This window comes from Aphelocoma coerulescens, chromosome 3 (genome assembly GCF_041296385.1).
Source record: "Aphelocoma coerulescens isolate FSJ_1873_10779 chromosome 3, UR_Acoe_1.0, whole genome shotgun sequence".
NCBI lineage: Eukaryota > Metazoa > Chordata > Aves > Passeriformes > Corvidae > Aphelocoma > Aphelocoma coerulescens.
This window is the reverse complement of record NC_091016.1, coordinates 51,399,725-51,543,196: the sequence shown is the minus strand read 5'-3', so window position 1 is coordinate 51,543,196 and position 143,472 is coordinate 51,399,725. Positions and strand designations below refer to the sequence as shown.

Here is a 143,472-nt window from a genome sequence, read left to right as displayed (position 1 = left end):
CAGGGCAAGGGTGAGATGAAGGAGCAGGACAACACAAGGGACCAAATCACCTTTAGCACTAACTGGGCAATGTCCCAGGGCTTAACCACCAACCCCAGCCCCCTTCTCTTCAGGCAGCGCAACACAGCCACTTCTTTTATCCTACAGACACACAGTGGGTTTGGAGCCTCTCATGTTTCTACCTGAAGGTTTTCTGTGACAGCCACAGTCAGGGCAGGGAAGCACACAGGCACATTCACACATGCAGAAGCATTTGATTTTATACCAGGAGTTCAACAGCTAAAAAAGGCTTGCATTTCCTTGCATAGCTACCATGATTAGAACATAAATTAAGGACTTTAGGACTCTGGTCTACAAATCCTTATAGCACTGGTACTCCTTCAAAGTACTAGTTCAAATAAGAACATTTGTATAATAAATATCTGCAAGAAAACATCTGATCAAAGTTTCTCATGGCTTTTTATTTACCTGTCTTCAGGTCTTCAAAATACCATATACACATATGATGAGCTATAAAATATAAATATGCTCTTCTCTGGTATTCCCCAGATTTCCAAATAGTAGAGTATGCAGAGAGCAAAAATTATTACTATCAGAGACCTACCTCAGTCTAAAAATGAAATTTACACCACATCACTAATTGTGTTTATAAGTACTTAAAGAGAAAATAATAAATAACTTGCAATTCAAGGCCAAAAGCTTGAGCACTCCAAAGGCTGGACACTAGGTGGCAGAAAAATTATAGGTTCTCCAGTAACTGACAAATACCCATCCTTTTAGTAAGAAGGCAGGCCCAGGGAAGTTATAGCATGTATCTCAAATAAATTGAAAGTTTATAGCTGCCCCGCTTTTCCTGATCAGTTCAAAAGAGCACAGACCCTGTTAAGTTTGGGTTTTTTGCTCCTGCAAAGCAACATTTCTTCAACAGCCCATCAACCAGGAGCCATTACAGGCACAAACTAAGCTGAAAAGGCTGGAAAAAAGGCTTGGGAAGGAGGCAAAGGAAACAGGTGTGTTAGCACATGTCCTGCCCACACCCTGCCCTCCTCTTTGTGCCCTCCAGAAAAGATATATAAACCATAAATAAAATAATTAGTATATATAAAATACCAGGCATCAGAACTTTATGAAGGCAAGCAGGAGGTTCTGCATCAGTGTTTCCAACAGCATCCCCTGCCCGCTGGGCACATGTAAATGCAGGCCGGTGGCAGGACACAGACATGCACATGCAAGTGACCTTGGAATTTTTGTGGTGCAGCTTCTGGCCTTGGCTGGCTCTCAGGAGCAGAAGGAGCTCAGGCTCACACTGATGGGAACAGGGCTGGGGGTTAAAGAGCTGCATCTTATTCCAGGCTCTTGGCTGATTTGCTGTACAGCCTGACACGGCTCCATCTTACTCATCTTCTCTCACAGCACCTGCTGCCTGTCACCTTTACTTCCAGGTGCGAGGTGCAAAGAAAAACAAAGTAAAACATACTTACCAACTGCCCTTGATGCAAGGAGAGAAACAACCCCCCATTCCCCCTTAAAAGGAGACTCCTGGGACTCAATGTTCCCATGATATCCAAACTCCCAGACTATTCAAGCACATCCTTCAGCACCCTGGGGCCTGTCTCCGAGCATGAAAAAGCTCGTTTTAACAAAAACCTGGGCAATTTCCAGATCAGTATCTTCAGCTTCTCTTGCTGGGGTCATCTGAGGAGAGGACCTTGAGGAAGAATTTAATGGAACTAGTAGGACCCTTCTGGATTAAAAGCAACTTGAAAGCCTGCAAGAAAGCTCAGGGCTGTGGAAGAAGCACCCAAAGCTAGAAGATATCCCCCAAAACCTGCATTGCACCTTTAGCCAAGAAACATTTTATGATGGGCTCAAGAAATCATCTGACCTATTGTGGCTGTGGAGGAGCAGAGCACACACAACAGTGTCTTTTTTTAGGAGGAATGAACATCTGCATGACATGAAAACAACAACAGTAGGGAAAGAAAGACAGAGAAAAAAAGAGGATGAACCCACATGTCACTGGTCTGCAAAATCCAATAGTGGACGATCAGAGTTCGTGCCCCCCCCCCCACCCCGTGGCTGAAGGGACACGAGAGCCAGCCTGCCTGGCCTGTGGGAGGAGCTGAGAAAGGAACCATCGCATCACTTTTGGCCAGCGTTCAGGAAGGCACCGACTGGCTCTAGAAGAAGTCATCAGCAAGTCTCTTCTGCTACATTCTGCAAATAGGCCGTCCAAAGGGATGATGGGTGAGGTAAAAAGAGGTAGAATTCGTGGGAAATCATATTCCTCAAAGACAATCTTCCTCAGAACTGGAGAAGAAACTTCTTTCATATTTGTAGGCAATTTTCCTTGGCTCGTGATGATTGCAAACCTCAGAATAACTAAGGTTTGCTCACCTGCAAAAGCAACATGAGATCTGCCCACCCATCCTGACACATGGCACCATGGCTGCCGTAGGACACACACATCAGGCCTTATCCGAATGCAGGAATACCAGACCTCTCCCCTCAGAGTCAGAGCACTACTCCCAAATTTGGAGGTGCAAGCAGACAACCCTACCTAAGAAACTGATTGATTCCTCTTCCTGCATGGAAACATTTCACCCCAGGATTCCAGCTAAACATGGAAAGGACTGAACCATGGGATGGACATGGGCAATGGCTCAAAAGAACAGTACAGCCTAAGAAAGGATAAGTAAAGAAAAGGAAGAAACAGAGAAGGGTTTGAAGCAGGAATGCCAGCGAAATGGACACATGAACAGCATACAAGGGGAAACTGTGGTCACCGTAAGCACTCCTTTATGTTAAAAACTGTATCTAACCATGTCTCTAACAGCTGCAGATGATGGCAATTCAAACATCAAGGTTTGTGGCTACCAGTGTGGGAGTGAAGGGAATGTGGATGGGAAGTTGGGTCATATGGGAACTGAGAGCTTGTTGATTAGTGGCAGCATGACTGGAAGCCTGCAAACCCTGCTCAATCCCAGACCGTCGGGTTCTCAGCTGCTCAGGAAATCAAGTTCCCCTTATTTATGGCCCAAGACTAGATCAATGCATTGGGGACCTTGTGGTAATTTTAAATTCAGTTCCTTCTGTCAACTCCAAGTCTCTGTTATAGCTGAGTCACTTGGTTTCAAAGTGTTGTTTCCAACTTCTTGCAGGGCTGTCTTCCTGTCCCACGTCCTCCCCAGTCCCACCCTACTTGCATGTGCACTCACTGTCCCACTCCTTGCTGTCCCACTCCTTGCCATTCTTCCCCCCTTTGTCTCCACCTCACTTCCTTCCATTTTGCCTCTCCACTGCCTTCCCCCTTCCCAACTAACCCTTTACTGTCACACTCCAGACTTCCTTAAGTTTTGACCAGTTTCTTTTCCAAAATGGGAAGTGGTAAACCAACCTACTACTACACACTGTTGTCTGGTAAAAACCCTGTCACTTATCTCCTCCCCTTTTGACCATCTTCCTTTTGTTTGTCTTGGCTGCCTTTTTGCCTACTCTTAAACTGCAAACTCTTTGAGGGCAGTGCCAGAATCTGGTCTGGATTCTATAAAGCACCTAATATGCTAAATATCATTAAAGGTCCGGTTTATTTTCTTTTTTTTTCTTTTGATTTTCAATACTCAGTGAACATCCAAGTAAGCAGGAGTTTAAGCAGACAGACATATGTGTCTTGTCAACAGGAAGTTTCTCTTGCATAACTTCTCCGGCAGTTCTGGAAAGCTAAATCTGGGTTCATTTTTCCTCACTGAAAATTAACAGTCAGGAAAAAGAAGTGAACCCATAAAGAAAAACCATCTCTGAGAAAGGAGATTCCAGAAAGGCAGATGATTTTTAGCAGGCAGAGCTGCCCTTGTGAAACATCTGCAATGACGTAGTCCTGTTCTGGCTGCAGACCAAGCGTATCAATAGCTCCATAGAGTAATGGGATAAGAAATGGGAAAATTGCCACTGCTTCTTTAGCAGGTTGTTTTGCTGACAAATGTCTGTCACTTTTCAAATAGCTACAGTGCAATTTTTTTGGGGGGAAAATACTTCCTTGAGCAGGAGGTTTGTAGGCCATTAGCTACTTCCCATCTGTGCTGGTGTTTTAATACACCCTACATACACTTTGCTCCTTATTAGAAATTATTCACAGCTTTTGATTACAGGCAGGCAGCCTGAAATTTAGAAATCATGGATGCCGTGAAAAAAATTTCTCTTGCCTTACTGAAAATTTAAGTCTCAAAATCATTAGAACCAGTATGTACTTGTTGAAAGAGCATCTACTTCTAAAGATTGCTTGGGAAAACAAAGTACTCTTTTTAGACATCTGTAGTTTTAAAATAATGAGTGACTGTATAAAAGCAGAAGCTGACTAAAGTGGTGACCACTGTGTGCTCGTTCCATGGCTAGAGGCACACTGTCACTGAGCCAAGCAGTGCAATGTGCTGGAATTCATCTCATCCCTTTTCAAACGGTGCCATGAACATTTTTTAATTCCCCCTGATAGCTGCTAGGACAGACAAGAGACAGACTTCTGTTTAATATCACACACTTTGTCTAATAGTATCTGCTTTCACTTCACACACTTACACTAAACAAGCAATGACTTGCAGTAAATTTAGTTGTGCCAAAAGAGACACAACCACACTGTAGCTGCCTCAACTGAAACGCTAGATGTATGCATCTCAGGGAGGGGGTGAAACCCCAAAACTGCTCCTTATTAGCAAGTATCCTCCTTTCTTTCCCCTCCTCTCATCAGAGAAAAAAGGTGAGATGTAAAAACGTGGGTACTGTTGCAGATTTGTGCCAGGGATATACTCACTTTGTCATCTGAATCCTTTGCATTTTTTTAATTCAAGAGAATCACATGAAGTTTCTACCCTAACTAGTTTTCAGACTTCACAGAATAAAGTTAAGGAGAAAGAGAAAAGAGATTCAGGATTAGAAAGTGCCCACTGAAGTTTGAATACAGGAATGGAGAGAAATTTCCAAGTGAAGTCCTGCACAGTGGGAAACTTGCACCATAATTGTAATTTACCACTTGGGCTGACAGGCAAAAGGACGAACATAGAGACAGTGACTACTTTTCAGAATTTATTGTAAAAAATAGTATTAAACAATAGGAAAAATGCCACTCCTTGTTCAAGCCACCACATATTGCTTTATGTGGAAACAATGGAAAAATTTGACAGAAATGTATTTACCCATTCCTATCCATATATCAGATGATTCCAGCTACTCAGGACATGCTCATGGGAAAAATATTGGCAGTATCACAGCATATGGAAGTGGAAATAAAAAACATGCAGTATTTTCAATTGCAGTTGGGAGGCCTATTTCCTGGAGTCTAGAGATCATGTTGTTTTATCTGTTTTCCTTTAGCATTATGTACATTATCAGACTTTCATAACTTCAGACACCAGCATAAAGCCCTGATTTTTTGCCAGCAGTGACATACCCTCCTCAAAGATAAATGTGGAAACCAGAATGCCTGCCTTACTTCTGTTTGCAATTTCCTTTCCACAGGAACATGCACATGATATAGTTCCGGCTAACATATATTTAAAGCTTGGCTAGCTCTTTTTCACTTATGCCAGTTCAACCCCAGTGGAGGTCCTCAGGGCAGCACAAACAATGGAGAACAGACTTCCAGCACTGCAATCCATTTGTTCTGGCCAAAAACTGCTTGTCCTAACACCAAATTACATATGCTGTATGAGAACTTCTTTGTCTACAAACATAAATATGTCAGATTCTGCATTAAATCATATTACAAAAAATGTAAAACAATACATTCCACAATTATTTTTTGTGGATTTTCTAGCTCATCTCAAAACTGTGAAGTACCAGTGTTAGCTCAAACAGAGCTCAGTTTTAACAGAGACCCAAAATAATGGGTGCACAATAGTATTCACCTGGTGCAATTAGCTTCATTATCAATTGGCAAAAAGTTGACTTAGTTTCACACTTTAAAGCATTAATCAGAGAAAACTTGAATTACATGGCACTGTTGAGACCACCTCAGTTTCAAGTCAAGGGATGCACTTATGCACAGGTGCATTGTTGTAGGTATGACATGAGTATTGAACCCAAATACTCAGAAAATGTGTCCGCAGAAATCTATGGATAACTCTAAGCAAGAGCACCTAACCATTTTTTTTCCACTGCTGTGCTTGATGAAAACTTGCAACAACAGTTTGAGGTGAGGTGATGCAAATGACAGTCACTGGAGTGGAGTGCAGTGGAAATTTTGGTCATTCTGAAAGAAGATACAATGGAGCAATGCAGAAAATTCCATAACAAGAGGCCAAAGTCAAACATTTTTTCTCTTGCACACCATAAAAAGAATTTTGGTTACAAATTACCACTGCAAATAGCCTTCTCATAGATAAAACTAAAAATGTCTCTGCCTAAAAAGCTTTGAAAAGGGTCAAAACCCCACAAACCATAACTGAAGACCTTTCTCTAAGTCCTCTTCCTTTCTGAGTTGCAAGAGCCTCCTTATTTTAAGGAAGACCCTCCTCTTGGTCAATCAATTCCGTTTTGGTGGAGAACACATCAGCCAACATGTGCTTTGGGATTTCAGATCCCCGTACTTTTAACGTGTAGCAGGCATTCTCTACTTTTGCCAGACTCTGTTTCAAGGTATAGAGCTTCTTTGAGACTTCGTAAGGTCCAGTGTTGCCAATAAAAGTAAACCCATCGTAAATCTGACGCAAGAACTGGCTCAGTTCAAAGGGCGTGTCTATGTCCCCGTTCCCAACGCTGCTGATGCACAGCCGCATCAGCTCTCCCGTCAGATCAGCCACTCCCAGCAGGTAATCCACAGGTGTCACCTTCAGGCTCCACGTGTGGGGCTGTTTATCATGGGCATTGGAGGTCTGGGGACAGAACAGAAGAAAGTCCAGTACAGAGAACTGTGACAAAGCCGTCCGTAATGGTTCAAATATGGAAATTCATCTAGCATAACTGGAAATTTAAAACATTCTGGAAAATTAAGTATGATAAACATACCCTAACTCTACCATCTTTATTTGCAAACAGAATTATCACATCTCTGTAGCAACATTTATTTGCAGTTGTTTGGGGTTTTTTTTTCATCTGACAGATCTTGGCCTGATAGATTTTTTCCTAAATAGTCTGTCCAAAGCTAGCAAATAAATTAAAAATAGTCTGCATTATGAAAACAAACCATATAATTTTGTAATACTATCTTGAATTTCAAAATATATTCTCTACAAGAAGCCATAGTCTTCTCAGATCTGTTTTGTATCAACTGAGCTTATTAAAAGAGCAAACAAAAATCTTAATGAAGTAAACCCATTACAAAGTTATAAGTTTGCTCCTATATCCAATACTTTTTATTGCCATAATATTGGTAACGTGGGAGACAATGCAGGTTTCTGTGATGCCATGATGATTTCTGCCTTTTCTTTTATATACCTTTTATATAACTTCTATATAGCTTTTATGTATCCTCAGTGTTCTTAACGTGCATACTTGTAATTCCTTAAATCCGATAATTTAGCATAATCCTAATATTCTGTTAAACCAAGAAACCAAACATCCTAAAGGCCTCGCAGTTGGAGGCCAAAAAGCCCTACGCTATCCTGAAAAACCAAGGTCCTCTCTAAAACACATCCTGTAAATTAAAATTAAGCCCATCCAGGAAAAAAATTCCTCAAAATGAGAAAATATCACACTAATCATTCAAGCCTCTCATTGGGAAATCTTTCATAAATACTCTCATTTGCAAGGTCTATAAATTGTATACACGATCTATCGTATGGGTGCATTTTGGCGCATTCCACCTTGGCGAAGTGGTGCACCATAAGGATCCTTATTAAATACTGAAGTAAGACCCTTTTTTCCCTTAACTGTGTCTGGCTCTTAATTTTTAAGACCAGGAAAAGGCAACATCTGTCTGTTCACTTGTTCCCATAATATGCTATCTACCCAAATTGACAGATCTGGTCAGAGGCATGCAGACTGCGATTAACAACTTCATACAAGTGTGCCACAATGGACTTGCTTCTGGTAAAAATAAACTAATTTAAGCTAAAAATCAGGCTTCTCTGCAAATATCTTACCAAGAGAATAAAGGAAGAATGAGAAGTGCTTTACAGCAGAATCTCTTCAGCAGAAGCAGACTCAGGAATTTATGTAAAGTAGCATTACTACAGACTGCACTTCGACTGCATGCACACTTCTGTAGATTGCTACCAAATCACTGTTGTGCCCTGCCAACAATCAAACTGCACCCAGTTTACTGTGGTTAGTGACAGTAGTTTGTCCCTACGAGCCCTTTAGGGCAGGGTAGGAGTAGAGGCAAGTCAAGAAACATCAGATATGGTATTAGGGCTAAGGTATGATGGGACACCAGCTTGTCCTCTGAAAGGAATCAGCTCCAGGAGAGTTACAAATGACGAAGCTAAGACACATGCAGGGTGTTTTACACAAGGCGAATACAGTGCCTCCAGTGACTAGTTCAATACCAGCAGTAAGATTTCATTTGTGGAGTTCATCCTGCCTTGGTTTGTCTCCCCCAACTTCTCCAACATCACAATACCCCAGCAGGTCTTACAGACAGTCCCAGGCACTAAAAATCCCTCCACTGCATTTGTTACGTAGTATTTCACTGGCCTGGATCTTTCACCGTACCAGAAAGAGTTCGGTTTGTTCTGAATAAAAAGGATGTGAAATTTATAAACTTGTATCCCACGGATTTAGTTTACTACTTATCAGAATTAAAAGCATGTTTTGAACAAGTTAGTCAAAGCCCACATGTATATCTAATCCCATTACACTAACTGGCCTTATTTAATCAGATGCCAAAAATGTGACTAAGCCTTCTTGCTGCATTTCCATCCCAGAAAGATGTTTGTCAATTGAGAAAAGAAAAACTTTTACCATGTTTGTTGTTTCTTCTCTGTCTTCTGCTGTAAATATTAGTTGTTTGTTGATCTCTTCAACACTAATCAAAGATCGTGTTTTGATAAAATACTGAAACGAAACTGCCTCAACATATTCTTGAAGTCCTGCAAAAACAGCAGAAATAAGCTAATGCTTCAGCTTTCCAGCAATGATCCATGCTCACAATTATTTGTTTTTTAAGAAATCTTTTAAGTGAGACTATTTGAACGTTACCAGCAGAAAGTGAAAACTAACATAATCCAGAAATAACATTGAAACATAATCTAACATAGCGCGTTTCTAAAGTATGAAAGTCTGACCGAGCACACTGACAAGCAAGTTTTACTCCAACTGCATTCTTCATGCAGAACCTTCTATAATTTCAGTATAAACCATCACGGTACTCTCAGAAACATACTGAACAGCAGCTCCCCACAGTGTTCCCAGGCAGTCATACTTGGACCAGTATTGTTTAATATCTGCATCGATGTCGTAAAGTGTGGGATCGAGTGCACCCTCAGTAAATTTGCAGATAACACCAAGTTGTGCGGTGCAGCTGACACACCTGAAGGATGGGATGCCATCCAGAGAGATCTGGATAAGCTTGAGAAGTTGGGCCTATGGGAATTCCATGCAGTTTAACAAGACCAAGTGCAAGGTGCTGCACCTAGGTCAGGAGATTCCCAGTATCAACACAGGCTGAGGGATGAACAGATTAAGAGCAGCCCTGCCCAGAAGGACTTATAGTAAATACTTGTTTAAAACTGAACTTCCCACTTCTCCATTTTGTGGGAATCAGGCTCCTTAAAATACGCAGGCTTGGTGAAATTAATGTTCAAGACAAAGCATCTGTTGCTACAAATCACTCCAGACCAAATAAATAAATAAATAAATAATCAAACAAGCAAACCAGACAGGACTGTGATGTCCAATAAGAGGACTAACAGGTGATCCTGCTTTGGCAGGAGGGTTGGACTAGGTCATCTCTAGAGGTCCTTCGGTCCTTCCCAACCCAAACTGTTCCATGATTGTATGAATATAGGAGTGACTGCTCTGTCCAAAAGAACTTACACTCTAAAATTAAGGCATGCAGGGGGACAAAAAGAGTCGATGTGTTGGCAAGGGAATAAAAGGCAGGATAACAAATGTAACTTATACCAGATTTGTATGCCATCTACAGCTACCTGCCACAATTACCTCTCACTACCTACTTAGCAGATGGTGACTTTATTATGCATTACAGCAAAGGTGAGATCTAAAAAAGAAGAGTTTGAATGTTCAGAGATTTCACAGGTTGTCAGCTTTTCCTTATGTGCAGAGAGCAGATTTGGGGGAAGCATGTAAGAAAAGTTCATAAGCAGCAAGCTGAAGCTGGCACTGTTGGTGGAAAAAAAGGCAGAAACAAAGCTGGAACAAACAGCCACGGCAGTACTGAGCTAAAAAAAGTTGTAAAGACAAAGTCAATGCCTGAGTATATCTGACCCATGAACAGCGAAAGCCCAAAGAGGACATTAAAGGAACAGACACATGACAGAGATGGTTCTAGCAGAGCTATTCTGAGCCACTTTAAGGGGATGACTTCACTTCAAGAGAAGCAAACAGGTATCATGCTGCAAGAGGGCCAGGATTAGACAATAGTTTCGTCAGTGAGAAAATGAGGATGCAGCCAAGGGTACCAGAAGTAGAATCCTGTTTCCATTAGAATAATTTTAATACCCTCAACTGACCTGTACCAGGGCCAGGGCCTCAGCCTATAGAAATATGTAGGAAGAAGCAAATTTAGACTTCACCTGGATCAAAGAAATAGTTTAAATCAAAAAGAAGAGAACATAGATTTGAATAACAGATGGGGGTGGAAATACCTCGAAAAACTAGCATAACCTCAAGGGGTAGGAGGCTTTCTGTATTACAGTCACAAAAGTGTGACAAGTGACCTGCATTTTTTTTTTTCCTTTTAAATACATGTTTGAGCAGAAGCAACTCAGAACGGCAATTCAGCCTGCACCCTTTATAGTACCCTACAGCAGCAGTGGGAAAAGCAGAATAAATAGGCAGCAACAAAACTTACACTCAGCACTGCTGTTCACAAACCAGAACATAAACAGGGAGCTGGCAAGGCCAATTAAACATCATAATTTAATCAACAGAATTCAGGTAAAGCACTCTGAGCACAAGCAATAGAAGAATACTAGATAAAAGCTACTCGGGATCTGTTAAGATAAATAACTTCAGAAGCTGCAGAGAGGTAGATTTCATCACTCACTCCTTCCCTGACTTACCTTTCTGATGTAACAGGACCAGTAATTCATTAGGAAATTTTGGCTTTTTCTGTAAGCTACCAGATACAGCAGCACTCAACATGACAACATCTGTGAGAATCTCTGCTATCTGTGGAGAAGACTATCACACATGAAGAATCAACTTGGCATTTTCCACAGCTCTCAGAGAGATCAAATCAGCCCTCAAACCTTTTGGTGAACAGTTATCTCGATCAGTCAGATCTCCCACTTTCAACTCACTCCACTTTACTACTTCACACATTTTTTGACCTTTTCCAAGTGTTTGGCTCCTCTGTTCTTTCATCTTTATGTACTTTTTTATGTGGGCATATTTATATGTATGTACACACATAGGTCTTTGCTTCCTCCTGCCATCCCACCCTAGCCGACATGTTCCAGCCTTGTGCTCCTTCCTTTTGTTTAACAACACCATGTGAATGCTGCACAGTCTGCCATTTACTGTCACCTTTTCACTATTAGGGAATCTATCTCCCACTATTTAGTAAGCCTTACAAAATTCATTTAAAGTTACCATTACAAATAGACTGGTAACAAATCCTGTTCAAAACTATTTGCAAAAAACATTAATATTTTACTTTTTTCTTCTTTTTTTTAGTAAATCCTTCTTCTAGAAGTAGCTACAATATGACATTTCAATGACCCAAGACCTTGAAATAGGGTATTTCCATGTGCAGGTAGAAGGATGTTTAAACATGTTATGTTTTAACTTAATGGTAGGACATCCGCTATTTTCAGCAAATAATTCCCAAGGTGAAAAACCCCGTCCCATTTCACTACACCATGCAACAATACCTTTCCCCTTATGCTCTTGTTTTGGATTTATTCCAAAATTGGCTTATTTATGGACTGAGATGCCGGTAATGGAATAGTTTGTAAGACTGCCTTTTATGGGTTTGGGGTTTTTTGTACTACATGGTCAAAAATCCCAATTAAAAACACTGTATTATTTTTACTAGTACCTCTTAAAATTACAGATGTAAGGTAAAAAAGTAACTGCTTAAGTATTTTGATATTTTATTACATTTATTCCATATAAATAGCTCGTACTAGACAAGTGACAGTGACCCAGTATAGCAGCTCCCTTCTACGTTTTAAAAATTTATTTTCTACATAAGAACTAGAGAGCTACACTGAGATATCTTCTGAGCATGTATCTATAAAGAAAGGAGATTTTTCTGCCTGAAAGCTTGAGCACTTTTTTGCCAGCTGGTATTCAAGACATTTTTCCTTAACTACATATGCAAGCTCTGAGAAGGAAGAAAAAGTAGTTTCTCTAAGAAACTTAGCAAGAAATTAGGTTTCTTAAATAAAAAATGATTTAAAAAAAGTCATTGGAGCACTCAATCCAAAAGTCAAGTGAATGCACAAGACAGAGGAAAAGCTAGTTCTATTTAAAGAATGAGTAAATAATAAAAATTACTTAATTGCAGGAGTCATATTAGGGTAAACAGAATCTAATTCCACCTGAGATGTGCATGCATGCATGGAAGGTTCAAACCAGAATGACAGATCAAATAAGAGGTGAACGTTTCCTCCTAAAATTTTGTTTCCTTCATTTCCTCCTTTAAATCTCGGTTCGACAGCTACAAAACAGGTTCAAACAGATTTCATGCTTCTTGGCTGTGAAGGTTAGCAATGCCAGTGCCACCTGCCATCTTCCCAAATAAGCAGCTTCTCTCCCTATTTCTTCTCAAACACATTTCCTTTCTCATCCTTTGTCCTGTTTCTCTCTATCTTTTTGCTTAGACAAGAGCCTGTGCTGATGGTTAGGACACAAGCAGACAGACACAAGTCTGTGCTCTCTCACCCAGCTCCTCCCCTAAGCCGTGCAGCAGGAATCACAGGCCAAGAGCAGCCACTGGAAAGATGGTAGAAGATATACACAGCAAGTTTCTTCCAGGATCACTGTATGAAGGGTGGGGTACATTATTTACAGGGTGAGTCATGTGAAACTACCCACTTGCTGATTCATTACAAAACCAAAACAGCACTGACAAGGCTCTATCTTATCCTCATGTTTAGGCTAGCAAGTTACATTGGCATTTAAAAAAAAATCAAAAACCAAACACAGAAAAAAACTTCTTTCTCCTCCCCTCAAAACCAAAGAAGGAAATAACAAAGAAATCCCACCACCAAAACCTAGAAATCCTTACCATAACCCAGAAAAAAAGAGTCATATCCTTGTGGAAATCCCAGAGAAATAATTCTGCAGAATAAAGGGAGCATGGTAAACTTAAAGAACTCATTCCTAGAAGCATATGGATGAATAAAGGGGAGAATGAGTGAAATAAGCAAACAGTTAACCAGGTACATCATCAACTGAAACAAGTACACACAATAAATTAAGAAGTATTAATACAAAAACGAAATCCAGTGTCCTATTAAGAGGAAACTGGTAATTCAGACCCTAATCTATTCCTTTAAAGTTCTCTTCATACTTGACAATGATTCCCAAGATTCACAGGTCTTTTTCTGGGCAGAAGGGGCAAAAACTTATGTAATTAAAATAAAGCTGAGGCTATGAAACAATCAAACTGTTTTCTTGATTGTGAGCATGAAGTCAAAGGTTAATTTTATAACATACACTGAAAGAGGATAAAGCCAGCTCTCCTCACGGACAGGAATGTTCTGGACATCCCATTGTGAAAATGGCTTAAAAGGGTAATTCCAGTCAGGGATGGATTTTATAAAACAGTACTAACAAATACAAATAAAAGTACTAGAACAAAAGTCTATATGAGCTTACAAATTTGGACAAAAACATCTGTTTCGATTCACTGAGTAGTAATTCAAAAGCTGAGTAGGTTTACTATTACATCAATAATTAAATTCATGTAAATTTCTTCTATAAAGCCCTGAATGCTTTGTTCATTAGTCAATTGCTACCTGACACATCCACGACCACCAAAAAGTTCTGTTCTCTTCTAGCTGCATGTGTTAAGTGATGTATTTCAGATACTGAAGTGTTAATATTGTTTGCACTTTGTTGTTTAAAGCTGAATACACACCAAATTCAGGGAAAAGGTAATACCAAGATTAGTCAGTTTTCCCAAAAATCACAGAAACAAATTTAGGTTCCCTATCAGACAGGTGCCTGTGAGAGTTAAATTATTTCTCAAAACAGACACAAAAACCCTCCAAAGAACTGCAAAGAATATTTTAATCTCTCATTGCAGAGAACATGTTAATCAAGCCTTTTTTATATTGCTATTAAAAACACATAGACATATGACAAATGATAGGCCTTTTTGCAGATTAATAATTGTGGGTGAGAAATTCACAAACTTTTATTTTCCTTCTTCTTGGGGACCTGAAGGATGTACCGTGGTTACTTTTGTAATCAAGGTTTTTGTTCTGAAGTTTGGGGTTTTATTCCAACTCACCAGTCCCAAACATAGTAATTCTGAAGAGCACCCAATGTTCTACACGAGTTCTTAAAGAAAACTATTCCTGTGACAAGTAGTCTTCCTGATCTCTTTGACTATCCCCAACTACCTTCTAATTAATACAGAGTTTTAAAAGTCATTCAGTCAGATGGCAAATTTTACACTACTGACAGCCTTGAGGGCAAGTGTTCAAGATACCAAAGAAAGGAAGCTCTGACTCAGCCAGGATGTTCACTGATCAAAGAAGAAAGAGCACCTAACACAACACAGCTTCTGCAGTTCAAAACACAGTGAAAGTTCTTCTTAAGATGATGTTTCCATGCAACAGACCCAACTCACCAGCACATTAGAAGAACCAATAGTGGCCATTTATCCTCATAAACACAGATCTGCAAGATGGCACAAAGGTACTTCACCACTCGCCAACCTCTATTTCTCACGTCGTGACTACAAAACAAAACCTGAACCACGATGTGCTATCCTGGTCCTTTCTCGGAATTGAGTTCCTCTGTGACACATTCTCCTGTGTGATTTTAAATAAACAAACAAAAAAGCTTCACAGATTTTTTTTTTTTTAACTTTTCTTAAGTTCCAGCTGCACTTGGTTCCTGCAAAGGCTGGAGAGATCTGGTCTGTGAATGACTAATGTCAATAGCTGCAATGTTGAAAAAAATTCCTGAGCCAGAGCACAAGGTCTCCTCCTTTTGCCGGCTATGAAACCGAATTTATAGACAAACAATGTCACTAGTTTCAGGTTGTCATGTGAATAACTGCAGTATTTGTCGTAATAGTATAGCAGGGCTTTAGGACATTTAGGTCTTAAGATAGAAGTAGGAAAATACAATTTTTGTGATCATGCATCTTTAAAAGACTGTAGATAGCTTCTCTTTGGACTTATGCTGCTCTGAACGGCTCCTGCTGAATTTACATCTCCTTCAGGGATGAGCTGATAATCAATTCTCACATAGTGCATGCCTAGTTTGTTCATGATGGAATTTGCATTCATCTTCGCAGGTTTAATTTTTTGTGTATGAACATACAAAACCTGCAGCAGAAAATACAAAATGAAAGGCTTTGCAGTTGCTGGCTTTTCCCTTTCCCTAGAAGAACCTAGGAAAAAGGCATGAACCAAAAATAATGAAAGTGTGGTAAAAGGTAACGAACTGAAGGTATCAAATTTCAAATAGGCAACTTGCAAAATGAAAAAAAAACAAACCAGTTTGACCAAGCGAGGATATGAGTCCAGAGAAACACAGAAAGTAACAAAACAGAAAGAAGGAAATTAACAAAATTGTATCTAATAACCACTATCTTATTCATTGCAAATTTTGTTAATTTTTCAGTATAATCAGGAAACTTTGTTTCCATTTCTGGCATTTTACCCCTCACCTACAACAGCTAAAAGATTAATTCTTCAGTTACATCCTGTTCCTGTGTTACTATGTTTTCCCACCATCTTGCATAAACCTGATTGCTTCCTTTGCGGACAGCTTTCCTTTCAAGTTTTAGGTGTATTTAGGTCTTATCCTGGGTGAGACATTTACAATTCATGATACCTTCCTCCTGCCGTACAAAGCCTTTCCTTTCTAATTCCAACCTACAATTAAATATGCCATCCATTTTAACTACAGTTTTTAAGCTTTCTCAAGGAAAAAAACAGGTGTCCTACTTATACTGTTCCTGATGTGCAGAACAGTACATTGATATTATATCCTTGATATTATGTACCTTGATATAATTTCAGAAATATATGTGTGTTTACAAAGGTAGAACAATTTGAGTATGTTATTTTCATATTTTGAGTTTATTTTCGTATTTTGAGTTTAAAAGCTAAGGGAAAAAAAACAACAAAAAACAACCCTCCCTCCTCCCCCCCCCAAAAAAACAACCAGGTCAACACAGAAATCATTACTGAATAGTTCCTTTAGTTTGCATTCTAATTAAAATCCTTCATACAATACCCAAAAAAGATGTTATTATTTAAATCATCAGTAATCTAAAGCTGACCTGCTTGGACAGACCCCACTCGTCTCCATAGCATTTCTTACAGCATCCTATCTGGTGGTCCTATATACTGCAGTTAAAAAGTGGCATTCTAGTGCAACTGAAGTGTTTCCTTTTCAGCCACACAGACTTAACTGGCTTTGTCCAATCGAGCAATGCAGCTTGTTGCAGTATCTTACAGGCCTAAAGTGACTCTAAATGGCATAAGGCAGGAGACAGAAATAAGCTCCATTATATCAATCTCTCAGAACACAAATAGTGCCTGCACAAGAGGAATGATGTGTTAGACTACATCAGTGCTGAACTTTTACACAGAATTTCCTGCATCATCGTCAGCAGAAGCAGCCACAGAGCAATAGTTTTGACAAGGTGCTGACATTTTACAGCCTCATCATCTAATCCTATTGAGAGCAAGTGCAGACATGATAAACAGCTAATGAGCTTCCCCGTGCATACCACTCCATTCGCCACTGCTGCAAGCACAGGCACACAGCAAAGGTCAGCCAACAGTGCTCTACTTGCATCTACCATCATCACCCCACAGCACTACACTTAAGAAGCTCCAGAAGACTTACGGGCTCCTCATTCAGTATTTTGTCTTAAGCGGCAAAAAAATTAGTAAGTCTTCAAATGGCTAGAAATTTAATTTAACAAAGTCATGTTAAAAAGGTACTCCATTTAATCCCACACAACACCAACCTATCAAGCAATCCTTAATTTTCCCTCTGCATTACACAAGTTTTGCATTTATGCAGAGTAGATTTAGAACATGCTTTGAATAATTACATACATCCTAACATAGAATCATAGAATTTTTTAGGTTGGAAAATAGTTTTAGGATCACTGAGTCCAACCACTAACCCAACACTGCCAAATCCACCACTAAACCATGTCTCTTAAGAGCCACATCTGCATGTCTTTTCAATACCTCCAGGGATGGTGACTCCACCACTCTTCTGGACAGCCTGTTCCAATGCTTGACAACCCTTCCCATGATTAAGTTTTTCCTAATATACCATCTAAACCTCCCTTAGAGTGACTTGAGGCCATTTCTTCATGTCCTATTGCTTGTTACATTGGAGAAGAGACCATCCCACATCCGGCTACACCCTCCTTTCAGGTAGTTGTAAAGAGCAATGAGGTCCCTTCTGAGCATCCTTTTCTCCAGGCTAAACACCCCCAGCTCCTTCGGCCACTCCGTATCAGACTTATGCTCCAAACCTTTCATTTGTTCCATTGCCCTTCTCTGGACATGGGTTCCAGCACATCAATGCCTGTCTTGTAGTGATGGGTCCAAAACTGGATACAAAAGTTGAGGTGCAGCCAGTGCTGAATACAGGGGGACAATTACTGCCCTGTTCCTGCTGGCCACACTATTGGTGATAGAAGCCAGGATGCCACTGGACTTCTTGGCCACCTGGGCATGCACTGGATCATGTTCAGCTGCTGTCAAACAGAAACCCCAGGTCCTTTTCTAACAAGCAGTTTTCCAGTTACTCTTCCCCCAGCCTGTAGCACTGCATGGGGTTGTTACAGCCAAAGTGTAGGACCATACACACGTTGCAGAGCACTTCTTCCTTGTCTTTAAGTACTGTACAGATCTTTTCTGTATACTGTTGATATTTCCCTCAGTAGCTGAGGGTTAAATATATATATATATAAACGCTCAAACACACATATATACAAATAAAAAAATCCTGAAAAATTTCTTCCTTCCTTTCATAAATCCATACAATCTTTTCCAGTCCTTTTCTTGCATAGTGTCTCTCAACAATTTTAAAGAAAGAGTACATATTTCCTCACAGGATATATAAGGTATACACTGCAAAGTGGGCCAAAGGAGCAGGAATTCTATATTACAAATAGTAAAGCTTTAAAAATATCAACAAAGCAGAACATTCTAACATAACAAATGAAGAGCTCTGCATTAAAAAAAGACTTCATTATTTCAGTATCTCTTTGTTTGCTTGTTTAATCATCCCCTGGGACAATCTGTACTGTTAAGAAACGTGTAGAAAACAGTCATCAGTTTTTGTTGTTGTTCAATTAGTGCTATACTCAGTGTTTGAGCTCATGCAAGTGTCCTTTGGGGAAATGTCCTGCGTGCCATTAGCACTATTCTTAATGAGGGAAAGCATGAAACTCCTTTAGTGCTCTGCCAGAATTGTTTTATCTTCAAGTCAAAAGAACAACTGCTTGGAGTAACCCCAAAAAAAGCATTTAACAATTACAAGTGGCAAACAATATTCCCAAGCATAATACTCATAGCATTCTTCTATTTATAGGCTAACAGTTATTATACTGAATAAAATATGTATTAGGCAGCTTTATTATGCAGACAATCATGATTCCCCAGTTAAGGCTGCTACAGTGGTTGCCATTATAAGCTCCATTCTGAACCCTTTTACTCCTTCTGTGAGAGGTAGGGTGGGGAACAGGAGGATGTTTCATGTTTGATTTCAAGACAAAGGAGAATATTTTTAGGAAGTTTGAGGTTAATTAGACATGGTGCTTTTGAGATATGGGACATAGGTGTTTCTTTATTCTTTTTGAAAGAAAAAAGCAGTTTAATGGCAATGTTTTTGTTCATAAAATGCTTTTTAACTAGTTCCCCAGAATTTCTTTAAAATACAAAATCAGAGCTGAAAACTAGGTTAAAGGAAGGTCAAGACTTACAGCCCTAGGAATTATATAAAGACAAAAGATCTAGCAGTCTTCTTAGCTACATTTGTTTTCAAAAAGACATGCAAGCTTTTTGCACTGAAAAAAAAAAGCAAAGCAACAATTAAAGAACACTAGACTTAAAACCAAAACTAAAAGCAACATTCTTAACTCTTATCACTGTTCACTTCCCTATTATAGTTCTTCATAAACAGTGTCAGGCAGGTGGAATAAAGCATTCCCTCTCCCAGTTGCTCTTCACCTAACTGTCCCCTCATTCTTCCTGTTTCTAGGTTTTCTATCTCAGCTTCGTAATTCTGACATCAAGCATCTTCACATCTCTGGCACCTCCCTGATCCCAGCTTCAGCACGATCAAGATCTACAAGTCTTGAAGGCTGCATATTCCTTTTTTTGCCATCCCAATGACTAACTGGAGAGCGGAGGATTTAATGAAGGTAAGAGTAAAGGTCTGGCTGAAAGTTAGCATTTTATACTTGTTATGTACACAAGCTCATTTACACAATGCCTAAAAGCATTCCCTGTCTTCCCAGTGACACACAGGTATATTCTAACACTCCCTCACAAAACATGCACCATGGGCACCAGCTGGCATCCAGAGCAGGGCAACAAAGATGGTGAAAGGGTTGGAAGAAATGTGCTGTAAGGAGCACATCAGGATTTTGGGCTTGTCTAGTTTGGAGAGGACAAAGCTGAGGGGCAACTTCATTGCTCCCTACAGGTTCCTGAGGAGGGGAAGTGGAGAAGGTGGTGCAGGAGACAGATCTCCTGTCCCATCTACTGATAGGATGTATGGGAATGGCTCTAAGCTGCATCAGGCGAGAGCATTTCTTTTGAAAAGGAGGTGAAATACAGGAACTGGCTTCCTAGAGAGGTGGTTGATGCCCCAAGCCTGTCAGTGTTTAGAAGATGCATTTGGACAATGCCCTTAACGACTTGCTTTGACTTTTGGTCAGCCCTGAAGCGGTCAGGCAGTGGCACTGGATGATCATTGTAGGGCACTTCCATCTGAACTTACCTATTCTGTTCTAAAAGTTTCGGCAGCAGTGGAGGCATTGAGTCATACACCTGCAGCAGGTCTCTAACTTCCTCTACTAACTACTTCTACTTCTAACCTCCTCTAGAGTAACTCATCCTGCTCTAAAATGGACAAATACATCTTAGACATTTTGAGAGGCTGAGATTTACAACACCAGAAAAAACTATTAAAAATTCTGAATTGTTCCTGACAGAATACTTGCAATTGTTTTCTAAACAGCTTATTCAGGTCCATTCTTGTATTAACGAATACCTTTATGCACGTCAGAAATAAATTATGCAGGAAAATCAGCATAGCTGATGGTCTGTATTTACCAAACACACCAAGCAAAGCTGAACAATTTTTTTTTCATTAATTTCTTTATTTTTGGATTGCTATGGCTAGCTTAAGTTTAGGTATCTTTCATGTAAAAAAGAAATCTCACTTGATTTTTGAAAATATATATTTTTTTAAAGAAACAAAAACCGTAATTTTTTTTTATTCAGAGGAAAGAATCTGGACGTAGAAAACTAGCATACTTGTTTTATAAGAACATGGGTACACACAGAAGTTACTGTGCAGTAAGTTTCCATATGTCTGCTATGTAGGTGTACTCTCCTACATGTGAGATGAATGAATCTAATTCCAGGCCAACTGCTTCTGAGTAGCACCAGAGGCAGGTAAGCCTCTTTGAATTTACCACCAAAAAGACACGTATCAAACAAAATAGAGACAGTTCAGGTAAGGCAGCTGATGCAGAATAAGTGGCTACCCCACAGGAATCTTGCTCACATGGCATGGCTGATAGCTTGCACCACACAGTCTCACAAAGATCCATGAGGTAGCAGACCTCAAACACTGCTGTTCTATATACAGCATTATATGACTCACATGGGACTACAAACTTCAGGGGTTATTCAGACAGACTTTACAGGTCCCAACAACGCTTTCAAAAACTTTTGTTCATAAAACTGAATGCAAGGATTCTCAGCTTTTATAAGCATTACTTAATATGAAAATCAAAAGATGTTTTCAGCATGTCAAGATACTCATAATACACTTGGAATAGTATTGTTCACAGTTTGAGATCATCTGTAGTGTCAGCATTTTGAATTATCTCTTTTCATTGTGTCACTACAGTACTTGGCTATAAATACAAGCAGCAAGACACATACAGATTAAGTGGCTCTAAGAAAAACTACTTATATCTAATTTGAACAACCCAATGCATCACAGGTAAGAGGACCATGGAATTAATCAGAGCCATTGAAGACTATCAGGGCAAGCTCCTTCTGGTTCCAAATTCCTAACTGAGACTCAAGACCTGTCTCACTCTTAACAAACTAAAGCTTGTGTAAGACATGAGTACAAGTCAACCTGAGCATTGTTTGTCTTGCAGATTATATACATGTATTTGCTGCTGGTTTATCAAATCGATCTTATGGACATATTTAAACAAATAATTCAGGGCAAATCTTCAGCTCTCAACAGCTGAAGAAGTTTTGCCTAAACACGGAAAGATATACACAATTCCAAGTATGTTAAAAATGAGATTGATAGACACAAGACACTTGTATACCATGACTAAGATGTCAAAGAAGCAGTTACATATTTTAGTCATGCGTTGCCATAACCAAGGCATACCAATTTTAGGTAATATTCAGATTGTCAGCAAAGATTCAGCAAAGAAGTATGGTTTGACACCCAAGAGTCATGAATGAACTGGGATTTAATATCTCAAGAATGTTAGCAAAGACTGCTGTTTACAGAGAGGAGCAGAAAAAGATACAATTGAAACACACAAACTGGTTTAATGCTTGTAACAGAGAGGCAGAAGCACGTTCTGAGCCTAGAAGAAAGAAAATGCTAATCTAAGGATTTAAATTCATTAACTTTATCAACTCGAAATCACTTTATCACTCAAAATAGATAATTTCATAAGACAGTCACTCCCACTCTCCTCTTAGAAATTATAACCCTTCAGGAGGGGTAAATGAGTGTGCTACATATATTCCTCTCTGTCAGAGAAGATCAGCCAGTACATTTGTTAGAACTACTCTCAACTTCAGTTTAGGTCAGGGTCCAAATTTTTCTAGTTGTAGACTCCCATTTAAATCTTCCTTTAAACTGTAATGAACCTGTAGGACAATAGCTTCTCTAATACCAGAGCTAACTCTGCTAGTAACAAAGATTAACCTGAGTCCTGATTTATAACCACAGAAATGTAACAAATTCAGACCTGCAGCATGAAGAGGAAGTATTGCTACAGAAAGAGAAACTAAGCTTAGTTCAAAACTGCATACTTTTCCTATTTTAAAATTATTTACCTGGAGATATAGCTCTGTGGAACTGATACATGTCTTCTCCAATCAGTTCTTGTGCAACCTGCTTGATCTTCCGTCGGACAGCATCTAGCTTGACTTCAGATTCACTGAGTATTTCTTCCCCATTGGGAGCACTGCAATCATAAAACAGAAACTGAAAGAGCAGTTTCCAGAACATGAGCAAACTGTTAAAAAACATTACACTTTTTCTTTTACTGATCAATATATTTTTACTGGCTTCAAGAAAAAGCAAAACTGATACTAGAAACAGTTTAACTTTTATAGGTACCTATTGCAGATTCTGAAATTCTGTAGATTGTTACCAAGAAAATAATCAACCAGCCAGAGTTCTGGTTTATTCCTGATGTTTATTCCAGCCTACAGTCATGATTATTGTTTAAGTAAGAAAAAGGAGAAACACATACAAAGGCTTCAAAAAATATTCCAGAAAACTAGCAGTATTTACAGAAGTCCTTCACCCTCTTAAAAAAAAATTCAGTATTGCAAAATACAATACTTTATGTACTTCTACATGTGATTTTTTTTAAGGAAGTAGTTACGGACTATGTTGTTCAGGAACAGCTGAAATATCTGATTCAAAACCACAACATATACTTGGCATTTAAAGTTTAGTTTATCTAACTTCCTTTAAACTTTCTCCTCCCTCGAGCCCAAATAATCCATGGTATATTAGTTTATAGTCTCTTTAAGGAACTACTGATTGACTGGTCTCGAGAAAACATTTAAAAGCAAACAGTAAAATTTACTGAAATTAAAGCCACAATAATTGCAAAAAGCAAAGAAGGAAATACAAAATACAGCATGGAAAACTTCCACTCTCACAAAAACAGGAATGTCCTATAAAACAGGAATCTAAATTCAGAGTAATGAGGAGTTTTTTGTTGTTGTTCTTTCCTCCACCAGTTTCCAGCTACCTAGCCTCTGCAGTGGGAGTAGTTATTTACAGTCAAGGCTGTAGAAGTTACTGGAATTATCACAATACCTCTTTGCAGAAGTAAACCAAGTTAAAGAGCAGGCAACTTCATAATCTCCATTTATAACTGTAACTATAAATAGCTACTACTTCAACATAAATATATTGATAGGTAACAAAATGTAAATTAAAATATATGAAATTACAAAGAAAAGGAACAGGGAGAGCTGTTAAAACACGCAAGACCAATGTTTGTCATGTACAGCAAACACTTTATAGAACAGGCTATGCAAAGCCTCAAATTTTCCTGTTGCTCTTCTAGTTTGTTTCTGGCTTCCAAAGATTGCTTGAAGGCTTGTGAGAACACAAAACATATAGAAGCTCAAAACTTCACACAAAAGCCTATCCAGCTGTAGTATTTACATAAACAGACCCCAGGTCACCTCCTATTTGCATTGATGACCTCGGGTGGGGATGCAACAACCAAAACGGTGATGGAACTGCCCGGGCAAGTAACCTGAAGGAAGGGTGCGTACTCCTCTCTCCCAACCTGCTGAAAGCTGGAAGGCTCTCATCTGTTGCTCACTCTACTGCTCTACACTGGTTTAATAAACCAATAAAACCAACCCAGAAACCTGAACCAGCATCTTTTAATTCTCTAACTGGAGTGTGCATTCATTAGCTTGCATCCACCCTAAAGAATGTTTATGGGAAGTTAATTAAATTCCTCTCAACAGAACATTGCAGCTGTTACTCACAGACAACACTGCAAGGCAGACTGTAGGTTTCTATCAACATTTTCACGCTCAACATGACTCACCTGGTGAACCTGTGGAGCAGAAATATCGTTCTTTTGCTTTCGATAGTTATATCCCGACTAAGCTTCACGAGCCGTTCGTATTTATCGTGCCTGGTGTCAAGCTCCAGCTGGAATGCTGCCGAGACAATCATTACAGCAAAAGCTCAATTATCACATGAACACAGCACAGGGGAAGAGCAAAGCACCTGTGCTGCACCAACTCCTTACAGCCCCCAGCCCCACCAGCCTTGTCCCCAGGTGCCTTTCCCCAAGGTGGGCCGCCCCTGCCTGGGCATGGCTGCAGAGGCCACCACTGCCTGTCACCTGCCAGAGCTGCAAAACTCATCATCAATACTACCTTTGTTTATAAAGTCAGGTTGAAGTAGACATCAGTACTGATGATGCCTTAAAGCAGCCTGAACAATTTTTAAGGTAAAATACTTGGTTTCACTAATAAAATCTATTCCACAACACTGCTGTTCTGGAAATGGGACTGAAAATTTCACCCAAATTCAGCAAGATAAATCAAAAAATAAAACCCTACCATCATTTGTTAATAAGATTCACCAGTGCCTAAACCAATCAAATAAAAAGCATCTAGCTAAGGCACATATACTATTCAAAATGCACCATTTAGTTGGAAGAAAGGTTGCATTTCGCATCCCAGATAGACTTGGCCAAAAGTTGAGTATTTAATATCCCTAAGGATGAGATCAATTATTTAAAATAAGATTTCTGACTTGCTAGTGTCAATTCTCTCTAACTACAATGAATACAGAGAAGAGAGGAAGTGTATCTGGTTATGACAGTCAAACATTATGAATGTTTCACAAATCCATTAACATTTAATAGATCATTACTCTAGTAAATAAATCACTAATAGATGCTTAGAAGAAATCAAATTTCCTATGTAATTGTCTGAGGTGTCAAGCCTCTGTGCAAGAAAATGCAGGAAATAAACTAAGAGGTTGCATTTTTAAAGGGTCTGACAAGTGAGTAACCTTTAAAAAAGCATAGCAGTTCACTGGCAAGCAAGGTTTAGAAGACGCCAGAAAAATAGTTCTGTATTTTTCATTGCCTTGGTAAAAACTTGGCTCCTCTCATTTTGTTCTGTTCTCCCCAATCTTATTCTGAAACTCTAAGATAAGTCACAAATGCTTCTGCTCTTTTAATTCTTACTCATGTCTGTTTGGTGCGTCTCTTTCAAATTCTGAGAGTCAATTCCACCCCTGAATTATCATCAAGAAATTTTCCCTCAGATCATAGTGAAAGGAACCTGAGGAAGGGTGATTTCCCTCCACAGGATGCCACATATGACATTTCCAAGGACCATTTACAAATGTCATCTACTGGGAAATTCACTATTCTTAACACCTGCGATATTAGCAACACCCCCAATCTTTTCTGGATAGTTGTGGCTTTTAGACTTCTGTGTTAGGTTTTAAACCTGTTAGGGACTACTGTGAAGTGCTTTCTATTCTAAAGTAAACCAGACAAATAAAATAATCTTTAGCCTAACAGGGTGCAAGAAAACCTACTGTATTGTGCTACTGCCTAAAATTGCAAAGGATTAGAACCTGGGGGTTTGCCAAGCTAACACATCAAAACCATACCATAATTTCCTACACACATGACACTGTAATGTCTCATTTAGCACTGAAAGTAAAGACTCAGACTCTAATGGTAATTCTGGTGGTGCAAAATCAGACCATTAAAAATGACACTTACTAAACCTTAACCCTATAAATCAAGGTAGCACTCACTCTCTTTATCACTGAGCTGTCATATTTAAAACATATTTCCAAAAAAAAGGTGTAACTCCTTGGGTTTTGACTCATTAGACCATTCTGTGATTCTCTGATTATTACAGAAGACAATTTCTCATTATTTTTTTAGAAAACTTTGGTGCAAATAGATTGATTCAAGCACACCTTTTTTTCAGAGATTAAAAAGAGCAAAACGAGTATACCCATTTAAGGCCACACATTAACGGGGCAACCCTGGTTGTGTGTATAGACCAGGAATGAGAGGCTGAAGAGCCACGCTGCAGAAAGGGCCCTGGGGGTCCTGGTCCATGGCAAGTTGAACATGAGCCAGCAGTGCCCTGGCAGCCAGGAGGGCCAACCCTGTCCTGGGGGGCATCAGCCACAGCATTGCCAGCTGGGCAAGGGAGGGGATTGCACTGCACTGCTCTGCACTGGGGCAGTTTCACCTCAAATACTGCGTGCAGTTTTTTGGGCAAAACAGTACAAAAAAGATCTTAAGATCTTAGAACATCCAAAGGAAGCCATTGAAGATGGTGAAGAGTCCGGAGGGGAAGCTGTATGAGCAACAGCTGAGGTCACTCAATTTGTTCATTCTGCAGAAGAGGAGACAGAGGGCAGACTTTCAACATCCTCATGAGGGAAAGAAAGCAGAGGGGCAGGTACCAGTCTCTTCACTCTGGTGACCAGTGACAGGGCTCGAAGAAAGAGCCTGAAGTTGTGTCAAGGGAGGTTTAGGTTAGGTATCAGGAAAGGTTCTTCACCCAGAGGAACAGGCTCCTGAGAGAAGTGGTCACAGCAACAATCCTGTTTTGAGTTCAAGAAGTAATTGGACAATATTCTCAGGCACACGGTGTGAGTCTTGGGATGTCCTACACAGAGCCAGGAGTTGGACTCAATCATCCTGATGGATTGGTTCCAACTTAGCATATTCCATGATTTTATGATTAAGTTTTTTAGATTCAGACAACATACACAGAAATAGTGCACAGCTCTGGCTCACCTTATACAACCTGCTCAATTATAAACCATCTGGAGCACATCTTTTCCTAATGCTTGTGCCTGACATGGAGACAAAGACCACCAGCATCTCTGTCTGGGGCAGTGCACTTAGTACTGCACTAAGCATTTTTGCAATAAATACGAAGAGTGGATCTTTGAAAAACTTTGAAGAAACCATGTCCCTTAAATTATTTCTGAAATTAACCAAATACAAATGACTGGATCTCATGAGAAGGGAGGGAAACAAGCTGTTTTGAAGTAGAAGTAATGGCAACTTTATGACAAACTGATATTCATGAGAGCAAAAAATTAAAGTTGAAAGTACAATTGCACTACTTAATTCAAGAGCAAGTGTGTATACAATATTCAATTTGAATGATAGAGTGGTTTGGTTGGAAGGAGCCTTAAAGATCACCCAGTTCCAACCCCTCCTCCCATGGGCAAGGACACTTTCCACTAGACCAGGTTGCTCAAATCCCCCTCCAACCCAGCCTTGAACACTGCCAGGGATGGGGCATCCAAAGCTTCTCTAGGCAAAGTTCAGGGGTCATGGTTAATCATCTGCCAAGATGATTTACACAGAAAAATATAAGCACCCATTTTAAAAAAAGCCAGGAAGTTATATGACATTGAAGTAACCATCTAAAGCAGCCGGACAGCTTATACTTCACCCTTCTTAGCTTCATAAAAAATACGTAGCATGGGGAAAATTTTACAACAAGAATAAATCTGTTCCCCATATCAAATCTCCTTCCTTCTTGTCAAGGCTTCTCATTTCTGAAGGTCAACTTTGCTTTGTTAGGGGTTGTCTAATGAGAAATTTAAATTTACTGGAGTTTAAATCTGGTTTGGTGAAAAATCTTATAAAAATAATTTGGCTGAAGGGAATTTTACACCTGCCTATTTAAAGAATCTCAAATATATGTTAATATTTAAAAGGCATTCAAACTGAACTAAGTGCCTACATACAGGTCTATATTAGTTAGTTGAAGTCTTTTTTTTTTAAAAAAATGCAGGTATAAACAAATACCAACTCTTTAAAACAATGCATCCAGATTTACACTAAAGTAGCTTAGTTATCTGTGCACACAGCCAAGGTCAGAACCTCCTCAGTTTCTCAAAGGTCACCATCTCCTCCTCTTGCCCCTGTGGCTCAGGTTTTGTATTACACCTCTGCAGATCCTACGGTTTTCTGCCACCAAAGAGCCCGGTCACCTTTTGCCTGGCTGAACACTTGTGCACTGTGCTCAGCATCAGGTTCAGCACAAGCAAGGAGGGCAGGGGGAACAGCAGGTGGGATGGAAACAGGAGCAAGTCATGAATCAGGTGGAGCCATGCAAAATCCCACTCCCAGGACTTCACTGCACAAAATGCAGAACACTAAGCCCTAACTGTATGGCGTGTGAATCCAACTAGTTTCTCCTGCAGAGTTTATTCCACTAATAATTTCCTAGCAATTTCTACACCACGTTTTTATAATCTGGTTTTCCAAATGCTTACTTACATTTAAAAGACGTCATCAAAGCTGAGGGTGGATTAACATTCTCTTTTTCCTCTCTTCTTTGACCATGTGGAAAATTGTCATGCTTTCGTTTTCTGAACCCACCTGATCCTATTAAATAGAAGAGACACAAAAAAAAAGTAATGCTTAAAAATATAGTTTTTGTCAGAGCATAAGGAGCACCAGAATGCTGTCATCAGAGCATTCCTGACCGCAGTCATATTCTACAGGACTGAATAAGGCAACTGCATGAGCTTTATTAACAACTCATGCCAGCTTCACATTATCATGTTACTTTCCTACGACACTGCTAGTGAAAATTAGAAAAAAAAAAATCCATTTCAATGGATGAGTGTGGCAGGATCCTAAGTCTTTTTTTTGGTAATGTCTTCAGGTCTTCACACCCTTTTATGTTTTCTTGCTTTAAGCGAATGGTTGCATGGAAATCCTTGTGTGAACAAGGACCTAAAGGATTAGACCTTTCTTTTCCTTCCTTTTTTAAACTATTTTAAATATTCAGTTGAAATTAGTCACTAAACCTGCAAGATTTTATTACTGTGATTTATGTCATGGGTCTTCAGTAACCAGAAAAAGAAGCAAGGCATAATTTAAGCAGCCTATCCCTATTCAGATATGTAGGTTTAGCTCCTGCACCGTGGCTTCTTAGGCCCTTACACTCTGCCCATTAACCAGTTTCTTCTCTGAATGTAGCTGCTCACTTCAACTGCTTTGTATGCCTCTTCCTTAACCCTCCTTTTCAGACCCACATCCAGAACTCATCCCTTCTGGACTATCTTTTACTCCCAATTTATACCTTGTATCATTTCTACCTTTTATCCTTCCTTCACCTTGGACTGACTCATTGTGTCACCCATGTGTCCTCTCTCTCTCCCTCCTTTTGGTGACAGCTGGACAGTCTGTTCCTTACAGAGCCCAAAATTTGGCAAACTTGAATACAGGTATATCTTTTGAATACATGGAGTCCTCTCAATTTCCTTAAAAGAAGAACTAAGGGAAGCTACTTAAAAGCTACACATGAACACTGGATTTTAAAATGTTTCCGCTTAATTGTTTATTATCCCAAACCAAAACCAGAAGTGGGCGTAGCTACTTTCTTAAAGAGGAAACTGAAAATATTTTTTTCCTTATTTTCTGTTGGACATGAGTTCAGGGTTTTGTTTTTCCTATAGCAGTTGAAAACATAAAATGCATCCCCTGAAAGAGTGCTGAAGGGACATCTGTGTGATTCTCGGTGATGTTAAGCAATAAGACAAGAGGCAACAGGCAGCAACCAATACATAGGAAGTTCCATTCTTCCTGAATACGAGGAAGAACTTCTTCACTGTGTGGGTGACCGAGCACTGGAACACATTGTCCTGAGAGGTTGTGGAGTCTCCCTCACTGGAGATGTTCAAGAATCGTCTGGACACAACCCCGTGCCACGTGTTCGAGGATGACCCTGCCTGAGCAGGGAGCTTGGAACAGATGACCCACTGTGGTCCCTTCCTTCACCCGTTCTGTGACTCTGATTCTGCGACTGCCAGGGCTAAGCCAACACACAGGCAGCAGGGCAAGTTATGAAAAATATGTATTTCACATATATATTAGGTAATATACATAATATGTTATACATATATATGTATATAAATAGACACACTATACTCAATAGCTAGCACAAGTGCTTTACAGGCCTAACACACTCAGCTTCCCTCTGAAGAAGTATCTGCTTTTCCAGCCCCAGGGATGCAGATCCCTATAGCCACATTCTCTGGCGCACCCGGACAGTCCCAGCGGGAAGGCAGGGCACCCACGAAGGAAAGGTCAGTGACACCCGTGAAGGAGCGGCCTCTCTCAGTGAGAGTTTCACGACGCAGCCGAAGGGCACCGCTGGGCACGGCAGAGGCTCCGCACCCTGGCCTCATCCGAGCCGCGGGGCCTCCCCCCGCTTCAGCCGGCTCCAGCTCCTCACGCCTCGGTCTCCTGAGGGTGGGAAAGGAAGGGAAGGGGAGGGAAGGAGACATCACCTTCCTTGCCGCTCATCCCGGTGCCGCCGCCGCGCCGTGTCCCCCAGGCAACCCGCAGCCGCCCCGCGCGCCGCAAGGGCCCCGCCGCGCCGCCCGCCGCCCCCGCCCTACCGGCGCCATGGCGGGGCGTCCCGCGAGTGCCTGACGGTGAGACGCCACACATGCGGAGGGAGCCCGGCCCGCCGCCCGCGGCGCGGGAGGCACGGTGCGGAGCAGGGGCGGCGCGGAGGATGATTCGGACGTTGCTGCCCGCGAAATCGGGGCAGCGCCGAGGCCGGGCCGTGCCTCCGAGAAGGCGATTCCCTGGGCAGCTAGTGTGCGACCCCGTCGTGGGGCCTCAACGCCCGCGGCACGGCGGGACATGTAGTGCCGGGTGGCGCGGCCGCGCGGTCCGAGCGGGGCCGGGGAGGTTTGGAGTTCCGTGCCCGCCGTCCCGCTGGTGGTTGGCGTGTCCTGCCGCCGGGGCTGCGACGGTCCTCGGCTTGGGCCCACAGAAAACCAGCGACATTGCTCAGCCCAGACCCGCACAAAGCGGCTGTCATGTCGCCTTCGCTTCACCCCCCGCCTGTCTCCTTACTGCCCCTTTCTTCCCTGGCATATCAGGACTACGGTGCTTTCACAGAATCACAGAATCAGCTGGGTTGGAAAAGACCTCTGCAATCATCGAGTCCAACCTATGGCTAAACACCACCATGTAAACCAGCCCATGGCACTGAGTGCCGCGTTCAGTCTTTCCTTAAACACCTCCAGGGATGGTGACTCCACCACCTCCCTTGGGCAGCCCATTACAACGTCTAAGCACCCTTTCCGTGAAGAAATTCCTCTTCATGTCCAACCTAAACCTTCCCTGGCACAGGTTAAGACTGTGTCTTCTGCTTACTGCCTGTCGTCTCCCGTCTCCTTAGTGCCCCTTTCTTCCCGGGCACGTCAGGACCAAGGTGCTTTCCTTCCAGGCAAGGTGAAAGGGAGCACACCCCCAGCGCAGCACCAAGCGCCGCGTTACTCCCCTTAGTGCCCATTCACGTGGTGTGCCAGGGGAATGAGGCCAGGAAGGATGCAAACTGACACTGAGACAGGGTCTGGAAACTGGAGACACTACCTGGACACCGAAAAGATGTGATAGTGAAGCCACCCGATACCAGGAAAAGAAATCTGAGAAGCAGCAGATGCAGCTGCTGGTACAGCGGAGGCAAATTCCCAAAACCAGGTTATTTGTATCCTATGTTTTGTCAGGCCTGGTAAAAATTACGTTTCCTCTGCTGGGGACTTAGTGTGAGTGTTCTCAGGAGACACTGCAGGATTGAGCTAGAAGATGGATGCACACTGTAAATATTGCCCAGCACACTGGTCACTTGATGATGCTTCAGTTCTTATGATGATGAGCTACAAAAAGTCTGCTTGGCCTGCTAGATTCATACTTCCCTACACATGCATCCTGATGCATTCCTCTGACGTTTTGAAAGGGATGGGTTTTGAAAATCCCCAAACCAAAATGTTTGCAAATCATCAGTCTTTCTGCTCTGCTGCTGGATCTCATTTCTTGTCACAGCTGTTGCCTGTTTTAGTAGCTGGATTTCCAAGGAAACAAAGCTCGTATGAGCACAAAGGCGGAGTGCTTGCAGCCTTTGTGTGTGGGTGTGCATGTGTGCCTGTCCTTCCTCCCCACCCTTAATAATTTTTTAATCTGTTGGTCAACTGGTCAATCTGATTTGACAGAGGGAAAGAGCGATTATAAACATCCTGAGTAGAGAAAATTTTTTGGGTGGAACTTGCACCTTACTAGAAACCAGATAAGCCCAGCTGTGAAATGCAAATGCTTGAGTCCAAAGTTAGCAGAGCCCAGCCTTTGGGAGTTCTGGAAGAGCAGAGACACTAGCCCAGTATTAAGTCTTTGTGTTTAACAAATAAACAAATACCGCTTTTGGCAAACTTGAATATCAGGTGAATCCATCAACAGATTCAGGAGGACAGTAAATCACCTAACTCAGATAGCAGAGGAGTAAAACTTTGACAGTGAGCTTTAAAGTCTCCAGGCAGCCAAGCAGGAGTTGCTGAAACTTGGTATTTTCAAATATTGAGAACACATGACTGTCATGCAGTATTCAAAATTATTCAGAAGTGTAACATAAAACCTCTCTCCAATTTCCTAATCTGAGAAAACAGATTTCAATCACACTTGAAAAACAGGGGACAAAGAGGATCCCGGCAGAACTTCCTCAGGCCTGATCTGCATATTGAGTTGTGCAACAGCTTGATTGCTGCCCTACCAGCTGGAGATTTCTGCTTTCTATGGGGCAAAATCAGGACATGAAATGATTTGTTTCAGTGTTATCACTGCACACATTCAGGAGCAGCCTTTTGTTTTAGAAGATGTAGAAAACTGCTTTTGGAAACACATACCTTTTTTTTTTTTTTTTTTTTTTTTTTTTTTAACTGTGCTATTTCCCTGTTCTTGGCAGCTCTTTGGACAAACAGCAGAGTTGTTTTGGTTATACTGATGTCGCAGGAGAGTGGAAAGAGTGCTTGCATTTGAATGCTTCCCAGCAGTGGAGAATTTTCAGCCAATTGTCGGGAGTGAAGGTCAGGTCTTCAGCTGATTTCTGTTGGATTCAGTGACACTTTACACGTGCACTGAGATACTCAATTTGTTTGACATCCTTGGGATGTTGTTATGAATAAGAAATGGTTGGAGTTTTTTTTCTGAAACAATCCACTTAAATGTGGCAGTATTAAACCATTTTGATAACAGGTTAGTTGCAATATTTTTCCCTTTCTTCTATCTGGTATTTAAACTTTTTCTCTTCCCCTTACCATTATGTGTTCTTTATGCCTGAAGAGAATTGCACCTGCACCTCCACAAGCGTGAAGGTGGAATAGCAACATTTTGAAGGAGGAATTGGTAGAAGAAATGAGATGTGAGGATTTAGGGTAGGGCACAACCCCCAAAATAAGCTGACAACAAACCAACAAGGTTTTCTCAGAGACTTAAGGTCACACTAAGATGTTTCATATGGGTTGCATATGACTGTGCCCCAGATCCTAAGACAAGGCTGGTAACTCAGCTTTCACATGAGAAAAAAAGTCTTTTTCAAGACTCAGGGTTGTGAGGATAGCACACGAGTGCATAAACCAGTCAGGATCTCTGCCTTTCTGAGTGAGGAAACCAAATGAAAACAACCGCTCTAGGGGGTTGGAACTTCTCCATTCATTTTATCCTTGAAGTCTGCTGCTTTGGGCAATGACCTGCTTCAGTTAACACTCCTACACAGTGTTCCTCAGTGAGGCTTCTGGTCCTCTGCAGTACAATCATGCAGAGACCATCTTGAATTGGCACTCAAGGGAGCAGGGAAGGAATCCTTCCTTTCCTGTAAAAGCCCAAGTCAAACACTGACTCAGCTGAGCTCTGTGAAGGGCAGACAGGAGTGTGGTGGGTCCAACTCAAGAACCACACTAGTGAAGCTGCTTCAACACCTACAGCTTTAAGTAATGGAGCTGCACAGAGATAGGGACCCAGGTGATTTGTCAGACACATAAAATCACCACATCTTTCTGTCCTCAATCATTTCGATGTAGCTCTGTGGAAACTGTTTAAGATCCCTGGGATCTCTGGCAGAGCTCACGCTGTAGGTCTTCATGTCTCTGTACGGCTTGTATAGCTTTAGAGACATATGACATCTTTGTGGTGCCCTCCCATGTTTAAATAACCGGCCTGGGAATGTCTCCTAAAGTTTCTGCTAAAGCAGAACTATGGATAGTTAGAGCTGGAATTATCCCCGCGTATCCTTTTGGGTTTCATTTTATCTCATGACATGGCGTAGTACTCTTAGAGCAAGGTTGTGAGGTTGCCTTGGAGATGGAGGGCTTAGCCACGGGGCGAGCTGTCACACCGAAACGTTCCCATTAGCCAGGGTAACTGTGAATGCTTTCCACAAACAATTGAGTGAAGTGAAGTGACAAAAAGCTTATGAAACGGTCACAGGGGAATTGCATAAACTGGGGTCAGATGTTCAATTTGAGACTGTTCCATGACCGAGGAGTTTCACAGCTGGTTGACGAAAGCAAGCAGGAGGTCAGCTGGTCTCTAGTTGTCATAACAACAACCTGTTATGTTTCTCAGGCAACAGAGATGCCCACAGCAGTGGCAGGATGGATCAGGAGGATGACTTCCTCATTTCCTGGAATAAGGTTTGAAAGCTGTGAATATTTTTCTGCTGGTAGAATTTGAGATTTCAGTCTTTGTAAGTGGCAGGATCCGAGCGATAATACACCGTGGTGCAGCCTTTGAGTGGATCAGCAGGAAGACTTCAGGAATGCACCATTGATTTAGCTGACTTTTAAACGAGTGAATGGAAAAAAGGACAGAGAGAACTCCCAGATTTGCTGCAACATCCATCTGAAAAAAAAAAAAAAAAGAGAGACCAAACTATGCATCGCCTTTATTCCTAGTGTTTAGTTTACATCTTCCAAGGGAAAACTGGCAAATGACCGGCTATGAATAATGTACCCATGGGGAAAGTTTGTTTCTAAACATGAACAGTTAGTGCCTGGCTTATGTCTGGGTGGGTGTGCTGGCTATTTCATAAAGATTTCGTTCTACTGAGGCAACCACATAAAAGAATTTCTTTGGAGGAATTCAAGGTGAGAATATCTTTATTTTGCAGCAACACCAACACCCTTAATGCAGTAGAAGTGAAATGCAGAAATTAACCTTTCTCCTTCATCTCTCCCATGCCCTGCGCTGTGTCTGAGCCCCTTGCAAAGTCTAACTGAAATGATACGATCCTTTGTATTTCTAGCTGCTCCGGATTGGCTCGGTCAGTTAAATGCTAGGCTTTTCTGCCACAGCATGGAGGCAGGACAGAGAAAAGGTACGGGCTAAAGTTATAGTGTGCTGTAGTTTTGGAAAAGATGCTGTAAGAGCTGCAAACAAAGAAAACCTAAAATGTTTCCTTTACCTTTGGCAGTCAGAAAAGTGAGGGAACCTGAAGGTGTGGCTCTCATCAGAAAAGCTAAATCCAATTACGTAACAGCAGAATTTGCTTGGAGTTTCTTTGTTTTTTTCTTGTACACATGCCTAGGTCTCTCATCTGAACCATACAAACCTTAAGGAATCTCAGATGCTTTTCAGTTCCCACAGCCCTCAGGACCTCCTGTGCCCCTGCACTGCAGTGCCATATACATATTCTCCTTCACCCTCTTGGTCCTCTCCAGTGCTGCAGTTTGGAAGTAATGGCTCTTGGCAAAGGAGTTAATCTGATTCATCTGAACTTAACTCTCTATGAGAAGGAATCTGAGAATGGCCTTTATGTCTACATTTGAGAGAGGCAATATATTATATTATATTATATTACATTATATTATATTATATTATATATGGAAAGCCCTTATTTATGCCTATGTAAATCAGGAATAATTCTCTTTAAATTGGGTGCCATTGAGATGACTACCAACTCTTGAGAATTCCCAATGTACAGAATATTTTACGCTGTGGTATAGGTAGGGCCAAAAAAAACACAGCAAAGCTTAGGTAGTTAGAGAAATGCTTTCCTAACAATTCCCACCAAAAAGTTCTCTTAAAAAAGCAGTTAAGGTTGCCCCAGGGCAAAACACACCCACACAAGAAATGACAGGTTAGGGGAACCTTCCCTGCATAAGCTATCCTGCACACCTCATGTTAACCACTCCCAGTGACAGACTCCAAACCCCAACAAGAAGCTCCCCTTGTTCTGCAGGATAAAGAAACAAACTAAACACCTCCTACATGCTTCAGTGCAAAACCCTCTGGCAACACTAACATTAGCGGCTGGTGCATGTGGAGAGTCAAGGGTGACTATAGGGGGAAAATGGAGATTAGGTGCCCCCTGAGCATAGGCTCGGTTGGTACTGCTGGTCTCAGGGACCTTCTGTGACTTCATCAGACTCTGTTCTGTCTGTGGTTGGCCACAGACACTCCACTTAGTAGACCCCTTCCACAATGCAGAGCTGAAGAGCCATCTGTTGCTTTTTATTAGACTGGAGAATGAGCTATTTGATATACTTAGACCAGAATGAATCTTTTTCCCTTGGTGAAAAAATAGCTACATTTGTACCAGGTATTTGTATGCAGCTTCTTCCAAGTGATTTATTCCCAGTTGGGCCAGAAAAGATTTTACATGAAAGATGTTTTATCACCTAACATTATGGGATGGAATGATGATGACACAAAGTTGTAATTACAATTAAAGCTTTATTTTTTAAACAGAATTTTATGATTGGCATAGCACACAATTCTGTGACCAGAATAGAACAGGATTTTTATAATCAGAATAAGCATATCACAATTTTCTAAGTAGCTTAGCACAAAATTTGTATCACAGGTTGGCTTACAGTTCCTAATCACATGGATGCTCTGCAGAATGGGTCAAATCTTAATACTTGGCTTGCAGTATCAATATAATAATCACAATATAGAATAAAAAAATGTGGAAAAATATGAATCACTCACTCAGAACTTGGGGGAAGCAGATGATGGTGGTGTCCTTGACCACTGGGATATCACGGATTTTGCTGTCCAGCAGCAACTGTGGCCCAAGTTCCACTTTGGTCTCATAACTGCTTGATTTTACAGACAGTGCTCTGTGTTCTGCCACACTTCCCTGGTTTGTTGTCATCACAACCTGTGTGCCTGGGACCTTCAAGGCTGGTAAGGAAGGGAGAAGTCAGCCCAGTGCCCAGGAACCTTGAGGCTGATAGGGAAGGGGGAGAAGAATTCTTTCTGGTGTATGGGGCCTTCCAGACCTGATGAGGAAGGGAAAGGAGACTGATACATGACCAGTTTGGTCACAGAGAATGACCATTTGCCTTTTGGACTGGCATTAGTTAAGCTAAGCATATTATGAGGGATCAAGAAGGGGGGTGCCAGTTACAGACTTGTATTGAAGAAGCCTTTGCTTCAAAGTGTGTTGGTGGTCTTCCATCTACTTTCCTACACAGCTTTATACCTTCCCACACCTAGTGGCTACTTTCATCCAAGTTTCTTCTGCTCGAGTGGGTCACAGTGACCAGTACTGGCAGGTTTCACCTGGTTGTTTAAATGCTAACACAGAGTTAATTCTGCCTTTTTATACCCAGGTGCTCTGGAACAATGTTTGGCATCACACTAATAGGTTTTATCTGCTACCTCTGTGCCACAGGGAGCTTATGAGTCTTCTCATACTCTGCAGAAAGGTAAATCTGTGTTGGTCCAGGCATAGAAACCAGAATTTTTATGCTGGGTCTCAGGGGAGGGTCTTGACACAGCTGCATCAAAACAAAGACACAGCGCTGCCTCAAAACATGCCTCAAAAAATGAGTAGAGGAAATACAGTTGTGTTACAGACCTTTGTCCATTCAAAATGAGCAGGAGAAGAGGTAGTAGTCTAACAGTGTCATTTTGTGTCATGGGTGATGACCTTGAAGACACTGAGCACTGAAAACCTCCTCACGAAAACTTTCATACATACGCCAATGCTGTGACTTGGTCATAGGCTCTTACTTAAGCAGCTATCTCCAAAATTCAGGCCCTGCTCTTCCTGAATGCTGTGCTGTATGATCAGCTCTGACCTGGAAAACTGAAATCATATTAAAACTGTACTCATTACAGACTGAACATTTTATAGTTCTGTCACAGTGTGAAGGCCCCAGAGAGCAAATTAATAAAGGTTTTATGCATTTATAACCTCACCTTTAAAAAGTCAGCATGAAGTTTTTATTTTCTGTCCTCCAGGAAAATCCATCTATTCCAAAAAATCCCAGAGAATCAATACTTGTTTAGAAAACTGTAAGAACTGACACATTAATCCTAATGCCTTTTAAATGCCTCTATTAGTGGTTTCTAAGTTTACTACAGGCTATTTGGTAAGGGTAATGAACAAAATAGGGTAAGCTTGGAGCATGGATCTTTTGAGGATACCTATACATGACATGCATATCTCTACTCACTGGTCCAAGAATATGATATCAAAATGGGTGAAATAATTTCTTTGTTTCCATGACAAGAATACATCCCATATGGAAGTCATCAGTATCAATACTAAGCTCCCCTGTAAGCCCTTTTGAGCCACCCTTATTAAATATACATTTTACATATACCTGTACAAGTTGAAGTCTTGGAAGAACATGTCTACTCCCCAGAAATCAAAGCGCTTTCAATGTGGATGCCTGCGGGGGGACAGTGATCATAAAGCAGCCAGAGAGCCAAAGGAATGCTGAGATTTCAGAGCCTGTGTGATTACCCACAGCTGTACAAACAGTACAGTGGAGAAAACAGACTGACCTTGGCCATGTTTTGAGAGTGCCTGATAACCAGGTCCTTCAACAAGCCCTGTTTCAACATGAGGAGGAAAGAAGAGACGGTGACCCTGAGGAACAGGAGGAAACACAATAATGACTAAAGCGGCAACATCGCAAGTCAGCAGCTTGAATATCTTCACGGGACTGGTCTGGGACAAAACTGGTCAGTGATGACAGACATCTGCTTTATGTACCTGGCAGCATGAGAAGTGGATTAAACCAGATATATGATGGCAGTATCTCAAGTACAAGTAGACAGCACACTTCAAAACATGAATTACTGGGCTTTGACCATTCCAGAAATATCCATGACAGAGAAATTTTAGTCTGTTTGCAAGAATTTAGAAATAGAATTTTAAAAGCAGAGAGTGTTTTCATGTTTTTCTAAATCCACAGGGCCATGGCCATCTTTTTCCAGCTTATTAGTGCCTGTATGCTACTGTATGGAGAGAACATTGAGGGAGCCTATGCTAGCAAATAACTGCAATGCTCATCTCACTGACCTCCCTTTCACCCTTGCAAACAGGTATTTTCTTTACTGTTTCTTCACATGTCTGGGGAACACACCCTCCAACACTTGCAAAAACAAACATTATCACTGGGCTGGCCATCAGCATCCCCTCTAACTCTTATCTTGGGCTGTGCCTCTCTAGGGTTGTTAAGTTACATGCTTAACCTCAAGGAATCTCTCTCCCCTCCCTGTGGTGGACAAAACACAGTGGATCACCTAACTGGTAGAGACATTTGGCCCATAAATGACAGATGTGTGATTCAGGATCGAAGCTCAAAACTAAATTCTTCCAAAATATCCCACACCTCAGAGCAGGCTGTGGGGATGATCCTCAGAATGGTTGTAGGAAACAGCTTGAGGACTGAAGGAAACCTTAGCTTCGTTGAGCTGGAAAACTGAGCATTACACAATACTTGTTTTTCTTACCTTTTGAATTCTGCCCTTGCAATGTGCAAATTCTTAGGCATCCCTGTGTTCACTGCCATCCAGCATCTCAGTAAGCAGAAAATAAAAAAAACCCCTCAAAACACAACAAGGGCAGTGAGAAGATGGAAGAGGATCAGAAGGTGAAGGTCACTATTTTGTCGCTTAGTCATTCGTGGAGGACTCCCCTCCTAGCACAGGCAGTATGAAAGTGTTTCCCTGTTAAGGCTTCACCTATAGCTGCTGCCAGCTTGGCAGGGAAAGCAACTCTCTGATGAAAACAAATTCCCGTGTTCCCATGACATTGAGTTGCTCCTGCAACACTGCAGCTGTCAAAAAACTTGAGTGACTCCAAGGAGAAACTGCATTTACCCCAGGCTGTTTTGCTCTCCCTTTTCAAACACTAATTTTATATTCTACAGTTAGCCAAGCAACTCTTTACAAATTTTACAACTCATTCTCCCAAGAGCCTGAAGGCACAAAGCATTCACACAGTGCGCGACCTGAGAACTAAAGCATAAAATACATGAAAACACATGGACAGTCCTGAATAAGGTCAGTGAATCTGCCTACAGCTTCATGAGCAAGCACTCACCTGACTGATAAGTTAGGAGTTAAAACCATACCACGTTAAAAGCTGATGAAAGCACAAGTAGGCATAGCATATTATTTAGATCTGCCACACAAAAATCCTGCATCTGATTTAGGAGAAATTTTATGGAGCATGTCCTCAGCAGATTATCCACCAACTGCATATCAAGAGCTTTAGAACAAATTTAGAGAATGAATAACTACAAATTGTATGTAATGAGTAGCTGGGAAACAGGATAAGATGCAAGATGGGTCTTTCAAAACTACATCATGCCAAACTAAGCAATTACCCTTCTTAGATGTGACTAATTCAATCCCTCTTTAGGCAGAGGTAACATGGTCTGTCTCAACTACTGGACTTCAGTAAAGCATCTCATTCAGTGCCACTGAATCACATTTGTTGATTAAAAGGCAAACCGAAGAAGATGGAGATTAGTCAGCAAACTGTAAAGCAGTGAGGAACTGCCCTAAGGGAAGAAGACAAGTTGCATTGGAAAGGTGCTGTGCTGGGATGAGGGGGTTCCACAAATACCAGTCTTAGGACTTCCAGTATTTTTACTGACAGTTTAGATATTAAAAAAAACCAAGAGTGTTGTGAAACATGACTGATATGTGATGAAATCTGTCAACAGTAGCTGGAGGGTGTTGCTGGTACGCAAAAAGTTATGGATATCACAGACAGAAATCCCTCAGAGATTAAATTATACAAATAGAGTCAAATGGTGTAGTAAAAACCAGACAGAAAAGCAGTAGAAATTATTCTAATAGCATTGTGGAAAAGACACTGGAGAAACTTCATCTGGAATACTGTATACCATTCCAGTTAGATCTATTTTCAGAAAGCACTCAAACTGGAACAGGTGCTGTGAAGACATTTCCAAGAAAATTACAGGGAATAGAAGGCCTATCCTGGAAGACACTGGAAGAACTTCAGCAAAGCAAAGGATGCTTATGATTTCTCACCATAGAGCTTATGATTTCTCACCATAAACACTGTGCAGGGACAGGAGGGAAAAAGTCAAACTCTTCAGCTTGAAGGACAATCTGACTCAAAAATATTTGACTGCAAGCTGGTCATCAAGACCAAGTCTTGAAACCAGAGGAAAGTTCCTAGTTACCAGAGGCATGACCAAAAAGGGTACCCACACAGGAAGACAGCAGCAAATGTTGCTACTTTTCGGTATGAGATCTCTTTAGTTTCCAAGAAACTTCTACCACTTGGCTGCCTGCAGTGACCCAGGCCAGTGCTCCAAGGAATCAATTCCCATTCTCTGTCCCTGGTCCTGTCCTCACAGCAGGTCCTGGTGGTGCCCCAGGAAGGTGTTCCTCAACTGTGGTCTTACACAAGCAGGTGTCTCACTGGTTGTACAGACTTGAGAGGCAAATCTTTGAACCTCTGTCTCCCAGCCCAGAAGGAAGGTTACTCTGTTTTCTCACAGTGGTGTGCAAGATACAAAATCCTCTTCTATTTCTCCAGCTGCCAGTTTTCCAGAGGCTTTCTTCATTTTGATCTTAGGCAGCAGTTAAACAGCTCATTTCTCCAACCCAGGTGCTTCCTCTACTACAGTGACAGGAAACAAGCAGGCTCTGAGGCAGAGAGGTTGCTGAGCCCCTGTGCAGTGTTTCTGCCCCTGCCACTGCATTGCTCCCTGCCCCAGCACTGCAGCGTGCCCTGCTCTTGGCTGTGGCAGCACAAGTGTCTGCGGGGACCTGTCTGAGCCAGCACCTGCTCTGTCCAAAACTTCGCCGCTGCAGTTGAAAGTGAGGGGCACACAGGCTCCTGGGGAGAGGAGAACAAAGGAGAGGCACGCAGCTACTGTTGGTTACCCATGTTATGGCTACACATCCATAGGGCCTTTCCCCATTGGGGGAAAGAACTGGGTATTTTGAAAGGTTTAACATTATCTTTTCTGGACCCAACTACTTTAAAAACAGCATGTTGACCATGGCAGACAGTCAGGTGCAAAAGAACAACACAGAAGTGCTCTTTCATATTTTTGGACTGCAAAGCCTCCTTCGTGGAAGAAGGGGTAGAGGAGGGTGAGGGTCAGGCAATAGGACTGTAAGCTCTATCAATTGTCCCAACACATCTGGAGCACCTTAGACCCCCAAAGCCATTGATTATCTCTTGGGGGCTGGCTTTCTATGTGATCATAGCAATGCGCACTTTCACCACCACTGCTCTGACATGCAGCTGCACCTGCCCCTCCTTCCCAACCTCGAGGCTGACCACCAGGAAAATGGCCTTTGTCACTTTGTCATTGCTGGCCATGCCAAATTTATAAACCACCCACCTTTTTTATTCAGCATTGTAATGGCCTTGCAAGAACTGGAACTTTTCCAAATACTTCTTGAAGCCACCCCCCTCTCTGCTCTTCCTCCTTGCTGACAGTGGCTTTCTGTGGCCAGATGAAGGAGTGCGCTGCACCCCAGGAAAGCAGGGTCTGCTGGGAAGCTTAAAGCTGACTTTTCCTTTGCACATGCTGGCATGAAGAAGGTGCACAGAACTTGTCCCTGGCTGCAGCTCATGTGAATGTCAGCTCTACTGAAACCCAGGAGTCCCCTGGGTTTTGAGAAGGGGATCTTGCCAGCTTTCACAGAAAGCATTAACAGGGAACACACTGTGAGCAAGCTTGTGGAAGGCAGGGAGTATGGGACACTGCTGTTTTAAATTTCTGTTACCACAGTACAATCCTGGCCTAGGCCCAAGGTTCCTCAAAGCTGCCCAGTACCTACTCTAATGGTGATACTGTTCAGAGGTAAACCTGGTCCTATGCAGATGGGAGAGACAAATGTCACAATAAATAGTTCAGCAGTCCATCTTTAGAGCAGAGCCCCTGCACATAGAAAAGCTGCTACTTCGCCCACTCCTTTATATGTTGGCCCTCATGTCCCAGTCTGACTGACTTTCATTAGTGTGAAACCTCTGAGGGCTACTTTCATCCTAGTGTAAATCAGCAGAGCTTCGGGGTTGGCATCACAGGAGGTTCTTACCTCATGGGGACTGTCCCAGCGCAACCTTCCTCCAGAGCACACCTCTGGGCAGGAGATAACAGGATCTGCTGTATATGCTGACTACTGCTGGCTGTGGCCATACCCCGCCAGAGGAACCCTGAGCTAATAATTTAGAATTTCCCTCTTCCCTTCCTCAAGAGAGGCCCCAAACTACTACCAGTATCTTCCCTTCAGGCAGTGTTTCTGCCACCCTGCTCCCTCACTGCAGCCAGTGAGGAGGTGAGCAGTGCAGTTCTCTGTGGTCGTCTGGTCGAGAGAGAGGGAGGTGCCTGCAGAAAGCAATTTATCCCTCCTAAAATCTTAACCGCTCTCTCTCCGAGGAAGTGCCCGGGACAACTCTGCTCCTGACTTTGATGCTTCATTTAGACACCTAAAATGAGGTGTGGATAAATCCACACCCTTCTGCTTCTTGCATGATGTTTCACAAGCAGAAGTTTTGTAATTCTCCTGCTTGTTGCTCTCAGCCGCTAATATTAGGTGGGATGTTAGATAAAGTAAATCCTCCCACGTTCTGGCAGAGCTCTTTCCCCCAAGTGACATAAATGATAATTTTCATCTTGCTTCACTAGATATTCAACACTGCGTAGTGCAAAGGATGGATATTTTCATATTTGGCTGTGATCAATAACACGGTTCTTATCAATGGTAACAACAGCCCACAACACTGAGGGTTTGGATCCTATGAGGTGGTTGTCAAAATGGCTGTTTTGTAATCAATAGCCTGAGAGTCTTTCTCAGAAAGATTTGCATTGCATGATCAACAGTAGTCCAAGCCAAGCTGATGAAAGAGACAGTTAATCCCAAAGAGCCAAATCCCTGGAATGTGCCCTGCTCTGGGAGGGCATCACTCAGCTACGTGCATACAGCTGGGTATGTCTGGTGTAACTGAGGCTGGTAGTTAGCCAGAGGTCAGGGGCTTGATTGGTGGTTGGGGTTTTTTGCCTTTCTTCTTTTTTTTTAAGTAAGAAAAACATCCACAGTTGTTCCACAGGAAAAGAACAAGTAATCTACCCGCACAGAATATATGCAGTTGTCCTTGTTTCCTCCTTGCTTACTTTCACCTTCTGCTAGTGTAATTTGAGTGACAAGGTTTTTCCAAACACCAAATTAGGATAAACTGTAGTTGCGTGCAACAGATGAAGGGGAATAATGGGCAGACTTTTAACGAATCAGGAATATGCACACAGGACAGATACTGAACGCATAAACTTTGCACTGTTTCACAAAAACAGCCAAAGGCAGAGCAGCACAGGTAGAGTCCTACAGCTGTAGGGTGTCTGTGCTTCACTTCCCACTCTCCCCTTCCCCTTGAGGCAGCTACTGCTGAGCTGTCACAGCTGAGCTTCACATGAAGCAACTCCTAAACCATCTGAAGTTTTCAACCTGACATGTTAAAGCAAACTCCCCTCACCCAAGCAGGGGAGTGAAAGGAAGCCCAAGGCATGATTCTTCAGGGAGGTAAAACACACCAAGTGACACATCCCCTGGTGCCTGAGGAGGGCCATTTCCACATATGAATGGCAGTGGTTTGCACCTGCTTTGCTCAGATGCACATGCCTACACCCTGCACAGTGCAGTGAGGGACACGCTCTGAGTCAGTCAGTGCAAAGTCAGGTCTGAGCTGACCGCATGTGAACACCTGCCAGAAGCCAGCCTCTGAAACAGGCTTTCCTCACCATTGATCCTATGGAGCTACACACACCCTGGCAATGAAGCACCATCTCTAAAAAGCATCCCAAACATAAGAGGAAAATAAGTCAAAGCTAGAACCATTTGAAACTGCACACATAGGCCATATCACCTACAGTGTCTGAGCATCGCTTGGCTGCATGCAAAACTGCTGACGGACAAGTGCAAAGGCCTGAATTAAATGAGTTTTAAGGTGAGGTCCAGTCGCTGACATCTGCACTTTCCTAGGCTGCTGCAATATAAAGTCAAACAGGTTGGTGTTGATCATAAGTGAAGGTACCAAAACATGTCAACCCCTTGTGTGGTGCTTGGTAGAGCGGGCCCAGGGAATGTTGCACTTCCAGGCACCTGGTTATGTCTGACTGGCCAAAATTTCTCTTGGCTCCCCAGCTGAACTGGCAAAGTTGACTTTTGCCACTCCAAGGATAAAAGGCCAGGTCTGGGACTGGCTCTTACCACTCAAGGGAACATAGAAATGGTCAAGCTGTTACAGGGAGCTGACAGAATATCTTGGAGAGTTGGGTATGCTGTCCTAACACCATCACAAGAGGCAGAAATAGCAGAGGGGGGAGCAGGGCAGTACTTTGTATCCTCCCATTCCAGCTTCCCAAGTCCACTCTATCTAAAATACCACCACCATTCCAGCTGCTTACTTTGCCATCAGTGACAGCCAACTTAAGTGAGCATTCCCCATATCTTGCTGCCTCAAGGCCCAGAAACAGCTTCATTTCTCCTGGTGGAGGGAAGACAGTGCTTTTATTTCTCTGTCAGGCTTAGAAAAGCTGTAATACAGCAGAGCAGATGGGAGAGCCCAGATAAAGAAGAAGAGCACAGGCTGACTATGGGGCCAGGTGCCCAAGCCACCCATTTGCAGGTAACCTGACATGCCCAGCACATGGCAGCTGAGCTCTGGGTGGAAACTAAAACGTGGGGCTGGGAAGTCGTGTAGCTGAGAGGGATTTGCATGGCTGTGCCCTACGTGCTGTAAGCTCCTACTGCTTACATGCTGGGAGGGACAGAGTTCCTCCTGCCTGGCACAGAGCTGCTTCAGCCCTGGGCTGCGTGCTGCCCAGCTCACACCTTGGCCCCTCTTGGATTCACACATGCCACACAATGCCTTCACACAGATATATTTATCAAGCTAAAAAAAGTTCTGGTTAGCTGTTGTGTTGGCTGTGAGGCCAAGTTGCACTATCTAGGAGGGGAAAAGAGGCCACCTGGAACTGTAAAAATCTCACAAGCCTGCAAAATAAGGAGGGCAGCATGATGGTGGGAGGTTGGATATTTACTGGAGTGGAAGAATTCCAGTACAGAAATGATTCATTTTCATGGCACGATCCCTCCCCCAAGCATAAAAAATAGTTTTCCTTTTTACATATTTCCTGGAATATGTGATTGTACTAGAAGAGCACTTTATGCTCCTGTTATGAAAGGGAATCCAGTCCAGTGGGACGAAGTCATTCTTGGAATAACTTTCAGTGAAATCAAGAGTTACAACTGGACTGACTTCAGTGTAACAAGTCCTCGGGATATTGGTGGCTGCTGCAGTCATGTTTTTGTAGGCAGTCTGGATCTACAAGTTTTCCTAGTATAATAATTGCAGTAAGAACTGTGAGGTTTTGTAACCAAACTCATTTATGCTGGCAAAATCCCTTCTCTGGATGATAGAGAGCTGACTTATACCACTTAATTTCTTCCAGTTTTTACTTGGGAATTGCTGGTCTATTATGAAATGTCTTTATGCTGTCTGCACAGTAGGTGTGAATGATTACTTCTGCATTGTTGTAACAGTACCTTTTTCTAGCACAGACAAGCTGAAATGTCTAAACTATTTTATTTTGTATAATGCAAATATTAGAATATGGTTCAGGAAGAAAGAAACTACCATCTTAAAACAAAATAGATTGATGCCCTACAATAGCCTGGAAGGCAAATTCTGTGTGACAGTAAGAGAACAGAATTCACCAAAATAATCTAGAATATTTTCTTTCATTATTTTTATCAGGGTTGGGATATTTACTGCCTAAGCATCTACATGAACTTATAGCCTGTATATGTCTATTTTCATTTCTAGGATCCAAGTTAAACTTGTTTGCAGCATGCAAAGAAATTGAGCAGGATATGATACCACTGAATGTCATCCCCACTTAGAAGTGCAGTAGCCTTGTGGTATCACTGTCTGGCCAGCCCAAAGGGCAGTGGGACACCCAAAGACTTGCCAATGCCAGTTTGACTGCAGATGGTCTAGGGAACTTCTGGGAAGCAGATGTTCCCTGAGGCATGTCCTGAAAGGGAGCATGATAAAGAGAACAAACTTGCAGGGGTAAAAATCTAAGTATGGGGAAATATGGGGCATCTCCTTGAAGGTGGGATTTCGCCTTGTATTTTGTCCTGGAAAGAATGGAGATAGGCTCGGAAGGTTCTTAAAACAAAGATAAGCAGATGTGTTTGATGGTTTAAAATCGGTGAGACTCAACCTGTGCTTGTAGAGAGCAGCCTCTACAATATTTGCACGTGTATGGCACAGACCTTAGGAAAATTCCAGATCAGTACCATAGTGTTCCTTAAAATAAGCCCCAGAGATAACTCACACATCTCAGCAGAGATGGGAAAGCTGATGAAGGACAAAGAGTCTATGTAGGATCTAAAAGGGAAGAAGGGGCTTTGGGGTACCTGAATTTGCAGATTGCTTCTGAGTGGCCCATTGTGGGTTAGAATAATGAAAAACGGACCCTTTGTCCTAAAGCCTCCCCTTGACAACCTGTTTCTTGAGGCAACTTGGAGCTCACAGCAATTAGGCTGTGGGTGGGAGGAATTTGTTCCGGGGGAGTCAGGGCTATTCTGACATCCTGTAGCTGGCTTTCCCCAGGGCTCCTCACTCTCCTGCCCATCACAGGAGTAATGCATATCCTTGATGCGACTGCAATGGGGCCTTGGCACACCAGGAAAGGTGGTGCTGGAAACAAAGAGCCATTGCCAGTGATTCAATGGCCTGCAGCTCATTTGCAGTGAGGCCCAAGGGGTGTGCTCCTTCCTGCGGCAACCTGGGGCACAGCAAAGTCGCTCCACCCATTGTGCACGTGCAAAGAAGCTCATCTGCATGTACAGAGAAATACCACCAGCCACAATATAAGTGGACTTGTATAAATTGGGTTGAATTCTTCTCTTACTGAGGAGGTAAGGAGGTCATTGAAAAGAGGTGACAAAACAGCAAGCAAAGAAAACAACTTTTGCAGCAGCCCTGTAGAAGTGTATGCAGCTACAGGGTCAATGAGTGTGTGTCTCACAACCCAAGAAAGGATGTTGCAGCGATCAAGGTATAAGAGAAGGAGAGCCTGGCACAGTTTGGGCTACCAGGCTGGCTGAAAAAAAAAGCTGTATCTTGTAGATATTATCAAAAAATAGTCTGCAAGACTAAAATAGCATGGATATATCAAGGTCTAAAAAGAGATCAGAAATGAAGCCCAAAAAGATTGTAAGTCATATGAGATGTGGAACTTTACAGCCTATAAAAGACAGTGATGAAAATTAAATTATACTAATTCACACTACCTAGTTTAAATCTCCAATCAACTGAGCCAAAGCAAGCAGACAGCTTTATTTGCTGTTTTTTCATTTTTTTCTGGGATGTACAAACTGAAGGTGCTGTATGCCAGACCTCCCATGCTTCTCATATATAGACCACGTTTCTTGCTTGCACAGGCCTCTCTCTTCTGCCAGCACCTCAAGCATGTGCTTTGGTGGCTACCTCAAAAAGTGCCTGGAGGACTGAAAAGGGGAGAAGCAAGAAACTGTGTCTGGAGGAACAGGCTGTGTAAATCCCACTCTGCAGGTCAGACATCTGCCTCAGGCTTGCAGAGTTGTGCAGAGTATTTCATGTGCAACCTTCTCTTGTCAATGGATTAGGATGCCCACCAAATGAGGTTGGTGTCCTGGTCTTGAACAGAGAGCAGCAGATCTGACTATGAACAGGGACCAGCAGCTCACACAGGCAGCTGCCTAGCAAGTCTTGGCACCACCAGGGGTGTAGCCAACTGCCTGGGGGCATTTTAGACTTCAGTTACAGACCCAGGACCCTTAGTTAAGCATATATCCTGCTAAGATACTCTAATCTTTCATCTGATTTAACCCTCCATCCCTGCTCAGGGGTATTAAGGGTTTAGTTCAGCATTTGCAACAGGACCCAGATAGATGAAGAGCTTAAGGTGAAAGGACAGGGTAAGCAGAGGGGCTGCAGCAGAGGCTGATCCTTGTCCCATGTGGGGAACAGCACAGATCCCCATCATTTGTGCTGTGTCCTGCTGCAAGCACTGGACATGAGCCAGCTCAGCATGAACAGTCCCTGTATGAGCACACCATGCTCAGTCCGAGGAGAGACCAAGGCAGCCACGGGAGGGGCGGGCAGGCACGCTGCTGGGGCAGCTGCAGCACCCCATGGCGCAGCATGGGGAGAGGAAGGGAGGGAACATCTCTACTCAAAGTCCTGCTTGTGCAGTCATAGCCTGTCTGCAGCCACAGCCTGTAAGCAGCCATATGGACCCAACCAAGCTGGAGACTCAAGACATCTTCCAGCTGTTGAAGTGTCAGTACCTCAGTCCAATCCCACCCTGGCTGTTACCATTCTCCTCCTAACCACCACTACCCTCCCAGGTTTGTCAGCAGAACTGCTTGTACATGCTTCCCCTGGTCCTCTAGAACCAAAGTGAGCCGTGCTAGCTCAGGCAGCTGGAACACAAGGTCTGCCTGTATCCAGTTCAATGCTAGTAAATAGGTCAAGGAAGGCTGGCGGGGGGTGTGTGTGCCTGAGTGCTGGGTGAGTGGTAATCTCCTCAGCTGACAGACCTGGAGTTTACAGACTTATGCACCTCTGCACTGATTCGCCCCATGCACCCAGGAGCTGACTTTGGCTTGTGTTCAGTGCAAGCTACACCAAAAGGGTGAGTTTGGTCAGAGGAACTCCAGATGGGCCCAACACTTTTTCATCCCTACATGCTCCTTGACTGCTTCGTCCCCTCAACTGGCAGTCATGGAGAAGGTTCCATGTAGGTTCCATGTTCCAGCTGAGGTCAAGCAGAGCCACACCACCCTGCACACACTGCCAGGGGCACAGGCCCTCCCTCCTGGAACAACAGGGTGTGAAAACAGGGGGTGTAGATGGTCCTGGCCATGCAGGGTGCATTCCCTCTGCCTCAGCAGACAAGAGCATGATGCTGCTGAGCTGCCTTCTCACACCAGCAGTTTTCATGTCCCTAGTTGCTTGCAGCTAGTGAGAAATGGTTTTGGTGATGCTTTAAACGCTCAGATCTTGACTACTGGGGCCTAGCAATGCTCTTCTCCGGCATACAATACATGTCCTGTGGTGTAGATGGGTTTGGGGTTGAGCTTATGAGAGCACAGAATTTGCAAGTTCTCACCTCTTCCTTCCTTCCTTCTCAAGCACTCTCAAACCAAGATGCCACAAACAAACCACTTTCTTGCAAGAGCCTGTACTACTGTTTTCTGTAACTCAGAAATGCAAAATCACTTTCTCTGGGTACCTTAGCAGGCATCAGTGTGGGATTCTCTGACAAGGGATCCAAGGAGACTTGGTGTTGACTTCTCTGTACAAGCAAGAACCTTACTCTCTAAATAAGATAATTATCAAGATGGTGTTTGTGCCCATTCTTGTTTTTGGGGACTCTCCTTTCTCTCTGCCACCATGACTCATAAAACTCGTTAAGCCAGAGTATGCCTAGCAGAACATTTAATTACACAGCAGTTGCAGGGCAGTGATGGGATTTATGTTTAACAGGCTGACAGCAAGATGGCTTTATCTACAAAGCTCTTTGGATGTCAGTATAGCCAGTGGCATCCATAAGGCTAGGCAAGCCATACCAAGCACCAAACCAGCAAGGAGGAAGGTAAAATTTATGCCAGGAGTAGGCTCAAGACACTAGTGATTTGCATAAACAGTCTGAAAATCTGCCTGTCATCACCATGTCTGGGGCAATGTGTGGAAACATTATCTGGTAAATCAACAGCCTTGCACTGCACAGTGACCTAGATAGGAAATACAATGCAAGGAGGGGGAAGGTGAGACTGTGCACTGTTGTAACACACAGGTCAGGTTATTTACTGCTGCTTTTATTCTAGCTATGAGTTTAATAGTCAATAAACCACTTGAAAACAAGTTCTAGCCTCTCCCTTCCTTCTCAGACACTCTCACAGCAACACAGCATGCAGCCAGACCAATTTATGAACAATGTATTTCAGTACTTAGCAAAATATTAACAAAATACTCTTAAAACCACTGTACACATCTCAGCTACGCGTGCACGACTTCAAGAGTACAGCCTTAGGGTGTCTGAGAAGCTGCTCAGAGGGATTACACCAACATTGGAGTGACTACTTATCTCTCATGTGTGTGAACAGCCTTGTTTACATGAAGAACCTCTTTCCATTGTAGCCTTTGAGATTGCAGCAGGTGATTCAGTTGCAGCCGGCTAGGATATGCGAGGATGATTTTGCTCACTGGAATAAAAAAGCAAAGGGAAGTTTTTGGGAGCTAATGCGTGACATTGTTAGAAATCCTCTCCCATTTGTACATTTTGTCCTGATTACTTAGAAGCCAAGCATAACCAAGTGATTTGTCACCAGTTTCGGTTTTGTGAGGTTTTTCTCCTTGTAATTTATCTTACAATTAGCACATTGTATCATACATTCTAGCCCGTCTAAGGTCTGATCTTAAAATTCTACCATAAAACCTCAGCACACTGAAAGAAGTAAGTACTGTTCTGGTACAGAAAACACATCTCCCTCACCTTTAAAGAAATTGTAGCTGAATGACACTTTCAGGAAGGCAGAGGAATGATAGCCTTGTAGGGCAATGGCTCAGTGTTCCTATATTATTATTATTATTTCCATATTGTTTTTACATCAACAAAATAAAGATTTCTCTTAACTCTGAAACTCTGCTGGCAGGAAGAAAAACATTTAAAGACTGCATATCAAAGGTCTTCGAGATCAAACAACAACTTATCTATAGAACAGTGTTCAATATGCAATCTGTCAGCAAGAAAATAGTTTGCTTTCGTTTTTCATTCTTCTGCAGACAGAATATCGTCTCCAAAATTAGCATTGTTCACTCCAAATTACTGAGCTTAGCCAAAATTAAGCCTCTTTTTTATATTTTCAGATTTTTTTCCCCCAAAAGTAACCAAAGAAGTAATGGAGTATGCCTCTTTCAAATGTAGCATATACAAGATTTTGATATTGCCATGAGGCTGAGCTATCAGAAATCAAGAGTGAAATTTTCCTTTTTTCAATCCCATTTTTTTAAGTTATTTCTTTTGAAAATAATACATGAAACTTTACCCAAACACAATTTCCCCCTCATATTTAAACTGTAGCTAAATCTTGGAAAATACACTGTAGCTAAAATTTTGGAAGACAATGCTTTTTCATCTGCCATCACAATCAAGGGACCTACATTAATGGAGAGTGTTAGGACAGATTCTTCTAGCTTCTGTAACAATCACCTGGTTTACTTCTATATTTACATATTTTTAGAAACAAAATTCCAAGTGTTTTGCTCTTGGGACTTAGTCCAGAGTTATGTTTGTGATTACCCTGTCACATATTATCACACTCGTGACAGTCCATCAGAGCAATTGAATAATTTCTACATGGTAAACTACAGCATTTCTTACAGCATGTATTGCTGTTTTCACTGGTCCCAGTGAAATCATTTCTCCATTTGTTGTGGAAAGATCCCCTCTTCAGGAGTGTTTCTTGACTGATTGGGGCAGGTATCTTTTTTTGTCATTTGCAGCTGATAGTCACTGTGGCTACATTTTCCACATTGCTGGCAGTAGCTTCTATGTAGCATCTAAGGGAATTCTCCCTGTACATGCATTTTTTGGGAAGAGCCTTACATCTTAATTATTCTCCTCTCAACCTGTCCTCACACCTCATCTTAAAATGTTCCTGTTCCCCTTCCCGGTTCCACCACACTGCTCCACAACTTTGCTTCCTCTGCCTCCATTGGAGCTCAGCACTCCCCCACACAACGACATTGCAAAACCTCCTCAGGGATGAAGACCTCCTCTATTTATAGAGCACTGAGGCTAGATGAAAGTTTCCAGAGAGTTTTCTGGAAGAGCATCCACTTAGCTGCTCTGAAAACTTACAAAGGGAAACAAGCTTGGACCTTGCTTCAGAGGTTTGCCTGGCATTGAACAATCACTAAACCTTTGCAGTACGGTATATAGTGCACCAGGCATGCATTTGATGTTACACATTGGCATTTAAGAACCTCTGAAAAGTTTTCTTCCTGGCATGCTTGGGGCAGATTCTCTAGCATGAACCCATATTGTCAGTTGATTTTTGTCCTAAGTCTGTGATTCAGTGCTATCTTAAGATAACAGAGAGGAAAAACTGTTTTTAGCTTTGTGCTGTGGTTTTTTCCTTAAAAGATTGGGGCTGATATTTTGAAATCAAAAACAAGGTTCCATTAACAAATGCGCTGCTGCATGTTGCTCCACAAAGATATAACTCAGCGTTTCTTTTACTCATGTCACAAGTTAAATACAGAATATGCTTTAAAATAGTGGAGAAATGGTTGCTGTAGCTACAATAAGGTAGGAGTCAGGCTGGGTTCACAGGATGGGCATATCCGCAAACATGAGTCTGTGCATATATGACCTAGCCATGCTCAGCCTCTCAAACTGATAAGGTGCTGTTTATTAAAAAAAAAAGAAAAAGGCAGCAAGCCCTTGACTACTTCTGCCCACAGCACATGGCTTTTACTGGAGGATGTGTTTGCATAAAGGGAGGAGTGTTGCCTCCCACACAAATTTCAACCATTTGAACAATTTGGTAAATAGGTGAGGACAGAATCTTCATCTATTGTCTGCCTATCCCCTCCAGTTAGAAGTCAATCACACAGTGAGGAAGTTCTAATCTGAGAAATCCTTTTTAGGAATCTGCTTTTTAATGAAAACTCCTGAACGTGGTCCCACTATTACCAACAATCTGAGGGCACATACACACCCCAAAACAAACAAATGAACAAATAACAAAACACACTCAAAACAAGAACAAAAAAGAGAGAATAATTCCAGGGAGAAATGTAAGCCTAATGCAACAGGAAAGGAAGAAAAAAAGTGAAATCCACCTCCTGACAAGATAAGCATAATCATCTTCCATTGCACTGTAAGTGGATGAAGAAGCAGCAAATTCTTGACCTGTTTTTGCTTCTCCATAAAAACGAAAAGCCATTTCTTCTAGTACCAATACATGCCACCTTTTCTCTAGGTCACTAATTAGCTAACTGGGTGAGCAAGGAACAGGTTCAGGTGACTCTAACAGTGACAAACTGATGCAGAATGATAGCAAGACTCAGGCACAACCCAGCACTAATTACAACTCTGTAGCACATACTATCACTCTGAACACAAAACAAGGATGTTAATGATACAAATTCAGCTGTGCGTTTGTACAAAATCCTTGTAAGCTAAATTTTCCAGGACTTGATATTTTGGTACTCCTTTGGAAAAGCTCTCCAATGTACAATTCCAGCATTATGTTTCAGTGGATTCACGAACAGCGTTGTGCCATCTGAATGCCCATTGAGAGAGGTAAAATGAATAGTGTCAGTTTAGATCACGCAGGGAGGAGACAGAATTTTCATAATATGAGAATTCAAATTATTGTATATCCAGTGCTAGCATTCCTGGCTTAGTAAATATCTGTCCTTGGTATAAGTTGCTTGGGATGTGCTTTAAAACATGATGAAATACCTTACTCTGGTATTAGTCAAAGAGTATTTGCACAGAGGGTTGTGCTTGTTAGCATAGGAAGAATAAGAAGACAGAGAACACTATCATAATGAGTGTGCATCAATATCACAAGTCTTAATACCATATTTATTCAATTCTAAAATGTCAAGAACTAGTATCATCAATAGCCAGAACCTTTCAACTACTAAAACCTGAAAAGAAAAACAAAGAAACAAACAAAAACTTAACAAAATCTGAGTCCCTGGCATGCTGTTGGCACCATCAATAGCCTGAAACACCTCTCCTTGCATCCCTAGATAGCAGTATCAGGTGACACTAGCCATTATCCTGTCTTGGTATACAATATCCTGCACTTTGGATCTGCTGATTCCCTCAATACAGTTTCAAAATGAAAAGCTTCTCAGTCAGAGAGAAAGTAGAAATGGGTCAAGTTACATAATATGAAGTAAATAAGACTGAAGTTACATGACGTGACTGAGTCAGCTTACTATTCTGACTTGGGTGGTCCTGCTTTTCCCTCCCCAACTCCTGGCCCTGCTGGTCCACACCCTCTCTTACACCACATCAAACCACTTGGTAAACTGATCCAACTTGTTAATCCAACAGAAAACTACTCTCTTGAACTGACTCACCAAAGGGCTTGCCAAGAGTGATGCCAAGGAGCATGGCTCTGGAGGGAATAGAACCATCCTTTCTGGTGGCAGCAACTCAACACCATGTCTTAAATGAGCTGCAACTGAAGAAGGCGTTGAAGAAGGGCACAAGAGGAGCAATGAAGGCAAACAGAAGGGCATGGAGTAACATCCTATGTCTTTGGGAAGAATGGAAATGCAAGAATAGACATCACAAAGCCCTTGGGATGGGGTAGACACTGAGGGGTGCAGTGGCAGGAGAGCACCAGACATTGCATTGTATTATGCATCAGAGGGGAGCATGGGAACAGGCATTGTCCTGGCAGAAGGAGGAATGGGTAGTGACAGAAGACATGCTACTGAGTCCACCTTGATTGTGGTGACTCTTTGGGGTTCAGGCTCACAGTGCTTGTGTGTGTGTGTGTGTGTGTCTGTAGCCAGCCCTGGGAAAGGTGAGCTCTTCAGGACAGATGTGCATTCTTGATAGTTTTAACAAAACATGAGCTATAATATTTTATCCCCATTGTTCAAGAAAAGAGGGAGGACACCATTGTTCACTTGAAAAACAAAAACGAAGCCTGTCCCCATTCTTCTCAAGAAATTGCCTCATCAAAAAAAGAAAGAACAAAAATCAAACCACCAAGTGTTACTGAGGAATACTACCCAGTCAGTCTTATCAGCTCAAAACCTCACTCACTATTATCTTTTCCTTCCTCTCTTAAATTACTGAGACAGGTCTCTTCTTTCATAGCAGCAAATGTTTTAAGCTCACTGTTTTCTTGGAATCTCCCCTACTTGTACAACTGCCTCCATAAGAAAAAGAGTTTAGGGATAACAGAAATTGTGCTATCTGGAGAAAAGGAAAGGAAACTGCATCTTCAACCCAATGATAAAATGTCCAGTTTTTTAACAAATATGTCTTCATAATTTCAGGAACAGTTCTTGAGTTCTTCTCTTCAGCTCTGAGTAACTGTTTCTAGGTAATAAAAAAACCAAAAAAAACCAACAACTGGAGACTTTGTAATTCATTAAATGGCACGATATATTGCAAGGCATGAGCCGAGGTATTCTCAAGCTTCCCAAACCAAGGGGCAGAGAGCAAACTGTCCTTGCCTACACCTCAGGGCATCCCTGTTCCCTTTTCCAAATACAAAACCAGGCACTGGCAGAAGTAAGAACTACGTGCCTGGCAGCCAAAAGATGAGGAAAGAGAAAATATGATGTGCAGCAAATCAGGTACACACAAAATAATCACGGCAGGTCACATCATCCTAACACTGCACAGCATTGTTTCCACCTTAATGATCTTTCAGCATGTCACCATGCTGAATCATGATGACAGAGGGGCAGGAAGCACATATCAGATGCAGAATGAAAAGGTCTTTTTGTGATTGTGGTGCTATGAAGCGCTGGACTTTATGTTGGAGTCACCTGTTCTCACTCTGGAAGACTTGTCTGCACCAAAATCAAGAGAGGTTTCTGGAGCAGTTCAGATAAGTTTGACCTACATACAGATAAAACAGGAATCTCTCTCTTTTTTTGCCCCCAAAACTGCTTATTTCTGTATCAGTGCATGAATTTCAAATGGGTTTAACAAATGTTCTTTGAAAGTAATTTTCTGTTCATAACTGGACTTTAAGCACCCTGAGGGCCTGCTGGCTTGCTAAAGTTAGAGCCAAAAAATGTACATAATTGTCAATCTTTAGAGAGACAGGGAGTTCTTTTCTAACCAGAGCCAGAAATACTCCCTCTGGAGAAATCTCACAAACAATGTGAAAAAAAGGTTTTGAACTTTCCATGGTACAAAGTTGAAAATGAGGACAAAATTGGAATGAGTTGGTCTTGAGCATTTTCTAAGCTATGTTGCATTTCCACAGCTTTACAGATACAGACATATGGAAGCAGAATTTTCAGCTAAAAATAAAAAAAAACGCCATTGTTCTGTACTTCATTAGCATAAATAATTTTCCTTGAATGTGAATAAAATTATTACAGTAGACAAAAATTTTAACATGTATAAATATCTCTGGATCAACCCTAACCATATTTTTGGTGTAATAAAAATAGGCTATATTCCCAGATATGAAAATGCATATAATTTCAGACAGATTCAGGGACAAGAAAACCAATTTTAGTTAAACAGCCTGGAGGAATCTCATAACATTAAAGGCAGTATTAAACACAAGTTTACATAGAGTAATTGAGAATACTCCTTATAATTTAGTCCAACACTTATAAACTCAGACTATAACGAAAGGTTTTTTCTTTTAAACATTAGACCATTCTGATATTCAGTGACAACCAACTTATTCTATTACTTTAATTTCAGCAAAAACTTTTAGGGAAACTCTACAACGGCATCAACAAGCACTAAGCAGGATGAGAGATGGTACAGGGTACTGCAGATCATTTTCAGGGCTCTGAGCCAAATTCTCTGTTGTTCCAAGTGCCCTTTGCCACTTCATACTGTGGAAAATACCAAGTTCTTGGTATATCAAAGCCTGGATCTTGAAAATTTCTGAGACCCCTTCAGTTATGCTGCCCTAGTGATTTGAGGGGACCCTGTGTTTGGTCATGTGCTCCTCTGTAATGGTCAGCACTAGTCTTGCAGGGCAATAACCCCCCCACCTTCCAGATCACCTCTATTGGATGACCCTTTCCTTGCTTTGCAGAAACAGGGGCCAGGGGAGGTATCTGGGAGACAAATAAACCATCCTAACCCTTTGAATACCTCAGGAAAAGAGCATGCATTCAACAAAGGAGCACTTGCATAGCCTTGTGGATGTACTTTGTACACTTTGTCCTGATTAGAAAGGAAGTGACTTTAACAGAGAATCCAACTCAGACAAACAGTTCTCTCCTTCACTTTGGAAAAGCTGCAAACCTGTTACAGTTCACTTGCTAGTATGAAAAGCAAGCTTGAAAAATGGCACTGTTGAGACCAGTGAATAATGGTCTAAGTGGAATACCAGCAGTCAGGCTGAAGAACATGGTGCAGTGGTCTGGGTGGAAGAGAGCAAATGCTACAAGCCCCCAAGTTCTGACTTTTAATTATGACACTGTTGTGGACATGCATCTGTCTCACTGACGCCTTACACTACCACCTACCTCAGGAGCACATGTAGCTTCCAAGAGGCCTGCTGGCAGCAATGAAAAACTTAGCCTGGAGTCCAAGCAATTTTTTTCCCCATTCACAGCAAAACTATCTCAACATGAGATTACTTTTCATTCAAATTTATTTCTAAACTGACTTTGTAACCTTCTATAATCTTGCTACTCTGCATTCCTCTTCTCCCCGGGCTTCAAGGATTCTTTTTTGGTTGTTTGTATAATCTCAGCGCTGCAGTACGCCATCTAAAGCATGGTATAAATGCAGCTATTATTACTACTTAATAAAAACAGAGAAGTTATTCACTGACCAACCTTTTCTTTTTTCCCTTTCTAATAAACATATCAGATCCATATCTAAGTGGTGATAAAAAACTATGACCTTGCACTGAGTTTATCCCACAACATCCTCATTATGACTGGTATTTAATTTTAAAGACTTTTCACTGCATTCTCTGCAAAGCAGTATGTCTCATCATTACCTAGTCACCGGTAAAGTTCTTTTCCAACATCCACTGACAGACAAGAAATTAGCTATCTTGGAAAGGCCACTTTAGGGAGCAAGTGAAGAGTAACCAGCTGAAAAGAAAGAAAAGGAAGTCCCTTCCTCTTCAGTTCTGGCAACCATCATATTGGTCATTTTACTTTGTATACCACATGTTGCTTTTTGTTGTGCTTTGTCCTTACACTGTCTTTTAAGGAACAAGGTCTTTGGCAATGAATAGGGTCTTATATGCTAGGAAAACATTTCTAGCATGTTGCAGACACCATTGTAACATATACTCATTGTCTTCCTGAGTTTCCTTACCACCACTGCTACCCAACACAGCTTTGTCACTGTAAAACAACTTTCATCGAGTTGTTTTGTGCCACTGATGTAGTGCTGTAACAATAAAATAAGGCAAATGCTTCATACACCCAAAGGTGGATTTTGTAGAACGTGGTATTTCTGTTGACCACGCTGTGAAACAGTATGATGTCAAGACAACCTGAAGTAGCTTAGCACAATAGCAAATGTGAATACTAAGACCTTTAATTGCATCCCAAAAGACATGTGGAAAAGAGAGGGAAAGAACAAAAGACTTCTGAAGCCAAATTAGCCTGTAAATTAATAACTATCATTAGATTTTAGCCAGGCACCATACTTGTGCCTTGGTTCTTTTCTTAGTTGTTTCATGGTTGGATGATTGAGTTTCAAGTCTGTGACTTTCATCTCCATTATGTTTGCTGAAGGAGTACACAACAAATGCAAAAGATCTTTAACTCTTCAGTTTCTATCTGGCAGAACACCATTGTTTGCATTTCTCAAGTTTTTGAAAATAACAACCTTGACTCTCTTCTCATTTAGCCAGTTTAACAATGCTGCAAGTTCAAGGAAATCAGCTGAATTAATCTCATTTTAAAGCAAACAAGAGGAATGCCTAAGCCTAGTATTTTTGACATACCTCATATACCTATAGTTGAAGGAAAAACTCTCATTAAGCCTACATTAAAAATCTGTCCACTTAATGCTCTGGACTTAAAACTTGTTTTTAATCCACTTCCTTCTGCCCTTACCACAAAGAAATTACTAATCTGGAACTTTGTTTTTAGTTTCCATCTCTTCCAGTTCATTTGCCACATTTTTTTTTTCTTTTTGGTGGTTGTTGTTGTTTTTAATTCACCCTTGGAGCTCACTAGTCATATTCACCTTGAAATTTTATCCACTGGGCTTTCATGACCTTGTCCCTTCAGTACTCCTTCTACCTTTCTGATAATTCACCCTGGTTTTCCTTCTCATTTTTCACAGGCACTTGTAGCCTTGGCACATTTTGTTTCTCCTACATTCTTCATATAGTACACTCAGTGCCTAACATTCCTCCAAGTCCTATTACTATGCCAATCAATCTTAAATCCAGTTCTATAGGAGAGATGATAAGAACAAAACCATTTTAACTGCATACATAAAGTCATCTCACTATAATACAAGTATATTACAGTCTTAAGCCTCACAAAAGCCTGTGAGAAGCAAAAGCATTAGCATTCGTCTTCTACAGTGGCAGAGAACAAGTCACTTATCCAAACTCACGTGAAATCCTGTGGCAGCCTCTGGGTTACCAGAGGATTCCCCTTTCCACACCAAGATCTGTATGTTGGCACACGTATTTTACACTTCTTGAGCTTTAGAATGGATTTGCTTAACTTACAGGCAGTGCAGACCAACGGTATGCATTGTGTCTCACCAGCCCAGCCCATGGAGCAGAGATTTGCTGTCTGTTCACCAAATGGTTCTTTGAGAAGATGGGCGGCAGAACATCCAACCCCGGAGGAATTCTTATTCCACCTCACCACACGGCTCTGAAGCACCGACCACCGGGTTGGGCAGTACTGCAGGAAACAGAAGAATACACTCCACTTTCCTAAACTATACCACATGCAAGCAAAGCCACGGTTAATCGGATCAGTCGAAGCTTAAACATCACCTCACAGGAGTCCAGGTCCACATGTGGCTTCTGACAACCGACGTGACTGAGCTGAGACCTTTGTCCCTCCACCAGCACTGCTCTGCCAAACGAACTTCCTTTTTCCTGTCAGGGACTTTGCCATGTTCATCACAGCACAGGCCACAACTCCTGGCCTCTCCTTATTCTGGCAGCTACATCGACTGGCTCCTTCTTCCTGCTTTTTGCTTTTTCTAATCAGCCTAGCTCCGGCCTTCATTACCACCGAGTTAGGTGGGACACAAGCCACGTGTTATTTATGAAGGAGACAGCACGTCTCTCCCGCTCTACCAGCTATCCGGCGGGAATATTTTGGGGCCTACGGGAGTGACAAACCTGTCCCTCCACAGTGGCCGGGTGCCACCGCCGCCACCCTGCCTGTCATTCAAGCCACAGCGCCCAGCTTCCATGTCACCCGCAGCTCCACGGTGCCGCCTCACCTGCGGCAGGCCCACACCCCGGAGGGGCAGCGGGGCAGCTCGCTACTGGGGTCGCGGGCACCCACACATTAGCGACCTGCCCAGCGACGACGGGGCAGCCCCCGGCAGCTGTCACCAGACCGGTGACATTCCCCAGCAATTTCCCCACTGTCCCTGCCGGGAAGGCCGCACTTGTCGTAGGGGCAGAAGGGCGCCATCCCCACGGGAGGAGTGGCCAGTCCGGCCCGAGTCCTGTCCGTGCGCCCAGTGCCGGGCCCCACGGCTGACACGGCACCCCTCAGCCCCTCACGCAGCGGCGCGGAGGACGCGCCCGGCCCCGGCCCGGCCCGGCCCGGCCCCGCCCCGCCCAGCCCGGCCACGCCCGCCTGACGCGCCGGCGGCGCTGGCGGGCTGGAAGTGGCGTACGTGCACAGTGGGTCGCTGGAGTGGCGCCTCCTCCTCCTCGCCCCGGCACAGCGGCGGAGGCGCGGTGGGGTGAGGCGGTGGCCGCGCTCGCCCGTACTGCACCGGGCAGAGAGGCCGGCGGGGAGCGGTAGGCAGCCCCGCTCCGCGCCACCCTGCTCCCCCTCGGCCGTTCCGCCGCCGGCGGGGCAGCGATGAGGCGGCGCTAAGCGGCGTTAGCGGCGCAGGGAGGGTGGCGCGGGCCCCTGCGCCCCGGCCGCCCCGGAGGAGGCCGCGGGCCGGCAGAGGCGGAGGGCGGCGGTGGAGCCGGAGCCGGGCGGCCATGATGCAGTGAGTGCTCCCTCCCCGCGCGGCCGGGCGGGGGCCCGCGTTAGCGCCGCTCCCGCCCGCCTCCTTACATAACACAACCCGGCGGAGCGGGGCTGCGGCGGCACCGCCAGCGCCATGGCGAATGACAGCGGCGGAGGCGCCGGCCAGGGCGGCCAGGGCGAGAGCAGCGGCAGCAGCAGCAGCAGCGGTAGCAGCAGCAGCAGCGAGCGGGACCGGCAGTACTGCGAGCTGTGCGGGAAGATGGAGAACCTGCTGCGGTGCGGGCGCTGCCGCAGCTCCTTCTACTGCAGCAAGGAGCACCAGCGCCAGGACTGGAAGAAGCACAAGCTCATCTGCCGCGGCGGAGGCGCTGCGGTGACTGGCGCAGCAGGGGGCGCTACCGAGCTCCGCAGCGGGCACCCCCCGCCGCCCCGCGCCCACGGCGGAGCCGCGGCGGGCGGCGGCGGCAGCCGGGCGGGGGTCGGGAAGGGCGCAGCGCCGCCGTCCCCGGAGACCGCCGCCGAGGCCGCCCCGCTGACCAACAACCACGTTGCCGCTGCAGCTGCCAGTGATGAGGTGGAGGCCCCGGCCGCGGCCCAGTCCCTGTCGTCCTCCGGGGAGGCAGTGTTGCTGTACCGGGACAAGTCGAACCTGTACCCGGGCGGCGTGCAGGCGGGGCCCGGCGGGGCCGCGCTGCGCCCCAACGGGCAGACCAAGTCGCTGGTGCCGCAGCGGCTGGCGCTGGAGTACATCGTGCCCTGCATGAACAAGCACGGCATCTGCGTGGTGGACGACTTCCTCGGCAAGGAGCTGGGCGGACTGGTGGCCGAGGAGGTGCGGGCTCTCCACCACACCGGCCTCTTCACCGACGGGCAGCTCGTCAGCCAGAAGAGCGACTCCTCCAAGGACATCCGCGGCGACAAGATCACCTGGGTGGAGGGCAAGGAGCCGGGATGCCAGACCATCCGGCTCCTCATGAACAGCATGGACGATCTCATCCGGCACTGCAACGGAAAGCTGGGCAACTACAAAATCAACGGCAGGACGAAAGTGAGTGAGGGAGGGAGCTGGGACCCCCGGTGCCCGTCCTCCCCCTGCTCCTGCAGCCGGGGGGGTGTTGCGGCGGGGGGGCGGGAGCGAGGCGGCGGAGCCGGCGCTTCCCCGGGAGCGGGCGTGTGTGCGCGCACGTGTGCGGCTGTCTGCGGGGCTGCGTGCGTGTGCGCACGTCCGTCCGTCCGGCTGTCTGTCTGTCTGTCCCTGCGGGACTGTGCGGGTGTCTCTGCGGGGCTGTGCTGTGCGTGTGCTCCCGCTGCCGCTCCGCTCCCCGGAGCCGACTCATACTTGCGAGTCGTGTCCAGTTCTGGGCTCCTCAGTACGCGAAAGAAACTCCTTGTCTTTCTCTAGAGGGTCGCGCAGATGATTAGGGGTTTGGAGCATTTCTATCCTGAAGAGAGAATGTGGGAGCTGAGCCTTTTTAGTCTAGTGAAAAGAGGACAGAAGGGATCTCATTAACATATGTGAATATCTCAGAGGTTGATGTAAAAAAGATGGTGCCAGCCTCTTCAGTGTTGCCCAGTGACAGGACGAGGAGCAGTGGCCATAAACTAAAACACAAGAAGTTCCACCTCAACAAGAGGAAAAACTTCTTCACGTTGAGGGTGGCAGAGCACTGGAACAGGTTGCCCAGGGAGCTCGTGGAGTCTCTATATCTGGAAACATTGAAAACCCGCCTGGACGCCTTCCTGTGTAGCCTGCTCGAGGTGACCCTGCCTTGGCAGGAGGGTTGGACTGGATGATCTGCAGAGGTCCCTTCCAACCCCAACAATTCTGTGATTCGCGCCCGGCCGCGGTGGGACCCCCAGCCCCAGCCGGCCTGGGCCGCAGCCTTGACGGGCAGGTCGCTGTCCCGCGGTCAGCCTGGGGATTGCTCTCTACCGGGAAGGTGCGAAAGGGTTTGTTTGCCTCTTCACTTTTCCAAAGCAGGAAAAAACGGTGATCTTGTTTATATGCCTGTGTCTTGTTAAAAACCCCTTGACCTGGAAGCTTATCCGCTAGGCGATGAGTATTGAAATGTGAGTTCTTTCGTGGACTCCCGAAAAAAAACCAGGGTGACAGTGCTCTGATGGGCTTCGGGAAGCAGGGGGCTGGCTGGAGAGTGTGGAAGCGTTAGTAGGCTCGCATGAATAGGCCGGGTTTTGGTAAGCCTTGGCTCAGGATGTGGCCTGCCAGGTGCAGGACTTAAAAATGTGGGCAGGAGACCCGCATCAGTGAGCGAGTGCCCCGGTGGCACAATAAACCCGTGAGTTACAGTGCAGCACTCTGGCAATGGTGTTGCAGCAGGAAGCGGAGTCACAGTGGAGCAGGGCGGCTTTGGGCAGAGTTTTTATGTTACTGTCATCAAACCACTTTTCTGCAAAAATCTTACTCCTTAGCTCTATTTCGAGACTAGAGAACTGAGTCAAAATCTCCCTTTGTATTAGCCTAATTTGCGATTCCCTTCCAGTCCTTTAAATAAAATTCATGCCTTTGGTAGAGAGCTAGTAATGAATATTCATTAGTATCTTTTCAGTTAAAAAAAAAAAGAAGAGGGGTGAAGCCCCTTCAGACTTTGCTACCTCTGTTAAAGCATAAGGAAGCCAGTGAAATGGTAGGAGTCATCCTGCCGAGGTGGTTGCACTGTCACAGATGGACTGTTGTTGCTGCAGCTGCAGAATCTCAGCTGGTAGGAAGCTGCGAGAGGGAGGAAGGGAGAAACTGGAAGGCAAAAAACAGCCCTGGATTTGTTCAGGGCACGGGAAACTCCCATGATAAGGAAAAGGGGGTGGGAATTTTTTTTTCTTTTTTTGTAATGCTGTCTTTGCATTTCTTCAGTTGAACCAGTACTGTGCTAAAACTTTCCAATGGGAACATGATCTAGAGTCCTCATAGATCCCTGCAGGACTTTTCTAAGCAACTTATGTTTCAGGCAGTCTTAAATCTCTTCAAGGCTTCAAACTTGCACTCTAAAAATATCAGTGGTTTTTCTAGATTTCAGTTTTATGCAGCATAAAGGAATATTGCATCTGTTTTTATGTGCAGTGGTATGCTTCTGTAAAGAATAGGTGCCGGGGCTTTAGAAAAGGGCTTTTGGAGTTGTAATCCTGAATCACACATGTAATTCCTGGACTACTGTATTTTACGTTCCACTTGGTTTTCAGTCACTGCTGAAATCCCTCTCTTTGGGGGATCAGAACAAGTGCAGGAATCGGATCAGTAAAAGCACAGTACTTTACTCCTTGGTGGTACGGAAATTTATTACTTTGTCTTCTCACTTTCCCTTGCTTATTTCCCCACGAAAGTCAGTGCTTTTAGTGTGCAGGAGAGCTCAGTTCTCTAAAATTTCAGCAAAAGCAGAATGAAAACTGTCATTCACTCTCACACATTTACCTCAGAGTTGAATAAACAGAAGCAGATGATACCTAGAGTATCACTTCAAATAACTTGTATTGTAACCATATAACTTGTAGCCCACTGGTGGTGTTGGCTTTGAACTTGCTATCACTTCTATAAACTGTCTAGAAGCATTGTATGAAAAAGCAAGAAGAAATTGGTCTGAGATTTATAGCCTAAATCTCTTGGCTTGTAAACCTGCCTGTCAAGGAAAAAGCTATGTTGTCTTAATAGGATCTAATTCAAACTGATTTACATTCACCAGAGCCAGTCAATTAAGGTAAAGGACATGAAATAAGGTAGAATGTTACTTCTGAGCGACCTGAGATTTTTGCATTTTAAACTCTCTGATAGGTGTTTTCTCTAGACTACCTGGGCTACCTAGAACTGATCTACTTAAACTGACGTGGTTCTACCTAGTCCTGAGTGTCAGCAAATTGCTCTTCAGCCTGAAAGACATCTATACAGTAGTAGTTATAAACTAGCCAAGTGCCTTTGAGGTGTGTGGAGACAACAGCAAGTATAAGAGAATGGCTAACTATTTACTCATCTTGGAAGTCCTGACTTACTGCATTCCTTGCTTTTGTTCTCTTGCTTTCCAGACTCTGCTTCCTTCTTTCTCTAGCAGAGGGTGGCACATACTTGCATATTTGAGCTCTAGTGTCTTTCTCCTTCCTGTTATTTTCTAGTTTTTTCTTCTTTCATATTTTCATAAATTCTCTTTTTTTTTTCCTTTGTCTTATCAGTTGCCACATTTGTACATGCATGTATTTCTGTTTCCTGCCTGTCCTTTTCCTACATACCTAGTGGAGGTAAAAACCTGCTCATCAAAATCAGGAAAAGAAATCATCCTGAATCTCACCCAGGTGAGAAGTTTTTTCCTCCTTCCCCATATGGAGCATGAAGAAGGGGTTAAGGGTGGGGGTAGGTTTATGATTTTTTTGCTAGCTTTTTCTTTCCTGTACTGCAGACTCTGCTGATCTGAAGCTGGTCCTGGAGTAATGCTGCAGCTTCCCAGTTGTGGACTGGGTTCCTAATAATCACCATATAACCAGACATTTGATCTATCTGCCTATCCCTGTTTCTGCTTGCCATTCCACCCAGTGCCAACCATTTCCTAAACCCTACCCCCTGCCTTTTACTGGAAGGACATTAAATAGACAGTTTGACAGGCCCTGTTACATCCCTTTAGTTTTTCATTCATTTCCACTCCTAGAAACCTGTCAGAAGATCAATCCTGTTCAAATTGCTGCATTTTAATGCTCTCCTCTCTCTACTAGTAGGCCAGTGGCATCCACTGCTTCTCAGCCACCTGTAGCTTAAAAAATTGCTTTATGTGTTAGACATTGTGCAAACATGTGCAAAACTTGCTTTTCTGCTTTTCCTGGCAATTGCTCATCTCTTACTCTGGAGATCCTGGAGTTTTCTGAAGACCTAGGGGACTCTGGATTCAGACTAGTCTGACTGTGCCCTATTAAATCAAATTCTTTCAAAGCTAGTAATGCTTCTTCAGAAAATAATTCTCCAAGAGTGAGTGGATTTCTCATACCCTGCTGTTAGCGTTTTTATAAACTAGACAGAAGAGGCTCTCTGCTCTTGCCACTTATTTATGTTACAACTTTTCTACAAACATGTTGGATTAATGCTACCAAGAAAAAGTAAGGTTTATGGGTGTTCTTTCCACTATATCTTATTCTGCAAAATATGACTTTGAGCATGTGTGGCAATAAGAAAACAAATGAAAAAATAAGAGGTAGGGAATAAGAACTTGGCAACCAAGCAGATACTGGAAAGTGATGATGATGCCAGAACTCTGGTAGAAGAAAGGAAAGCGAGCACAGGTGTTCCAGTTTGGCCAAATTTAGAAATACAGGTGTGCAGCTTAGGTAAGTCCTGCCCTGATTGAAGAACCTGCGAGCTGTGGCTGGAGATCTGGGCTTAGGAATGTCTGTAAAGCGGGGTGCTTCCCTTCATTTTGCTTGTGGCATGTGCAATTACATTGATCCTTCTGTGTCATTCTGGAGATTGTTTCACTATCACACCTTGAATTTATTTCTTGGTAGAAAACTTACTGATCTAATTAGTTCCTCATGTATGGGTTTGAATTTGCCACTGACTTGGGGGAAGGTGTGGCTAGGTCTCTCTCAGTCTCCCAGTACTCACTTGTGTTGCTTGACCTTGATACAGAATATGACCAATGCTCGTCCTTATCTGTTCTTCCCCTGACAGCAGCATTTCTGTTGATGTTGTTTTCTTGTAGATGAGTGTGCCGGTCAGCGAAGGATTGTGTGGTGATTCATGGATACGCATCCCACACACAGTTCTTAAATCCCTATTGGAGTAGAGCCCTGACATGTGATGACTGTAGTTTTCATTTGTTGTTCCTCATGTACAAGCCTTTTGGGTCCCAGGTGGAGCAGATGATTGGAAGACTGACTGGGATTTCTCTTGCAGATGATCTTTTGATTGAGAAGCACAGCAGCATCCAGAAAAGAATCTTGTTTACAGCCAACTTTAACATTGCTGAGAGTCTGGCAGGTTCTCCTACTAGAGAAAATGACAAAGATATGCTGGTTTCTGAGGGGCATCTGTGTGGTGTTTGTAACTTTGAAGTGTGGTATGAATACAGTGTGTCTGAGGGTGGGGAGCAGCACCTGTGACTGCTAGAACTTCCCCACACCTCTGTGTGTTAGGCTGTAGTTCAATGAACACTTTGGGCTGGCACTGCTGGAGAAGTAGTCACTCCTCTTTGCCAGCACAAGTATTTACATGGCCATCCTGTGAACTGGTTTGGGGAACTGATCCATCTGAAAAATAAACTGGCAAAAGAAGTGCTCCTGGTTCAGTGTTCGGATGTTTGTGCTGGCACAGGGGACTGGCAGATGGGGAGACTTTCTTTCAGCAGCAATGCAAATTTATGCCAGTTTAAAGTGTTTGCCAAACTACAGCCTTAGTTTAGCACTTGGAGTCTGATTCTCCCAAAATTTGCCCTTGAAAATTCAAACACAGTTTAAGAAATCTTAGCTAGCCATGGGGTTTTTTTTGGTTTTTTTTTGTACTTTTGTGTTCAGTGTGAGGCTTGGTTCTTGCTATCAGAAATGCATTCTTCTGTCCTCCAAGAATCTTTCTTGTGACAATTTTATACAGCAACTTTGCTTGTCTACCCACCAGGTGATCCTATGTAACATGTACAGTGGAAACATATTTTCTCCAGATGAAAACTGATTTCCCTTACACTCCCAGCTTCAAAACCAACCTACGCTTACAGTTATCGGCTGTTCCTATCCATTACTCTAGAGTTTTATTAGCATCAAAGACATTCTTGACTTCCCTGTTTCAAGACAGAGCTGGATTGGCATCCTCTGCCATGAGCAGTGTGCTGCAGCTTGCTACTGTTTGCTGCTGGTAAGGAAGGTCCCTGGTCAGCCCCATCCCCTTGTGCCAGCTCCAGCACTTGTTCTTCTTCAGGGGCTCTGTCTGATATGGGAAGTTTCAGTACTATTTCACATTTCATGACCTGCTCATTTACTCTCTGTTGCCTGGTGCATTAGGATAGCTGTATGAAATTCTGGGTTGGTTTGTTGTTTGCTTTTCCAAGCCTTTTTTGACTGTAACTGGAGTTCATGTTTTTTAGTTGTTACTGTTCTGGAGGTAAGGAACCTGTAACATTGTAGTTTGTGCACATCAGTGATTTCAGTACGCTGTGGATAATGAATTTTTTCCTGTCAGTGATATCAATGATTTTTTGACCAGTTTGCTGCTTTGATGTTCTGTGCTGTCTCTTCTGCACAGAATGGGCTCATTTAATACTGCCTAAGAATCAAGCGGGATGCTTCTCATCATAGCTGTACAGCTTGAGAGGAAGAGCTGTCTTCCCTTCCCTGTGGCCTCTTGGACTGAAATTCTTTGCAAGTGATGTCCTGCCAAGTCATAGGACTGTCTGAACATCAGTTCTCAGATCCCTGGGTTAGTTGTATCAGTAACCTTGACTGGCTGGTTGAGAGATGTTTTCCTTTTTTCTAGATGGTGCTTAATTTCTGAATAGGCTGCTAGCTATTTCCTGAAAAAAAAAAGGGCAGCATATTATTCTCTTCTGTGGTATTTACCATGTTTGTTATATTTGTGATTCAGTTGTGTTTAGCCTGTCTTGGTTAATATCTGATGGCTCTTGGCTTGAACAGGCTAGATTGCTATTGGAGTTTTGCGGGATGCTGTCTTTCTAGTTGCTCCTGTGTTGTTCTGTACTGGGTGCTAGTATGTATGTTTGTACCTGTAGGGATGTACACAGCGTACTTGGAATTTAAATGAAGGCTTTCTACTGCAGCAGAAAGGAAACTTGTTAGAAAAGGGAAACAGATACTCTGTATAAAGCAAAAATTTCTTCTTGCCCATCCGCAGACTAAATAGTTTCTCTTTAGGCTCCTTGGAGAGCTCTTGTACAAAGACAGCGCTTTTTTTCAGTTCAAAAATTAATTTTGGGACTGTTGTGAGTGGGTTGATTAGTGAATTCTTCAGTAGGACACTCGTGGGGCTCTCTGGCTCTTGTGCTGCTGTATTTTGTTACTTTTCAGTGGGGGAGTGACTGCAGACAATGTAAGGACTGTACAAGTGTTTTTTGGAAATCAACATACTCAGATTATATCAATTCAAGTACTTTATCATTGGCATGTTTTTTACACAACTCTAAGAAAACAGTATTTTGAAAGTAGTATTTTTAGTGAATAGAACAGTAGAGTTATTTGACTTTGCAGTTACTACTGAGTGAAATAATCATTATTTATGATACCCTTTTTGTCTTCTGCATTTGTGGTTTGCTATTTAGACCCTTCAGAAGGAGGACTAATTCTAGGCTTTGAGGCTTTTTGGAAAAGTCATTTGGTGCTGATTAAATCCTTGTAAACGTCTTTGAGTTTCTGAAGGTTGTTGGTTAATGATGGGTGGTCAGGCATATTTCCAGTGCAGGCTTGTGCCAGAATTAGCTGGTAAGTGGCAGCCGTAAGCATCAGGTCAAAATCCACTCGCTGTTCCAGGGCAGTGTCTGTCAAAAACAGAGCAATGCTTTTATGCACGTAACAGCTGCTTACACTTGAAGACTTTCTTGTTCTTTGGTACTTAACTTAAAACTGCTTGAGAGTATTTTTGTTAGTGTATGGTGTTATAAATAGGAATCGGGTAGAAATGTGCGTGTCTGCACGTCTGTGTGGAGGTACGGTGGTTATTGATGCATTGTGTGCCTAGTGCTCTGACAAAGAGATGAAGGCCATACCTGTAGGGTAATTACTGGGGCCTAAAGAAAAAAGTTATTTAATACCCAAGGATTAATTTTACACATTAATTTAGGCTCAGACCAGCTTAGAGCACATAGTTTGACCGTGAAGGATTCTGGACTGTAGAAGTTATGTACAACTTTGAGGAGATGCTGCTATGTCACCCCAATGTGCTGCGGTGAGAGCAGAGCCTGAGATTGCCTTGCCTTTTTTCAGCAAAAACAAACATGTTGAAAATGATACAAAGGTGAATGCATTGAGGGAGTTCAGAAACCTGGTTTTCCTTTTAGTCCTAGCAGGGTGAAGGAATTGTTGCATTGAGTGTAAAGTTATAAAATGCAATTAACAGCTGAAGACTTTAGGGGCTTATATGTATTTGCTTGGTTTGGTTTTTTTCCTGGGTTTTGTTTGATTGTCTTTTTGTATGAAGGTATTTTAAATCTGTTTCCAGGAAGAGCTTGAATTATCAGTTCACATCAATTTGTTCTGTTGATAGCTTGAAATTCTTGGTGAGGTGGCAGAGGCTGCAGGATTCTCTACTGGGCTTAGCCTTGCCATGGTTTGCTGCCCTTGTGATGTGCCAGGGTCTGTTATCTTCCTGCTTGAGTAGGTCAGAAGGCTGCAGCTATATAGTTATAACAGTCTTGAAGTTACTAGTCAATTGAAGCAAAAAAGTTTCCATAATAGTTTAGCCTGGCTGTTGTGATAATGTGGAATTTAAATTGCTATAGATTAAAAACTTGACACAACTTTGAGGCAGAAATCCTCATATGTTTAAGTTCTCTGTGCTGTGAAAAAATCCAGGGATGCAACACGTGTAAGGTTTCCAAAGCAGTTTATAGTTGGTTAATAACGTATCTCTCTTGTTGCTGCTCTCTGTCCTGTTCAAGCATCTGTTCAAGCAGCTAAACCTTGCCGTGGATGCCAAGATCCCTCAACAGCTTCTGATGTATTCGAACAGTGTGTGGTCTGTTCTCTGCTGAAGGCATTGGGCCCTTCCAGTTTCGGTGGTTGCTGCATTGTTGTTCAGGCAGCTGGCATGCAGCCTTACTGCTGTGAGAAAGGAAACTGTGGCCAGTTGATAAGGGCATCTTAAACTGACTCCTTTTCAGCTGGCACACTGGATGATGCCCAGTGAAATAGATGCTGGCTTAATCGTACCTCTGTTTGGCTTAACCTTATTTGTGTATGTTTAGCCCCTCTATGACAGCACATCAGCCAGGCAGTAGCACTGTTCATAGTGGTGGATTTGCTCTTTCAGGTCATACTGGGAGAGACTGAGAGAGCTGGGGCTGTTCATGCAGCAGAGGAGAAGGTGTGAGGGGACCATACCAGTGTGTACAGATACTTGATGGGAGGAGTGAAGAAGAGGGAGCCAGACTCATGGCAGCAGTGTGCTCAGTGACAAGGCAGTGGGTACGCTGAGATGCAAGAAATTCCATTGAAATGTAAGAAATGCTTTTTCCACTGTGATCGAACCGAAGAAGCAGGTTGCTACAGAGGTTGTGGAGTATCCTTGGAGATACTCAAAACCTGATCACTGGTCACCCAGCCTGCTCTGGGTGACCCACCTCTGAGCAGTGGGCTGGACCACATGATCTCCAGAGGTGCCTGCCAACCTCGACCGTCCCATGGAAAAAAAATACTGCCGTTTGAAATGGAGGAGATACAAAACAAGCCAAATTTTGCAATCTGTTAAAATATTTTTTCCAGCAATGGCACTGTCAGTGTAAGTCCTGCTTATTGCATGTCTGAATGAAGTTACCAGGAGTCTGTCTTTCTGCTGGTGGTCATTTGCTCCCTAAAGGATCATTGTGGTCAAATATGCCAGTAATGTAACTGTTTGAAATATTCCTACCTTGGATCCCTTTTGGTCATCCAGGGGTCACTTTTACTAAGTCTGTGCTGCTGCCTCTTTCCTGTTTTCTCCCAAATTGCCTGTTTTTTCCATTCATATGTGCATATGCTCATAGCACAGTCCTTTCCTAGCATAGCTTGCTGATACAAAGCATGTGTATACTTCACAAGACTGATATAAGAAATTAAAATCAATTACCTATAGGGGATTCATACTTTCTCTTCAAAATTATTTTATATAATATATATGATTTTGGGGCCACTTCTGTACTGAGAGGGCATAGTGCAGCAGGTATAGTTATCCTTTTATTGCAAGACAGACAGAAAAATGAAATATGCTGTTTCAAAGCCATAAACTACCAAAAAGTGCTTTGCTTGAATATTTTGCGTATTTTTACTTTATTTATGTAGTAAATTTGTAACGAACATCTGGCCAATATTTTTGGTACATTTCAGTTTTATTTTCCTTACGAAAAATGCCACCCACTCCATTTTAAAAAATATGAGTGTGAGGAGGGAACATTTGAACTGATAAGAGTCAAGCTTATGTATTTTGCCACGCTGTTGAATAAATCAACAACCTGCAGCTCTCAAGTTACAGTCCTTACCTCTTCCATCTACCTTCTAGTAATTTTCTTTCCTGTGTATTCTCCACACAAACTTGCTGTTCCTCCCCTCTTCCATCCTGCCTGTGCTCCCCTGAGGACCTTGTTCTGCAGTGGTATGTCCCTTTTGTGTTGAGGGAAAGGAGAAGGGAGAAGGAACAGGTGCTGAGAGAGGCTGGCTGCCCCAGCAGGGGTGCAGAGGACAAGGCTTGCCTCAGTTGCTGCTCTGTGCCAGGTACAGCAGTTGCAGGCACCCTGTCAATGGCCTGTCCTCTGCAAGGACTGCGTTAGAGAGATAAGAGCCATGTGCCTCTTGGGAGATGTCAGCTTGGCCATCCATACCATATATCTACTGGGAAATTGAAGCCAGATGGAGTTGTGTTCATCTGAAGTGGCCTTCTGTAGGAACTAGATGCTAGGCCTTGAATTGTAAGTTAAAGCTAAGTGTTTTTGAGGAGTATCCATTCTTACTATAAAAAACCCCTAAAATTTAAAACCATTTGTTCTTACTGTTCAGATGCTGAAGACCCACTCTGCTCGAAGCTTACACATTTTGCACTCTGGCTAATTTGGTTTAGGTTCTAGCAGGCTGCCTTCTCATGTTTGCTCAGTGGGAGTTCTTCCTAATCAAATGTCTGTTTCACACAAGGATTTGTTATCTATGTTTATACTATTGGTATTTGTTGTAAATAATCAATAATTGTTGTGTATATAAGGCTTCAAAGTGTATATAAAATTATGTTCTCGTATACCATCTACCTCTGGCAATCCAGGAGCTCTGAGCCAGAGGTTGTATCTAGACCACTGCTTGTAATACGTGCAGATAGATGGATACATTTGCCATTAATTTATGTAATCTTGTTTTAAAAGCCATTTGTACTTTTGGCCTCTGCAACATCCTGTAACAGCGAGTCCTGCAGTTTGATTAGATGGAAAAGGAACTTCCTTTTGTTTAAAACCCACTGATGGTGATTTCAGTGTCTCCTAGACTGTATTGTGAAGACTCACTTCCCAGTAGCTTTACTTTTCATTCTCTTTTAAAAAGTCTGGCATTTGCTTGCAGGCATTTTTTTGGCTGACACGCTTTCCCTCCTAAACTGAAGAATTGTAGTCTTTGTAGTGTTTATCCAATAAAATACTGTTCCATGATTCTAGTTATTCCTGCTGCACTTCTATGCAGCTTTCCTGGTTCTGCTAATCGAGGTAAGGCAAGCAGAAGCACAGTATTTAATGTACAAATATATCCTGATTCTGTATGCTGACAGGGTGATGTTGCCTTTCCTTGTTTAGTGTTTTATGACACTTTAGTTGCCTCCTCTGCTGTGGTGAGATGAAGTTCTTGGGAGAACAGCCTGTATTTAGTAATTTTTTTTTTCCTAAAGTGATGTTATCCAGTTTAGAAGACATCACTGTATAAAGAAGCTTTTTTTTCTCCCCCAAGGGGTATTTCTTTGCACTTACTCTTTCCTGAATTTCACCTCCCATTTTGTTGTCCAGGCAGTTGGTATCATTCTACACCCTTCTGTGTGCCTTTCTGCAGCCAGGGCTAGGATGGGCTGCAGCATATTTAGGTTCTGCAGGTAAACAGGATCATGCTGCTCCTTCATCCCCTTTTCCCAGGTCACACAGGAATCGTACAGGTCTTGTGGGAATCCTGCTGGTAACATCTCATTTTTCACTAAAAGGAGGTTAGTTTCCTGTAGTGAAGTTGCAACTGGAATTTACTATTTTATTGGTCTTTCCTTTGCTTGTTCCATTATTTTGAAATGCCTTGGAAGTAAGATCCATGGTTAAAGTGCTTTATATTTAAAAATGTCTAATGTTTGCATTAAAATTAATGAGTTGAGTAAATTTGTATTAAATCTCCACTGTAGCTTGGACAAAATGACATGCAATGACTCTTGAAGGCCTCCTAACACCTGGCACAGACTCAAGAACAACACAGAAGTTCCTATACTGGAGTCCTGACTTTGTCATTTTCCTTAGTGAAAATAGAAAATGGGAGTTGTCTCTCTCATGAGCCAAGGCTATGCCTAAATTATATTGTGGGAGGTAATAAGATAAACACACATTATTTTTACCTCTTAAGTCCTATAGCTTTATAAAGGACCTTGTAAACATGAAAAATAATATTCCTCTGCAGGACATGAAATGTAGATGAAGATCCTATCAACTAGCTTTACATTCAGTTTAGTCGTCTCATATAGCAACTTGAATTTTGCAGATTTCTAGTTTTTACAGTGTCTTCTACTCTTTCTACGCTCACATCCTGCTACTTTGAAGGAACACACCCACCGAAAGACAAAGCTAGTAATAAATGATGCTTCCTCACCATTGAGACTTCAAGTTCTGCAATTCAGCTTAGAATAGCTCCATATTAAAACCCCAGAGAAAACTTGCCTTTGAAGAATGAAAATTCCAATGCACCCCCACCCCCCCCTTCCTTCTGCCCCCCCTCCCTTTGGGAACAGCTTTCTGGAGGGAGTGATGGAATTCTTTAGGGTCTCAGTGGGGAACAGAATTTGCCAGTGATGGGAAGATGGAGTCCCTTTGAGATTTTTTTTCCCTCTGAAAAATCTGTTACACTTTTTTTTGTCATCTAGCCTTCATTTTTATGGAAGGGTTATCTTGGTTTGGGAACCCTTAATTAAGGGTTGTCTTTACAGAGGAAGTAAATTCTTGGAGTAACTCTTCATTGTCTTTGAGGTAGCTGTATAGTATTGCTTGTATTGATCCTGGGAATAAAATATATTGGTCTTTTTAGTGATTTTTGTGTGTGCCAAGTGGAGGGATAAGTTGCTAGACAGGCTGGAGGGCAGAGCTGCCATTCAAAGAGGTAGAGGTAGCTTTTGCAAGGCCAGTCCATGTGAACCTTTTACCTGAAGTACAGATGATGGGAGTGGCCTTCTGCACGCAGTGGGTGGGTGTGAGCACGGTGCGGTGCTGTGCGTGGAGCGGCAGCTTTTTTCTTATCTTTGGTTGCAAATCTGTGTGCTGAGAGTAACCTCCGGTGTCCAAGATGTTTTGTGGTGTGGTTCATTAAGAGGCCAGAAGACACCCAAAAGCAATTACAGCTGAGGCCTGCTGAGGTATCTCACTCGTTAGTGCTCGCAGCTTGATTTCATGGGGTTAGTAGCAGGGCAGTGGCAATTAAAACCCGTGCTGTGGGACTTGCTCCCTTCATTACTGCAGCACATGGTTGGCAAGTGCATCCACTGTCCACAGGTCCTTGTCCACTCCTCCCCTTCCTCACTGTTATTCTCTACAGCCTTTCTCTGGCTTCACAATCAGCTTTCCTCTTCTTGGTTGCCTGTCTCCAAACAGGTGTGACTTAGGATACAAAAAGAGTTTTGGGATCGGTAGTGTCTTTAGTATAAAGATACAGGGCCATCTACTGCACGTAGTAGAAATTAGTAAATTGGTTGGCTGCCCACAGATAATTTCTTGAAGTGCAGTTTCCTATTTAGAAACTGCTATCTAGCGTTGTTGTGCAATATTAGATACATGTTTTAGGAGATTTGTTGTTTATTTTCAATATGGTCTCTGCCTGAAAGACTATTTCTGCCAATCCTGAAATCTGAAATGATTGCTTGCTGACTTGAAGGGGAAGTTGACTGTACAGAAATCTGGAATCTAGAATTTTTAGAATTGGCTGCTGTTCGATTTGTTCCTTAGTTCTTGTGATACTTGGCATTATTTTCCCCCTTCCAATAATGCAGACTTTTGTCAGTGTTGCCATTCTTTCTGGTGTCTGCTTGCTTCATCTTCCTTTCATTTCACTGTACATTGTCTGTCCACCAGTAATTTCCACTGCTGTTGCTTGAGTTCATGATGAGTTCATACCCTTGGGTATGAGTTGTTTCATGGTATTTGTAGACTGAGGCAAAGACTTTGTCATCCATTATGCTGTTGCCTCTGGTTTTTTTCTTTTGTCTTTAATTGGTGCAACATTAAGCTGGGAACAGGCTTTACTGAAGATCTGCAGATCTTGCATGTAGGTTGCATAAAGGTGTGATGCGGAACACTCCTCTTGGTCTGACATGACACCTCTGATCTGGGCTACTACTGCTAATCCCTGCAATCTCTCCCCAGTGAGTACTGTGGATTGCAAAGCCCTAGCTGTCCTTTGGTTTACTGGGAGAGTTTCTGCTGATTGGATTTTTAGGGACATACAAATAAACCTTTTTGCAGAAACATGAAAAAAGGAGGTGTGCATATCCTGTCTTGAAATCTGTTATTTCTAGGTGGGGTATGGAATAGTGTGCTTCTCTTTCTTAGTAAATACAGTGCTTTTAAGAAGGCTTAAGAGTATGTAAGTGCTGGCTGCATGCTAACACAGCTGGGGTTGAGATTTTTGACTTTCTGTGTGGGCATTTGAGGGGAGGGGGATCCTGGTTCTGTGCTCTTCCGAATGCCTTTGAAGAGGGGGGGAAAAAGTCTCTGTGACAACTTGTTTAAGAGAAGCTTTCTTGTTCCTGTCAGGTGTTGTACAGCATGGCTTTTCTGCTTGCATCATCACTTTGTGTGGAGTTTGGATTCCATTACCTTCTGATTTTTAGAGTGGGAAATTTGGAGTTTGAGGTTAGCATGTGTCTTCCAACCACAATACTTGTTGAGTTACAGACAGTCATAACCATGTCAATTGACAGGAGCCTTGTTACTTAACAGGCTTTTCAGTTGTTCACAGGAAAGGACTGATCTGTCAAGAAGCCTACTTGCCTTTTAGAAGAGGTGAATAATATGATATATATAAAAAATACTATTTTTGTTATTGAAATAGTGGTAAAGATGAAAAGAGGTCACTTTTTTTTGATTGGATGGTTTTCTTCATAGCAGTTTCCTCATGCCAAGTATAAACAGACTTTGAACAAACCAGATGGGTCCATTTTAACCAATTTATAGTTGGTAATGCAGCATGTTCTATTTTTCCCAAGGCATGAGAGTGATGTGTTTTTCCATCACTATGGTCTCCTGGGCCAGTGGTTGTGATAGACTAGGAAAAAGCCTGTTGAAGCAGCACCAAGGAGCTCTGCAGGAGGTCCTAACCTAGAACTGATCTTGTTGCTGCCATGAACATAAACTCACTGTATGATCAGCTGAATTGGCATTTCAGAAGACAGTGGGGATTTTGTATCAGCCAGACGAGCACAGGCAGTTTCCTCAGGTGTTTTTTTTCCTCCCTGAAGTCAGTGTTGGGTACGTTCAGATCTTTCTCGTGCTCACAAGGCCACATGCTCCTAGAGCAAGTACACGGCGTTCCTGAGCCACCCTCCTCCAGGAGATCCACTGAGCCAGTGCAGCCTTCTCATTGCAGCAGAGTGCCTCCTTAACCTGAAATGACATGGCTGACTCTGCTGGGACATACAGAGTAGGGGTGGGTTTGGGAATCGCTTCTCCGACTTGGCATGCCAACGTCAGCAGTCCTACTCCTGGTGTTTATGATCAGCCTGTAGTGCTGCATGGCCTCAGCTGTTCCTCAAGGCTTCGCCCAAGGACTGGTAGGAGCTGAGACAGCTGGAATACCAGTAGATTTGTATAATGCCTGTGTGCATTTGAACTGGATACTCTGGATGATCTGGTTAAAATAACAAAACCCCTAAGTGTTGTTTATGCCAGCTGGGAAAGAGGCCCTATTACAGGACTGTGGTGGGACTGTAAAGAAAAACTGTCTCCCTCCAAGCCTATGTGTGAAAGCCCATAAAAAGTGACATGGGCAGAGTCAGCATTTCTTGCATTTAAATTGTAGGTGGCTTGAAAGTGTATTACAGGCTGTTCATTTCTATTTGGCTTTAAACCTTAGTCAGACTTCCGTGCAGTGCTAATATAAATTAAATCAATGCCTAGAAATAAATGTCTGTTAGCATTTCAGCGCATAGTTATTTCTTTTTCTGTAATATATAAATAATTTCAAAGAATTGTCTGGACTCTAATAGTAGGAGTGAATGATCTAGTATGTGGTGTGAAGTTTTGAATTCTGTGGGCATGCTGAATCACATATGTTTCCTTGAAAATAGCCTTTAAAACAGTTTTAAAATCATTCTCCTCAGTATACTGTTTATGACAGCAAATCTTGATGTGGTTAAAATCTAGAGGTGGTACCTGAAGCCTAGGCTTGGACACTTTACTGTAGCTACATGAACATTTACTAAACTTAAGGAACTTGCAGTACACAAGTACTTCCAAGTATCTGGCTAACCGTAGTACTAAACAAACAATCCTGTTCCCATGCAGTTGTGCAACTTTCAAATTTATAAAGATACCTTTCCTGCAAGCCAAATTTCACTTTTGTGGCTATTTTATTCTCTAAAACAGAAACAAAATTGCAGTTTTAAGTAAGAAATGAATCTCCCTCCTAGTAGTTAGCAAAATGTGTGGTTTGTCTTCTATAGGAAAGAAATTCCAGGCTTCTCAGTATGTACAGTTTTGAGGAGAGAATGGCGGAGATGATGAGTGATATTCTTTAAATGGCAAATTTCTCAGCCATTTATTTTCACAGATAATAAAGTTTTGTTTAAGTAGAAAAACAAAACACAACCGCCTCTTGCCCACCCTTAATCCTTAGTGTTTCTTCCTTCCCAACCTCTCCTAGTGCTAAGAGGTCCCCAGCTTTGACATGTGAGCTAATATGCATGCTTTATTTTTAAGGTAGTGCGTCACGGCATCATTAAGGATGAAAAAGACCCCTTAAGGTTGAGTCCAGTTGTTGTTGAAAGTTTACCCAGTAGATCTCAGACAACTGAACAAATTTGTTCATATTCATTATTACAATAATAGGTAATAATCTAAAAATAGGTAACCATGCTTTTTTATGTGTAGTGCATCAGTGTGCCTGCTGATGTCATCTGGTTGGCTCTGGAAATCTGATGTGCACAAAGTGCTGTCAGAATATATTTTAAGTGATGTAGCTGAATGAGACTTAACTTCATACTATTTTAGTGCACTGTTGTAATTTGCTTTAGTGTTGTGTTATTTTTGGTTCTTAAAGATGTTGCTGCTCTGTGCCTTTTTTGAATGGGCAGTGATGAAACTAGGAAGTTGGGTAGTCTCATGTGAGAGCAGAAAGCTCTGCCCCATCTTGGGGAAAAACGTTTCAAAGTACTTATTTTTTAAATGGTATTATTCATGTCAAAGTAATTACGGCGTTAAATTGAAAACAGACTCTTAAAATTTGTGTTGACTGACTTACTTCTCTGTCAAATTTTTGTACAGCGCCAAAACAGTGAGTCATGAGTCTGCTTGTCTTGAAGGGAACGGGGAGTTAGCCATGGAGGCCTGCCAATTCTACAAACATATATAACACTATTCAACAGTTGTTTGAATCTGAAATGTATTGGTCAACTTATTTAATCATACTGTAGGCAGATTTAGGCTGACACAAATCAAAGTATGCTTTAGACCCTTCTGAGCTGAAAAGTCAAGTGTTGTGTTTGCTCCTAGGCTTTTAGGAGAAAACTTTCTGCCTCTGGTGACACTGCTTTTTATCTAATTTCTTTGGGAAGCCTCAGTTAAGTATATCTGGGGGATTTTTTTGCTTGTTTGTTTTGTGGTGTTGACCTTTTTTTAAAAGTTTCCAATAGACTTTGATATCAAAACTATCAGAGTGTGTTACGTTGAACCTTACGGGAGGGAGCTATTACTGCTTTGAAGCACTGACATATCTTGGATGTGCTTGTATAAATTCTTTTTTTTTTTTTTTTAGGGAATGCAGGTGGTTTAGTCTTGATGACATTGTTTATATTCAGAGATATGTTATATAAACTTCACTTTTTTTTATTACCCTATTTAAGCCAGTGCACAGCTCTCTGTGTACATTTTTAGATTTGAACTCAGTTTTATTTTTCTGATAAGCAGTTACATTAAGTTAATGGAAACTAGGCCTTTATAAGATTGAAGGACTGCAGGTGTATTTGCAGTGCCTTCACTGACTCAATTTTAAAACAGCACCTTTTGGTTAAACTGGCACAATTTTGAGAATAGGCATGTCCCACCTAACCTGGCTAGCAGCCTGGAAAATGCCACTGTGTTAACTGTTACAGAAGATACAATCTTTGTTTTTCCCTGCTGTTTGTAAGTTGACTCAGGCCTCTCTTGGCCTTTGGAGATTTGAGACTTCCAGCTTTATGAGCTCAGGTACAGGAGAGCAGAAAAGCTCATTAATGTTTAAGCACTTTTATCTCAGATTAGTAGTGGTGAGAGCTGCAGAACTTCAGCTGGGAAGTGCGTTTTAGTTTTCCCTGTTATGTCTGTCTGTAGCACTGGTTTCAGTTGCTCATGGGTTCATCTTTGGAGATGTGTTCTCCAAGTCTCAGTCAAAACCTCCATGCAGGGAATGTGCCTTCTTCTGTCCCCATGTTGAGAATCAATACCATCTTCCCCTGGTTAATGCCTCTTTCTTGATAGTTTTATAAGAGCTTCTCTATCCTATTTTTTATTTTGTTAGATGTATTCATCAAAATGTAAGCATATTCCACATGCCCAGTCATTTCCTAAATATCAGACTTAAGCAACTGCAGTTCTGTGTTTTTTCCTGTGCTGTGTGTAAGAACTGATGAATCATCTAGACTTGTATGCACATTTCTTCAGCAGTTCAAGAGCTGAAGAGTATTTCTTGGAGCCTATGGGCATGCATGGATTAAAGGAATGATGCTTGGAAATGAACTTTGTGTGGTCCTGTGTTGAGCACAATTAGTATTGAATGGTAAAGGGAGAGTACCAAACTTGATGTTGCTACAGTGAAAAATACCTGACCTGGTTTTTGCTGAGTGGCACCATGGTTATGTTTAAGCTGTTTGGATCCAAACTTCATGTGGCTCTTCTGGTCCCAGAGAGCTCAGCTGAATGTGGCCACTGAACCAGCATGAAAATTGCTGCCTTCTGGCTTGTGTCAGTTTATTAGGATGTTAGAAGTGAACGTTGTGAGCAGGTAAATGTCATGTAAAAATGAAGACAGGAGTAAAGCCATGACTTGAAAAGGAGTTGAACTTCTGGGTTGGCAAAGCTTTTTCTGAAATTTGGTTTGAGAAATCAGCATCTTTAGCAAGTTAGAAATAAGCAATATATAAAGGTATTAATATGTTGTGCCAAACTTTTGATGGTATGTTATGTTGCTTGATTTTGTATGCGTATGAAATGTGGTTCTATCCAAAGCAAGTAGAAATCTTGTATTGGCCATTGCATTGAAAGCCTGGGAAGGAGGGAGGTAGGTCGGGTTACTGAACTCCCTAGAAGGTCATGGAAGATGTAATCCATGTACATAGCTGTGTGCTGATTCTATTAATAGTATAAGCAGCTATGTCAACTCTCAGTTTTTCCTCTCTCGCTTCCTATCTAAGTTCATTTTTCATCTCTGTTCTTAGTTCAGTTTGCCTTCACTTTGCCAAGCTTTTTCCAACTTTGCTGTTAATACTTTGTGAGATACAAGAGAGGGTGACCTGTGTTTGTTATCCTTGCCTTCAATTGTTGGGGTTTTTTTCCTGGAAGAGCAGCTTACTCTTTTCTTTCAAGAAGATGGCACAAATAGCTGGTGTATGCTGTAGTTAGGGTTTATTAGTTTGGGTGGTGGGGAGTTGTTGGTTTGTGTTTTGGTATTTGGGTTTTTTTTTCCTTCACTCTGCAGCCAGGTATTTACCGTATCTGCAGAGAAAAATGCAACAGAAAATAATGGTTCCTAAATCCTTTGACAAATTGAATGGCTGTACTGGTAATGTAATAGTAGGAGAAAGGGCTTAAAGATCAGTGATTCAAAGCTGCTGCAACATGTCAGTTTTTTCTTTAGTTTCTAACTTAGAGATTCCTCTCTTCTCTTGAGGAGGTATAATGCCTTGATTAATTTTTAAGCTGCTAAGTAGCAGTTTACTTTTCCCTTGCATGTTCTCCAGTAGACGATGACTGCAAGGCATGAATTTTTAATGTGAAAACTTTGCAGGGCCTGATATTTCTCTCCAGCTTTTCTAGTTTCACAATGTTGACATGTGTGAAAACTTGTTCCTCTAGCCTTGCTTACTAAGCCATGGAGGATAACAGCACTAAATTTTACTCAGATGGAAGTTAGTATGGAAAAACTTACATTAGTTGTGTCATAGATTTATTTTACACTTTTTTAGATTGCTCTGTCTTGATTAAGGCTGACAGGAGTTTCTCCATGTTGACATTTTCTTCCTGTTGCAAGTGTCTGTCTGTGCTTGTGGAGGATTTGCAGAAGAATTATGAATCCAAACCAAGTTGTACCATTCTAGCATGTTTAAGTCTGTAATCTTGATCCTGCTCACACAAGGTGATGCTAAACCAGTCTTTTTCTCCTTTGGTCTGACTGTTACTTTGTTCAACTTGTGAAAAATCATAGTCTGATGTGTACTTAAAGTGAAATGTATTTCCTCAGGACTCTTGTGTATCAGGGATGAACAAATTTCTGAAATAGAAATGCACCACAGACCGAACAGGGATGGGTCATTGTTAAATTTTATTTTCTTTTTCTTTGGTTCTGTATTGCAGTGGTGTGTGAGGTTTTTTCTTTCTTTGAATAATCTGTCAGATGTCCTATGCCAAGGATTTCCAGTGAAGTCTTTGTGAACACATCTGATAAATTTTGGTAGGAAGTCATCGGTCTTGCATTTAGACATCTTGTTTTTGCTCACTGAGATTTGCAGTTCCTTCAGCAAACAGCAAAAGTGACATCTCCTTGACTGATGCAGCTTTAATCTGAGCTAAACAATAAAGTTTAAATATTAATATATTTAAAATATTTATTTATTAAATAAATAGAACACACATCTTCTCCATTATATGTTTATGGTTTTGGGGTGTTTTCCCCCCTTATGGAATTTTGTGTTCTCATGTTACTGGTGTTCTCCTCTCTTTCCTAAGAGTTTGCTTTAATGCTTCCTTTTTTTAGGGAACAATACCTAAGCTTACAGGCATCCAGCAGTGTGAGGAATGGAGAGGATAGAAGAAAAAGCTTCAGTGTGTTTACCTGCAAGTCTTCCTTCTTTATAGATGGTAGAGACTGTCATACTCCTGTGTGAAAGGAGGCTGAGACTAGTCCCAAAAGAAATCATGTTTTCAGCTGCACTGTTGTGCTGTGCCTCCCAGGGCTGAGTCTTAGCTTATGTGTCTTTACATAGTGAAAAAAACTGTATGGACTATGGTTTATTCCCTTTGTTACCTTTGTGCATTTTATTGTTAATTAGAGTAATGCCTGGCACACTAAGGGTGCCTATTCTTAGCAGAAGATCTGTGGTTTTAATTAGTTCTTCTGTTGACAACTTAATGTTGCTTATTTGAGCTGATGGCCTTATTTTCCAGAGTTAAAACGTTTGCAAATAGAAATCTGTATGTGAATGAGTGATCAGCAGCAGCTTTAGCATGTGAGTACTTCAGATTTGATAGACACAGATATCAGAATGGGGACGGTACTTTCATGCTTTCTTGATTACTAATGAATTCCAGGGGGTATCTTAGGACAGCGCTCATTTGCTAGACACAAAACAGAATGCTCTTGGGTTAGAGAAGGTTAATAATAAAAGTGTTGGCACAGGAATCCTGTGAGTGAACAAATCCAATGTGTGACTTAAATAAATTTTTTGCAGAAAGTAAGTTTACTGAATGCTTAAAAATTGTGAAGCCCGAGAAGCGCAAAAGAGGAGGCTCCTTTTCTGTTAAAAAAATGCAAGTAATACCTTGAGTTGAATTAACTGATTGCTTTTATGGGACAACTGATGAGACAGGTAGCTCTTTGTTTTGTAAGGCTAGCAATTTTATTGTTTATAGCCCAAAATGTTAAGGATGGACCTCCAGGTCTCAAATGCCTGGCTATACTGAACGCCATTAACAGTATTTGGAAAAAAAAAAAAAAGCCACAGACACAAATTTTTCTCTGTTCTTGATATACATGGGTTGGCTTGCTTATTTATACTGTAAAACGTTAAAACAACAACAAAAGCATGTAGCTTCATTATTTATGTGGATCACTTTTTTGCCCTTTCCATGTGGGTAATTTTGCACTACATGACAGTTTGGCATGAACTCACTTCACACTGTTGCACAACGCAGTATATTTCCCATGTCTGATAAATTGTTACATTTTGTACCTTTCCTTATCATAGGTTAATTGGGGACATGGAATTGTCACACTAACTGGCAAAAGCAGCATATATTATGGTACAGCAGCTGAGTTGCAAATTTGTTTGCTTTCCAATTTGCTGCTAAAGGCTGAGTCATTCTCACTGTTATCACAAATACATATTAGATAAGTTATCGCAGCAAAACTGTTTCTCGTCACTTGGAGTTGATGATAGGAGAAGTTTCAGACTCTAAAGTCAAAAACGAGGTCTTTTTAAACACTGAAAATATTTTAGACTCAAATGGTTGTATGAAACGAATATGGCTGCTGTTTATGTGAAGCTGGTAACAACTGGTGTTTCCCTATACTTTCCAAAAAGTGCTGCTGGTCCTCTTTTTCTTCAGCAGTGTGGTGTGAAATATTGTTTTGTTGCCTTGGAGTCTAAATCCTCATGATTAAAGTGAGAATTGACATTGCTCTAGCTGCTTGATCTCAAAATTCTCATTCTGAGAGAGTTTTAGTAGCTGTTTTCACACAGATAGTGAGCAACAGTTAGTGTCAGAGTTTAATTTGCATGATATGTCTCAGCAAAGGCCTGTAAATTAAAACCTTCCTGTTATTAGGAATACTATCACAGGATTGGACCTAGATCTGCTTTCAGCACTGTTCATACTCCATGAGAGCTTGGTAGCATTTATATGGTAATGGGACTTTTTTGTCAAGAGTGTTGGCTTTCAGTGGAAACTAAACCAAATATCTTCCTCTTCCAGCCCAGCTTTGATTTTGTTTTGTTCCTTTTTTTTTTTCCCTAAGAAAGGAAATTACAGAACCTTATTACATTATTTGGTATCTTTAACTCACTGTTTTGATTTCTGTGGGTTTATCTTCCTGCAGCAAAACTGATAAGTCACAACTTTGCCAAATATTAGATCACATTCTTGATATGTGCAGTTTTTTCATAATGTGAGGGCTGTAATGATAAATGCATTATGATTACAATAAAGAGGTTGAGAAGCTCAAGTGCCTAATCAAAATTAGAAGTATATTTGGATTTTGTATTTTTGAGTACCTTTCATGAAGTGCAGTCACTTCCAGCTGATGTGAATGAAGTTGGACTTAATTTTAGGATTTGTTTTAGTCACGGTGTCACAACTTGGCAAATACTATGTTCTGATTTCTGCCTAGACAGAGCTACTAAAAACTGCTTTTTCCGTTAGTGAAGTATATATGGAAATAAAGATTTTTAAATGGTTGCTGCTACAGCAAAATCCATTCTGCTTACATGTGACATGCAAATGTTTTACTGATTGAACTGCAAGTACTTTAAACTATTTCTCAGTTCTCACAAAGCACAGTTTACCCAGCTACCTGCACTGAATGTATTCCTCAACGCGTGCAAGTATTACAAACTCTGGAAAGCTTTATTTATAGCATATTAAAAAAGGTGGGGGGGGAGGGGGCGGAAGTTAAAATTACCAGTAAAAAGCAAAAAAAAATTGCTTTATTGGGAAAAGATTTTTTTATGTATTACATGAGAGGTGAAAGAGTTTGCAATGCAGCGGTCTGACTTAGAATTCTAACTTAACCAGGCTAAATCTAGACAGGAATGTTTGTTTAAAGAAGTTTTTACATTTTTTCATACAGCCAACAGTAATTGAGATTAGCAGTATGTTGCTTTGTTCGTAGAAACTCACCTTTTTGTTTGGTTTTTGGCTGTTTTTTTAAATTCATGCTACAATTTATTGCAGGTAGGATATTGTCACTGCAGACATCTGAGTGCTGTGGTGGCAGTGGGTGACTTGGCCTGGAAAACTTTGTTCTGTTCTCTTTCAAAAAAACTGAAATAATTGTTATTTTCGAGCAAAGGCATAAAGATACAGGGATGTGCTGTGCAGTGTACCAGCCATGTGCTCTGATAGCTAATCAAGCTAATCAGGCCATCTGGGAGCAAGGGCCAGTTTGTTTCACACGCACATCCGCATGTCTGAAGACTCAGAAATCACCTTCCAGGGGTCTTTCAAGCCTGCTGAGCAAAGTGCAGCATGGGAAGTTTAATACACTGCTGCACTGGGAGTCGTTTGATGTCAGAAGGTTTTTGCAGATTACTGCTCACTGTCTGTTTTCCATTTCTCACTTCTTGACTAAAAAGGATGTTTTTGTTGTACATGTAGGTTTGTTTCAACAAAGGTTCAAAGACCTCCTATGTACAGGACAAAACACAAGCCCAAGAATGCACTTGGAGTGATGGAGTAACATGGGCTACTGGTTTTGTCTAAAAGTCTCCTAAAAATAAAGTTTGACATTTTTTGAAAATGAATTCTTTGCATTGGAAAGACAGGGGATAAAAAAAGATAAAAAGATAGCTGTCTGAACTTGAGTCTGGAAGATTTCTTACCGAAAGGAGAAGCTATTACATTATACACGAGACATTCTTCTTCTCTTCTGTGTCATTCAGGGGAGGGAAGTCTGAATGATTAGTCCCAACATGAGAGTAGCCCCACCTTCCATGCCTTAATTAAGTGTTCCTCTCAGTGTCTTTCATGCCTTTGTTGTCGACATCTGTTTGTGTTCTAAACCATTTTTTAACAAGAATGTTTTCAGCTGTGATTTCTTTCTTTGCACATTATTTCTGGTTTAATTTTTTTGTTGCTTATATATTAATTGCTTAAGAATTAATACAGAGAAAATGTAGACTTTTCCCACACACAGAGATAAAAGTAATTATTGTATTTGATTCTTTGACTCCAGGCTATGGTGGCTTGTTATCCAGGCAATGGAACAGGATACGTGCGCCATGTTGATAATCCAAATGGAGATGGAAGATGTGTTACATGTATATATTATCTTAATAAGGACTGGGATGCCAAGGTATGCAATAATTTCTTTCCAAAACATTTTTCACATACATACAGAGATATATATGTAAATATATAGATATAGATATATATATATATACACACTTGTAACTGCACTTTTGCTACAGGGTTTTGTTTATGTCCTTATTTCTGTGCCTTAGTTGAGTTTTTACATTATATTAACTGTGGGTATCCTTTGCCTCCCTAATTCTGTTGTTAGTGAGAGCAGATAGAGATGAAGCATTATTTTCAATGTTTTGAATGATGCCAGCAGGACCTTCTTGACACTAAGACTGAAGGAAAGTGGTAAATGCCCCCCTATACCAAAGAGAAATTAAAGGGAATTTCATATATATTCTTAATTTAATTTTTCCTTATATTCCTGCTAAATCTTGAGTTTACTATTTGTGCAACTAGATTGCTTATTTGAGTATGCTTATAAAAAGTAAGATGCTGTATCTTGGGAGCATTTTCAAATAGGCCAAGTGTTACAGTCATTGCTACATCAGTATAGTTCAAAGCAGCACAAGTCTTGTATCATTGTTAGATACAGGGTATAGAACAGATTTATACCACAGTTCAGGTGGCCTGAGAATTTACTACTAGTGGTTATGATAAAATGAATTTTTAATAAGGATTTTCCTAGTGATTCAAAGGGACTAGGTTGATTTTAAGAATAGATGTAGCTAAGTGTGGCAGTATTGAGACCATAAAAGAGTAATGCCAGGACAACTTTGCTAATTCTCTGATTTCTCTGCTGTTAACAATGGAAAAGTTTATTCTCACAGTGTATGGGAAAAAAAGAAAGATAAAACTACTGATGCTTCATCGTACTTAGGGAGCAGTATGTGGAAGAGCACATAGGAGCAGTCAGATTCTGTGCATTGTGTGTACCAGATATGGATAACTCAGATTGCAGATGAGAGTTGTTTCATACTTGCATAAAACTGGTAGATCAGAAAGCTGAGTCAAATGGATGCACTTCAAACTTTCTGTTTCTGATGGGCTCTTTGACACGTTGTAGGATTCAAATTGAATCCTACAATTAGAAAACACACTTTTTTACCATTATAGCATCTTTGCATATAAGCATACTGTTTGTACTGAACATCTTAAAATGCAGCTTTGGGGCATTTTTAGTTGATTTATGGTTTCTCTCTTGGAAAAAAAGTGAATACATACCAGAGTATAGAAGTCAAGAAAATTGCATTTTCACAATAATTGTGAAATATTTACTCGCTGGATATTTAATTTATGAGCAAAGGCATTAATTTCCTGCAAAATCTATTTTAAATTACAAATTAATATACTACCAAGTATATTTCTTATTGAAAAAAGAAGCTCGAACTTTCTTTAGGAGAAGAAATGGATCTAAATTGTCGCTTGTTTGCTGATTTAGATCACAGATGCCCCTGTCATTTATATTGATTTGCCTTGTTAGTACTTGCACTGCTACGTCTGTTATGACATGAAGGTCTATCATGGTCATCTATAGTTAGATTTCACAACATCAATACCATCAGTAGGAAGAAGTTAATGTGACTTAAATATAATTAACCCCACCTTGTGCTTGTTTCTAGACATACATAGGTAGGTTCAACTGTTTTCAAAACCTGGAAGATATCTGAATTGACCATGAGTAGTACGGATTCAAGCTTTAGTTTGAAGTTGCCTACGCTTTCCTTATTTTAATTACACATAAACTTGTGCTTCAGTTAAATGAAATAATCTCTTTAATAGGAAGGATGAAACTCAGATGTGAAATGTTTCTCCTGTCTATACTGGGGTGTTTTTAGCCACCTGTCAGTCTTGCCCATTTATTTTTGCTGACAGGTAATGCATCAACCCCTTCCCGCCCCCCATTCTAAGCTCACAGCTTTACCTAAGCACATTTAATATTTGCAAGCATTCTGAAATCAGTCGGCGAAACGTGTGTTAAACATTTTGTTAAATGAAAGGTATCAACAGAAAAGCTATAGATTCATAATTTCTGTAGCACCTGTTAAAGGCTGTTTCAGTTCCAAGTGTCTGAAATATTTTCAAATGTGATATTCAGTACTTTTAAATACAATGAGACATCGTTCTCAAGCATTGCTTGAAAATATTTCATTTGTAGGTAAGTGGAGGCATCCTTCGGATATTTCCAGAAGGTAAAGCCCAATTTGCTGATATTGAACCCAAATTTGATAGACTGCTATTCTTCTGGTCTGATCGCCGCAACCCTCATGAAGTACAGCCAGCATTTGCTACAAGGTAGGAATGATGGACTCTCTACTGCATGATGCCTGTCTTAGCAAGAAATGAGAAAATAGTGACACTATGAATTATGACCTGACAAAAAGGAGAGTTGTTTTTGCTATTGGCTGATTAGGCTTCCCTGTGGTGCTGAGTTTGTCGTGATGTCTGATCTCTTATTTTGGAGAAAACCTTCCGAGTGGGTCAGTGGGAAGTTTCTGAGCGTGTGCTTGGCAAAAGTGGGTGGGAGTACGCAGAGCCATAAGCAGATCCCAGCTTAGCCAAAGGGTGCAGTCTTTGTTATTTCTCTGTAGTGGCTTTAAACTCTTCTCCCTTCCTTTTGTCCTTAGCACCCTACTGTGTTACTGGAAGATTGACTGGGTACTTCAGTTTAATGTTCCCTCTTGTTGGGAGGGAGCTGTCAGAAAATAGTAATTTTCAAACTAAGCTGCCACATTCTAATCTGGGAATTGGGTGAGGTTTTTGGAACAGAAACAACCATTGATACACAAATATTTTTCTGGAGTATTAGAGGAGTTGCTCCCAGTGTGAAGCACAGGGGGAACTTTATCTCTCTTTTGTCCCTCAGTGCAGGGCAGTGGTTGATGCTAAAGGTACCCACATTCACTGCCCCCACATAAGTGACATTTCCAGACAGTGATAATAGGTAAATCATTTGAGTCATTGATCCAGACTTCCTGTTGCCCATGTTCTAACATGTTTGAATGGCTGGAGCACTGAACATTGACTGGAGCTGTGAGATAACACAATTACCTTTGCAAGAAGTAACTTGAAACTGCCTTCAGCGCATCCTCTTGCACGTTTTCCAGAAGCTGTACCGCTTTCCCCTCTCCCTTTCTGCTCCCAGAAAAGTCAGAGGGTGAAATGCCATCTACTAAAGCCCCTTAAAGTCTTTTCTCAATAAATCCTCTACGGGCAGTGGAAAACCAGAGGAGCCACATAAGAAGGGGTAGTTAATTGTCCCTTGCAGTAAATGTCCAAAAAAGATGATCCTGCAGTGTGACTCAGTAATGAACTTGACCTAGTAAAAAGATAAGGTCACAGGGCAAGGTGATGTGGGCAGAGACTTTTTTCTGGATGAGAACCATAATAACAGCTCATTAGGAAAAAGAGTGTAAACTTAAAGCATCAGTGTCACCCTTTCAATGACTTTTCAGTTAATACCTACTAGGAGGAAAAAAACCCAAACCAACTGCTTGCTTTATGAAAGCTTTCTTCTGTCTGACTGCTGAAGTATCATCTAATTTAGGTTGTGTTTCATGTCAAGTGCTTCACTGGTATTTTCCTTCATAGTTCAGGAGTTCTTTTTTTTTCTGTTTCCTTAGGTACGCAATAACAGTGTGGTATTTTGATGCAGATGAAAGAGCACGAGCGAAAGTAAAATATCTAACAGGTAAGCTCTTATTGTTATTGTTACTTTCTTGTGGAAGAGTAGCTAAGTCTAGCCTTGTCTCCCTAGCCCACCTTCTGCACAAAAAGAGAGCGAAAGCAGCATAACTCAAGAGTCAGGTTTTACAGTGAGGGAGACCCAGGGATTGAACTCCTGGGTAGTGATTTGTGAAATCCAGGTCAATGCCTGTCCTGCTCACACTTCCTCTGAGACCTGAGGCTGCTCACTGTTTTTACATGGGGGATACAGCTTCTCCCACTCTTGTCTCCCTAATATATGTGGAGACTGTGTAAGGCACTGCAGAACTGAGAGCTCTGGAAATAGTTTTGATTGAATATAGGGATTCAACAAGTGAATACAACTTTACTTGACTAAAATTTTTATATTGGAAAAACAAAAGCCTAAAATTAAAATCTGTAATCAAAGAATGGATTTACTTCCTTCATTTCCAATTTCACCTATCTAGCATCTGTTTTCCTTCTCTGGCTTTTCCCTCAAGAGGAAGTTGATCTAATTTTCCTGTTCAAATTAGCATTATAAGGAGAAATGGCCTAGGACTTCTATCATGCTTGTAATTGCCATCACAATTTTGTGTTTGTTACAGTAGTTTAAAAATAAACTCAGTTCAGGTGTACTTCAACTGCACACACGCACGAACACGGTTTTGTCAAGAGCTCTGAAACCAATGATGTTGAAAACACGTGCCAGTCATTTCCACCTGAGACGCCCATTCACTGCTGTTAGGTATCTGGAGCTCCTAAGCAGCCCCAGAGCTGTGCACAGCTCAGTTCAGCCCCTCCTGGTGCTCTCGGTGACTGTGCATTTTGGGAGTGGCAAGAGCAGTGCAGCTCCTGCTTGGCTTTTGAAGAGAGCCCCTCATCTCCGGCCGGGCAGGCTGTCCCAGTGCTTGGTGGCATGTGCCTGGCAAGGCACAGTGACTTCCCAGGCAGTCAGGACTGATAACACCTGCCTGGTCTCCACAGGAAGCCTGTCTGTCTCTAAGCCGGCCTTCATGTCACAAGTGTGCAACTCTGCAGCTCCTGGAGTCAGCCTTGCTGGATCAGAGCTGTTTTGTTGCCTCTGCGCAGCTTCAGCTGCTGCCCTTTCAGAAAGTGTGCAAAGAAATGGTTGGGGGGGGCTCAAGCCTGAAGGGAAGGTGCTCCCCCCTCTGCTCCCCTCCCTCTCTAGGGTCCCCCTAAACTGCAGGCACTTAAGGACTGAAGGCTGGGTTGTTAAAATTTCACAGAATCACAGAATCAGGTTGGAAGAGACCTTTGAGATTGTCAAGTCCAACCTGTGACCGAACACCACCCTGCCAACTAAACCGTGGCACTGAGGTGGTGCCACCAGAGATGGTGACTCCACCACCTCCCTTTGCAGCTCATTCCAAAGTTTAAACCACCCTTTCTGTGAAGAAATTCCTCCTCCTTCAGTATCGGTTTGCTCTTAATTGGTTTATATTACCCTATTGTTGTGGTTTCAGTTTCCATTTGCAATTGAAATTACATTCTTTGGTCTGTATCTGCAGCAAGAATTGTGCAAGATGCAATTTATTTTCTGCTGACAATAATATATGAAATTATAGAATAAAATGTCATAAAATAGCAAACTGTTCATTTTTTGGATAAGTGTCAGTCTAACTAAAGCCATGCAGAATATGTGTGAGTTTTACTTGCTTATGGGATATTGTGTTTTGATAGTAAAACTTTATTCTGGAAAGTGATGTAGCCTGTTTGACTGTACTTTGATAAATGCTTTAAAATACCATTTTCCTTTTCATATTTCTGCAGGTGAAAAAGGTGTGAGGGTTGAACTTAATAAACCTTCTGACTCCATTGGGAAAGACGTTTTATAAGCCTTTGATTTAGCAACTCCCCTTGCTATTCTCCCTGATAAATCTTGATGCTATCTATTAACTTTTGAATGTGAATAACAAGATAAAGGAAAATCAACAACAAACCAACATCTTAATATGGAAGCAAAGAGTGTTTCAATGTTGCATCAAAAAGAAGGTTCTTTGACTGCTGAAGCATTGTACTATGTGATTGTGACTCCAGGCCTGTGACTGCTTATGTGAAGAAGATAAGCAATCAGTAAGAAACACCATTATGCATCTGGACATAAATAAGTGCCCTACATAGAATTTGTCCATCCTTATATTTTGCCAGACCTGTCATCCAGCTGAATCCATTTCATCTCTCCCTTTTTTTATATGGTAAAAGTTTGAATTTTGGGTAATTTTTGTATGACCAGGTACAGTTTATCAAAATTGAGTCTTAAAAAAAAAAAGAAAAACTGAAAAAAAAGGAAAAAAATCGCAGTATTCTCCAATATAACATGGATCTATTTTTGTAAAACTGTTCATACTGTTCTCCTCTGCCATGAAAGACCTAATTTAATGTTAGGGTTGCCAGTAACTGATAATCACTTTAATTTTCTTTACACCTTAAGTCAGAAAAGGAGCACTTTAATTACCAGCTAAAAGTCTGATTGTTTTATATCATATCTCACACTAATCTTAACTTTTAAAGATTGCTGCTGTATTGGGTTTTTTTTGTTTGTTTTTTTTTGACTTTGTTCTCTTGAACCTTATTAACAGAAGCAAATCAGTATCTTGCTATTAGTAACATTGTTTGTGGTTTTGTATGTTGAATCCACAGAGGGGAAGTTTCTGTCTCTTTTCTTTTTTCTTTGGTTTCTTCTTTTTTATTTTGGAGGGGGGGATGTTTGGTTGTTCTTTTATTTTTTAAGTGACTGGCACTAAGTGAACTTGACACTATCGGTTGCTGTCATTGGCTTTGGGGACCTGGTAAATACCATCAAGTTACAAGAATATACAAGGGCTTTCCTAGGCTATTAGAGGTACCCAGAACCTCCTTACTTGACAGAAATTTTTGAGCTTTCTCCCTTTTCTAAAAAATACTTGCCACCCCCCATTTCCTTTGTATATAAGTTAATGGAATATCTAAAATTCACTTTTTTAAATTTCCTTTTCAAATCTTGGTGTCCCATGCAGTCTCTAAGTTGACATCTTGGTCTATTATATAGTATCAAGGAGGTGGTCAGCACACTGAAGCTTAAGTGCATCACTCTGTAGGCTCCTTGTGCAATAATACTTCTTTAAATTGTCACTGTTGCTGAAGGATTTCCCCAAAAAGGCACTGTCCTTTGATCAATACTGAGGTATATATTCAGTAAGAAAAACATTTGCTTCTTTTACATTGTTTTTATTTTATCAAGGAGATGGGACATCACAGAATAAAAGTGAGATGTGCAGAAACTTTGATATTCTTATTTTTAAGAAATGGATGTTTTGGACACAGATCTTTTTTCTTCTTCTTCTTTCCTTTTTTTTTCCTGAGCTTTAAAAGCTTGAGAAAACAAAAGCAAACCTATCAAAAACAGCATTCATATTTACGGAAGTTTGGGGGCTGTTCACCTTACCCACTGCAGTTTTCTATCTGTCCCTTATTTCCTTACTTAGCCAAAACAATGTGAGTATACAGAAATATTTCTGTATATATTACAACTTGTGACAATTTTAGCATCTGTATAGTTTGTATTCAATTAGAGACCTTTTCTATGGAAAGCTCAGTAATTTTTTATTAAAAACATTACTATTGTTCATGTAAAACATGAAAAAGCTAATTGTTTAGTAACAAACTGACAGAAGGGGGAAAAATTCAGTATTGGTATGTCATTTAGGAGAACCAACAGAAATCCCAGTTTTGTTTTGATTTCACTTTTCCCTGTTTTAGTAAGTTCTTGCCCTGTACAGTTCTCTTCCTCTTTCCTCTTTTCTTCCCAGTAAAACAGACAGGATACCTTTACTGTAAGTGCCTCTGCCAACCTGGCCAAGGAGTGCAAATCTTCATTACTGTCTGGTCTGCAGTGCATTTAGGCTACCAATGAAACAAGCAAAAAAGTCACCTCTTTACTTCATCTTCATTAGTACTACTTTAACAGAAGTTTGGTTTTGTTTTAGAAATGTAAGCATAAGCCTTTAAACTCATTTCAGTCCCTCTGTAATTCAAACTGCTGCAGTTAAACAGCGTATCAAATTCTAATCACACTGTAGGTTTGTGCTTGCCAGACAGGTTTAAAAAGTGCTTAATTTTTCACTCCATGTAAGTCATTACAACAGGGTCAACAAATCAGGTCAGCCATTTCTTCCATGTCCTTCAGAAACTGTTCATTTCATGTCGGTTGAATATTCAGTCTTGAGCATCACCAAGCAGGTCCTTGTTTTAAAACTATTTTTTAAACTGTCTTATGATCTGTATGTGTCTAGTCCTGGTTAAAAATAAAGCTTCATAATGCTATTTTTATTCATGATGTTAGCTGGCTGTGAAATATGAGACCTTTATCTATAGCAGGCAAAGAAATTCAGGATTCGTTTACAGGTTGCCTATAAAGTTGTGTAATTTCAAAAGCAGTGTTCATTATGAAAGAACTCTCAAGTTGCTTGTAAAGCTAATCTAATTAAAAAAATGATGTATAAAGGTTCTTGAAAACTTATGTGGTTATTTGTAATCTTTGTAATTTTTAAAACTACTCTGTAGCAGCTAACTTAAAAATGCTCCCTGATAAAGGGGGTATGTGGCATTTTGGTTGTTTTGTTGTGGGTGCTTGGTTGGGATTTTTGTTTGTGTTTGTTATTTTTTTGTTGTGGTGTTTTTTTGGTTTTTTTTAGTCAGAGCTGATTCTGCTCTGGAGAAGGATCTGGGACTTTTTTCTTTAGACTGCCTGCAGTTACCTGGGTTTGATGACCATTTTCCTGATGATTTCCTGCCTCAAAAACAGGACCATTTTTAGGCTTTCTGAAGAGTGATAATCATGTAGAGTCAGCTCTATTTTTTTCACCACTTTTGACAGGTATGTAGGGTACAACATGAAAGTCACGTTCAAACAGGATTTGTAAGGTTTTATGGGATCTCCTCAGTTTTACATGGCTCCCAATGAATTATGTACCCTTGAGGGATGGCAGAAGAATGGTAGAGTCTGCAGGTGCAAACCTCTATGAGATACCACACAATATTCCTCCACTTCTGATGAGCTTTGTAATGACTGTATGGAAAGCAAGGAAGCATGTGGCTGGATGTGCTTGTGACATTGCTCTAGCTTTTGTGAAGCCCCCTGCATGTGCTTGTCTGTCTTCTGCTAGTTCAGGAAGAGTTACCTGGATCTTCAGATGAGTCTCCAGCATTAGTGCACCTTTTTTGGCACTTGGGTACCAGTTGTGCAATTTCTGCTCTAAGGTAATCATTCTCAATGATTTTTTTTTAGGTTGAAACCCAAGTGTAGCAGCACTGAGATGATGGCAAAGTACTTCAAAGCTTTTTCCGTGTTCAGTGCTGTGTAACTTCTCTGCAAGTTCTCTTCAAAGTACCTCTTCCCCATCCTGGTTTTACATTGAACAAGGAAGAAGCCTTTCTCGCAACCATCCTGTGTGTAGACCTGGTTTGGGTTTTATTTTGGTTTTTTTAATTATCACACTGTTGAGCACAATATGCAGGGGGATTGTTTTGCATAGTAAAATCAAACACTGCGCCAGGGAAAATGAAGTGTTTCTCTTGGGTGTTTCTCAGAAAAGACACAGATCTGAGAGCTGACAGCCTGTATCATATGGAAAACATCTGGCTGTGCTGACCACTTCAAGGTCAGGTGTGGAGAGATTACATCTCCATCATACTGGTAAGTATGGCCAGACTGAAAAGTACCATTTCTGTGCATGCTGAATGCTTCGAAGAAGAGGGGAGAACATCAAGTGACAATAGCCAGCCCAGTCTCAAAACTCCAGGAGTCTAGCATTTGCACCTTGCCTGCAGGCATGCAGATAGCTGCATGCTCTTGCAAATACCTAGTGGGAATTTATGAGTACTGAGCAGCAAAGACCTTGAAGAAATTTGTGGGTCTCAGCTGGATTTGGATCTCACCTGCTTTTTGGAGGGAATGGGGGTAGAAGTATGCATCGCTGGGTCTCCCATTGTCACATGGTCTCCCATTTTTTCACATGGAAAGCTTGAATGTTAGTAATGACAGCACATGTACCAAAGTCTGTTTGTACAGGAGCTGTGTTCACTCTGGAACATCTGCTGCATCAGGGTTGCTTGATCCTGTCTGTTAGGGGTGGATAGCAGCCGACAGAAGCAGGCTTCAAGGTCCTCCTACCAGTCAAAACCAGTTCCAGAGAATTTGCTCTGTTGACTTTTACTACCACTTACTGAGTTTCATCAAGCTTTTCCTGATGGCTTTGAAGTTGAGTGAATATACAGAACATTTATCCCTTTCCTGAAATACTGAAAAAAAACCCCAAACTCATAGCTCCCAAATGAGTTGGCTCTAAAAGTGGAAGGGACAGATGAGATGTAAATTGCCAACCTGTTGGGGATAGACTCAAGTCCTTAGCAGGACAGGGAGGAAGTAATGAGTTACATAGAAATGGTGAAGTAGGATGGGAAGAGACTGGCACATGAGACCAAGATAAAACATGTTGGGTGGGTCTGAGGAATATGGGACATGCCAATTAAAAATATGCTCTAGGTGTGTGCTTTGGGAGAAAGAATGCACAATGTGTTTGTCTCAGAAAAAACAGTTGTTTATGCATCCCATCCCTCCTTTTCTTCATGGATGTGTGTTGCAAACAAAAATATTTTTATCTCTGAAGATGAGATGTTCATAACTTTACTTGAACTAGGAGCTGGTTTCCTTGTCTGTATTCCAATAGTAAGTTGTTGGACTTTCCCCTTATTAAATATGCATCTTGGGATTAAACTTCTATTGGGAAGAGTTTATGGGGTCTTCTGGAGAATTTCCTGTAACTACCTTTGTATATAACGTGGTGATGCATGCTGGAAGAGGTGACTGGCTCATTTAGCCTCTAAGCCCGGTACCACCCTTCTCACATGGCTAAAAGTTTTCAGGGCATGCCTCACAACAGAGTGGGAGGGATGTAAAACACAGAGATGGGCTAACAACTTGCCAAGATCACACACAGGCAAACTGTGATACAAGGCATACTGCTTCAGGGCAGTGTCTGAACTGAAAACCATTATTTCTTTAAAATATTGTTGGAGATGGGAAGTAAAATTTAATCTCTGAATATTCTGAATATCCAGTGCTCCTTGTGGGCCTGTCTGTCTGTGTCAGTGTGGTTTGCCAGGGTGGAACCAGTTCCTCTCCTGGGTTTGTTTCAAGGGCTGATGTGGTTCTATTTTATTTTTGTTTTTAAATAAAAGATGAAGCCAGCATAACTAAAATGTAGAGATTTGACTCCTACTCACAAATGAAAAGCCTAGTGCCTGAACATTATATTGGGTTGTGAGCTGGTATTTTACTACCTAAAGAAAGCAAGGGTCAACCAAAAAGCCAAGAAAAAAACCTATCAAAAGTGTCTGAAGGCAAGTCACTTTGGTTGTAAATGTGTCTTGCTTATGTTACTGCATGTAAGCAAGCTTTGTAAATCTATTTTAAAAGATTGCAGTATAGCAGAAGACATCGTGGCAGCTCTGAGGAACAGAAGGAAACTGGAATTTTGGAGCTGGATTAATTGCTGTTGGAATCCTGAGAGTTTTTTCATGCAGTAAGATAGGAGTGAACGTGTCAAAAAAAACCCCAACCAACCACTATGGAAACAAACTAAATGCCACCACCCCTAGATCTGAAAACTACAGTCCTGGTGAGTGCTGTACCATGAGTTACCAGAGCCGAAAGATACTTCAGAGTTGTTTTTATAGGAGCACTTGGGAGGATCTGTGGACATCAAGGAGAATATTTCTTCAGGGAAAATGTGATTGTAGACACCACTAATGTTTGCTGAAGGCCCATGGGTAATAACAATCTGTTTTCTGAGGTTAGAGTCCAGTTGATGGTGCTCCCGATAGCAAAGAGCAAAGTTTGAGCTGTCACATTAGGCATATTTATTTTCCCTTCACTTCCCCTTCCCCAGCCATGACATAATAGTGAGTAATGTGGTGCTGGGCACGTGTTCTACACAGTCATGTTTTAATGAACAAGCAGAAACTGTAGAAAGTTAACTCTCTTCAATCCTAAAGATTTCTTGTATCTAGAAAAACTCCTGAAGGAGTGTAGGTAGCAATTTCTAAACTTCTTTGACTTCTATTTTTTCCCACCTGCACTATAAGAACATTTTAGATGTTTGTGGGTTTGGTTTCTGTTTAAAAACCCTTTCTTTAAAATAGGGCATTAGGAAATGACTGTATCTAGCTGAGACTTTCTGCAGCTTCCCAACCATGCAACATTATGCAATGAGATGAGGAGGGAGGGCACGTACTTTCCGGTAAACCCAAGGCTTATACAAATCCAAGAGGGCAGGTGGGGAGCAGGGTCCACCTGTGGCCAGGCTCTGACTGGGACACCAGGAGCAGGATTCAGAAATGGTTCAGGCTCCTACTCCTGGAGCTGGCTGGAAGAGAGAGTGAGGGGGGTCCCGCTGTGTCACAGCCAGGACAAGGCTTTGTCTCAAAGCAGAAAAACATGGTCTTTGTGTCCCAGAGGTGACAGAGACACACCGCTCTCTTACAGGGGGAGGATGCTGTGTGGCACAAAAACCCACTGGGGCAGGGATGGAGGAGCAGGGGAAGTAGGAGCACAGTGGTCACACCTCCAGTGCTTACAGCAGGTTTGAAAATTTGCTCAAGTTTCTTCGTGTGAGAGTGCCTGGAGAGCAACCGCTCTGTTTCCAACCTGCCCTTGCCCTTTCTGCTCCCACATGTGCGTAGTGGGGGCCTCTCTGCTGCCCCCGTGCTTCTGCATCCTTCCACGGCTGCCCGAGCACTGTCCCACCTGCTGTCAACTGAGCTGCAGGCCCTTCTCTTCTGCTGCATCCCTTGAGTGGGGGTCGGATTAAATTGTAACATACTTGGCTGAAGAAAACATTTGGGGTTTTTTGTGAGATGACAGCTGGTCACGGCCTGGTGGCTGCCTTTCCAGGTGGTCAGGTGCTAGCCAAGCTCTTGGCTGAGGGCTGTATGAAATGCCTGAGAACCATGGCTACCAAGTCATGGCTGGCAGCACAGCCTCTGGCTGGTACTGCTGCCTGCCCTGAGTTGGTGCTGCCTGACAAAAGCTCCGTGTGCCAAGCTGCTGACACTTCTGGGAGGCCAGCTAACCTTGAATTGCTGAGGGTGCTCCCTCTCCTTTGCAGAGGTGGTGAGGTCATACACGACACAGCTGAACCGTGGCAGTGCCTGGGACATACCCTTCACCCGGCGCTGCATTCAGAGTATCTTAACCGTGCAACAACCCCCCAGCAGCAGCTTCACACCAGGCTTGGGGAGTCTTTCTGTTGAAGAGGTGTAGAGAGAAGGAGAATGAAAACTGTTGCAGGTTTCATGGACAGGACATCTACTTGTCAGTCTCCTAAAAATGGTGTCTCTTCAACACAAATCCACAGCCACAGGTGAAAACACGCTGGGGGCTGGGATCAACCCATCCTGTAACATCTCAGGGCTGAGTGAGGGTGCTTGCCCAATAGCAGAAACCTCCCCTCCCTCTCCTCTTCCTGAAGAAGTTAAGGCAGTGTTTCCCTCCGTACCTGCTGCAGGGTGTGCATGGACTGACTGGGACCTCTACAGGGATTAAAAGGAATCTGGCATTAAGGCAACAACTTTGCAGTGTTTTCCTCCAAACTGAGGGCTCCTCATTCCTTCAGGGGATGCTTGTGTTTAATGCTTGTGTCCGTAACCCCTTGCAAACAGCTCCGATGTCATGGCATTGCTTTTACCACTTGGGACGTGTGTCTGCTTCGGCAACATTGCATTTCATGGCCCAACCGTAAGCCCAAATATTAGCAGTGAGACCTCTTGGCAGAGTTGTCTTAACTCTGCCAAATTGCCTGGGAAATGCTGCCTGATAGCTTGAATAGACTTAGGGTTTTGCAGTGCCTGAAACACCTCCTGTTTCCTCTCATGGGATGCTTTTCTGGCATTCTAAATCTCTTGTAGGTACATTCAAAGTTAATTAAGTCTGAATTTTAATTCATGCTGTCTGTGAGGCTGATAATCCTCTCTCCCAGTGTGACTTGGCGAGGATTCAGCAATTAGGCTTGGGAGGGCAGAGCTTCCTTGTACCTGTCCTTGTGTCATGGCACATACCCAGCTCCTGCCTGAAGTCCCCCAGTCTCTGATGCATGTGACAGGAGGCTTATCCCTCATCCCCATGGTTTGGGTGGTGGCAGTGATGAGAGCTGCCCATGCCAAACCTTGCAGCGAGAAGAGGAAACACACAGCTGGAAATCAGCTGATTGTTAGAGATGGTGTGAGCACCTCTGGGCTGTGCCAGGGCAAGGGCAAGCAGGTGGGCCTTAATTGCCTTCAGCTGTAACTTCAATTTTACCTGAAGTGCTCCTGGGGTTGTTAAGCAGAAACCCAGGGCTGTTTAGGTGGGAAGGGGCTCCTGGAGTGGTCTGGTCCGGCTCCCCTGCCCTTAAACAAGGTCACCCAGATCTGGCTGCCTAGGACCATGTCCAGTTGGGATTTGAGTATCTTTAAGGATGGGGTCTCCACAACCTCTGCAGGAAATCTGTTCCCATGTTCAGCCACCCTTGCTGAAGTAAAATTTCTACTTTAAATGAAATTTCCCATGTAGGTATTGCTAAATGTAAATCAAAGGAAGAGCCCAAAGGATTCTTAGCAGCCTGTCCTGGAGAAGACAGCAGATATAAGACTGAAGTTCCTTCCTTGCGGCTCCCCATACTGCAGCTGGTACAGGTACATCCTCTCTGAAGCCCCTGGGGTGTTGGCTTATCCTCAGGATGACTCCTCCCTTTGGATGTGTTTCTGTTTGCCATCTGCCAGAGCAGCCCAGATCTGTGCCATGTCCTTCCAGAGCCGTGTTACCCAGAGCAGCCCATGCCCAGTGGTGTGGTCCTGTGATGCAGCAGGGAGCTTTTCTTGCTGTTGGTGCTGCAGCAGGCCCTGTGCCGCCCTGCACTGGCTGCAGGCAAGTGCTGCAGAGGCATCTGCAGGAGGGCACCCTCCAAGCGAGTGGCTTGCACGGCTCTTCAGCTTTGTGCCTGCCTCCAAACACAACCCACACCTTCTCAGTGGATCAAAAACTGCTTACAGATCAGTGGCAGCACACCCACCGAGTGGATCCTTTGGGAAAGAAAGCAGATTGTTACTGGGATGTTCCAGGGAAGAGACCAGTGTCAGTGGGAAGACAAAGGCAGGGGAGCAAAGCAGTGGGGAGAAAGTGGGGTAAGAGCAGAGAGGCCCTATGGCCATTCCTGCCATTGTAAATTGCTTGATGAAGCCACGAGAAGAATCAAAGGTCCCAACTAAACCATGTTCCTATAGCTCATATCCTGTACCAGGCCTTCACTGAGCTCAAGCCCACATCTTGCCCCAGACTTTTTATGCCACTAGTGACAGATCTCTGAAGAGAAGGTACTTGCAGTAAACACAAAACCTATGATCCAGAGATTGACACCAGTTAAAATAATCACTGCTTTTAAATTAAGCAATGGTGAAGCCAAATGCTTGACTTGTTGGGTTTTGCCCCTTCTTTGTTATGCACCTTAGGAAATATCACATCTAAGACATGCTAAGGCAAAAAAGCTGTTGAAATTATGTGAATGATGGGGGATGGATGGAGCAGAGACAGGGTGAGCTATTCAGGCCCAGCTGCTGCACCTGCTTAGAAATTTAATCTAGTCTTAAAGCAGCCTGGCCTGGCAGAAGCTAAAAGGAAATAGAAGAATTAAGGCCACGGCCACATCCCATTTTAAGCTTTCACACCTGTGGTACACTACCCTTCACTGGGCCTGTTACACTCCTCTGGCTCCCTGGCTTAGCTGAGACCCAGGAGTTTTGTATTTTATAAACCCCTCAGACTTCCTAAAACTCTGTCCTGCAGCTCTTGTAGAGCTGTGTTGATGCCAAATGGTGACAGAAAATTAGCTTTGTCACTGCAATGGATGCAAGCAGTGCAGTATCTGTAACCCACAAAGGGGTGCTTTGGGGTTACTCCTGAGCCTTGAACTAGAAGAAGGAGCTACTCTCTCATCTTCCAAGTGTTTCTCACAGCAAAGTTAGAGAATCACTCACAGAATCCAGTTAGTTGTAAATTTACTTCTCATCCCCAGCTAGTTGCAGATTTCCCCCACCACCACCGTTCCTCCGCCTTTAACTTGTTTGTGGTCCAGCCAGGGTTGCTGCTCGTCCACGTTCAGCCTGGAGTGCAGTGTAGGTGAAATACGAGCCTGCCACTGCTGCACCCTTTGTTCTCTCCCCGCACAGGTTAGAGAGGAAGAAGTAGGAACTCCTTACGTGCAAGGAGTGCCACCTTACGGCCTGCTGAGGAATCCCAGAGCTCCACACAGTCTGCGGTCTTGGCTTTTTTTCGCTACACACGAGTATATGAAATCACACACGCGTGTTTTCACACACAGTGAAATGCAAGCCTCTTTCATGGCCTGTCTGCCCACAAACCACACTTCAAGGATAATTTTATGCAGAGTCTTTATATTCCTATTTTTAAAAATAGTTTCTTTAAGCCCAAGACCTCAAGACAGCTGTAGTAATGCAGATGCAAGTGAGAACTTGGGTATTCAGTTTGGAGTGTGGAATTGCTGAATGCTGGCTATCTGTTAAGGAGCAGCTGCTGGAGATCAGCGGTTTCACTGCTGCCTTCACCATGTCAGGCAGCAACAATCATGCTCGTAGGGGGATGTAGGTCAGGTGTAACCTCATGAGGACCCCTGCTCCAACTTTTTAGTGGCCTTTCAATTTAAGGTGACAAAAGGCACAGACATGGTGCTCTAGGATGACCAGACCTAGCAGTGGTGGAGCAAACTGCTGTGGTGGCAGTTTCTTAACATTCTCCAGCCAGCGTAGTCTGCATCATCCCACCATCACCTTGGATTGCTCCAACCACTTAGAAGAGATGTCCATCTGGCTTTTTCCTCAGAAACTTCCTGTTGATTCCTTCTTGTTGTTACCCTTCAGTAAAGTGTATCTTGCTTTACTTGAAGAGATGTTGTGTGCATGGAAAATCCAAGAGAATTGAGGGGCACCAGAAGAACACACAGGAAAGAAAGCCCTCACAAGCCATTTAGTCTACCGCATGTCCTCCTGCTGCACCAAGGGAAGTTGGAAGTTTGAATAGCTACTTTGCACCTCAGGAATTCACTTCTTGTCCAGTCATGACTAAGCCCTCTCTAGCCTTTGGTTTTGTACTAGATTATTACCCGGTGCCCTTCACTGCACTGGTCCAGAGGCAGGTAGCACAACCTGTTCCAAATGAACAATATTTCTCTGGTGGTTCTCTTGGAAAATGCTCCTAGAAAGGGGGCTCAGGTAACAGGTTCCTGATGCCACACTTTGAGCAGCAGGGCCTGCCCTGCCTGAGGGGGCTGCTTCCACCCAGACATAAATAGCCTCCACATCAGCTTATGCCCAGGCATTAGGGTTGAACTTGCTGTGAGAATACACTTCTCCCATGTAACCCAGATATGCCAGGTGAAAACAAAGAGTCGTTGGACTACTGGAGATGCTGAAGGAGAGATGAATGCACATTATTGCTTTTAAAATACCTTAAAAAGCAGACTATTTCTATTGCATCTCTTCTTGCAAGATATGAATATATTTTAGTAGTCCTGAGAAAAATTCTTCCCACTGTTTCATCAGAACTCAAGTATTATGAAAACTTCCTAGATAACATTTCCATAATGTAAAAAATACTTGCTAACACTCAACCTTAAAGATTTCTAGCCCGATGACCAGTTTCAAGGCATCTGAAGAGCAGTCTCTTATTATAATAATGAAAGAGCCAACCCCACTTACGTAGTTTTAATCATTCAGAGTCTGAATCATTCAGAGCAATTCTAGTAGGTCACCACAAAATGAGATGGCTTTTTCCTTTAGTATGCAGAACCTTCTGTTGACAAAATGCACACACAGGCTGAACCCTCTTTCATAGCTGCTTTGCCTCAGAAATCAAGTCTATTAACTTGTTTCTCAGATTTCCATTCAGGGAACTGACGCTGCACTTCAATGAAGCGTGTTTGTTCAAGGCTCACTGACAGCTTGTGTTGTTCCAGGCAGTATTTAAACTCACTCAAGGACATAGACAACTGATAGAGAAGATGAAATTTCTCACCTTTGACCCAAATTGAGCAGTGTATTTTATACTGGCAGTCATTGTTATCCTTGTGGGTAGGACACGTATTCAAGCACAACGTTTTACAGAAACAGCATTCATAGTAACATACCCAGAATGAAGGTGGCCATGACCCATTAATAACAGGCTGCAGTAAGTAGCAACTGCAAAGCCTTCCTCTCTGGATAAAAGAGATCCTGGTATTAAAATACTTCCTTGTAAAAACACATATGACAGAGGTGCTCTTTTTCCATAGCTAATCCAGAATTGCTCAATTGTTTGGACAAAGATCTATTTTAGGACATGTGTATATGAGGGACAGACTTGCCTACAGCTTAAGTTCCCCCTCCCTCCACAGGCTACACCGATTTCCTCATTTGTTTTGTATTTGGCCTTCAGCTGAACAGTTTAGAAGTAAAAGAAGACATTAGGAAAAAAATCCCCACATTTAACAATACCCAGAATCCTTCTCCTTTACGCCCATCTGTCACAGTAGGAAAGACAAATGAGGAAACTGCAGAGAACAATTGTAAAGGAAATACCTCTCACAAGTGCTTCATGATGTGAGAGATCCTTTGTGGCGCAATTCTCATCCTCATCTTAAAAACATAAGATAATACAAATATTTCTTGGTAGTCCTGCCCTTGAAAACGTCAAGTTATCACTGGAAACACTGATAGATGTTGCAGCTTTAAGAAGGAAGTATGGAAAATTAACATGGGAAAGCAAGTTTTACTACCAGTATTTGTAAAATTTTTCACAGAAGTGCAACAATAATGAAACTGTTTTAAAAACAGGATGGTCAAAGCAGAAGTTGATGCAATCTGTATTCACCAGCACCCATTTTACAGGGAAATTTAAGAAGGAAAAGTGTTAGTACAGAAAGGCTCTAATAAACAAGACTGTTATTAAATATACAGGTAAACCCACAGGTAAGTAACACAGAATGGCCAGGCTTAGTGGAAATTTAAACTTCAGTAACAATTTATTTAAAGTATGCAAGAACAAAGTAATTTACATTAATCTTCTGTAGTGTCAATATTTTAAAAAATATGAAGCATTTAAAAGGAGTTAAGAGAGCAGCAGTAATACAGTAAATATGTACGAACCAGGCTGATACAGCCATTTCAAACTACACTAACAAGACATAAAACAATTTTGTTTAAAAACTAATTATATAAAACAATTTTTATATTTAAGCAAACATATTTACAATCAGTTTTACTGATTGTAAGGAATCAAACCATTTAATGTTTAACCTGTTAAATAACTTAGCGCAGCAGGAAAACATTTCAGGAAGCTCATATAAAAAACACATGTGCCTGGCACTCAAAACTTTTCATGGCACACTGGCTTTAGTACTCAACTGACTGGCCTGTTAACCACCAAGCTGGCTGGCTTCCAGAAGAAGCAAATTGAAGACTGCCAGGTAATGTCACTTTAATCCTAATGTGTCCTGTATAGCACTGGAAGTTTAAATGGGAAATCATGAAAGCTTTTATGGCATGTCCAGGAGCAGTCTTCACCAGTATTCCTAGCAGCATTCCACACAATTTTTACTTACTAGTGTGGGGATATGGAGGTCAATTACATTTTAAATTCCATTTCAGAACAAGCACACAGGAGTGTAACCACAGCTAAGCAAACCCTGAGCAAATTACCTTTCAAGCAACGTTTCCAACCCGGGTTCATCTTTTTGAGACAGCTTTCTGCTGTTTTATGCCAGACAAGAATCAAGATGTTCATTTATTTTAGATTCCAAAACTTCAGTCTCGCAGACAGGACAACTGACTTTTCTATCCTGCCTCAAAGGATTGCTAGGACTTGCAGAGGACTGTGTAAATTCAGCTCTGGTTTTTGTAGTTGTAGTGACATCAGTACCCCCCTTTTTGATGAAATACTTTTCAAAGGCAGTTTTGTCTTCCTTTTTTGGCCATCGCTGCAGGGTATTAACACATTCTAAGCTTTTTTTCTCAGATCCACCCTGAGCTGTTGGGGTCTGCTCCAAACAAATTTGTTTTGGTGACCAGTTAGAAGATGGCATAGCCCTCTTGTCAATTGATGACCCTTGGCCTGACGTTCCTTCAGTAACACGAGCCATCCTAGCAGGCAATCCACAGTCGTTCTCATCATCTTCTGTACAGGCAGCAGAGGGAAACTCACGCTTTACAGCTAAGTTGGTCTTCTCACTGGCACCATTGGTACGAAGTGGAAAGATGCCACTACGGGGTAATTTTTCCCATTTTATCTCATTTTTAGGGATTGGTACTGTCCTCACTGCTGAATGATGCAGTGAGCCGTGTGCTTCACTGTTTCCAATGGAGCTGCTGGTATTTGTGTTTTTTTCTGAAAGGACACCGTCTCCTCCTCCAAGCCGATATCCCGTTCCACTAAAAGGCATCAGGTCTTGCATACCATGCATTTGTGTCTTGCCTGAAAAATCAGATTAAAAAATAAGTTAATTATGTTTTCATTAAAAAACCACGGGCTCAGTATTTGAGGTGCTTCACACAAAAAAATCTGCTGTTTGAAAATAGTGCATAAAACTGAACTTTTTGTAGACAATTCAGTTGAGGGACTTGTGCCTAGAAGTGCACAAACAAACAGGCCCTGTTATTTGGCTATGTAACAGTAACATGTAAACCAAGCTTATGTAGTGTTCCATCCACATTTGTTCAAGAAAACATTTGGACAAAAATCAGTCTGGAAAAGAAAAAAAAAAAAAACAAAACATAAAATACCTTTGTTAGTTGATTTGAAGTGTGGAAGTTTTGCTGTCTGATTTTTCTGCTTGGACTTCTCTGAGAATTTCTCTGGCTCCTTCACTTTTGTGAACGTGCCCCCACACGTCCTTTGATGTTCATCCCACCAGAAGTCATGTGCATTGGGTGCTCTGTTCATTGAGCGCTTCACATACCCAAAGTAAGGCGCTCTGTTCTGGCAGGGGCCATTGCATCGCCACCAGTGCTGGCGGTACACATCAATCTCATCATAGAAATCGTGATAGATCTAAGTTAAAAAAAAAAAAACACAAAAAACAAACAGTCATTCAGGAAGTTACAAATTTGATATCACTAGTTCTGTAATATTTTTTTAAAAAATCTATTTCCATTCAATTCTTTCCACTACTGCTGTGATTTTTATATTAGCAGTTAAAAGAGCTGGACATGAATAAAATTTGATCAGCATTTAGCTATCATTAAAACAAAGCTTTAAAAAGATAGGATACATAGGACTATGTCCTCGTTATTTTGTTAAAACTGCAATAAAATAACTTTGGAAATCTATCTTCAATTTCACCTAGAAGATGAACTGTTTAGAGAATGCATTGCAAACAATACCAGTACTGTATTCTCCTTTCACTGTTACCTTAACTGATCTTATTAGACACATTATTTTAAAATATTGACATAAATATCATTACCCTCTATTGACATAAATCTTGACTGCTCTTCACATGGAGCTCTTCTGTCCCTGCTACCATTAAGCTGTTTCTAGTTTACCACAAAAGCTTAAAGAAAAGTTCTTACAGAGAATATAGCTGAAAATTATATGACTAACAACTCACCACATCTTCCTCAACCTGTTCCCACCACAGTCCCCAACAAAGTAACTATGGAACTGGCACGCACTTGGATGCAAATTTGTGGTATCAACTGTGGAGTGTCTAACAAGAAGATCACTCATATCACACTGGGCAACTAAAACACCAGATCAGGAAGAAAGCTCTGTTAAATCAGGAGAAGAGGATTATTCTTACTGTGACATTGGCTCCAGTCAAGAGATTAATGCGACGCATGTGCTTGCAGAACTCTGGTCCATGAGACTCACGATCTTTGTAGTTATGAGTAACAAAGAGCAGGGCATGGATCATTTCATGCAACAGTGTCTGAAATGATGCAACCATTAGATATTTACTGAAAAGCATTGTGTTTTCGGTTTCAAAATTAAGCTGCAGCTATTTTAGTCCTCTACATTGATTATGGTACTGATCTTATCTTTGATTATTCACATAGTCAGTGAATAAAAACATAATACTTAGATCTATCAAACCAAATTAGCACTATTCCCACACCACCAAAACATGCTGGAGAATATCACTTCAATAAGCAGCATTCCAAAAAGGAGAAATAATCTTCAAACTTAAGTCACATCTTTAAAGAGATTATCCCCTACACTCAAAAAAAGAGCCACTTTTGAACAAGTTGAAACTCTACAGCATTTCTGTCCTTAGGCAAACCTGAATGTTCAGCCAGCTGAAAGCAGCAGTTCCAGCAGAGGCCCAGGAAGCAACACAAAGTCATGTTAAGTTATATCCTATATCCTATATCCTTATTTTCTGCTGTTGGCCCTTTCAAAACTACAGTCCATGTTTGAATATTAATAGATAATTAAAGAGTTAAAAACTTGGGCTGTTTTTTTCTCTTTATAAAGTCAATAAAATAAACAAATGACTTTAGCCTCCTACTTGGAGTTGCCCACTTAGAAACATAAAACTAAAGATTACCGTGATACTGCAACACAAGCCACACTAACATAACAGTAAAGCCACCACTATTTTATGATCCGTAAGTTACTGCACATAAGAATCCCACTACAAAATCTAGAATGTTTGTATGGAGCAGAGGAGGGGGCAGGCACAATACACTTTATGTGCAGATTCATAAGCCATGTTCAAATACCTCCACAAGATCCTTCCTTGGCCTTAACTTTAGAAGCGGCTCACTGAGACGAATGGAACACAACCCACTTCTTTCGTGATATGAACAGATACCAGCAGAGCTGAAAGGAAAAGCAGAAAGAAAATGTGAAAATCTGTTGTTTCTGTAGCACATGAAGAAAATGGAGAATTTAAGCTAAAATACCATCCCCTGTAAACACATGCTAGGTCACTCAGAACATGGAAAAAAAATCACTTTGAGTAGTTACTTGAAAAACTCAGTACCATTAAGCTGAGAAGAAAAAAATCCACAAGTTCCTTAGAGTAGAAAAACCTGTTTTGAAAGCAGAAGAATGTTTCCTTTAGAACTCGTGATGGAGTGAAATACACTATACGGAGGCTGGCGAGTCACCGCAGCCAACACTGACTTAATTGCTGATTCAATTTCACTTCCCACCCTCCCTCAACTTTAGACTCATACCGAACCTCTGTATACCTTCACTTCTGTGTGCTAATCCAGCAAACACCACCATTTTTGTGTGTTACTGAGTTAGTCCTCTACCAGTGCAATATTCAACTATTTCCAAACGTCTAAAGAATACTGCAACAGCAGAGGATAAGAGGGGGCAGGACTCCAGCCGCCAGCAATTGCATCTGCTGCAGAACTGCAGACTGCACTTCAAAGATTCCTGGTTTTGTTTAACCTCGGATTTCTTCTATATTCCCCTTCCTAGTCTTTGTAATATACTATTATTGGTTCTTATTTGCCTTTCGGCCGTGCGGTAGAACTATCACGAAGACTGAGTACGTGTAGAACTATCATGAACACGAGTACGTAAGGTTTCCACACACACCGTCTAAGACCAAGTAATTTCTTCCATTTTAACATCCCTCCGGCTTGCCTGCACGCCGGGGAAAGCCACTGGTGGCTGCCAGGGACGACAGATGCAAAGCAAAGGAGACAAGGACAGCGACCACCTCATGTCCCGCCCTACGAGCTCTGCCAGAGATGCGGGACATTCAAGCGGCCGGGAAGAGAAGCCATGGCACCAGCACGGCGCTCGCGGGGCACAGCGAGGAGCAGCACAGAGTGACAAGTGTGGCAGCTCTTCCCCGCCTCCCCGACACTCGCAGCCACACGCCAAGGCGGGCCGCGGCTCCATGGGTGCCAGCCCTTTCCCACCGCCCCGACACCGCGCACGCTGCCGGGGCCCGGCGGAGCACGGCGGGCAGCCCCCGAATCACAGGGACCACCCTCCCCGCCGCCTCCCCGCCCCTGGCGACCACCCCCGCACATCCCCCGGCCCCCGGGACAGGGCAACCCCGAAAGCCGGGCCGGCGCTCCGCCCCGTACCCCACCGGCGCCGCACCTGGTCATGCGGGGGCTCCAGGACACAGTGACCGCCTCCAGCTTCCCCCAGAAGAGCGTCTGGTTGAACTGCACGAACAGGGCGTGCACGTCGGGGCTGGGGTCCAGCAGCTCCCACGCCTCGTCCACAACCGACAGCGGGCGGAGGGACGAGCGGTGCGGCGAGAGATCAGGGCATTTTGCTGCTGCTACTGCCGCCGCCGCTGCCTTGTCCTGCTCTTCCCACTCCTTCTGCAGCTTGAGCGCCAACAAGAAATCCTCGTCCTCCATCCCGAGCGCAGCTCCCGTCGGGCGGCAGTGCCGCAGCCGGCATCCGCTGGCGCCGCGGCGCACGCGCAGCAGCAATGCCCGGGCTGCCGCCGCGTCCTTCCGGAATGCGCGCGCCGGCAGAGTCCCCTCCGCCCCTTCCCGTCCCTTCCCTTTTCCTCCCTCCGCTCCCGCCCCGCCCGCCGCGTCCCCGCGCGTCACTGCGGGCGGCCGCTCCCGCCGACCGAGCCGCGGGGAGCAGGCGCGGCGTTCCCGGCGGCGGCGGGGCGGATACCGGGCGGCGGCGGCGGCGCGGCCATGGCGCTGTCGCTGGGCGAAGGCGGCGGCGGAAGCCGGCTGCGGCGGCAGCTGGAATCGGGCGGCTTCGCGGCGGGGGAGTACGTGAAGCAGCTGTCGCAGCAGTCGGACGGGGACCGGGACCTGCAGGAGCACCGGCAGCGCATCCAGGCGCTGAGCGAGGAGACCGCGCAGAGCCTGAAGCGCAATGTCTACCAAAACTACCGGCAGTTCATCGAGACGGCGCGGGAGATCAGCTACCTGGAGAGCGAGATGTACCAGCTCAGCCACATCCTCACCGAGCAGAAGGGCATCATGGAGGCCGTCACCCAGGCCCTGCTCCTTCAGGCCGACCGCGACGACCCCGCGCTGGGCGCCCGCCGCGCCGCCGCCGCCGACCCCTTCCTGCCTCTGTCGGCCAAGGATGCGGCGGCCAACGAGGAGGGGCGGCAGCGTACTCTCACCACCCTCCTGGAGAAGGTGGAGGGCTGCCGCGACCTCCTGCCCGAGAGCCCTGGCAAGTACCTGGTCTACAACGGCGACCTGGTGGAGTACGATGCCGACCACATGGCGCAGATCCAGCGGGTGCATGCCTTCCTCATGAACGACTGCCTGCTCGTGGCCACCGCCCTGCCCAACCGCCGCGGGGCCTACCGCTACGATGCCCTGTACCCCCTCGACGGGCTGGCTGTGGTCAACGTCAAGGACAACCCGCCCATGAAGGACATGTTCAAGCTGCTCATGTTCCCCGAGAGCCGCATCTTCCAGGCTGAGAACGCCAAGATCAAGAAGGAGTGGCTGGAGGTGCTGGAGGAGACCAAGCGCAACCGTGCCCTCAGCGAGAAGCGGCGCCTGGAGCAGGAGGCCCTGCCCCGGCCCGCCCCAACGCCCCCCGAATCCACCAACCCCTTCGACGAGGATGAGGACGAGGAGGAGGAGGATGAGCCCTCCGCTGAGGACGAGGTTGTTGACCTCTCGCTTGAGTGGATCCAGGAGCTGCCTGAGGACCTGGACGTCTGCATTGCTCAGCGGGACTTCGAGGGGGCGGTGGACCTCTTGGATAAACTCAACGAGTACCTGGCGGACAAGCCTGTGAGCCAGCCCGTGAAGGAACTGCGGGCCAAGGTGGACGAGCGGGTCCGGCAGCTTACAGATGTTCTGGTGTTCGAGCTGTCCCCAGACCGCTCGCTGCGAGGAGGGCCGCGGGCCACCCGCCGAGCCGTGTCTCAGCTCATTCGCCTGGGCCAGTCCACCAAGGCCTGCGAGCTGTTCCTGAAGAACCGGGCGGCCGCGGTGCAGACGGCCATCCGGCAGCTGCGCATCGAGGGCGCCACGCTGCTCTACATCCACAAGCTCTGCCATGTCTTCTTCACCAGCCTCCTGGAGACGGCCAGGGAGTTTGAGACGGACTTCGCCGGCAACAATGGGTGCTACTCGGCCTTTGTTGTCTGGGCCCGCTCGTCCATGAGGATGTTTGTAGATGCCTTCAGTAAGCAAGTATTTGATAGCAAAGAGAGTTTGTCAACTGCGGCAGAGTGTGTCAAGGTAAGAGGGGGTTGGTGGAACACAATAGCTGAAACAAAGGCTTCAAAGCTTTAAATTCTCTTTTCTAACCCTAGTTTAGTTGTTGACTCTTGTGTGGGTTTCCAGAGAGGTTTCCTGCGTTGAAAGGTTAATATTCATTCGAGGTTTGTTTGGTTTTATTCAATTTAACAGAGAAAAGCCTAAAGATTATAATACATGTCAAGAAAAACCCTGCCTTTATCAGAAAGCAAAATGGGTTTATTCTTAATTTGCCTTTAACTGGTAGGAGATCCTAAAACTTACATAAGTTACATCTGAATTATACGTACTTCAAAACTTTCTCTTTGTTTTCCAAGGCTGTCCTGAGCTACATTTTCATATTTTTTTGCAAGACTAACTTTCTCAGGTTATGCTTTCTTTCAGCTGCTAATTGGGAGGGGGAAAAAAAAGCTTATGTGTGAGTTATAATGTATTTGTCCAGAGTATTTTTGACAGCCAAGGTTTATCTTTCGGTTATTAATTTCTCATTAATGAGATTCTTAAATCATGAGAAGTAAGTGAAGTAAGAGTAACACTTCTCAGTTTTCTGACAGCGATAAATTTGGTAAATGTGTAAGGTGTAAAGGGGACCTGCACACTAATAACATCCTTTGCTTTTCTTTGTTATCCCAGGTAGCTAAAGAGCACTGCAAGCAGCTGAGCGAGATTGGACTGGATCTCACCTTCATCATTCATGCCCTCCTGGTGAAAGATATCAAAGGTGCTTTACAGAGCTACAAGGATATCATCATCGAGGCCACCAAGCACCGCAACTCTGAGGAGATGTGGAGAAAGATGAACCTGATGACTCCAGAGGCGCTGGGGAAGCTCAGGGAGGAGATGAGGAGCTGTGGGGTGGGCAATTTTGACCAATACACGGGTGATGACTGCTGGGTCAACCTTAGTTACACTGTAGTAGCTTTCACCAAGCAGACTATGGCCTTCTTGGAGGAAGCGTTAAAGCTTTACTTTCCAGAGCTGCATATGGTTCTTCTGGAGAGTCTCGTGGAAATCATCCTGGTGGCTGTCCAGCATGTTGATTACAGTTTACGGTGTGAACAGGACCCTGAGAAAAAGGCATTCATTAGGCAAAACGCCTCTTTCCTGTATGAAACTGTCCTTCCTGTTGTGGAAAAAAGATTTGAGGAAGGAGTTGGAAAGCCAGCCAAGCAGCTACAGGATCTGAGAAATGCCTCAAGATTGATGCGTGTGAATCCAGAAAGTACCACCTCTGTGGTGTGAAATGAACCTAACTGTTCCTGTGAACAGGGTGGCAGCACTTACTGAAAATGTTGTACATTGAATAGGTGAACTAAACGGGGTTTTTTTTGAGTCCCTGAAAGATGCAGAACTCTTAACTGCTGCATTCCAGAAGCTGAAGACTTTGAATCAATGCCTGCAAGCATGCAGTGCTTTACTTGGTGGATGGGGTGTAGGGAAGTGAGAAGGTGGAGGTCACATGTCCTTGGACAGCATATCCTGTACAAAGGGCTTGTATAGTATTTGTGACTTGGGAAATAACAGTAATACAAGTTTTGGCCAATTGTTTGTGAAAGTCTTACATATATACAGCATATGGCAGGAAAAGATCAATTCTCATCATGTCACTGTAGCAATTCTTTTTTAAGGCAGTGTTCTGGTAGGAGGGGAAGTGCTGAAGCATTCCCAGGGTGTGGTATTCAGTGAGGCACATCCACCATCCAGATGTGACTCAGCACTGCAGAGAAATGGCGTGGATTTGCACAGTGTGATTTGTGTGCTAGCAATGCAGACTTTTCATTTTCTTTAACCTTGAGATTATCTTCATTAATTTCAGAGGCAGATTGAAATAAAAAATGTTTTTTTAGTATAGGATCTTGTGTTTGCATGAAGGGACTTCTTCTGTTTAATAAGCTGGCCTGTCAGCCTAAATTATAGCTGTCTGAACCATTTGTTCCCTTCAAGAGAAGTGAGAACAAGTTGCTTCCCTTTCTCTTTTTGTTCCTCTTCCATGTTTTCTTATGGATCTAAGTGGGGTCACGTCCAGTGCGAAGTGTGCGCTGTTGCTTGAGGTGCTGTCACAAATGTGTTATGGGCCATTGTCTGCTGGTAAGAACCATGGTGGAGAGGCATAAATGCTCTTGAGACATGCAGGGCAGGGAGAGGGGACTGTTTCATTTGGAAGAAATGGAATGCTAGTTTTGCTGTACAGAAGCAGCACCTGGTGAAGAGACTGTGAGGCTTTTTGTAAGAGACGTGAACTTTGAAATACACATTGCCTCCTGCAAGAACTAGCATCATTTCCTGTAATACAGCAATAAGCAAGAAGAACTATCTTTTTTGCAGAAATCACAAGGGTTTGGTTGGCAATTCTAATGTTGATGGGGAAAGTTTATACAAATGCTCTTATGTTTGGATTGAATGGTGTTGGCTGTCTTGTGCAATATATGTCTGTGAAAATAAAATAAGCCAAGTATTGTGTCAAGGCTGGTTTGGAAAGCTGTCAGCATCAACTTCTAAGGTGTGCAAACTTCTTCCCCTTCGGTGCAAACTTTCTTAGTTGTGAGAAAATCATGTTATGGCTAAGGAACCTTGTATTAATCCCTCAAAAAGTGTCCTTAACTGGAATAATTAGGTATTCTATTCCTGTAGCGCTTTCAAAATAAGGCTTTTGCAGTTTGTATCGTGGTAATGAATGCCTTGTGACTGCCTGAGCAAACGAAAGGTATCACCAGTGAAACATTCTGCATAACTGTTACACTGAAACGTCTTAATTTCTCCCTGTTTTCACAGTGCTAGTTCAATGCAGTTTTCACTTTAGTGGCTGGGTTTTGTTCTCTTGCTCTTTGGATGCCTTTTGAACTGTCAGATTTTGCAAAGCATCCTATTGTTTCTGCTCACTTGCTTTTCAGTGTTTGGGCCTTTTGCTAGCAATTCACAAAAAAAAGTAATACAAAATATTTTTAAAGGGTAACTTCACTCATTGCTCCCAACTTAAATTGATGGAAAACCAGTGAAATAGCCCTTCTTTTATTTTAAGGGACAGTGAGAGTTAGAACTTGTGTAACATGTTATGTCCAAGAGAGAGAGGCCTATTGGTGTTATTTCGGTACTGAACTGTTTTTGATATCAGAACCTAGTGAAGTATAGCAAAGTAATATAATCTCTGTCATCTGTTTAAATTGGGCAAAGGTAGCATCCTAATCTGAGAAATACTTTCAAGTGTATTATAAATGAGAGCTCTCTATGGTGATGGGTATTTTGGAGGAGAGGGAGAAGAGATGGTTTTTTTTTCTGTGAACACAGGTATATTTCTTTTTTTTTTTAACAGCAGAAGAAAGCAGAATAAATATAGATGAGCTTTATCTTTGTGTGTGTGTGTCTTTGCAAGAGGAGGGTTAGATCTGGAACTCTAGACTGATTATTGTGATGCTTGAGGATTTTTTGCAAGAAGCTGAATTGTAGTTTCCCAAATTCCCAAGCATTAACGTAAGGCTGAAAAGGAGGAGAGACCTGTTCATGCTTCTATTGTGAGCTGGTGTAGCACAGAGGATGAAATGTAGAATTAATTCTGCCACATGCTCTGTTATGCCTCTGTCACTGAGCCCTCATCAATCTATTTGTGGCACACTGAGCCTACTGATTTTGTCTCTACTGCATCCATGGAGCAGTGGGCTTGTGTTGATGTTGGTTTTAATGAATGAGGGAATCTGGCTTTTCATTTGGGTCATCAAACATCATGTTCATGTGCCTGTCACAATTCAAACAGACGTGGATTTGTATAAACTGCTGTAAGTGGCATTGATATTTTGTAACTTGTGAATCTGTTAAAGGCATAATAAAAGAAAAACAATAACCTAAAGAAAATGGTGTGGAATTAAATTAAGCTAAACACCCTTTTATGTTAATTTAGTTAACAGAGAAAAATCAATGTATGGTGAGTCATGGTTTAATAAATTTCAGTTTTGGAATGGCACTTTCCTTTTCCTGAGCTGTGCACTTGTGGGGACAGTGATGTTCACACTGGGATTTGCAGTAACTACTGAATAATATGATAACAGTTCTCCTGATTTGAGAAAGAACTAATATTGTTTTTTTTTGAGACAACTGCATATAAAATATGGTTTCCTTTAGCTGCTGTGGCAAAATGGTGCAAAATGACTTTTTTTTTAAATTCAGATAAATTTATGTATTAGAATTTAATGCAATAACTTTTCTGAACAGTGAAGACCATGTATTAAAACTTTTGGACATACAACACTAGTGGTGTATTTATTTTGATCGTCAGAAAGGGGATGTTGGTTTAAAGTTGGACTTCCAGCGAAGTTGGAGAGCTTCAGGTCAGTCCCTTGTGAAAGAGAGGTGAGCAGCAGCCAGCTGATGAAAGCCAAGTGATGTCACTTCAGGTACATTCTTACAAAGTCACTTCAGTGAGGTCATGCTGGAAGAAAATGTTTCTGGACACAGGGGAGAGGCTGTACTCTCGCCTTATGGGACCTTGGGTGGGTGTGTGATGGATTATCAACATCCAGGCAGCGTAACGCTAAAGGGTTTGTTAGCTTCCAGACTTTTGTGTCTGGAGTCCATCCGTACTTAACTTGGATTCTGAATGTGTAGTACAGCCTGTCCCCTCACTAGGTGGAGCTTTGTGCACTTAAACCTCAGTAGGCTGGCACGGGCACGGGCATGGGAGCCGTGCTGCCCGGCAGTGTGGCTTGGCAGGGTATGGGTAGCATGCTGAGGCGGGCGAAGATGCTGCAGAGAATGATCCAGATGTTAGGGTCAACTCTTTCATTGCTTGGTAGTGCTTGTGTTCTTCATTTTCTAATTCTTGTACTGTTTGCTTTTAGTTCTTCACATTTTCCTGAGGTGTTTCTGTCCCGTTGGCACGTGTCCTGCAGAGTATCTCACCTTTCTGCCTTTCCTTAAGGTGGGTACCAGCATGTGACTTTTGTTCTGCCTGAAAAACACTGCTACACTTCAAGCCCCTGCAGAGATGTGAAAAGTCGCTTGTCCCAGCTCAGTTGTCTGTCTCATGTGGGATGTTCAGATTAGTGACTTCTCAAAGTCAAGTTTGTGGGACCTCTGGTCATTTCACTTCGATATTGGACTGAAATTCCTGTGAAACTTTGTGCTTACAGTGCGGCTTTGCACTCCAGCACAGTAACACACAAGGTCCCCACCACCTATCGTTACAACTTAGGCACTCTTTATATTCCTTTTGCTGCACAACTGTTGCCATTTAATTGGGTTACCTTTTACTTAAAAATGTTAGTGGTTTTGTCGACTCTTCAGTGTGTTTTCTCTGAAGAAAATCAAATCTGGGATGGGGCTTATCTGTCCAGCAGCTCCATGAGCACAGACATCTTTTTTCTCACAGGTTCAGGAGCTGTGACACACCTTCAATCCCTGCAAAATTTGAGGGATAGTGGAGAGAGAAACACTGCAACCTGTGGGGGAAATAGATTTATGTCATTTATCATTTCAAGGGATGTTGACTGGAGTAATAGATCAGAATTTGATTGAGCCACTTTGGACACAGAGCTGTTACCTCTCATGTATTTAGGAAACGTTGCTTATACAGCTCCAGCAGCCTCAACATGCCCTGTAATACAGTTCTCAGTTTCAGGGTTACAAGCTGAACTAGATTCTCTGCTACAGATGTGCTCAGTTTGACACAACAGAGAGAAAGTACTGGCAAGGGACCTGGCCTGTGCTGACCACTGAGCAGTAGTACCCTTCCCAGGGGTTTATGGGAGGCAATTTTAGATCACCCGTTTGTAGCCCTGTGGTATTTATTCTCTTTCTCTCCCCATGCAGTAGCCACATTCCTTTCGATGGGCAGAGCGTCCACTTTCCACCCAAGCGGAAGATACTGTGGGAGGATGGAGAGAAGCTGCTCCCCAAATTTCTTGAAGCGAGCTGCGATGGCGCAGGGCCACCAGCGGGGGTCCCACGGGAGCTGTGTCTTGGTGAGCATCCGCTCGGCGCAGGGAACGCGGGCACCACCCGCGAGCAGATTGCGTTCGACCTGTTCTCACCACGCAGGAGCTAAAAGCAGGTACGAAAGCTGAGAGATTGATCTCTTCGTGTCAAGGCAGGAGCTGGGCTCTGAGGCATCGTCTTAGATTGCCCAAAATGTAATGTGGACCTCCAGCTGCTGGGAATCTTGCTCAGATGTGCTAATAATATCTTGGCATGTGATTAGTGAATGCAGTGCACTAGGAAGCTGGGCCAGGGAGAAGAGCAGGTAGTGTTAACTTCACTGCTGCTTAGGAACACCTTGGAGATGCTTGGATTGATGATGTTTTCAAGTTAATGGAAAAAAAAATAAATTGCAAGCATACAGCTCTACATCTAATTGCACCAAGAACACACAGTTCTTCCTCTGTCCTCCCAGAAACAGATCCAAACAAAATCAAAATTCTCATGAAGGTGAGAGTTAGCCAAATCCATCATGATACAAAGCACATGAATTTAAACACTTGCAAATTTGAGCAAAATTAAGATTGCATTTCAGACATTCCCCAGACTGACTGGGATGAGGGAAAACTTTGCCTCAGGCTCTTCCAGGCTTCTGGACTTTGAGTTCTCTGGGCTTTGAGATGTTCCTACTGTTGCTAAAAATCACAACTCACAGACGACAGTCCGTGCCAGTGAGACTAATGTGTTTTTCTTTGTTTTGTTTTAATTATAGCTTTACAGCACTGCTGCAGTCTGGGGATTCCTGTTACGTTAATTTTTCAAACCCAGTATTCACAATAGGAAGGAGCCCAGCTCCTGCAGGAAGGGGTTGTCAGGAGAGTACTTGAAGGTCTGCAGAGAATCCTTCCTTCCTCAGGATTCAGTGAATTTTCTCTCAAAATGCAGATCTCTGATAAGCAGCTTCTGCTCTGCTTTCCCCCCTCCTTCACTAACAATTGGCAGGATTGTTTTCCCACTCCACAATATAACTTCTCCATCAGAGGTGCCAGACTGGCTTTGTGGAGGAAGGATGTCAAACTGAATGTTGAGTTACAGTCTGTACATCTGTCCTAGCACAATTCAGGCGATATAACTCCCTGCCTGCTCTTGCCATTGACAAAGTTGGTGGGGAGGAGGGGGACTGAGAGGCTTGCAAAGAAAGACCTGTAATCTTTGTCCCTCTGACTTCCACCCAGCAAGGTGCTTAAATACACGCTGAAAATGCCCCCCTGAATCTGGGAAGCCCACTCCTACAGTCAGAGGCAATTAGATCCTAAAGTGCTTTTCACGAGTGGAGGATCAGTAAATTTCTTTTGAAATTTGCAAAAACAACTGGTAAATAAGGGATGGGAGGGTAGCACTAGAGCAACAGCAGCACATGGGCAAACAAAATGTGTGTTTCTGGGACACCTCAGCTCTAGTGTGACAAATGGTGATCCCAAACAAAGCCTGCCCCTTCTTTGGTGAGAGCAGTAGGCTCCATAAATCATCAGTGCTGCAACTTTCCAGGAGGCAGCAATAACAGCGTTGGACACACCAAAATATAGTCACTTCCTCTGACTGGCTGTAATATGTGACACCACATCAGGGTGAAGGAAATGCCCTCAGGAAAACTATGGCACTTCAGGAAGGGTGCACATCGAGGCTGGATCCCCTGCTGTTCTGCGATGTGGCTCCACTTGAGCCTGATACCAGTGTTGGCTGGTATTGTCCCAGCCTCCTGACACACACCATCCTCCCTCATGTTACCCAGCTCCAGAACCTCCCGTGGTGAGCATTTTCCTCCTGCTGTCCACTGGCCCGAAATAGGCCTCCTCCCTCCCGGCGGGATTAAGCCCCTTCTCGTTTGCTTGGTGACAAGAGCTGTGTGCAGGGAACAGAAGGCCCCAGTGCTGCCGCTGCCCGGCAGCTTCACACCAGATAGCCTCTCTCCTGGTGTGCCTCTAATCAGCCACTATTTTTTGTCATCCACTGAACTTTATTACCATTTAAATAGCCTTTCAGCCTGAGACGTCCTGTGGGGTTTCTGCCTCTGCTGCCTCATGCCCTGTGAAATTAATTCCCGTAAGAGCATGTCCTCACAGGAAAATGGTGAGCTCAACTGAGCTGGTTTAGAAGCTGTTTTAAACCACATGAATCTTTCTATGACCCTTTCGTTTGGACTGGGGCACTTTCTAAGTGCTTGGCTTGGGGTAAAATATGCTTAGACAGGAAAGTGTTTATTTCCAACCAAAATTACTGCACTGAATCCTGGTGTCTGGGGCAATGTTTTTGAGTACTGTGAGCAAATTCCATATTTAGCTCAGCATGTGTTTTTGGGCCTTGAAGATTTAAGGGCCAGACTGAAAATGCCTTTAATCAGGAAGCAATTAATTGCACAGATTTCCTCCTTGCAGCCAATGTAGCACTCAGCCAGGTAATACTCCCTGTGAGGCAGTGGCTCATGCCTGCACACTGCTTTTATTACTGTGTATCTCTGCTAATTAGTGCCTGTTGGATGTTAGGCCAGGTTGCTACAGGGGGCTCAGATAAAAGGTATGATCAGTTAAGAAAATCTAAAGATAGCTTTAAGAAGAAAATCAAATGGTTTGCATTCCTGATGAGCTTTTAAAAAATTATTATTACTACTATTATTATTTTTTCCTGAAGAAAACTTGCAAGAAGGATTGATGTTTTTGTTGGAAATAGGTTTTGACTTCAAGGATTGTTCCTACCAACTTGCAGTCAAGCACACTCAACTGGAGCTTTTTCCAGAGCACCGTGATGCTCACCCAAGACCAACCCCAAGTAGGAAACACGTAGTTTGTCTCTGTTGCACTCACCTTCATGCAAAGGATCACAGTCCTGGTTCTCCCTCAAAAACGATGCTCAGCTTCACTTGGAGAGAAGTGTGTAGGGAGCTGGGGGACATGTTTAGCCCTCACTGGCAGTCCCTGGGGCAGGACACACACACAATATCTCACAAAGCAGGAGGGTAAGGCTTAGTTGCCCCTCTGCCCTATGTTCAGGCCAGGGCCATTGCTCCACCTGCTAATGCTGACACCAGCCTTGTTCACTCTCTCAAACACAAGCCTCACATCCTTCCTGTCCTACATGCTGGCAATAAGGAACAAATTCCCTCATTATGCTATTATTATAATTTACTAGCAGAAGCCTTCTTCTCTGCACGCACAACTCTTCATGTTTGACTATCATAATTGCATTTTCAAAGTTATAAATAGCACGTTAGCCTGGTTTATGTGTTCATGCAAGTCAGGCTATAAACTGGCAGATGAATGAAATTAACTGTCTCCAGAATTCACATTCCTGTCACTTATTCAATTATTTGATCAACGTAATTGCTCAGAGCAAGAGCTAATTGGAAAATGACATGCATTTACCCTCTCTATGGAGGAGGAGAGGCTTATCAGGTATTTTACTGCAGGCACTTCCATTACTTCCAATATTCCAGAAGAAACAAGGGTTTTAAATGAGCCAGGCCCAAACACACAAGGCTTGTTTTTTAGCCAGATGCTTCCCCATCCTTAAAATAGCTCCAGTATTTTCCAGTGCAAGGGTTTGAACACACCTATAGTGCAGCAGACACAGGTAACTTGGCACGCATGTATGTGAGCTGCAAGCCAAGCTTGCCTCCAGGGGTCTGCAGCACAAAATGTGTTCCTGCTCTGTGTATCTGTATTCATGCTGGTGCTGCAGCTATACATGTTTGGTTCTTTCTGTGACAGACTCCCACCCCTGGGTGCTGATGCGGAGAATATCGGTTGGCTGAGGCTTGGCTGTCAGGAGTAGGAAAGGCAGAAGATGATTTTTTTGGTGTTGCTGGTGTAGAAAAGACTGTAAATCCCCACCTTGCCAGCTCAAACCCTACATCGAGGTTACAGCTTGAAACACCAATACCTTTCAAATTATTTTTCTGTCCCTCACCTCGCCCAGATATATCCTGGTTAACATTCTGTGTTTGTGCACTTTCTTACTAAATTAAAATCTAAGAAGGGGGTGCTAGAACAGAGCGGGTAGGGATAGAATGAATCAGGAGGCAGGACACTCAAGTCCTAAACTGGTCCCTCTTTCCATTTTTAGCTTTAGCATTGTCTGGAGTTGGAATATTTCATTTGTTTAAATAAGAGACAGGCAAGCAATTTTCCAAGCTGTATGGAAGGGGAGGAAGCTCATCTATCAATGCCAACAGTTTGCAGCCCATTGTCTGCAGGCCCTGAGGGTCATCTGTAGGGGAAAGGGAGCTAAGAAAATCAACCCTGTTACCAGTTGCCTGAAATTTGTGACAGATGGTCTGCACCTCTGTTGAAAAATATGGGGGTCTGCAAATTAAAAATAGGGTAAACATCAGTGTGTTTTCCTCCTGCTGTTCATGAGCAGTTCAAGCATCAGATTTTGTGTGCTTGAACAAAGCTCCAGAAGTGGTCCATGGAGCATGTGAGTGCTGAGAATCACTGTGCCAGGTCTCACTCCCTGAGGTGTAGGAGTGCTGCTAGCACTGCACAAGTGGTGCGGGACAGCTCTGGGAAACTCGCTGTACTGTGTGCCGTGTCCAAGGGGCTGGCACTGCCTATATTTGATGAGTAGTTAACCAGGTGAGCAATTATTTAGTTCATCCAAGAGGAGATGAAGAAACCAGTGCAGCACAGCCTATTTGTACTTACACCAGAACATGCCTGATAGTGGAGGTTTTTTAGGGCAGGAAGCAAAAGTATCCAATAAGGGAATAAAAATACCCCTGCCATGCAGTGCTTGTATATGTGTCCCAGCTGTCCCCGGGGGAAGGAGAGTTAGATTCATTAAGTGCCTGTAAGCAGAATTTTTTTGTGGTGCTTAGTGAGGTTGCTGTGCAGTTTGGACAAGAGGGATGCTGAGGGCATCAGGTGCCATTCCTGCTCACAGCTCTGCGATGCACACTGCCACAGCAAGCTGAAAACAAGGATGATGCCAAGGTTTGGTTCTTGTGAGTGACGCCAGCCAGCGGAAAACTGGCCTCAGAGTGCAAAGCTGTGATCTCTGAGCTGTGGCTAATGGAATAAATCAGTAACCTGATGGTTCCACAGCACACCGCACATGGGGCATGCAGGTTCCTGTTGCCAGTTCTAGGCACAAAGGGAAAAAAGACCCACCAAGATACTGCGGATATCTCTGTGAATTCAGGCTGCTGCTGCGGCAGAGGTAGGGCTCGGGCGTGCAGGGAAGTGGCCGCTCCAGGGCCAGCAGAGGGAGCCCGCCGCCGCCGCATCCCGGGATCGCCGCTGCCACCCGCGCCCAGCCCAGCCCAGCAGCCCCTCAACGCCCCCATCCCGCACCTTTCACAGCCCAGGATCGCCGCTCCGCAGTCCTGCAGCCCCTCCACTCAGCACCCCTGCGCCCTTGGATCCCACAGCCCTCCAGCCCAACATTTCGCTGCGCCCAGCACCCAGAAACCTCATACCTCCCCAGCTCGGTGTCCCAGCAGTCTCACAACCAAGCACACCGACAGACCTACATCCCAATGTCCATTTCTGCAGCCCTGCAGACCCGCAGCCTTAGTACCAAGCCCCAAATTCCCAAATGCCTGAATTTCAGCATCCCCACATCCCAGCAGACCTGCAGCCCTACAGCCCAGGAGTCCTGCAGTGCCTACCACTACCACCTGTGTCCACAGCCATCATCCAGCACAACACCCTCTCTGCAGCTCCATGTGCCGGCAGCCCCAGAGCCGGCAGCTCGGCCCCATCAGCTCAGATCCCAGCCCAGGGCACACAGCAAGCGCAGCTGGCACAGAGCGGCTGCTCCTGGGTCTAGGCTTTATTGCGGCTTCTGCCCTCAGGGGCAGTGACAACTGCGGCTGTGGTTATACTGGGGCTTTTTGCCTGAGGCCCTGCTATGAGCTGTATTGACAGAGGTGCTACTTCATTCCTGGGAGCTGGAAAAACCTTTCTAATGTGATCTTGCCACAGCCTGAGCCTGAGGAGGCAGCTTTACATGTGTGCTGGGTACAGCCAGCGCTACTGATGCACTCCCAGTCCCACCACTCCGCAGGGCTGGAGGCAGGAGTGCAACATGGGAAAGGCAGACAGCAGCTGCCTCTGCAACTTCTTGGCTCCAATATTACAGCTGGTACTTCACTGTGAGCTTTGCCTACATCAGCAATAAACCCTCCCTATGCACAGGAACAGATTTTTCTGTGGGATTTTAGCCCTGGAAATGAATACTCAAAAACCTGGTGCTTTTGTTACACTGGGACATTCATCCTGCCAACTGTGAATCAACATGACTGTACTTCTGCAATGGAAAAAGTCAATAAATGTACACAGAAAAATTATTCTCCCCCAGTTTTTGTCTAGTCCTGTCCACTTTGTTGTCCTGCTGAACCTCATGGTAGCAGCTCCTTACCAGGAGGGTGGTAGCACGTTCAGTCTGGTGGAGCACTCCTCACCTGGCTGACTTACAGCAAAGCCTTGCTATTATATCCGAAGCCATAGCACAGGTGTGCTGCTCCTCTGTGAACATATTCCAAAGTCACATGTGGGCTGTCTTAGCTGGAATTTCATCCCATTTTTTATTGAGGCACAAAATATCTGGTTACTATTTTCAGCTGAGAGTAGGTGCTTGAAATGGAACAAGTCAAGTCACAAAATGGGATAGAAAATGAAGCCATGGAAAATATTTTCAGGCAAACAATAAAAATGCAGTTTGAGTCAATGGTAATATTAAATTTCAGTTATTTCAAGGTTTTTTATTATTATTAAAAGTAAAATTATTTAAATTGTAGAAGACATTTGAATAAAGAAAACATTATTCTAAATGTCAACAGTGGAAAAAGTGATGCTTTGAAATTCATAATTTTTTCCTTATTACTTTTTTTTTTGAGAAATGTATTGGGCACATTTTCTTTTGTAGCTGTCATAAGAAAAACAACAGTTTTAAGGAATCAGAATTTTTCAATTAGAAAACATTTTGCTGAAAACTCCTATCTGGAAGAAAGCTGGAAATAGTTAGTGTGAAAAGTCTAGCAGGAACCTCTTAGTTCCAGATGTGTTGTTCTGCTTCCCCTGGTATGACAGAGGTACTTAAAATTAAAGTTCAAAGATGCAGTGCCGGTGGAACTAACTACATATTTCCTGACATTTGTGCCTGTCAGCACAGGGGTGCTTAGACTGCTATTTATAAATCCGAGCTTAATTCATTCTCATACCAAAGGGAGCAATCAAAACCCCAGTGATTCCCAGGGAGAAATCAGGGCCAGTGTACAAATTTTTCCTAATTTATTTCTGTCTTTGTTGTGTTTGGAAGAAAGATATACATAGCAAACACAGTCCAATCCCAGGCCTTCTCTGCTGAGTCAGAGTCAGCTTCTTAGGTCTTATGGATCTCAAGTCAGGAAGGCAGGATGGTCTTGTGGCTTAGGATAAGGACTGTGAGTCAGAATAGTGTATTAATGAAAAAAAAATTGTTCCTTTCATTTATTAGCAGATCATTCTCTAACCTGCAAAATTGCCATTAGAAAATTTCAACTGTAGGCATTTTAAAGATAGAAGGGGTAAAAAAAAAAAGTCCAATTGACATTTGATAATTTCTGCATCAACATTACATTTATCCTTAACTAGCTGTCCTGGAAGGAAAACGACAAGCACCAGGGTAAATACCAGAAATATCCTGATTTGCGTTTTAGGCTTGCTAAACTCCCGTTGATTAAGCTGGGAATGTTGATTAAGGACCTCAAGCTGTGACCCTCAACAATTCAGTCAGGTTACTCCTGCTGCTTAGCAAGACTTGAGTTAAATTGGAAAGCAGGATAGAGTGTCAGTGAGTTTATCAGCTCTGAGCAGTGTGTGTCTATGCAGATAACCTGCAAGTACCTCCCTGCTCAGCCCCAGAGTCTTACAGGGGATTCAATAGGTTTTCTGTCTGGTGGTAGGAGATATTAAAGTCCTTCAGAAAAAAAAACAACTAAAAACCAATCCTGCTTTGGACCAATCCTCTGGAAATCAGTCATTCAGTCAGCAGAGTTAATGATCAGTTGGTGGGTTAATAGCCAAACCTTAAGTCAAGGATGATTAAAGCTTAAAAAAAAATTAACCACTCGATGACTGTAGTCAAAGACAGCATTCAGTTATTTTTTGATGGTTCCTTCTCTGTCTAGGCTCCCACAGAGGCTGACAAGGGATACTTTAACTTGTCAAGGCAATAACACCATAGAGACAAAACCCTAAGAAGCCCATCAGTTTGCTGCACAGGACTGTTTTGCATACCAGGCCTTTGATCTTTAAGTGTATTTAGCATTGCCATTTTTTAATGAGTGTTGTGAGGAGGTGAAATAGGTCCCTTGCTTAAAGTAGGACAATTTATTATTGTCACTTAGCTTGTGAAGGACAAACCATGCAGAAGAGCTCCAGTCAGGGGAGAGAGGCCTTGAGCACGAGAACTTTCACGCTTCAGTTAACAGGGAGGCAAGCTGCATGGGGGTTTGCAGAACCCAGTTCTCACTGCATTGGGAAAAAAAACCATTTTTATTTCTTCACCTTCAATTCATGCTTCCTCAGTTTAGTGACAAAGAAATTTTAATTATTTACTAACAAAGATAGGGCTTTCCCCTTCTGCTTCATGCTATGGCAATAAGATTGTTGGGGAAGTGTTGACTGAATAACCCATGGTGCCACTAGCTGCTGTGCAAAGCTGTAGGAATTTACAACAATTTCGAGGGTACCAGCTGAGCCTGTCAACCCAGCAAGGAAGGAAAGAGGAATCACTGCAAACCAAATGGAGATTTTTCCAGTGAGACCATACAGAAATGGTGTGATATAGGTAAATTATATAATAAAGCTAAGAACAACTTCTACTTTCAAACACAAAACTGTAAGAAACAAGTGTCATTTCTTGTTTCTGTGATCTTTCTCTGATGGAGAGCAGTCTAAACTCCAGGACAGACAGCACTTAACAGCACCTAGCTGTACATCTGACAGGTCTTGACTAGGTCTTCTCACAGGTAGTGGCAGCAGCACGAGACAGGCAGGGCTTTGCTCAGAACCCAACACCCAATTGGGTGTTTGCTCAACACCCAATGTGTGCCTCACCCACAGAGACAAGTGGTTCCCTGGGCAGTGCCTGGCACTGGTCAGCTGGGCACACACAAGGAAGGGACCCAAAAGGGCTCCCATGAGGATATGTGGTCCTGTGGTTTTCAGGCTGCCCTTCAGGGACACACTGGTGATCCACAGGACAAGAGGAGCTGGTCAGTGAAGTGAATGGAGAAAAAGTGAATGGAAGAGGTGCATCCACTTCCACACACACAATTATTACAGTGAGGGAGCTGCAGCACTGAAATGTACCCTAGGCTTTGTCTGGTTTCCTTTCTGTTGTCAGTGAAAATCACCATGGAACCATAGCACTTGATAGTCTCTGGATTGTTTTACAAAAGTTTGGTTGGAAAAGTGATTGTCAGGAAACACCACTGCATCCCAGCTACCTAGAAACAAAATCAGCTGTCCCTAACCATTCCTGACAGCCCTGGGTGTCTCACCTTGCTGGAGATGCCTCAGTCCCTGGAGGCAACTGCAATAAGCAATCGTGCACACCTCTGGAAAGTGTGTTCTGCCATCTGTATTGAGCTTTCCATGCTGCAGTTTGAGCTCATTACTTGCTTCCTTATTTACATCCACATGCTGTGGAGAATGGATTATTTCCTTTCTCTTTGGTGCAGCAAAAGTGAAGAGTGTTCAGCTCCTCATTGCTCATGAGGCCCTTATGCAGGGACAGCCCATGCTTCCCTCACCTCAAAGGTGGCCAGCGAGCCAGCAACAACCAGTGTACCCCAGAGCAGCCCAGGAGCAGCACTCTGCACAGCTTTCCTTTTCTGCTGTATTGATTTTATTCAGCGCTGTCTTCCCAACCCTGAACACCTGCTGGATTTGCCTTTAGTTTTGAGTGTTTTTCCGGTGCTAATTCCTAGCCCTAGCTGTATTTCCTTAGGAGCAGCCAAAGCACATTCCTGTATCCTCTGAGCCCACTTTGCTCCTTTGCTGCCCTTCAGGAGGGCCTCCCTTCCTTTGCAAAAGGCAGCTTTCAAACGCGTGGGGACTGCACCACACACACACATACACACATGCAACCAGCTCTACATTAACCAAGACCCAAGACAACCTAAAGCATGGGAGCAACAAAAAAAGAGAGCCCTGTGTGGTAGCCAGTACCTGGAGCTAAACAGAGATATTCTACCCCTCATATTTTTTTTGTTAATTGTTGCTCTGGACATTTTTGTTTTATCAGATGGGGAAGGACACTTGAGACCTAGCTAATTTGTTTCTCTTGTCAATGGCTCTTTGTTTCCTTTTAGCTTTTTTCCCCCCTTATTTTTCCCCTGGCCCTATAATAATTTCTTTGTTCTCTTTGGTAAGCTGGCCACTCAGAGCATTATATCCCTGTCTTAAACCTGGATGCAGTACTGTTCATAATAGCAGCAGCAGCATCTGCTGGGGTGGCAATGATGCGTGGCCACCAAGGCTCCCTCTGCCAGGCACTGCACAAAAAATCACACTACCTGCATCGACCAAACCCAGCTCTGCAGTGACCAGAGAGACTGAACTGCAGAGGAGAATGCATCTTTTTCTCATAAAACAAATAAAATGCTTTGAACTTTCCTCTCACAGGCCCTTTATTGCTGTTGCTCATGGCAAGCTCTCTGTCTGTACAAGTGCAGGCTAGCAGCAAGGTACTAATAAATTAATAAAGTGGAGGCAGGGCACAGGCCCAGGCAGTTGCCCATTCAGTTAAATCGTTGGCATTGTCCTTGCATGAGTTTGTCCCAGACCAAGCAAATACTCCTGCAGCCAATGCCCAGGCATGTTTCAGGAACTAGGGTGGTTCTCAGCAGGTGGTTTGGGCACAGCTCTCCCGCTCTGGGGGACAGGAGCTTGTCTCCCTGGGGATGGCTAGGCATGCCAATGGGTCTTGGGGGTGGAAAACATTCCCCAGCCTGTCTTATTATTTTATGTGGCTGCAGACTTGGTGTCTCAGCAGTGCACAGCTTTTAAAGGATTGACTCACCGCAGCATCCCTGTGGAGCAGGGAAGTACTGTTAAGCCCCTGGGTCCAAGGGGAGAAGCAGACTCACAGAAACACTAACAGGGGTACATGGCTCCAAAGAAGCCTTCAAGTCCCACAGCCCTCTTTTTTCTTAACCTCCTGCCCCAGCTACAGGGCTCGAAGCCCCTTGGGCTGGTGAGGGTGAGCCAGCCATGGAGATGTGCCCCGGTCTGGTGGGGATGTTGAGCTGCCCAGGACCACCATGGGGCAAGACAGGGGCCACCTCCTTAGAGCCCTGCAGCTGAGATGAAACCCAGCCTGGTGAGGTTGGGCAGCTTAAAGCACGCACCAGGCAAGCCTGGTTCAGAGAACAGGATCAGGCTTGCACTTAACATGACACTGAGGGACTTGCAGAAACTTAGGCAGGGACATGGCTTCTCTACCCCATACGTTTTGGCTTACTGAGACATATGAGGCCTCAGGGCCTCTCAGAGGCCACACGTCAAATCCATATGGATAGTTTGTGCAGAGGAAATTGGTGGGGTCAGGAAGAGTGGAAGCAGCTCAGTGCTTTACAGACACATTGCCTGAAGTCCCTCTCCTGAGAAAAACAGAAAGCAGTTAAGCACCATGGATTTTCCATTTTCCCCATTCCAATTTTTCCATTAATTTTCCCCATGCATATGTTAAGAGAGAGATGATCAGTCACTCAGCTACTGGGTCATCTGTCTCTGTTCTTGAATCATGTCCATCACTATGGTCTCAGGGGCTGAAAATACAGAGAATCTGGGTTCATTAATTATGGCATTATATGAAAATGCACTATTTTATCAACAATCCTATTTTGAGATTATTTTTATGAGTGATGTCATTGCTTTGATGTCTGAACAACTGAACATTTTGACAGAGCACCTTCAGGCTTCCAGGGCCAGCTCCCAGGCACATGGCTAAAGTCCCTGCAGAGCCCTGTGCACCTGGTGTGGGGATTTGCAGCTTCCCACCAGAGTTCAGTGGGTGGCCCTCCGCTAAGACACCCAGCTGCAGTGAGCCCAGCCCTGCCCATAACCCAGTGATGAGCTTTGCTCCGGCCAGCAGCCAGCCTGAGGCTCCACAGGGCAGGGATCGATCCAGGGGCCATACAGATCCAGGCTGTGAGGCTTCAGCTGTGTTTATCCCAGCCTGGTTTTTTCTCCCAGCTCACCTCCCACTGACACCTGCACACCTGCATGGAGGGAATATTTGTGCCTTTCCCTGCTCCAGGGCACTGACAGCAGAGTTGTAGTCAGGGCCCATTACCCACTCAGGGTGGGGCTGCAAAACTGAGGGAGGAGGAGGAGGCAAAACCTGCTCACGGCCTTACCTTAATTGTTATTCTCCTTGCTGAGTCTTCTTCCTCGGTATTGCCTCTGGTAGGAAAGATGATTTTCTTGCATATAATTGCTTAAAAGCAAAAGGAAAACTCAGAAAAATGAGGAGTACCACCACCACCACCAAAAAAAAGAAAAAAAAAACCCACACAAGAAATGTGGGACTCATCCGCTCTTCTGTTAATTAGCCTTAAAGAAAACAATAAAACCAGAAAGCAAAGAAAAAGCCGATGAAGGTAATTGGGCTGGGCTGCTGTAAAAGCAGGAGCTGTGGGAAACAGGGACATGGCTGCAGACAACATTACCTTGTAGAAAGCCCAGATTTCTGAGGTCTGCCTCTCCCCTGAGTCCTATTTTGTGGCAAATCATAGTAGATGGCATAATTATCACAGCTGTGCTTTAGACTGTTTTAAGAGGTTGTACTTTCCCAACCACCTTTGGAGCACAACAGCAGTGGCAGGCAGATTCCTGCTAGCATAGCTGGGCTAAATCCACCAAAACAAGCAAATAAGCCTTCTGGAAGAACTTACTGGGTGGTTTTTGCTGGATGCTTGTTTTCAATGACAAGTTTCTGAGGAAAACAGTAGTATTTTAAAACCTACATGTACAGCCAAGAAAGCGTGTGGACTTTTCCCTCCTCCTCTCCAGCAAATACTTTGCTGCCTCTTTTACAATGCCATTTCTATTGACGTAAAGCAAAGATAAGGAATGTTTGCCCGTGCTGCCTTGCTCAGTTTTCCATGTGTGGCTTCTGGCTGATTTGCCATGTGTCCCTGCTGAGGTCTCAATCCATTTTTGACTGAAAGAGTCTGGGTTCTTGCTTGGCTTATCACACGGACACAGCTGGCAACCCATTAATCTCCTGTTCCCGATGCCTTTACTTCAGTGGGAAAGCTCTGGTGCTTTTCAGTGGTTTGTACTTACAGCTAACAGAGGCTGGTGCTCAAAGCCCCTACATCACTTCTCCACAAAACCCCCTCTCCTCAACTACCAGAGCTGGGAGAAGTTCAGCATTTTCATCCTTCTTGCTGTAACGCTCTCTGTCAAAGACATGGAGATCTGTAAAGCAGCAGGAGAAGAAGGTTTGAAGACAGGATCACATTATCTACCAGTAATGCTCTGTCCTCATTTACATCTTGAAGTCTTTTGGGGACTTCAAGACATCTACAAAGTACCTTCTCAAACAGTGACAAACTGAGGCTCAGTTTTCACTCAACAGAAGTTTTCCCGTAGAGTTTTCATTTTTGGCACATGAATTCTGTCTGCTCCCTCCCTAGCTAAGAAAGGACACCAGTCTGTCAAGGTTATCCAGCAAAGAAGCCCTTGAAATGTCATTCTGTTCAGAAAACTGTTTCAAACCAGACTGGTGAAAACACTATTGTGTGAAAGTAAACCATTCTGGAAGGGTTTGCCTTGTAGAGCCATGCTGGTAGTACTGTTTTGGCAACTCTTTGTTTCAAAATCCAGCTCTAATGGACTAGAATTGCAATTTCTCGGGCCCAGCCTTGTATGCTAGTGAGGGAGTCCCAGGAAGAGAGGGGGTGCTTGAAAGGGAAAGAAAACCTTATACTGTGGCTGGCTTCTATGTCTGATTATGTATACCTATTATGGTTGAAAAGTGCTGTCCTGAAACCTTGGGAATCAAAGGTTTTCATTCTGTCCCTGAAAAGAGAAGTATAATGCCTGCATAACTGCTTTCCAGTATCCCAAACCTGCTCACAGTTCTCTCCCAAAGCAGATTTCTGGTGGGGTGGAGCATGGTGTGCTGAGAAGTGCCTGCTCCTCCCTAGCTGTGGCTGCCAGCACCAGGAATGTGGGATGGATATAGCTGGCTCAGCTAAGCTGGAGATCAGGGAGGTACCTGGGAGTCTCCATGTACAACCACCTGAGCCAGGACAGTGCTGATTTGGATGGCAGGGTTTGCTCTGCACCAAGTGAATCCTGTTCTTTGGTTTCCTGCCTTTGTGTTACCATGCAGCACAGAAAAAGCCATGACTTTCCTCCTCTGCTAAGCTGCCCTGGAGTCAGCTGTGGATGCTTTCCTGCAATCCCTGCCCTCAAAGGCAGGCAGCTATCAGGAAAGAACAGCCTGCTCACTCTCAATAAAACTAACACTTGCATTGGCTTGTTCCAAGCCTTTTAATCCCCACCAAGGAGATCCTAGCAACCACTTTTGGAAAAGATCTTTAAATGTGGAAACGGAAAAGGCCTTTCAGCAGTGGCTATGGGATTCTCCCAAGTTTGATACCAAGAGGAAGCAGCTGGCTCCAAAAGAGATAACACTAGGACCAATTGCTGTTTTTCAGACTTTCAGAGTAACCAACTAAAAATGCATGGGACAAACTGTCTGCAGAGGCAGATCAGCACAGATGTATCGGCTGGGCCAAGCTTCCAGGGGTGGGAGGGTGCAGAAGCAGGCATGGGAGCATCCCTGAGGAGCAGACAGATCTCTCTGCTCTCCTCATGTCCCAGCACTGTTAACAAAAGTGAAGGGTCCCATTAGGAAGCTGGTTTGACCCCTCATACACATACATAAGGATGTGTATGGCCCAGTGAGAGGTGCCCCTGGGGACACCCCACAGTGGAGGGGAGGTGGTAGATCTCCTCTGGGACTACTGATGTACTGAGCTCTGTTCACTCTGGCTGGTGACCATTTCAGCCCAATCTGAGCATAGTTTACAAGTACCATATCACTCAGCATTATAAGACTGTTTAGTGTCCTGGCTCTATATGCCTAGGGGACACATGGACTGATCACTCTCTTACATTCCCTTTCCTCTCACAGTGTTTGTATTTGGGTTTAAGATGTCAAAAACCTCCCTCCTGCCTCACTGCTGACTCCCTCCCTCTGTGCTCACTGCTCTACACCATCAGCCTGGTTGTAGCTGCCTCTTCCCAGTCCTCCAGCCAGGTCTGATCACATCATCCTCTGTCACAACTCATTTGCAAACAGGGTTCTTATTCTTACACACAGCCCTGCACCTGAAATGCAAAGAGATATCCCTGCACTCACTTTATCAATGTAAAAGTGTCAGCATTTTTAGGCCTGGCCACTGAAGACTCCCTGGTCCAGAGACAAGCTCTGCATCTCCTATTGTGCAGCTGGAGTCCCCCTGGCACCTCCCAGCTCTTTCTCTGCAGGGCTGAGAGATCACACTCCTTATATCTGTTGTGCCATAAGGGGGGATGTTTCGGGAAAGAAACCCCAGGTCTGACAGGCTGCTCTGGATCTTGACTCCCCTTTGAAGCAGCCCTGAGGCCTGAAACTTTGGCAAAATGAAGGGTTTGGGTATGGCGTGGAGGTGGGCTACATAGAGTGGGCTGATGAATTTTGGTGCACACAGACTGCTGGGGCATTGAAGGAGACTTTGGATATTCAACCAGTGTGAAAACAAAACAGATGCCTTGCATAACCCTGAAAAGAAAACTGATAAAGGCTTTCTAGCCTGTCTAAAAAAGAAAATGTCTGCTGTACAGAAAATACCTCTGAAATAGACGATTTCAGGAACACAGATTACATCACTGAAGATTGGGGTAGGAGTGTACATAGGAGATGTTGGACTGCAGTCCACTTGGGCATGAAGGCCATGGAGATCTGTCTGCCTGTGGAGATGCCCATAAATGCAGGTCAGCTCCGTTTCAGCATGGATTGAAGAAAGTGGTCATGTCAGGTATGAGAGCAGGGCTGCAGCAGGAACCAGCAGAGGTTTCTTCCCAGGAGTGCTACAACTGTCAGGAAGGCTGTAGCAGAAAAGTTACTCACTGGTCTGCTCTAACAGGGAAGGGAATGCATAGGAAAAAAGAAAGTTTTCTCAGCTGCTGGAAAGAACCCCTAAAGAACAGAAGCATGGCAGACTAGGATTTTGACAGCTGTTTTGGGAGTCCACCTGGAGAACTAGTGGGGTTGTGCCAGATAAGGAAAACTAGTAAGGGGATTCACCTGTGGGCTGACAAGCAGTCTGGCAGAGCACCTGTGCTGCAGATACCACGCCTGTTTCGAGTGCAGGCAGCTCTGCTCTGGCTCCGCAGAGATGTGTCCAAACTGAGCTGTCGTTTCTCTCCTGAGCTCTTTCCTCTGTCACTCTCACCAGTCCCACTGGTGTGCAGCACATTATCCAAACATGTTTTCATCTCTTCCAGCTTAGATCTTGGATTTCCTGACTCTCTCCAGGTTGTCTCTGTAAACAGGGCTCCTGTGGCAGAAATAGAAGAATAGTTATAAATCCCAGTGAGCAGAAGGGCAGTGAAATGCAATATGCTACAGGGCAGGGGCGGTTCCTTCATTCAGATGTTTGGCAAAACTGATATCTTTGTTATTTCTCTTACCAAGATATTTATCTGCCACTACCTAGGTCTTATCCCGTGTGTCCCCAGCAGTGCCCAGGTGACCTGCTGGGTCCACTGCTTGATCCCTGCTCTGAGCTGGCAGAGAGAGCCCTGTGAAGAGCTCCCACCTCTGGTGCACCCAGAGGGGTGTGGGGCAGCCCTAAGGCAGTGAGGGGCTTACACGAGAAGCTGGCAAATTGGTGACTGTCACACAAAATCAGGACATGCAGTGCTTTTCAGCATCTGTGACCCCAGATCAGCTGAAAAGGATTTTGAAAGTGAGATAAAGGGCTCACCTCCCACCGTGGTTCTCCTGCAGAGGGACTGCAGATAGGAGGCTAGGGTTAATTTGTTTTCTGAATTAACTAGGAATTTGGAAGCCTTGAAGCAATTGTGCTTTGTTTTGGTTTTGTGAGGGTTTTTTCCAGGTTTATCTCAACAACTGGTTTTGTCTGTGAGTTTTTGGTACCCTGTCCTAAATTCAATCAGAACTTAGCTGGCGGGGTCATTAGAGTTTATTGTGATAATAATATGTGCTACTTACTGATACTGTTCCCCAGGTAGTGAAAACTTCCCTGAAATCCATACCCAGGGCATGAAAATGTTACTAAAAAAAAGCTCTGGCAAATATATATTTTTTTAAAACTACAAATCAAATATGTAAGCAGCAATATCTTGTACTTCTCTAGCTCTTTCCCCTCACAGTTCTCATAGAACAGCCTCAAAGGCACTCCTCTAGAGTCAGAGAAGTCCATTATATAAGCTGCCTTTTCTTTCCCGAGTTGCTGTCCTCTCCTTGCTCTCTCCCTCCCTTCCTTTTCTTCCCCTCTTTTCTCACCAATTCGCCTGCCAGTGACCGGCTCAGTCGAGTCACTGGGATCCAACTCTTTGAAAAATGGATGGAGGCATCAAAGATGTTTTTTTTTCCCAGATCTTGGAGTTGCTATTCTTGACAAAGACCAGTATCTTGGTGACAGTCCTGCAGAGCAGGCCATACCCTTCCCCTGAACAAGCAGCAGTCCATCACATCATGTTCAGAGTGTGCTGCCTCACTCCCTCACCTCTCTCCCTGTCAAGCTTTTCAAGTTTCTGCAAGAAAAGAAAAAAAGAAAGCTTTCATTCTCCAAGGCCAGCATCCAGTTCATATTTTTTGTATAGTAGGCAAAATGATAAGCCAGGGTATAACAATGACCTACTTCACGTCTTGATAAAATAATTTCCTCTCTCTGTCATTTTTCTCAAAGAATAATATTTGACTAACATGAGCATGTAGGATAGACCAAGAGCTTTTCTGTGAACTGGCTGATAATGTGTCAAATTCAGCCCTGGACAGACAACTGCCACCCTGTTGACCTGTGTGGAGTTAAGCCTGTTTATCCCCCAGCTTAGAGCTCTGAAAACAATTGGGTTCAAACCTGTAAGATGTGTGCATGTGATAGGATTGAGGCCAAAAGCTTGGAAATGGGGGCTATCTGTTACAGCATCCTTCCATCAATGCCCCGTCAGCCCACAGCCACCACGGCTGCCCGGGAGCTGCTCTGACTTGCTGCTGTGGTGCAAACAGGCCCCCCCTCTGCAAAACAACCAGTTAGCTCATCCTCTTACACAAAAGGCTACTGTACTGGGCAGGGTACATTACAGTATAGGGCAACCATGCAGCTCTGAATACACTCACGCTCCCCTCCCCGAGCACAGAAACAATGCAGACTGTTATAGCTATCCCACTGCAGCCTACTTAGCTCAAGGCATCAGCTGTACTTGTCTGCTGAAGGTGTTTAAAAATGTACACGTGGCATTTTTTGCTTGCAGCACTGCATGAGGAGATTTCTCACATCATCTTTCAGTGCCATTCAGATGCGTTGTCACCCAGTGCATATTGCCCGCCCTCTCATCTCCCACCTACAGGAGTTTTCCTTGTGGTTGTGCATCTTTTCTCCTAATGAGTTCTCATCAAGGCATTGATCCAGGACATGAATTTGCCATTTGCCACTGCAGGTAAGGGGTGACATGGCTTGCACATCCTTGTGCCCTCAGTTGGGCCACATCCTGGCTTGGCATCAGAGACTGTGGTACATCTGCTCACCTTCTCTTTGCCAAAAACAGACAAAACAGACAGAAATTCATCTGCTGTCATGACTTCATCATGCCAGGACACACTGCCCAACATGGCCAAAGCCAACCAGCTTACAGTCTTTACTGTATTTACTATCAGGATACTTACTGTATGCTGACTTCCAGCATCATATGCCATTCCACAGTACTAACAAGGTACATGATTTATAGGATGCTGATTAGAGTAAAAGGTAGTTAAAATATAATTATAGTGCTCCTTTAATTTCTTTCCTTGCAGAAATGTGGCATGAACCTAGTCCAGTCTATTGACTTTTCTCCAATTTCTTGTTTCCTGAGGTGGAAAGTTCCTCTGGATTTCAGGAGATGGAAAACTGCTGGGCTCTGGCAGAAGGGTAACACAAATCTTGGCATGGAGATGGAGACTCCTCTTGACAGCTCTGCACCTCAGGCACAACAGGGCTTTCTATCAAAGCTCATGTGTGTGGGAGACAACTTTTTGGGTGCTGCTCAGAGCCTGAAGAATAAACTCTGAGGGAACTAGATCCCAAAAACCTGTACTTCTTCCCATTGTACGTGCCTCTCACCAGCAATGCCTTGTCTTCTGCAGAGATGCAGCTACGCATACACTTGGAACCGTGCAGAATAAAAATGAGACACTGGGCTGCAAATGCGGCTCTGCCCCCTGCACAGAGCAGTAGGGAGGAAATGCACCAGAAGTATCAGTATCCAGGGTCCATATGACCTGCCATGCAGTTCACCAGAAATGACTGAAGATATTCCTTGTTTTATGCAGATCCTGCCTACCTTCGGAGTTTCACTGAAAAGCGACTTGTTTTCAATTCAGAAGAAGGGACACAAGCCTCCGTGCAATTAATCCATTTTTTTGCCTCACTTTAAGGAAAAGGAGGACCTATAACAATTTTTAGTACTGGGGTTGGTACCTGACTTTGATCAGGGATGTGATTTGTCACCTGTATCACCCTACTACTGAACTGAAACAGCATCACTACTCACTACTCAAGGTGTTACCACACCACAGATAGCTCTGAGCTCCCACACATCACAGCACAGCAGCCACACAGTAATCTCAGGCCTTTCCATGGAACACCTGCTCGGCTGAAGGTGCCTAATACTGAATTAAACACTGTGATTTTGCAGCCAGGTGGCTGTGGAGCACGCTTGCTGTAAGGCTCTGCTATGGAGGCAGCAGGCCCAAGAACAAGTGTGGCAGCAAGCTGCCATGGAGGTAACCTTTCAAATAGCTGCAGCTGTTTGCAAAGCGAGCCTGCAGAGCACACATAATGTTTTTCCCTTTCCCAACAAGAATTAGCCATATTAGCATTATCCTGGCACAACTGCATCCATACTCTAGGGAATTAGCTGCAGTAGTATTGTTAAAGCAATTCAGCTTTTCTAGGTAGACAGGCTATAATTACACTAAATTAAAATAGAATGCTTTTGTTCTAACTTCAGCTTCCTCATGAGGACTTGTACCAAAATAACCAAAAGTATGAATTAAGCCATTTCTGTTATCTTAGTATAAGCCTCAGTGCAGGCACGCTCCCACTCCAGTCCTTCTACCTGTCGATCTTGGCAGAGCTCAGCTGTCTGGGTGATTTCTCACAGGCTTAATCACAGACGGATAAATGTATGAAAGCACTCAATGGGAAAATGCTTCTTGGTTGTAGCCGAGTGCCCTGTGATGGCTCTCTCTGGGGCTAATGCCATATGTGACAGCACCATCTCTGTTCATTTAAGGGAAGGTAATTCTGCAGGACTGGGATGTCCCACAGGAGGGTCAATGACCCCTATGAGTCTTGAGCATGAGGGTCACACTGAGCCTGTATGCTCTGCTGGTTGCTGTGCTCCATCCCTGCCTGGCTGTGCTCCCTGCAGGGAGTGGGTGCTGCTGCCCTGGCATGGGGCTCTGGGAAGATGTTTCTTCCCTCCATCTTCAACTGCATGCACAGGGTATCCAACCTGGGGTTTTCGCAGCTGCCTTCAGCCAGAGAGGACCTTGGCTTTGGCACTGCTTTGGAATGTCCAAAATGTCTAAGTGCCCAGGAGCCACGGCCCTATGGAGAGCCACAGTGACTCTTCCCATGGAAGAGGCCAGGGCACTTAGGAAAAGATCAGCTGTACAGAGTGCTTTTTTCCATGAGACATGAGCCTTTGCAGGGCCTTTGGTGGTTAGACCACACCGCTCCAGGGTTTAAAGGAGCGGGAAGATGTCAGCTCCAGGGACCATGGGACATACAGATGGGGCATGGTGGGCAGCTGTAGCACGTGCTGCCTCACGCGGGTTTCCATTTCCCTGCGGGAAGTGGGGAAACGGCACTTCAGGTCTCACTGGCAACTCAGTGATGCTAAAAACGGCAAGCTGAAATCTCAACTCTGCCATAGACTTATCAGCACTGATTTGGGCAAGCACTTGCTGCCTGCCAAATGAGGTATCCCAGACTCTGCAGGTGGCGTGCTTCCTATTCGTATGGCGCTTTTAAGGTTCCCATCAGAAATGTGTTAAAAATGTTCCCAATTGAGAGCAGAGCCAAGCTATTCATCAGCCTTTTATTTTGAGTGTTTACCTGCAAAACTTTGCATGGCCAACTTATTTCAAAGGTGCTAAAAACGAGATACCCCCTTTCCCACGGCACACGGCCCAGTTTACCCCTCCCCAAGCGTGCAGATGGGAGCTCACTCAGCGGCTTCGACGGCAAACATAACGAGAGCACCCGCCGCAACTGCAGAGCTCTCCTGTCCTGCTGAGCGCGACGCACTCCGCGGCACCGCGGCGCCCGCCAGCCCCGGCAGCGCCGGCCGGGCCCTCACGGCGGCCCCGCGGGCAGGGGCGGGCGCGAGCCCCGACGGGCCGGGCGGCACCGCCCCCCCCCCCGCGGACCCAGCGCTGCGCGGCGGGGCGAGCGGGCCAAGGAGAGGCGGCGAGCGGGCCAAGGAGACGCGGGGCGAGCGGGCCAAGGAGAGGCGGCGAGCGGGCCAAGGAGAGGCGGGGCGAGCGGGCCAAGGAGAGGCGGGGCGTGCGCGCCGGGGCCCGCCCCCTCGGCCCGCCCCCTCTGCCCGCCCGCGGCCGTCGGTGCGTGCGGCGCGGGGCGCTGCGGCGCCGCCTGGCGGCCGTGCCGGGCCGGGCCGGGCCGGGCCGTGCGGCGCCGGCTCCTCCCCGCGCCGCGCTATGTCACGCGGGCGCCGCGGGGCCGGCGGCCGGGACTCTGGCGCGCGGGGCGCGGCGGTAGCAGAGCCGCCGGGAGCCGCCGCCACCGCCCGCGCCCGGGAACCGCCGGCGGCGCCGGGGCTGGCTTCGCGGCGGTCGCGTCGCTCCTGCCGGCCCGCCGGGGCCCCGCACCGTCCGCCCGCCACCGCGCCCCGCCGCCCCCCGGCCGGCGGCCCCGGGCAGCGCGCCGCCCCCCGGGCCGCGGGGCTCTGCGTGGCCGCGCGGATGCCGCCGCAGCAGGAGGGCGAGGCGGGATACATCAGCAAGCCCGTGCCGCCGGGCGGCTGTGAAGTGCCGCCGGTGCCCCCGCGCAGGGTACGCAGCGGGCGGGCGGCGGCGGCGCTGGGAGCTGCCCTGGGCGGCCGCTGCCGGGCGGCGGGGTCCGGGGCCGTGGCCGGAGCCGGGGCCGGAGCAGGGTCCGAGCCGCGGCGCAGCATCAAGTGCGTTCTGGTGGGGGACGGCGCGGTGGGGAAGACCAGCCTGGTGGTGAGCTACACCACGAATGGGTACCCCACCGAGTACATCCCCACCGCCTTCGACAACTTCTCCGGTAAGTGGCTGGGGTGGCCGCGGGCACCGGGGCGCCGGGAGGGGGTTCTGCCGCCCTGGGGAGCGGCGCGTTCCGCCCGTGCAGGTCCCGGGGCCGTGGCTGAGCTGCGCGGGGAGGGGCGCGATGTCCAGGTTCGGTGATTTCATTAAGTATTTATGGGGAACAGGACTCTACGAAGCAGGACCGAGCTTGTCAGGCTGCCATGGCAGCCAGCAGCACCGGCTGGTCTCCGGTGTAACGGAGCCAGGCGGCAGCGGGCATCATGCCCGGCCGTGCGGCCAGAGCCGGGCTTTAACTGGGAACTCTCCGGTGTAAATCTTAGCGCTCTCGGGGACATCGGAAACGCCTAAAGGGCAGGTTAAATACTCGCCTTGTCTCGCCCTTACAAAGAGGGAAGTCCAGTGGTTTCCCTGCGGTTCAGCGGGGGCTTTTCGTGTCCCGGGCGTGCTGAATGTGTACGAAGGAATAAAACGAAACCTTGGTAGCAGAGGAATATCCCGGACTGCCGGGCTCGCTCTCCACGCTGCCTGCAGAGGACTTGTGCCGTCACTGCCTAGCTCATATCTTGTAGTAAAATGAATCGGAAAGCCCTGGAGGGCTTGCATGTACCCAAGTGTTAGCGACGGACTCCCTTCCAGCTCTGCTAAGTTGTTTAATATAATTGAAGAAAAAGCTGTAAGAGCTGAGG

General features: G+C 43.6%; 5 protein-coding genes across 5 annotated transcripts in view; 3 read left to right on the top strand and 2 right to left on the bottom strand.

The window, feature by feature from the left end:
- Positions 1-5,063: 5,063 nt before the first annotated feature.
- On the bottom strand, positions 5,064-30,703 carry TSNAX (translin associated factor X). Its single transcript, XM_069010267.1, has 6 exons — positions 30,631-30,703; positions 28,610-28,717; positions 24,362-24,476; positions 22,611-22,741; positions 8,893-9,020; positions 5,064-6,863 (listed from the first exon to the last, which is right to left on the bottom strand). The coding sequence occupies exons 1-6, from the start codon at positions 30,644-30,646 to the stop codon at positions 6,489-6,491; spliced, it is 873 nt and encodes a 290-aa protein (XP_068866368.1). The 5' UTR covers positions 30,647-30,703; the 3' UTR covers positions 5,064-6,488.
- A 31,283-nt stretch (positions 30,704-61,986) lies between these two features.
- EGLN1 (egl-9 family hypoxia inducible factor 1) lies at positions 61,987-96,550 on the top strand. The gene is made up of 5 exons (XM_069010266.1): positions 61,987-63,369; positions 88,284-88,403; positions 90,507-90,643; positions 91,972-92,039; positions 93,827-96,550. The coding sequence occupies exons 1-5, from the start codon at positions 62,455-62,457 to the stop codon at positions 93,889-93,891; spliced, it is 1,305 nt and encodes a 434-aa protein (XP_068866367.1). The 5' UTR covers positions 61,987-62,454; the 3' UTR covers positions 93,892-96,550.
- A 10,567-nt stretch (positions 96,551-107,117) lies between these two features.
- SPRTN (SprT-like N-terminal domain) lies at positions 107,118-112,568 on the bottom strand. Its single transcript, XM_069010265.1, has 5 exons — positions 112,188-112,568; positions 110,840-110,939; positions 109,918-110,046; positions 108,899-109,166; positions 107,118-108,590 (listed from the first exon to the last, which is right to left on the bottom strand). The coding sequence occupies exons 1-5, from the start codon at positions 112,454-112,456 to the stop codon at positions 107,875-107,877; spliced, it is 1,482 nt and encodes a 493-aa protein (XP_068866366.1). The 5' UTR covers positions 112,457-112,568; the 3' UTR covers positions 107,118-107,874.
- Positions 112,569-112,641: 73 nt separating this feature from the next.
- EXOC8 (exocyst complex component 8) lies at positions 112,642-117,636 on the top strand. The gene is made up of 2 exons (XM_069010264.1): positions 112,642-114,274; positions 114,926-117,636. Exons 1-2 carry the CDS (start codon positions 112,751-112,753, stop codon positions 115,532-115,534), a joined length of 2,133 nt encoding a protein of 710 aa, XP_068866365.1. The 5' UTR covers positions 112,642-112,750; the 3' UTR covers positions 115,535-117,636.
- A 24,781-nt stretch (positions 117,637-142,417) lies between these two features.
- Positions 142,418-143,472, top strand: part of RHOU (ras homolog family member U) — a 7,264-nt gene continuing 6,209 nt past the window's right edge. The window contains exon 1 of the mRNA XM_069010263.1: positions 142,418-142,784. Coding sequence (XP_068866364.1) covers positions 142,460-142,784 — 325 coding nt within the window. The 5' untranslated portion in view covers positions 142,418-142,459. The remainder of the gene's footprint in view (positions 142,785-143,472) is intronic.

Bases quoted from the DNA above. Each gene is read 5' to 3' on its own strand.
- SPRTN (XM_069010265.1), bottom strand. From the start codon at position 112,456: ATGGAGGACGAGGATTTCTTGTTGGCGCTCAAGCTGCAGAAGGAGTGG. The intron at 110,940-112,187 runs GTGCGGCGCCGG...TTTTCCTTTCAG, and splicing joins TGGAGCCCCCGCATGACCAG to CTCTGCTGGTATCTGTTCAT. The intron at 110,047-110,839 runs GTATTTGAACAT...GCATCATTTCAG, and splicing joins CAAGGAAGGATCTTGTGGAG to ACACTGTTGCATGAAATGAT.
- EGLN1 (XM_069010266.1), top strand. From the start codon at position 62,455: ATGGCGAATGACAGCGGCGGAGGCGCCGGCCAGGGCGGCCAGGGCGAG. The intron at 63,370-88,283 runs GTGAGTGAGGGA...CTTTGACTCCAG, and splicing joins AAATCAACGGCAGGACGAAA to GCTATGGTGGCTTGTTATCC. The intron at 90,644-91,971 runs GTAGGAATGATG...CTGTTTCCTTAG, and splicing joins CAGCCAGCATTTGCTACAAG to GTACGCAATAACAGTGTGGT.
- TSNAX (XM_069010267.1), bottom strand. The intron at 24,477-28,609 runs GTAAGTAAGCAT...TTGTCTCGGCAG, and splicing joins TTTGATGACGTCTTTTAAAT to CATTCCAGCTGGAGCTTGAC. The intron at 22,742-24,361 runs GTGAGTCATGTT...TTATGATTGCAG, and splicing joins CTGCTCCACAGGTTCACCAG to TGCTCCCAATGGGGAAGAAA.
- EXOC8 (XM_069010264.1), top strand. From the start codon at position 112,751: ATGGCGCTGTCGCTGGGCGAAGGCGGCGGCGGAAGCCGGCTGCGGCGG. The intron at 114,275-114,925 runs GTAAGAGGGGGT...TTGTTATCCCAG, and splicing joins CTGCGGCAGAGTGTGTCAAG to GTAGCTAAAGAGCACTGCAA.